Source organism: Quercus lobata, chromosome 9, assembly GCF_001633185.2.
Source record: "Quercus lobata isolate SW786 chromosome 9, ValleyOak3.0 Primary Assembly, whole genome shotgun sequence".
Classification (NCBI taxonomy): Eukaryota; Viridiplantae; Streptophyta; class Magnoliopsida; order Fagales; family Fagaceae; genus Quercus; species Quercus lobata.
The window spans coordinates 41973488-42117666 of record NC_044912.1 but is presented as its reverse complement, the minus strand read 5'-3'; the positions used below and the strand labels follow the sequence as shown (position 1 = coordinate 42117666).

The window sequence follows — 144179 nt, the reverse complement described above, 5'->3', positions numbered from 1 at the left end:
AAAATCCGAAGCAGGTTCTGGTCACATCAGATTTTCGGTGTGTCAGAAGAAAGAATTTCCACCATCAGCGCCGTCTGCCTTGTCGCAGGCAAATTTTTGTGGAGGCTCCTCAACTTTCGGTTCCCGGCACCTTTTCTTCAACAGTGCGGGCCTCAAGTTGGGTTCCCTGCACCTTTTCTTCAGCTGCGCTAGCCTGGAGCCGGGCTCTCTGCACCTTTTCTTCAACGATGCAGGCCCCACGTTCGGTTCTTTGGCTGCCTAAGTTATAGGCATGTAAAAGTATTGAGGAATGGCTTCCTTAGACGAAATTTTGAAACGGCAGCGCGGCTCTTCTCTGCACCTCTTCTTCGGCTTTTCCTTCATTCCTTTGTATCTTTACTTTTCGCTTGTGTAGTTAGTTTTAATATGAGCTTATTTAAGCTCCTTCATTGTACACTGTACTGTTCTTTTGTCTTAATAAGAAATGAATTTGTTTAATCTCAAATACTTTCTTTTCAGCAACAACTACTTTGTGCATGATTATTAAATATGCACTTTCCTTTAATGATACTTAGAGCAGGAAAAAACCTTAAAATGAATTCCTACTAGTTTAAACTTACTGACATTATCAAGTATAACAATGGTAATTTTCAATAAATTAAACTCTTGGAACTAACCGGGATAACGGCCGAGCGCTGTGCGGTGCATGCAAGACAAATGTCCGAGAACGATAAACTCTAAATAATTCATCCGAGAGAGTAGCCGAGCAGTGAGGGACTTCGATTGTGTTTTTGGTAGCATATTGCTCCATATTGCATCAATCCCTTTGGTACTGAGGATCCGAGAGTAGACTGGGGAATCCATGCAGTTTAGGGATTAACCCAACTGTTAATGGGGAGTTCTCCTCGGATAGATTCTAAGGTCCATGTAACGTAGTTTTTCTTTTTGTACTTGGTTTCCCCATAGGCTTGAGTCCGAGGACCATGCAAGGCCTTGGTTCTGTCCAAAACTTGTGATTTTTCTTTTTTGTATTTATTTATTTTTCGAACGTAAGCCCCTAAACCAGGGCGGGGAGAGCTGGCTTGAGGCCAGAAGTCCCCATAGCTGCCTGCGCCATTGGCACTGCAAGGCATAGCCCCTAGCAGAAGTTTATGTAGGAGCAACAACTGCATGTCGCCGGAGATGGAGGAAACTCTGCGAACCTCTGCTTGCTAGAGAGTTGACTCCATCGCCACCTGCGCCAACGTGCAAGCCTTTCCCACAGACGGCGCCAATTGTAGGGCCACGATTTTTAACGACCCAAGGATGGCGTTGGGCTCGTATGTAAAGGGCCCGAACAATACGATTTGTAGAGAGTGGGTTTGGAAAGGCTGGACTTTGGTCGTTGGGCAACGGTTTAGTCAGGATTTTCGTGAAAACCCATACGAAGGTGGATTTGGCCTGTAGGGCTAAGCCTTACACGAATGTGGTGTGAAGATCTATCTCCTCGGACTAAGTCCGAGGAGCATCTCATCCTCGTCATTCTTTTTTTTTTTTTATGGGGCCTCCCCTTTTCTCAGCTCTCTCTCCCTTTTATACTAGTATTTCCTTCCCGTTCTTCACCTACGTGTCCGTTTCTCCTTGTTCGAGGTGGTTACTCGTCTTATCAATCCATGCGTCAGAGTGGTTGGGAAAAACTGGATAGTATGGTATGAGTATGGGTTTGTCAGGTGCTGGGCTCCACATTATGGTTTTGACAGCTTTCTCCCGCGTACTGCTCTTGTACTAAGTTTGTCCTTTTTTTCATGCGTTTTTATGAGGTGTCGAGCGTGAGATTGTCCTTAACCACATCCTTGGGCCTTCTAGGAGCTTTCATCGCGCGTCCTCGGCAGTAGGGCTCCTCGGCCTGGGCTTTGGGCCCTTAACACGAAGTGAGCTAGGACCTCAAATTTTGGGCCCCACAGCTTTCCTTACCTCATTTAGTAGCCTTTTTTTACATTTTATTTAAAATTTTGGAATTGAAATAAAAATAGTTACCACAATACTCCCTAATTAATAATCAAAATATAAATGATCAAATACAATTTCCTTCTCTTTCCTCACTTCTTCTTCTTTTTTTTTTTTTTTCCTTCTTCGTTTTTTTTTTTTTCTTTTTAAGGAATTTTTTTTTACCATCATTGTATATGTTTTTGGCATTAAATTTTCCAATTTAGGTATGTAGCAACCTTGAGTTCTACTCTTTTCTTTTTTTTCTTTTTTAATTTTTATGTATCACGTTAACTCCCTTTTTTTATCTTTTTTTTTTTTTTTTTAAATGTAATTTTGACATGTTAACTCCCTTTTTTTAGATCTCCATTATTTATTTATTTAAATAGTTGATGATGTGGTGATAGATTTTAAAGAGTCAATGATAGAGTTAAATTCTAAAAAATCTTTATCTTTATTCTAAACAATTTTAATAGGATTTTCAGGAAAAATGATCTCATCAAAATTTAAATCAAACACAAACTCTAACAAACTTATGTTATTATCTTTAGAGAAATAATATGTCTACAACATTTTTACTACAAATTCTAAGTAACAAGTTGTTACTAGTTGTTATTGTTGGGGCAAAAAAGTAATCTTAGCGTTAGTTTGAAATTTAAACCAATAACAACTGTGGGGCCCAAATAATTTATGGGCCAGGCCCATTTACCCGTGGGGAGTCCAAAGGCCCAAGCCGAGGAGGACTGTGGCCCAAGTTTGATAATATAAAGCACAAGGTAGCCTTGGGATACAGCCGAGGACAGTTCAGTCCTCGGCAGACCCAAAGTCCCACCGGAAAGAGGGGCAAAAACGGTATAGGACTAAACTTGGAAGAAAATCTAAAATATCCAGGGAAAGTTGCCTTTACTGCCATTCAATGCTTTGCACCTGACAAAGCCATATTCTTTGGCTTTTACAACCACCCCCAACGACTTTGGGTATAGGCTGATGGGACAAGTATCAGTCTTGGAAAGATTGACCCTATATGTGGACGAAGGACAGTGAACGCAAGCTAGTATAAAAGGAAAAATAAGTAATCTAGAGAAGGGGCTGGGAAAAATGGCCAAAAACCAGAGCCTCCCAGCCCACCTCCAGGAGAAAGACTCCAGGGGTGAAGAAAACTTAACCATGTATGAACACCACGAAAAACCTACCGCCTGGTGACCAAGGCCTAGCCTTTCAAACCCACGCTCTACAAATGATATTGTTTGGGCCATTTTTCGTGTGAACCCAACACTGCTACGGTTCGTTACGAATCGTGTCCTTACAATTGGCGCCGTCTGTGGGGAAGGCTTGTGTGTTGGCATAGGCGGTAGGTCGAGGAAGTTCCTTTGTCATTTCTAACAACTGGTTATAGAGTTTTAGTGTAAAGTTCCGCTAGGGGCTACGCTTCTTAACTAGGTGCTACGCTTCTTGACTAGGGGCTACGCTTGGTAGCGTTAATCGCATGGATAATTCTAGGGGCTCGGCCGAGGAGCTAACTCCCCTAAAGCCAAGGTCCCACGCAATGAGAAAACTAGGTTTTGGACAGAACCAAGGCATTGCATGGTCCTCGGACTCAAGCCTATGGGGAAACCAACTACTTGGATGAGAAAACTGGGTTTTGGACAGAACCAAGGCATTGCATGGTCCTTGGACTCAAGCCTATGGGGAAACCAACTACTTAGATGAGAAAACTGGGTTTTGGACAGAACCAAGGCATTGCATGGTCCTCGGACTCAAGCCTATGGGGAAACCAACTACTTGGATGAAAAAACTGAGTTTTGGACAGAACCAAGGCATTGCATGGTCCTCGGACCCAAGCCTATGGGGAAACCAACTACTTGGATGAGAAAACTGGGTTTTGGACAGAACCAAGGCATTGCATGGTCCTCGGACTCAAGCCTATGGGGAAACCAACTACTTGGATGGATGAGAAAACTAGGTTTTGGACAGAACCAAGGCATTGCATGGTCCTCGGACCCAAGCCTATGGGGAAACCAACTACTTGGATGAGAAGGTTTTGGACAGAACCAAGGCATTGCATAGTCCTCGGACTCAAGCCTATGGGGAAACCAACTACTTGGATGAGAAAAACTAGGTTTTGGACAGAACCAAGGCATTGCATGGTCCTCGGACTCAAGCCTATGGGGAAACCAACTACTTGGATGAGAAACTGGGTTTTGGACAGAACCAAGGCATTGCAAATGGTCCTCAGACTCAAGCCTATGGGGAAACGCAAACTACTTGGATGAGAAAACTGAGTTTTGGACAGAACAAGGCATTTGCATGGTCCTCGGACCTCAAGCTATCGGGAAACCAACTACTTGGATGAGAAAACTGGGTTTTGGACAGAACCAAAGGCAATTGCATGGTCCTCGACTCAAGCCTATGGGGAACCCACTACTTGGATGAGAAAACTGAGTTTTGGACAGAACCAAAGGCCTTGCAAATGGTCCTCGCGGACTCAAGCCTATGGGGAAAACCAACTACTTGGATGAGAAAATTGAGTTTTGGACAGAACCAAGGCATTGCATGGTCCTCGGACTCAAGCCTATGGGGAAACCAACTACTTGGATGAGAAAACTGAGTTTTGGACAGAACCAAGGCATTACATGGTCCTCAGACTCAAGCCCATGGGGAAACCAACTACTTGGATGAGAAAACTGGGTTTTGGACAGAACCAAGGCATTGCATGGTCCTCGGACTCAAGCCTATGGGGAAACCAACTACTTGGATGAGAAAACTAGGTTTTGGACAGAACCAAGGCATTGCATGGTCCTCGAACTCAAGCCTATGGGGAAACCAACTACTTGGATTAGAAAATTGAGTTTTGGACAGAACTAAGGCATTGCATGGTCCTCGGACTCAAGCCTATGGGGAAACCAACTACTTGGATGAGAAAACTGGGTTTTGAACAGAACCAAGGCATTGCATGGTCCTCGGACTCAAGCCTATGGGGAAAGCAACTACTTGGATGAGAAAACTGGGTTTTGGATAGAACCAAGGCATTGCATGGTCCTCGGACTCAAGCCTATGGGGAAACCAACTACTTGGATGAGAAAACTGGGTTTTGGACAGAACTAGGCATTGCATGGTCCTCGGACTCAAGCCTATGGGGAAACCAACTACTTGGATGAGAAAACTGGGTTTTGGACAGAACCAGGGCATTGCATGGTTCTCGGACTTAAGCCTATGGGGAAACCAACTACTTGGATGAGAAAACTGGGTTTTGGACAGAACCAGGGCATTGCATGGTCCTCGGACTCAAGCCTATGGGGAAACCAACTACTTGGATGAGAAAACTGGGTTTTGGATAGAACCAGGGCATTGCATGGTCCTCGGACTCAAGCCTATAGGGAAACCAACTTCTTGGATGAGAAAACTGGGTTTTGGACAGAACCAAGGCCTTGCATGGTCCTCGGACTTAAGCCTATGGGGTGTTTTAGATGAGAAAAAGATTGAATTTCGTAAGGTTGGCTACTTTATAACAATTCTAAGTTAGTCAATCCTCGGCTCAAATACTGTAAAAGGTTAATGCCAATAGGAGTGTTAAGAAGATGGTGAAATGCCCCACTATTCAGTGGCCTAGGGGGGCTGTTCATTTTGTGGGTGATATGTCCTCGGATGGTTACTTCCTAGACCGCATTGAGCATTGAGCTATCATCTCGACTAGTTTTGGAGTAAATATCGTTTTTCACAGGTCGGCATTGTTGTGCCAAACAACTCTATTAAAGTTATGGTGATATCTTTTTCTTAGCAAGCATTTTGGCCCTAAGTGTCATTGATTCAAATGCTATATTATTGTGCCGAACAGCACTTGCAAATTCATAATAGCGCCCTTCTCTTTGATAAAGGATTAGGGCCCCAAGTATTGTACTCTAAAGGTCGGTGGTATTGTGCCAGGCCGACTCAGTAAGCTCATCATAATGTCCTTTCTTTTCCTGCCTAATGGGAGTTTCAGCCCTAAGTATCATTTGTTCGATTTAGTATTATTAAGCCGGATTGTTTTTATAAACACAGAGCAAGATCTTTTTATTAACTGGGACTTTGGTCCTGGACGTCGGTCACGGTTTAAAAATAAAAAGAATTCACAAGATTGTATGTCTATGCATTGTGCTATCATTTCGAAAATATAGAGATAGAACATGTGAAGTAAAGTGATAACAATTTTTATTAATATAAAGATGTATTACAACGTACAAAGAGGGGTTTAAACAAGCCTATACAAAAGGTAGATTGCCAAAACAATATAAAAAAAAAAAGAAAAAAAGAAAGCAATACTTTAAGTAAACAATTAGATCTCTTTTTAAACTCGTCTCCGAAGTCCTTTCAAACTCTGCCTCAGTAGCACCCATATTGAGAGAAGGACCTCCTTCAGAAGAAGATGGAGGAGATGAATGAAGAAAATGGAGGAGATGAATGAAAAGAAGGAGGAGAAGAAGAGGGAAGAGATGAAAAGAAAGAAAAATGAGCAAAAGAGGGAGAAAGAAAAGCACCAGGATGGATTTGGTGGTGGAAAGAAGAAGAAAGAGAGGTAAAAGGAGGCACCAGTGAACGAAGAGAGGAAGAAGCAGGGGCACTTAGTCCCTGCCTCAGTCCTGACTCCTAACACACTGGTGTCATGTTAGGTATGCTCATGAGAGAGCGGTTGGTACTGATGATGGGTGTCCTCGACTCAGTCACACCGAAAGTTTGACGTGACGAGTCCCTGCTTCGGATTTTGGCTGAAAGGAAGGTGAGACAAATCTTGAGTCTCCGCCACCCTTGCCCTGACCGAGCCATTTCGAGCTTGATTAGAACATGGTGCTTTTGGGAGGAGTATGGTTCCTTTATTGCTTATTACTATGGTGAACGTATCACAATTTAAGGTATAACCAGAGGGTAAAAATAAACTCTGGGAGGAGTCTAAGGGTTTCAGATTTTGGGGAGATTAAAGGGGTTCACGTATGGGAGAAACAACTCTCGCCTTTTCTTTTTATATGAGGGGCGAAGCGGAAGGAGCTTAATGTGTTCAGATCTCCAAGAAAATCTGCAAGCAAGAATATGCCCGTTCCGCTTCCCTACATCATCAATAACCATTTGATCTGAAGGGTCTCGTAAAGGGAAACTATTAAAGACACGCTTTGGATAGCCAAACGACATGAGCGCGTTGTGAATAAATTAAGAGGAACGTCTCGTAGACCGGTACATTTCCTGGGCGGGTGGAGAACCGCCAACATCAATGAAAGGCTGAATTAAATGAGCCATAATAAAGGCTCGTTATTACCAAAACCCCCATTTCCAACCAAGAAGTCGGACAGCAGGATTTTGAGGGGCTATTGTGGGGCCCAAATAATTTATGGGCCAGGCCCATTTACTCGTGGGGAGTCCAAAGGCCCAAGACGAGGAGGACTGTGGCCCAAGTTCGATAATATAAAGCACAAGGTAGCCTTGGGATACAGCCGAGGACAGTTCAGTCCTCGGCAGACCCAAAGTCCCACCAGAAAGAGGGGCAAAAACGGTATAGGACTAAACTTGGAAGAAAATCTAAAATATCCAGGGAAAGCTGCCCTTACTGCCATTCAATGCTCTGCACCTGACAAAGCCGTATTATTTGGCTTTTACAACCACCCCCAACGACTTTGGGTATAGGCTGATGGGACAAGTATCAGTCTTGGAAAGATTGACCCTATACGTGGACGAAGGACAGTGAACGCAGGCTAGTATAAAAGGAAAAATAAGTAATCTAGAGAAGGGGCTGGAAAAAATGGCCAAAAACCAGAGCCTCCCAGCCCACCTCCAGGAGAAAGACTCCAGGGGTGAAGAAAACTTAACCATGTATGAACATCACGAAAAACCCACCGCCTGGTGACCAAGGCCTAGCCTTTCAAACCCACGCTCTACAAATGATATTGTTTGGGCCATTTTTCGTGCGAACCCAATACTGCTACGGTTCGTTACGAATTGTGTCCTTACAACAACTAACCACCTGTGATTTGTTGTAAAATATTGTAGACGTAGCATCTTTCTTATCTTTAATAACACGCACGCTAACTTTGGTTTGTTGATTAAATTTTTTATTTATTTATTTAGGTATGTAGCAACCTTGAGTTTTACTTTTTTCTTTTTTTTTTTAATAAGTGGATAAAACAATTTAAAAATTAATAGGAGAGTGGTCCTATTTTTTAGGCAATGTTTTAATGGGAGTTATAGTTGCATTATTACCGAATTGTCCTTTAGTTTTGTCTCTACTCAAACATAGGGATGTAGGGGCTTTTTTGAATTAAAAAAATGAGAAATCTAAACAAAGGAAGCCCCTTAAATAATAGTATAGAAGCCCCTTAAACAATAGTATAGAAGCCCTTTAAATACTACTAATTAAGGGGCTTCCCTTATTTGGATTCCTCATTTTTTATACCTAAAATACCATTATCATACTCACTTACAAGTTTTCAATTAACAGGGATAAATATGTAAATTAAAACCCTTACACTTTAAGACCCACAAACTCACGTACGCTTTGCAGTTTCTATCTCACTTTCTATCTCTCATTCTTCTTCAGATTGAAGACATTTAGTTTAGCTCTACATCTTCCTTTCTTTTTCTTTAGATTAAAGACATTTACTGTCAGATGCTCCAACAAATTTTCAGGTTCTATTTTTTGCAAGTTCCTCTTTGTTTTCTTTTCTTTTGTTTATGATTGACTTTCTTTGAGTTCTAGTTTTTTTATTTTATTTTTTATGTGTATCATGTTAACTCTTTTTTTTCTTTTTTAAATGTAATTTTGAAATGAATAGTTCCTTCATAAAAAAGCATTCGTGACCAGTTAAACAGTATGACTTCCCTTACCTCCTTTAGTAGCCCTTTATTTATATTTTATTTAAAAATTTGGAATTGAAATAAAAATAGTTACCACAATACTCTCTGATTAATAATCAAAATATAAATGATCAAATACTATTTCCTTCGCCTTCCTCACTTCTTTTCTTTTTTTTTTCTTTTTTTTTTTTTTCCTTCTTTTTATTTTTTTTTTTTTTAAGGAAGTTTTTTTTTTACCATCATTGTATATGTTTTTGGCGTTAAATTTTCCAATTTAGGTATGTAACAACCTTGAGTTCTACTTTTTTTTTTTTTTTTAATTTTTTTTATGTATCACGTTAACTCCTTTTTTTTAAAAAAAAATGTAATTTTGAAATGTTAACTCCCTTTTTTTTCTTTTTTTATAAATGTAATTTTGACACATTAACTCCCTTTTTTTTTTAGATCTCCATTAGTTATTTATTTAAATAGTTGATGATGTAGTGATAAGATTTTAAAGAGTCCATGATAGAATTAAATTCTAAAAAATCTTTATCTTTATTCTAAACAATTTTAATAGGATTTTCAGGAAAAATGATTTCATCAAAATTTAAATCAAACACAAACTCTAACAAACTTATACTATTATCTTTAATAACACACACGCTAACTTTGGTTTGTTGATTAAATTTTTTTATTTTTTTTTTATTTAGGTATGTAGCAACCTTGAGTTCTGCTTTTATTTATTTATTTATTTTTACATATGTATCACGTTAGCTCCCTTTTTTTTTAAATGTAATTTTGAAATGATAACTCCTTTTTTTTTAATGTAATTTTGAAATGTTAACTCCCTTTTTTTTTTCTTTTTTTAGATCTCCATTAGTTATTTATTTAAATAATTGATGATGTGGTGATAAGATTTTAAAGAGTCCATGATAAAGTTAAATTCTAAAAAATCTTTATCTTTATTTTGAACAATTTTAATAGGATTTTCAGGAAAAATTATCTCATCAAAATTTAAATCAAACACAAACTCTAACAAACTTATGCTATTATCTTTAATAACACGCACGCTAACTTTGGTTTGTTGATTAAATTTTTTTTTAAAAAAAAAATACTTGGTTTAACCATAATTCTTTTATCTCTCTTAGGTTCACATACGCACAAATTTTTTGGATTGTATTGAGGAGTCATTGGAATGGAATATTAGATAAGTTTGGGTGAGAGATTTTACAAGAATTATTATATGTATTAAACCTCACATAAAGTGGTTGTTATCTAAGAAATTGTTGTAAAAAAATTTCTTTTGTAATAGAAACTATATTTATCATTTGTATAATTCTATGTCAAATTCAATTTAAATTTTTTATCTTTTAAATTTCCCTAAAATTTAACCTTTTATTTTCTTTCAAAATCAGATATGTTAGTGCCTAAATATAAGGATATGGATGGAGAAGTTATAGTAGTAGGTTTATAGTAGGAGTCTTCCCCTCCCCCCCCCAAAAAAAAATATGGAAGAGATTTAAAAGAAAAAAAGAGAGAGACTAAAACGTGAATTTGGGTTTAAAAAAAAGGGTGGTCGGGTAGTTTTTAAATGTGGGATAGAAAGTGAGATTTTTTTAAATAGTTCATGGATAGAACATGAGATTTTTTTTTTAAATGTGTAGGTTTTTTTTTTTTTTTTTTTTTTATATAAAATTTTAAATAAGGATAGGGTCACACCAATTCCCCACCTTAATCTTTTAAATTTCCCTAAAATTTAGCCTTTTATTTTCTTTCAAAATCAAATATGTTAGTGCCTAAATATAAGGATATGGATGAAGAAGTTATAGTAGTGGTTTTATAGTAGAAGTCTTTTTTTTTCCCCCCAAAATATGGAAGAGATTTAAAAGAAAAAATAAGAAGAAGAGGAAAACTTGAATTTGGATGCTGTTCCTACTGCTATGAACTTAAACTACATTTAGTACACTTTTATTCAATAAAAAATTTGAAAGAACAGCATTGATGAATTAAAATAAAAGTTCATTATTATTCCTATTGGGTTTTTGTTAAACCACCTTTAATAATACTTTATAGTATTTTTTTTTTCTTCTCAACAAACAATCATGAAGTTTTTATACAATTGTTTTTCTAGATACTTCAACTCATTAATTCCCAATTGTATTAGCCTTTTGTTAAGGTTAAAGTACCATTTAATACTTTATTAAAAAAAAAAAAAATCTCAAAATACAATTGTGGTTTTATACAATTAACGTGTATCTCTTGCCATAAAATTTTCAATTTAAGCTTTTATTTACTTATGTTATGGATGTGTAGTAAATGGCTAAATTTTAGGATTAAAAAAACTACATTTTAGGATTAGACAAAAAATGACAACTATCATACATAAAATTAAAAAAAAAAAAGAACAAAATCAACAACACCAAAAAGGAAAAAAACACAAAAAAAAAAAAGAAAGAAAGAAAGAAAAAAAAAACATGGATGGGTAGTTACTAAATTTTAGGATCTTTTTAGGAGCATTTCCTTTAATAAAAATCTTATTAATTTACAGCTCCATAGAAAATGTTATGTACCTTATAAAATACAATATAAGTATTGACTAGCCTCTGAGCACGCGCTCACGCGTGTGCTTAGAGGCTCTTCTATTTTTTGGATAAAAGTTAATTTAGAGCATTTATTATAATTTGGGATTACTATATTTTCCGATTACAAAAAAATCTAGGGGTGTGATGAAAAATTATTTCTCTACACATGATACTTATCACACTCCTAGGTTTTTTTTGTGATCGGAAAATGTAATAATCTCAAATTAGAATAAGTGTTCTAAATTAACCTTTACCCAAAAAATAAAAGAGCCTCTGAGTACGCGCGTGAATGCATGCTTAAAGGCTAGTGTTATTTAAAAATTGAAAACATGTGTTTAAGTTTATGTACCAAACGGATCCTAAACAACTCATTTTCAATTTTTAAACAACATTACACACTTTTTTACACACTTTTTCACCCACACGTATTTCAAAAAACTACAAACAACATTACTCAAACTCCTCTACCAAACAAGCCCTTAAAAACTTTTAAAACCCAAACTCCTAGCCAACAAACTCACATCATACCACCAAGCTACACACTCATACATGTTTTAATATTACATATATATCTATATATCGGTTTGGTTCGATTCAGTCGTGCGGTGAAAAAGAATAAGTCTAGTATCACACATTTTGGCACAACAAATGCCACAACTCGCCACATGGCAAGTTGTGGTTGGTGGAGGGGTGATGGAGTTGTGGCATTTGTTGTGCCAAAATGTGTGGCACTAGACTTACTCGATGAAAAAATCCAACACCGCCACTGAACCGAAAACCGAAAAAATTATATATCTCAAATCGAAACCGAATCGAAGTAACAAAAAACCGACCAAAACTCTAAAATTTCGATTGGTTTCGGTTAGTACAATCAGTTGGTCGGTTATTCCTACACCCCTAGTTGCTTAGGAGAAGTCGATAAAACACTAGTTCCAAGTTCTCCCAACTCAAAAAACAAATCAGTCTACATTATCATGAAAGTGAGCAGGTCATTTTGGAGTTTGATTTGTGTCCTGTCCTCAAAAGAACATCAACAAGCTAGATCCCTTTTTGTAATAAGGCAATCTTACAAGATTAGATGATAAATCATCTTACTCCATTTTTCGATGTTCAACTCTACCTAAAATTTCACTAGCTTTCATGGCTTCTAATCTAAATGTCCATTCCTATGTCAACACAATATAGTAATTGATGCCACTTGTCCAAGTTTGAATTTTGTTACGCCAACCCCAATAAATTCTAGGGTTTTAAAAAACTAGTCTAAGTAAAATTTCAGTTAGTTCAACTGGTAAAATTTCTTGTCTTGGATTTCAAGTAATAAACTAGTCCAAGTAATAAATAAATAAAAACCTTATAGCCACAAAGAAAGAATTTTTCTAAATGTTTTATAAACAAAGCGAACAACCTTTTATTTTTTTTCTTTTTTTGAGAATCTAAGTGAACAACTTAACACATACTTATTCGGATTAATATGCAAGTTAGCATGTAGATTTGGTTTGCACTTAAATAGTAGTGAACCACCGCGCATCATTAATATGATGGTCACTCTATAAGTATAAGTGTTTGTGGGATGTGAGGGCAAGAGTCGAGATTCAAGTCTCTAAGAGAGAGACTCACACATATATACACTTAGATTATACTAAAGTAGAATTTATATCTTATAAAAATAAATAAAAATAAAAATTCAGTGAAAACCACTCTTCTAGTGTGTGTGTTATTTATTTATTTAACTTTCTTTACTTTATCGTGTAATGCAATGGAAAACAATTGAACTAATATTGTTCATGTCCGAATTCCAAAGGATATGAAATGGTTCTGTAGACCGATTATTAAAAGTTTGCCAAATATTTTGAGGAAATATATAAAAGATTTTAACTACATTGTTGCGTTGTGTAACATTGTTAGGTAAATGATAGTCTCAAACCACCCCCCCCCCCCCCCCCCCCAAAAAAAAAAAAAAAGTAGATCTATATTCTCTGTTGAGAAATATCCAAAACAAAACTGAGAGTTGGAACTTTACTTACCAGTTCATTGTGTAGCATTGCTTCGTAACATTACTTCATGAACTTTGCTACATGTTGTCAAGTTCAAAACTGGGCAAGTTACTTCGATTCACTAAAATGGATTGATTTCTTAAAGCGTGTTTCATTTCCATCATCTAAAGGCTATCGCATCTAGCTTTTCTAGCCGGGAAAAAAAAAATAACAGGAGCTAATTATTCAGTAGTCAAACATTATACACAAAAAGATTTAATTAGGAAGCAGATTTTTTCTCTCTACCCTTTTCTTTTTCATTAGTAATTCAGAGGCACATATCTCAATACCATGATTGCTAGAGGAACAATTCTCGGAACAAGGGAAATAAAGGAGTAGTCGTCAGAACAAAAGTCATTATTTTCTCATTAGGACATCATCTAGAATGTAGCTGCAATCTGATGGAAGGAACCCACCTACATACCTCTAAAATAAACAAAACCATCCACCCCAAATTAAATCTGAAACTAAACGCGGTGTCGAGGTCCAGAAACTTCATAAATTAAACTCCCATTCAAGTGGCAAAAAGAAAAGGGGTTACACAAACTGTGTGCAAAAATACTAAATGGGCTTCTTCATCTTATTTGTCTAATTACAAATGGATGATAAAAATTAATAAATACGGTGTTTATTCTTCACTCATCCTATCCATATCCACTTAAACTTCTTTGTTCTTCTTCTTGTTGTGGATCTAATTTTAAGACCTTGTGTGATCAACTCACTGAGACTTTACAGCACTTGGTTGGTCAGGCTCAGGATGGCTGGTTTACCTTCAAGCTCTTGAACCTTTAACATTATGCTTAATGATTACAGTTGTATAGTTGTCTACCTTTGTCAAAGGTGAGAAAGATAAGGAGTTTTTTGAAGATATAAAATATCAGGAAGTTTATTCACTCTTGATGGTTTAAATCAATAAATGCAGTGTCTGTCCCTAAAGTTAAGAGTCTGCAGAAGAAACTATTAGAATTCGTGAATGTTATCATCCAAAATATTTTCCTGTAAAATCTGCTCAGTTTCTAAATGAGGATCATTTGGGTTATATTACTAAGATAGAACTTAATTATAGATTTATTCGCAGAATTGTGTGTTAGCACCATGTTAATCTGACATTCTCTATTGTGATTGAATCCTGCTTATAGATGGAAAAGAACTGGAGGAACTCAAAGTTGGGAGCAAGGAAAAAGATAAACTTTATAGAGATGAAATGTGCAGGACCGCCAATCTCATAGAGGAAAAAGGTAAACATTTTGCTTGGCAGATTTTTAGGTGGCATTTGTCATTTTTATTGCTAAAGGCTGACAGCTTGCTCCTCCTATGGACTGCTGGTTCATATGGAAAAATGATAAAATATAACCGAATAAATTTAGATCACAGCAATTATAGAAGAACTTCATTAGGCTTTGATTTCACTATCTATTTATTACTTTGGAAGACATTTGAAGTTCAAGCATCAAAGCACCACAAGATTTGCATATGCTAGGTTCACCTTCACGGCTCAAAGAATAATAAAGCAGATGGCCTTTGGAGCTATGCAGTTATAATCAGTTTTGGAAACAAAGCCAAATTCCTTACCATATGATATATACATCTTAAAATCTCCAATTTTTAGAAAGGGTTGCATTGAGGGGTTACAAAACAAAATAATACCACTTTAAACAGGCTTAGACACAGAAAATTACCCCAAAGGACTGAACTTCTGATGAAACCATTGATTTGAGAACTCCCACTTCTAACAAACCCGCCAACAGCAACTTGTGCTTAAGAGTAGAGTTTATCTGTAACAAAATCCTTTTAAAATCTAACAAGTCAAACTAATTTTATATAATCACAAAACTTCAAACTCGTTACCTTATCTGTTTCCCCCATAGTAGACTGAGGATTCTTATGAATTAGGATTGTCCCACCAGGCTTCAACACTCTTAATATTTCCTCAAACAACCAGTCAGTGAGAAATTCAACTGATCTACAGATACAAATAACAGTCTCAAAAGAGGAAGACTCCACGGGCAGCTGATCTATTGTAAGTCAAGACCATAATCGGAAGAGAAATGAGAACAGAATATTTGAATTAGAACTAATATGGAAACATTCTTTAAAAAAAAAAGAAAAAAAAGAAAAAAGAGGCTTGAATTTAAAAGACCATCTAAGAAGGTCAGGTAAAAAAATATAATCATGGCACCTAAATAAAAGGGCTAATAGACTTATAAAATTATGTATCTTGTTAGGAGGGGCTTGTAAAACCAAGCTATTTATAATCTGAAATTATACAATAAACAGCACAAAGACTTCCCTATAATAAGAAGCATAAGAAACGGCTATAAATAATAATCACGATCCAAAATTTTCTATAATTAAACTAAGAGAAAAATAAATAAGGAATAATATAATTACTGGTTAAGTTTGTGAAAATGAAAGTGTGTTTATATATATATAAGTTGTTCAACCCAAACATGGCCTTGAATTTCAAAATTATTGTAGGAAAAATAATATTCTATGCTCCCCAGTTATATATCACTGAGATATCAGGCTGAAGCCACAGAGCTTCTATGCATACACAAAGAGTTCACACAACTTGACTATAAGCTACACAAACTACCTTCATACAATCTATTTCTAACTTTAGCAAGAATGTTGTATATTAAGTTCAGAATTAAATTAAAAAAGGCACATTCTTTTATTGGATAAATAGAAGGGGGAAGAAAGTCACAAATCATAATACACTCCTCCTGATATCATAGAGGTAAATGAAAAGGCATCATACCAATCCCACACGAGAGAGAGAGAGAGAGAGAGAGAGAGATGAATGTGTGTATCTTTTCGAGGATATTACTTATATAATATTTTGGTCCAGTGAATGGCTAGTACCCAGTAATAATAAGAAATAAGTTACACAATCCTAGCAGCAACCTCAATTTGCATGAATAGGCACACAATTAATGCAGTCTAACTCAACTCTCAATGGATTCCCCGATGTTTACATCTATAGAAATATGAATTGCACATAGATCACTGTTACAAAACCCAAAAGAGGCAAGAGAAAGAGAAACATACTCAAAAGAAGATGCTTGAGTAATAATTTTAGGATCACATTGTTCAACCCCTTGAATACCGAGCTCACTCACTGCAGTAGAAACAATGTTAATTGAGAGAACTGAATCATCTGTAAATGCCAGTAGACTACCCTTCATTGTGGTGATAATGATATCCTCCATATCAAAATGTAAAATGTCCGGCTGCCCAATCAAATATCAATCTTCCTTTAGCAGTTAAATATCCCATACTTGCTTAAAACTCGAGTTCCAAAACTGTGCTACATAACTAAATAACTTTGTCAAAGTGCATTTTTTTTCTAAAATTGTGCTATTTGGCCAGATAATTGCTAGCATGTTTATTCTTTCCATTATTATAATGGAAAATAGTGCCAGCTTAACATACAACTGATCTATACTCAGATTTTTCTTTTATATTGCAAGTTGAGACACAAACATAATACCTAACACTAACACCCTAGGTAAATACCTTAAGCAGATTGTTCCATTTAGCCATAAATAATCACACATTATCCCAACTATTAAGATATGAAACTCAAGAATATAAATGACAGTACATAACTGCAAATTCAAAAACTCTAAATTATAGTGTCACATATTATTTGTGTTAAGTTTTTTTTTTTTTTTTTTTAAAGAATACTAAGGGTCTGTTTGGTAATATTGTTTGAACAAAAGTTTTCATTGTTTAAACAATACAACACGTATTTTTTACAACACTTTTTCACCCACACATATTTCCACAATACTTAAACAACATTACTAGAAATATTTTACCAAACGGAACCTAAGTATTTTAACACACACATATACACAGGAAGAGTAGAGAAGTTCTTAAAGAAACTGACAGTGATATATATCCAAAATAGCCTAACTCTTGGATACACAACACTGATTTTAAATCTCTTTAAATCAAACTCATTTTCTAGTGTGGGATTAATTTTCTGTTTTTTCTTTTTTTAGAATATAATAGATAATAAAGAGATGTACTGTGGCCTAGAAAAAGAAATTAAAAAAAAAAAAAAAGCTGTCAACTCAAGTATTGTTAAAAATGTGACAAATATTGTACATGTGGGCATTACTTTTTTTTAAGTAAAATCACTAATTTATTTATAGCCATTTTTCAAAACCAAAAAAAAAAAAAAAAAAAAAATTATAGAGAGAGAGAGAGAGAGACCTTGGTGTGGCCTTTGCGCACATCTCATTACTAAGCGGAATCTGATACAGATTTTCTTTTTCTTCTTCCTCTGAATCCGAATCACCAAAACTCAACCTCGGTGACAGTCTCGACTTTGGAATGGAAGACATTAGATGATGGATCATGGATCATGGGCCGGCCCACACTATTCAGACCAACTATCCCTTTTCTCTTGTAAGTCTAGCCCAACCCAATACTCAATGCTCTCTATTAAAAACTCATTTCAACTTTAACCCATTAATCTTTCTATTAGTGTTTTTTATTTTTATTTTTTTTATTTTTTTAAGAATCACGTTTCTAATAAACTTAATGTAATCATTTTTAATCCCTAATGTCTTTGGAATAATGATAATTTGTTAGTTTTTAGTTTGTTTATATTTTGTAAGTGATTAAAAGCAATCACTTTAAATTAGGGATGTCAAAATCACCTCGTCCTGCTTGATTCAGCTTGTCTTCTACAAATTTTCCTCGCTCAAAGAGGTGACGGGCCAAGAACGAGTTTTACTCGTCCCGCACCACCCCAAATGTATATAGATATATTTTATTTTGTATATATTTAAATTATTCATACATATAATTTAATTTTTGGTATACATATCCTAGTTATAATTTAGTTTTCTATAAACATTCTATATTACTATTTTCAAAGTGCTTTTCTATAGGGTTGCCCTTTCCCTTTCTATTTCATTTTTATTTTGTCAATGTTAGAACCATCTCATTAAGGTTAGTAAAATACCTTCAATTTGCCTCAAACCCAACTTGCCCTGCTTACTACCCTTACGGATTTTCCCCACCTCAAAGTTGGTACAAGGCAACCATGATCCAAACCTACCTTGCCCATTTCCATCCCTAATTTAAATTTTAAGGAGTAAAATCACTCATGTTTTAAAGTTTAAAAACCAACCATGTATTTTTTTTAATTCATTACCATTTGTTAAAGAGGTAAATTAATTTGTTTTACGTTACCTATAGATATAAAATAACTATTTATGTAAAATAACTTTTTTTCTTTTTAAAATTTATGAATAACTAATTATGAATATTCATTAAAAAAAAATTTATTTGGAATATTACTTTGGCAACAATTGAGACAAAACGCAACCAAATAATAAAATGGATTTAATAAAACATGCAGTCAAGAATATAAAAACTTGATTATGCACTTAAATTAGTTAAAATAATTAAATATTTGTGAAATCCCTCAAGTAATACATTCATAATCTAAATTATATGGCTATTAACAATTTGTATTTCCTAGATTGTTAAAGTGTATGGGTGAAATAGAAAAAGGAACCACAATAAGGATTCTTAGTGAATGTGAAGATGAGGCAAACTGAATAGAATCCAATCAATGGGTGGGTCGAAGGCACTCCAATAAGCCAGTGAGTGATAAGAACACACAATAAGCTTCAAGAAAGAATGAATGAAAGTAGAGAATAGAGAGAAAATATCTCTGATTTATGAGATATTTCTAGGGTTCTCCTAATGGATTTTGGTGGTTATTTTACCATTCAATTAGACGGAGAACTTGACAACACACCACCCCCTTAAGTCAGATGAGGGGATCTAATCATAAGAAGTCTTCCTCATGGTTGTTAGGGGTAAGGTCCCTATTGTGTTTTTTAGTAAATACAAATGGTGATAGGTGAGTCATAATAAATGCGAATGCGAAGGATGATGGTCCTTTGCAAATTTTCTTTTGTAGGCAAGTAATATTGGTAGCTAACCTTTGTGCATGCTTTGTAGTTTGGGTTGAAGTAGACTACCTCAAACAAGAGGTTTGACTGTTCTAGGTGTAATTCGATCGCACTACACAATTTTGACCAAAGAGGCATGCTCAGGGACTTGATTGGCTAATTGGCCTCAAGTTTAGCAAAATGTCTTCAAGTCAATGAAGAAGTCTAGTTTTGCACCATACTCATTAGGCTTGGCCTACTTGGATTGAGCCCCCTAAGCCTACCAATTCCAAGCTTGTGCATCCTCTTTCTAAACTATTGGGTCTTTCAATTTCTCGAGACAGTTGAGTTGAGGAAGTGGAATCTTGCAAGTTTTGTGGGTATTTCTAATTGCTTCGAAGATTGGTAGGTTCCACTCATTGGAAACGAAGCTCTTTGTTTGAATCATTGGGGTGTGAGCCTTAATGGATAGTTGCTATTTTGAATGACATTGCTTCAATTCCTTTGAAAAAGTTGCGGCTCATTAATAATCCATTTATTTATCATTTCACACACAAATTTTAAGGGAAAATGTTATCGACACAAAAAATCTCATAACTTTTGCCACAACTTGCTACGTAGTGAGCTGTGAATGGTGGAGGTCAAATGATGGGTACATATCTTCATCACTCATAACTTGCCACATGGCTAGTTGTAACAAAAATTGTGAGAGTTTTTGTGTCCCTAGCATTGCTCAATTTTAAGGCATCAACATGTAATTGCCATCTTGGTTATTGGCTAGTTATATTACTACGAATATTGGTTTGTTTCCTAATAGCCGTACTAATTTATAAAAATGCACACTAGTGTTCTCTTTTTTTTTTTTTTTTTTTTTCTTTTTTACTTGCTTGCATTTCTTAAGTCTAACTCTATTGTTAAAGAAATAAACCCCCAAAAAAATGGTCTATGTATTTTTTTAAATAATATAACAATTGTGTATCTCAAAAAGGCTATTAAATTTGATGGGAAAAAGTTTATATGGGATAACATAAAAAGCTTTAATTCGTAAAAATGAGTATATTTATTTGTACATATGGGATAACATAAAAAAGAAAAAAAAAAAGAGTATATTTATTTGTATTATTATCCTTGGTTCCACCATAGAAATGAAAACCACCCTCTTTCCTAATCTCCCTTTTGTGTGTGTTTATTTATTTATTTTTATTTTTTAAAAAGAATAACGATCTCACATTATTTAAGAGGGTGTATTGTATGTATTATAATTTGCTCCACTCTTTTAAAAGTTAAACGTGACTTTTGAGAGAAGTTTGTGGTGTGCATTTATGTTAGAAGTTAGAACCACATTCCTTCTCACTTGCGTGTGTTTATCTATGAAAAAATGTTTTGAAAAAAGAAATGTTATGTTCACTATATTTTCACAATAATGTCACAACAAATTATAAATGGCTGGTTGTTATTTGCAATTATGGGTGGACAAAAAAGTAATTTAAGCTGTGAATTCAAATTAGAACCAATAACAACTTATCATATATGATTTTTTGCAAAAATGTTGTGAAAATGTTATGGATGTAACAACTTTCTTATCACACGCGCTCTGCATGTGCGATGAGACTTTTTATTTATTTATTTTGAGTTTAATGTAAATTTTTAATTTGAATTTATCTATTATTAGTGACATTACTGAGGAAGGAATTTTTAAGAAACTAAAATTTAGGATTTGAAATGGAGTAAACTGTTTGTTTGTGTTTGTTAGATTTTAAGAAAAAATGTATCAAACGTGTATCAGATATATTAAAATAGAGAATGTGCCAATTTTTAAGTTTTTTTTTTTTTTTGAATTACAATTTTAACTCCATTTTTTATTTTTTAAGAATAAAGATTATTTAATTAGATTAGGGTATTTTTGAAATTTTTTGAAGTCATAACTAACTTTCTAAATCCTCTTAATATATAAAAATAAAGATTATAATAATTAAAATACTTAAAAATTTGTTTATATAAAAAAAAGGTCATGCTAACGAATGCCCTTACGGCATTGGTTAATAATCCATTTTAGGAAAATTTTGACATCATTTTTATAGGAAATGAAAAAAATATTAATTGTTTTTTTTCTTTTCCCATAAAAAAATTTCTTTAAATGGATTATGGGAAATGCTAACGAGTGCCCTTAGGGTATTGGTTAACAATTCATTTTAAGAAAGTTTTGACATAATTTTTATGAAAAATGAAAAAAGCTGTCAAAACATTAATTACTTTTTTTTTTCCTGTAAAAACTTTTTTTAACTGGATTATTAACCAATACCCTAAGGGTACTCATTAGCATGACCCATAAATTATTAACCAATACCTTAAGAGTATTCATTAGCATTTTCCTTTAAAAAAAATATAAAAATTTGTTTATATAAAAAATAACTTCGAAATTAAACTCAACAAATTCATAACCACAGTTTATTGCGTCTTAAACTCGTCAAATTCACGCGCGTGCTTAAGTTAAGGCGGTTAACGTTAAATACTGTCTCATCTTAACAACTCTAGTTTTCTCTTTCTTTCTAACTCTTAACTCCGACTCTCACTCTGACTCTCGCTCTCTTTCCTTGTGCTCCAAGACTTCCAAATTTCTTTTATATATTTCACTCATACCTCTAACCCTAATTCTCATATCCTATCATTTGCAATCTTTCTTTCACTTTCTGAGACTCTCTCTCTTTCCTTGTGCTCTAAGACTTCCATTTATTTTTTCTTCTCTTTTGTGATTATAACTGACCTGTTGGTGATATGATTGCTAGTCAAACATGAAAAACGAATTGGATTTCTGGCTTCAGAAAGCAAGTTCGTTGATTAATAAGGTTCGAACTCGGTTCGCAGATGACGATAGCATTTATGAGTCGTTCTTGGTTTTGCTCAGTTCATACCGTAAGGGTAAGGGTAAAGGGCAACAGGATATGGCTTCGCTTTGTGATCAGATCCACCATCTTTTCAAGGACCACCCTGATTTGTTCCAGGAATTCTTCAGCTTTGTTTCAAATTCGGTTCCTAATGAAACCAGTACCACTAAGTCATGTTCTTTTGACTTGCAAGCTTTGTCCCAGCAGGGAAATTCTCTGTTCAAGAAGATTCAAAGCTGTTTATGTGGGTCGGATTATCATTACAACTACTTTTTGGAGCGTATTCACTGCTACACTTCTGGACATATAGGGCTTGATAGTGTTCTTGGAAGCTGTCCTCTGGGTTTCGTGGATGAATTGCAAAATTTTATCAAATATTGTGAGAATTTGGGTGGGTTTCCTGCTTCTCCTGCTGGTGTATTATGTGAGAGTTCATTGGGCTCGGGCCAAAAAAAGCGTAAAGGGTCTCATTTGTCTACTGGTTGTGGTAGTGGTGAATCTGGTGATGAAGTGAAATCGTCTCGTAAAGGCCAACAGTGGCAAAAGTATGTGAGGGATGATAATTTTTGTGGATTTCTCGCTCATGCTCATGCTGTTCCAGCATTATGTGAGAATTCATTGGACTGGGCGCGAAAAAAGTGTAAAGGCTCTCATATGTTTGCTGCTGGTGGTGGTAGTGGTGAAAAAGCAAAACCATCTCAGAAAGGCCAACAGAGGCAAAAGCTTATAACTAAGGATGATGAAGACCATGAACCTGACCTCTCTAAGTGTACAAAAGCTACACCTAGTTACTGGATTTCGAATGGCAATTTGGTGTGTGCCAATTTGGATTACTCTATAAAAAGAATCAAAAAAAGCAAGGAGCAGAAAGTTTGCGAGGATTTTGAGGACCTAAAATATGATCGGGATAGGTTCCTAACACCTATACGATCAACAATAGAGTGTGCAGAGTGGTTAATGAATGAGATACAGGGTAAGTCATTGGAGGAGCCTATCATAGTAGAAGACTACTACTTTGGTACAAAGCATATTGAATGCATTGAGACACACTGTAATGTCAAAGGTGATGAGTTACGGGAAAACCCAAGACATGTGTTACCTGGAATTCTTCATTGCCTTCGCCAAAAGCTAGAAGAGTTTAAGAAGGAACAAGGGTCTGTTACATTCAAAAATTACTGTATCTCTACGGGAAATATGAGATATAGTTTGAAGAAGTAGATTGCATATGATTGTTATGTATCTCTTTGTTTTTGTTTCAGTTAGATATCTTGTAAGTATTTTTTCAAGTGAATAAAATTTTTAGATGTGAATGATCAATCTGACAATATGCAAATTTATGTATTTTAAGTACTGTTAATACATTGTGTTATGATTAAATGCTTATTGTTTAATGACGGATAGGAGGAATCCAGCTGGAAAAATTGCAGGTGGCTAAAAACGGAATTATAAACTAACTATATGTCCTTTCGCCTGATGTTCTTTGTGAAACGATTGCGCATGAAGTTGCCATCAGTTTAATCCCTGTTTCTTATCTGCTACTTTAAGAAACAGAAGAGTTTTGATGTTAGCCAAATTATTACTCTATTAATAATTGACTGTTTCCTTTTTCCTTTTTTCTTTTTTTATTATTTATGATTGTTGAAATCTGAGCTGCCAATTTATATGCATGATTACTTGTGGCCATATATGTGACTTAAATGTTCTTGCAATAATTTGTTGGGTACCAATTTTAAATTTTGCACAAGCTTAGACAATGTTTTAGAGGTTTATATATTCAAGTTAAGTTATGATTTTGTCACAATTGCTGATTGAGTTAGTGACATTGTATGCTATCAGCTTAAATGAGTTTGACATGGTACTCAAAACATCTATGTGTGTTAAATCTGTTGATTGGAGGCTGGTAATGAAATAAATCAACACTCATATTCATGACCAGAATTTTTATTCATGTTATTTGCTGAGGATACAGGGTTTACTCCTTGGAACTCATCATACTTAAAATCTTTTTTGATTTTCTTTGAAAAGAAAACTTCTTAAGTGGAAGAAATATTGCCTTGAATGTTAAGGATGTGTAATAGTAGTGATAATAATGCATTAATGCTGCGGATGATGTCTAGTTGCTGACTGATTAATAACATGGGAAACTTTGTGTAACATTGAACATATGATTGGGGATTTTTCTGTTTGCCAAGCGAAAGTATTATGATTGGGGAAAATACTCTCTCTCTCTCTCTCTCTTATGTCTATGAATTTATTATACTAGTGATTTCTATGTAGAAAGACCAACATTTTTGAAAGGCATACTGATTTCTATTTCTCCAAGTGAGTATTGGAAATAGGTGACAATGACCTGTTTTTCAAATGAAACCTCCTCTCAACTTCAGAACTGGGTGGAGGTTAAGGCCCACTTATTTATTTTTATTTGCTCAGTTTTGAACCAGATTTAAAAAATAAATAAATAAATAAAAAGATGTAAATGTTTGGTTTCTTTGATTTCTGCTGTCTTTTATATATTGCAACCTAATTTACTTTTTAATTCATAGAACTTCTTTCCTTGGTATTAAGAATGGGGTCTTTCTATGCAGCCTGGTTATCTTTGTAAAATGTTACCAGTTCTGTGCTTAATCATCCAGAATCATTGGAAAATAAATTTAATGGCAACATTAGCTAGTTTTTTTGTTTTCCTATCACTGCATGACTAATAGAAAAGTAATTTATAGAATGATTATGTAAGTTTCTTTTTATTCTTATTTTTTTTTTCGTCAAATGCAATTGAGTCTTGCTAAATTGTCTACTCTAAAATTCAAATTTTCCTTCAACCCCCTGCCCCCCGGCAGGTATGTTTTGGTAAAAACATGTGTCATGTACAAATTTTGTGTGCTTCTAGATGTTCAGGCAAAGATATTACCTGGAGTAACCCATTGTCAGAGCATGAACTATGTTTTTTGCATATTATCCGTCTAATAGCAGCATCACTAGATTCTTAGGAGAAATGCTGAGTGCTGGTCTTTACATTGTATGTTTCAGTTTTATAACCTCTCCTGCAGCACAGAGCTTGAAACGATTGTCCTGGATAATTACCTGATGTGTGATGATTTCCTTTAAGCAGGTAAGGTTTAATACAGTGTAAAGGTGTAGCTTCTTCTTCTTTATTTCTCAAGTCAAAGTTTTGTGTCTCCCAATACTGAACTTATAAACAGTTTTATTTATTTATTTTATAGCTTTATATGCTGAAATTTGGGAGTATTGGAATGGAATGAAATAGATTGTAGTTTATTAAATCTTGGGTTATGGAGATTGCTGAAATAATCTGATATCTCTGAACATATATCAGAATTAGGAATATACACTGACCTTAGGTGTATGAGCTAAATTAAAGGATCTTTAAATTTGCAGGATATATGCTTTTTTTAATGGAGTGCTTTTTTTAATAGGTTTTTTACCTGCTGATGATATGGTGTACAAATATTGTAATGAGTTGGATTGAGGTCTTGAACTCTTTTTTTAGATTGAATATGGACTGCTTTTGGAAGTTAAATTTAAACCTCAAACTTAGGCATACAAGGGTAGTTTTGATATTTTGGAATTGGATTGTTTTTCAGTTTATGAAGCATTCAAAATTATGTTGCAAATCTTGGTGTAGGACAAGGTGGTGGAATGATACAGGGCATGACAAGTGAAGCTGTTTTAGTTTTTCTATTGGCTGCTCTTGACAATAATTTAAGGAGGCTTGGCAAAAAAGGCCTTGAAAAGATGTGGTTTATGCAAATGATCAAGAAAGGCCTTTTAGTGTCTGTTTGGGAACAGTTTATCTAGTTTTTTGCTGATAATTTTTTGATGAAAGTGTGCTGAAGTATAATTTGTACCTTAAAACAATTTGAAAAAGTGAGAAAAAAAGGGGAAAAAATGATGTCTTGAAAAACTGTACATAAATGTTAAAAGCTAAAACTTAACTTAAAGCTGATGCCTAACTCACCCTTTGTGTCCATGACTCGAAATTGGCTTGATTATAAAATCAACCACTGTCCCCAACCTATCCACTTGGCGGGGCAGAGGAAAACATGCAGGGTGAATGTGTCTTTCAATCCCTATCCTTTTACGGCATTGAAAAAGTTAGCAAGATGCTTCTCCTTTTAAAAAATTCAATGTGGATTAGATATTATGTATTAGAATTTACCAAGTTTTCAAAAAAGAAGAAAAATTACAAGAGACAGAAATGGTTTGTTAAAGGCAATTCATTTTCGTAATATTGTATGTCTCTTTAAAAAAAAAAAAAATTCTTTATGTTCTCTTTTGAGAAACACCAAATAGACTCTTTCCAATGTTTTACTTGTTATGGAGGAGTTTGTGTTTTATTGTTATCAGTGTTAAAAGAGCCTCAAGACTGCCTCGTGAGATATTTTTATTTTATTTTATGTAATTAACGCATTAGAAGATTTGGACAATCTTACAATGCTTGCAATGCATCTTCTCTTAAGATAGAGCGATCGGATGTGGTTTCATGTAGATGCTGCATATGCTGGAAGTGTTTGTTATATGTACAGAGTAACACCACTACATTGATGGTATCGAAGAACTTGACTCATTTAACATGAATGCACATAAATCATTCTACAAATTTTGATTGTTCAGGACTTTGGGTCAAGATATTATATCATATACTTGTGCACATGTTACCATTAAATGCTGAAGTTTGTTTTATTTTTTTCTAATTGTGCTCGTTATGTTATCTCTATATGCAGAAGTCCTTTTCTGTTTTTTTTTTTTTTCATACTTTTGTCAATACATTCCAACAGGATTGAAATGACTTGGTTTGTCTACAAATCACGAGTTTCTGAAGAACAAAGTAAGTTTTTTTCTCACATCAGCTTGAAATTCTTTTGCAATTGTGAACAGAAGCACCATATAAAATTTGAATTGTCCATGCAATGATGATGCCGAGGACTTTGACATTGGTCTAAGGGTGGCAGCTTTTATTTCATCCTTAAATGGGTCCCTTTTTTTTAATTATTTTTTTTTTTAAATTTAAGTTTTGTCCCCAATCGTTGCATACATGTCAAACTGTCGAAGTGATATGATGCTCAGATCAGCCCCAAAACCTCATGGTGGATTTGTAATTTACTCTAAATCATGTGTGTATATACTGTATGATTATGTTATGAAGAAATGATGACTAACTATTTCAACAAAGTGTTGAATAATTGATATTCTAAAATTTCACTATTAATCTATGCGTCTTATGTGCTTTATTTGAGTTTGGTTTTCTTCAATCTTTGCCTACCTATACATGCTTTTTTTCTTTTTCTTTTTTTTCTTTTTTATTATATTAAAAAGAATACATGCATGTTTTAAGGACAAAATTTTCTAGAAAGTATATACTAAAAATTGGAGGTATCAATCTATTGCTTATGCATTCTTTTGTAGGGGAAATTTTTTTTTTTTAAATCATATAAGGACTTTGCTTTGAAACTACCTTTTCAAGTCCCTTAAGAACCCCACACAGAGGACTCTTCCAAATTTTAAAGAAATGCGTCATATTGGGTTGGTACATGTATATATGTTGTCATCTTTGGTACTTTTGCGATTTACTTTTGCGATTTCATTTTCTTCTCTTCCAATTACTGAGCAACCATTCTGACAGTTTATGTTTAATGTTTTGGTGTACAAACGTCTAAATTAACGCTGTTAACTACAGAACAAGAGAGCAAATTAGTGTTTCTTTTTGGTTTCCTTCTCTTCCAAATATTGAGCAACCATATTGAGAGTTTATGTTTGATGAGTTGGTTTAATTAACTTCCAATTACAATGATAAATGAGAGTAATGGGCATATATAGTTCTATCTTAAGCAACCCATCTTGTACAATGACAATTTGTGATGATGCATTCTAATTTCAACCATTGTTGTATCTTAAACATGTTAGTAAGTTATTTTATGAAAATTGAAATTTCACATGATGTAAGAATTCGAAATAGTATCATTTAGACGATAGTCAACTAATTTTGGTTAGAATGTATTGGGATTTCCAGACTTAACTTATGATTGATTGTAATGCTGTTGTTTTTTTCACTCGTGTAATGTTTGTGCAAATGTTGCCTTTTTTTTCTTTTGTTATGCCTAACTTTGTTTTTAAATAAATAAATAAATAATCATAATGTTTTTCAATTCTATTTTTTATTAGTTTGTTATTCCTATTTGGCCAAAACAAAATTTTGTTGTGACTATTTTCAGGGTGCTCGCAAATCAACCCAAACAACTAGAGGGGTAAAGAAGCCCCAAAGAGAGAGACTTAGTGTGAGATGGAGTAAAGAGAGTTTTGATTGTAATTATTATTATAATTTTTTTCACAAGGAATTTTTTAATTGTAGTTATACATTTTTCAGAGAGTTCAGGTATTGTAAAAAGCCAAAATTCTTAATTTCTTTTAGTTTCCAAACTTCAGGATTTGACATTACTGCTCTCTTATTTAGTTCATTTCTACCACTCATAAACTCCATATCTCTAGACAAAGGGAGTCTCTTTAACTTCATGTTTAATCACATTAAACCCCTCAGAGCCACTAAACACATAATCTCAGTTATCTCTTAATGCCTTAACAATTTTATTAATAATTTTAAAAATGATAAATAAATAAAATAGAAAATATTATTCAAGGTTTTAAAGAATTTTTTTTTTAAAATAATAATAATTGCATGGTGAGAGCTATTTGGCGACTCATCTTAATAATAAGTTCATGAGGGGAAATCTTTAGGCATTTAATTTGCAAAATTTCCAGTGCAGGTCAAGATTCAGATTTTTGTGTGTGAATGAAGTTAATCGATTTTGGCATGGGTGTGGACTATATTCTCTCGGGCACATGACTAACTTTTAAGACTTAAAGACTGATACTGATCACTCAAAAGATAGTAAATCGGAAGCCTTTCAAAATATACTATTAGAATGTATCAAAATACTGATGCAACTAAAATCATCCTGACTATAGCTTATCATTGATAATTATAAGCAAGAGATGAAAGCAGTGTGGGACGATGAACGCCATTGTACTAGTGTTTCATCACACATTACATTCTTCCCTTTGAATGGTGATAACTTCCAATGTAGGGACTTTGTCTAATGAATAATTACCACTTTGAATAAGGTGCGTACCTTTAGGAACAACAAAAGTAATTAAGGGAAGCAAAAGAGTAGATGAATACCGCACTATCATCTAGTGTGCTAAAATAAAAAAATAAATAAATAAATAAAAAACCTAATTTAGCACATCATTTAACAATATACTCTACATTGGTGTTTTTTTTTTTTTTTTAAATACACCCTACATTCCATATGTTATTTTAGCATACTAACCCATTAAAATAACCTTAAAAATAGCTCTTCATAGCCACACACACACACACACACACACAAAAACCCAAAAAATGCCCAACAAACTCAAATTGGGATTGAATTCTTGGTGAGAAAAGGAGAAGACAATATCAATTGAGAGTTTGCAGCCAAGGAATAGGAGAATGTAGTCTAAGCATTGGGTGGTAATGGAGGAAGGAATGACGCTATTTGGTGAGGAGGAGAAGGAGGAAGAGGAAAGAGAGGTAGAGCAGTGGTTGAAGAAGTGAGGTGCATTGTTGTTTTGGCAGGTGGTGGTGGGGGGGGGGGGGGGGTGTTGGGGAGTAGTCTTAGTTGACGAGAGAGGAGAGGGAAGAGAAAGAGAGAAGAGAGAGTTAAAAGGAAAATAAATAAATAAATAAATAAAAAACAAGTAGATCAGCAATGCTAAAATAAATTTGCAATTTTTTGCTCAAGTAGCACATCCAATAGAGGGGTTTTTTATTCTTTGATATGTTAAAATAGTATTTTAGGTGTTTTAGCACACCTAATGCTAAGCTTTAAGACCATTTCAAAAAGATATTTTTTTAATTTTAAATTTTGATGAAATATCAGAATGATTAGTCTAACTCTTAAGATAATTTAGAAACTTATAAAGCCAACATCTTACTTTTTCTGAGTGAAAGTCCCAAAAAAAAAAAAAATCTTTAAAGGCTTATAAAGCAAACATCTAACTTTTTTTCTTAGTAACATGGGATTAAAGCCCAAAAAAAATACTCTTTAAAGGGTTATCCTTTTCTTATGTTTAGTAATAAAGTGTTTGGGGATCTAGAGGGGAAAGGGTTCGAACTGCGCGGTTAGCAGCATGTTGTAATTAATTCTTAAAAAAAAAAATATTAGTAATAAAGGTTTCCAATTTCATATTGATATTGGAGCCAACAAAAGCTGCTTATATTTTGGACGGAATATATAAATTATAATTATTCTGATTGAATAATTATGTCGTGTTCCTCAAAAAAAAAAAAACCTGTACACAACAGGTTGCTTATCTATAGAGCATATGGATGAGTGTAGTAGTGTGTGTATATTAATATATATATATATATATATATATATATTGGGGCCAACAAAAGCTGCTTATCTGTTGGATGGTATATATAAATTATAATTATTTTGATTGAATAATTATGTCGTGTTCCTCCAAAAAATAACTTGTACACAATAAAGTGCCTCAGTACAGAACGCGTATGGGTGAGTGTAGTAGTGTAATGTGTACAAGTTATTTCTTGAGGAACACGACATAATTATATATATATATATATATATATATATATATTAAAGAGTTTCAATTTATGACATTTGTTCTATGAGAAATTTTTATCATCAAATAAAAAATATAGTATATATTATTATATATATAAAACTTGTGGATGGTATTTGTGAAATGATAAGACTATTTATGTTATTTTCTGTCCATATATATTAAGAGAATTCAGAAAGTGAGTTATTGTTTTTTTTACTATCAAAAATACCTCTAAATTAATTAATCAACAACTTAAAAATGAGGTTAAAATAGTAAATTGACAAAAGAAAGTTAGTTATTTTTTTTTACTGTCAAAAATACCCCTACCTAAAACTAAAAAATGGAGTTAAAATAGTAAATTGACAAAAATAATAAATTTCTACTTCTATGTTGAAATGTTTTCCTACTTCTAATAAATTCATACTTCTACTCAATAGCTTAAAAAACTCCCCACGCATTTACCATCCCCATATTCTTTGAATAGAATTTTTCATAAAAAAGAAACGTGTACAATAAAACTTCTCCACATATTATTCCTAATTGAAATAGATTTTTTGTTAGTTGCACATCAACAACAAACACATAATATTCATCACACTCTTGATTTTTTTTTTTGGTTATTCGAAAATATAGTAATCTCAAATTATAATAAACGTAAATTATTAAAATTTATAAAAAAAAAAAAAAAGTAATTAGAACAGGACTGTTTTTTATTTTCATAATTAGCACTTTGACTGTTTATTTTCATATTACATCAAGTTTGTGGTTGTCCTGCCGTCCTGGTGGATGATAAAAATGACAAAAAGTCCTCATGGAACCACGCAAAACAGTTGTAAAAAACGAGCAAGATTTTGTCCACTAGATTTTGTACACGTCCCCACAGGTCAAACCAGAGCGAATATTAGTCACCACGCTGATCCTACCTACTGGCTACTGCCCTGTTTGATTGTTTGTATGACCGATATTCATAAACTTCGCTCTCACTGACCCTTCTAAAACCTGCTTTGTTCTTTAAACTCTTCTTCATCTACATTCACTTGCTTTGCTTCCTTCCCAAAACTAACAATGTAAGTCATGAGTATTGTCTAATTATTTCTGGGTTTTGTTTGTTTGTTTGATTGTTTTGTCTATGTAGCACCAAATGAAAATTTCATTAGTTGGTTTTTGTTTCTGTGTTCTGAGTGTGTTTATTTGATAATTCCGTTTCTGGGTCTTGCTTATTGCATTTTTTTAATGTTTGTTTGTATCATTTTGTTATGTGGGTCTTGCTTTTTACACTTTATCAGGGATGGGTATAATAGGGATGGTGACTTGAAGCCAATGGATGCTGAGCAATTCAGAGAACATGCACATAAGATGGTGGATTTCATTGCTGATTACTACAAAACCATTGAGAATTTCCCTGTTCTCAGCCAAGTTCAGGTTTTGGCAATCTCTATTTCTCTACGTACACTTGTGTCTTTGAATTTATACTAGTGATGTCTATGTATAAAGAAAAACCAACATTTTCAAAAGGCATATTGATTTCTGTTTCTCAGTGTGCGAGCATTGGAAATTGGTGCCAGTGAGCTGGTTTCAAATGTGTGTGTGTATTCTTGCCCTATCATAAAATAGTTCAATTTTTCTAAAGATTCATCTTTTTCAAACTTCCGCATAGAAAGCCCAGTTTTGACTTTTGATGGTATAATGATCAAGAAAGACCTTGATGTACCTTTGACCTCCAATGCTGGTATATGACATAGGTCCACAGATATTGGAATGCGTCATTTCCAAATGCCTTAACCTTAATGCTCATTATTTGGATTCTTTTGGAAGAGGGGTTATAGTCTTGCTTGCCTAGCATTCGCCCTTTGATAGTTACAACTTACAACAAATGGGGGAGGGGGATTTAAACTCTAGTTCTCTTTATAAAGGAGACAAGTCAATACCACTGAGCTACAAGGCTCTTGGCGATGTGTCTCTTTTATTTCTTCTGTCTTTTATATATTGCAGCCTAATTTATTTTGCTCTTCAATAGAACTTCTTCCTTTGGTATCAAGAATGGGTTCTTTCTGTGCAGCCTGGCTATCTTCGTAACATGTTACCAGATTCTGCACCTAATCATCCAGAATCATTGGATGATATATTTAATGGTGACATTTCTCAACTAGTTTTTTTTTTTTTTTTCCTATTACTCCATGGTTAATAAAATAGTAATTTGAAAATAAATTTCTAGCATGATTATGGGCTTCACTTATTCCTATATTTTTGGTCGAAAGCAATTGAGTCTTGCCAAACTGTCTAATCTATTATTCAATTTTTATTCCAAATCCAACCCCCCCCCCCTCCGGAAAACCTTCTCTGTTTTGATAAAAAAACATATTTCATGTCCTTTTTTTTTGTGTGGTTCCAGATGTTCAGGCAAAGATATTACCTGGAGTAACCCATTGGCAAAGCCCGAACTATTTTGCATATTATCCCTCAAATAGCAGCATCGCCGGATTCTTAGGAGAAATGCTCAGTGCTGGTCTTAACATTGTGGGTTTCAGTTGGATAACTTCTCCTGCAGCAACAGAGCTTGAAATGATTGTACTGGATTGGCTTGCTAAATTGCTTAAACTGCCTGATGAGTTCCTTTCAGCAGGTAAGGGTTAATACACTGTGAAGGTGTAGCTCCTTTTGCTCCTGCTTCTTCTTCTTTATTTCTCTAGTCAAAGCTTTGTGTCTATTCTGCTTGATATAGACAAGTGAGAAACACTGGGGCTTCCTGATGTTGACAGAGAACTTAAACATTTCTTCCTTCAAAAAAAGAAAAAAAGAGCTATATGCAATTAATATTTGGTAGTAGTGGAGTGGAAACCATATGACACATATTGTATCATTTCAGCAATCTCAACCACATACTAATTCTTTAATGCTTGTGTAGATGAGCAAACCTTGCAATTAGGAATACACCAACCTTAAGTGAATGAACTAAATTAAAGGATCTTTAAATTTGCAGGATATATGTTTTTTTTTTTTTGTGTCAAAATATATTTTTACAGTCTGATGATACGGTGTACAAATATTGTAATGAGTTGGATTAAGGTCCAGAACTCTATTTTAGATTGAATTCAGACTGCTTTTGGAAGTTAAATTTAAACCTTAAGCTTGGGCATACAAGGGTTCTGATATTTTGGGATTGGATTGTTTTCCAGTGTCTGAAGTTTACAGAGTTATGTCACAAATTTTATTGTAGGACAAGGTGGTGGAGTGATACAGGGCACAGCAAGTGAAGCTGTTTTAGTTGTGCTATTGGCTGCTCGTGACAAGGTTTTAAGGAGGCTTGGCAAAAATGCCCTTGAAAAAATTGTGGTTTATGCATCTGATCAAACACATTCTGCAATACAGAAAGCCTGCCAGGTATCTTTATAAACATGCATAAGTATCTAAACAATCTATTTTTTATTATTTTAATTTTAGTTTCTTTTTTCATAGTTTTGAATTATTTTTAAAGAATGCTTCCTGATACATGTGTGAATCATGAATTCATATGCTAAGGTCTGTAATGTAAACTCACTGAAAATTCTCAGGATGGTCAATGTTGTATAACCAAGTTTACATTGTGTGTCTCTTAATATATGCATCCATTAGTAGGCTTATTTTGTTTATATAAAAATGATTCAGCTTCAACAGCTTTTGTTCCATTTATTCCTTTTGTGCCTTTTCCTTTTTGCTCTTGCCAAGTTTCTTTTTTTCCTAGGTGAATAGGGGGAGGGGGGCTGGTGGGGTTCAAACCTTAGTGCCTAGGCACCTCAAAGGGTGCTGGGTGCTGAGCATCCAAAGATGCTTCTCTTGCCATTATCATACAATTTTATTTAAGCTCTTAAAATACTTGGTGCTAGTACTAACTAACTACCCCAACCTCTGGGTTTTGCTGCCAAATTCTTTTGTTTCATCTCTTTGGAACCTCTGCATCTGTCAGTGCTTCAATGCCAATTCATTTCTGAGCAGACTTTCCCTCCTCTCTGTACAGAGTCTTACATATGATAATAGAATAGATATGAAAGCAAATTGTACTCAGTATGTGGCTGTGAACAATGGTAGAAAACCTGAACAAAATAATAAATTATTAGCACAAGAATAAATTTCTTTAGTGTTTTTATCTACCAAATCAAACTGCTAATTGCGGTACTCTTCTTTCCTTTCAAATCACCAAGTGGTTTCGTATGATTACCTTAAGCATGTGATGGTAACCAAGAAGGTGCAGTTCTATCTCAAATTCTCAATGTTTCTCAGAGGTGCTTGAGGCATAGCCTTGAGACATTGTTAAGACAGTTATAACTTTTGAGTTACAATTATTATGGGTGTGTTCATATTAGTAATTTCATCTTATGTTGCTTGGTTATGGTTATGAAGTTTATATTATTATTTTTTTTGTGAAAGAAACAATTTTTCTTCAACAAACACAATAACTAGTACAAACGGCAGTGTGCATAAAGAGTACAACAGCAGCTTCTGCTGCAGAACAACGAAACTTTGAGAACAGAGCTACAGCAAAAACAAGCAAAGAACAAGTGTCAAGAGTCTTGTAGCTCAACTGGCCCCTCTTGGACTTTCCAATGGAGAAGTCCAGGGTTCAAGTCACCCCTCCTCCATTGTATCTATTGGATTATCAAAAACGCAAATAACAAACCACAGATCAAACACACAACAGAGTTCTGTTCAAAATAGACTTCTTGATCCTTTTCAATCAGAAAAGCCTATACCAAATATAGAAGCAATGGACCTGCACCTACTCATACTCAGACCTGATTTTGCCAATATGCAAGTTCATGTTAATTTTAAGTAGTTCCAGTATATTGGTTAATAATAAATGTTTATTGTTTAATCGCAGATAGCAGGAATCCATCCAGAGAATTGCAGGGTGATAAAAACGGAATCTTCAACTAACTATGCTCTTTCGCCTGATATTCTTTGTGAAGCGATTGCACATGATGTTGCCATTGGTTTAATCCCCTTTTTCTTATGTGCTACTGTAAGAAACTAAGGAGTTTAGATGTTAGCTTGTTTCCTTCTGTTTCTATCATCATTTTATTTTTCTTTTCAATGCTCTGACTGAGTTACTAATTGGTTAGAATATTCTGTGTTTTCTTAACACCATCTTTTGAACCCCCTCTCCTCCTTTTGGCACCTTCAACATGATCCAAATTATTACTCTATTAAAAGTTGAGTATTCTTTTTTTTGGTTGGTCAAATCTGAGCTGCCAATTGAAATTATAATTTTGCACGACTACTTTTGGCCATATTCGTGACTTAAATTTTCTTGCAAATTTTGTTGTACTATTTTTAAATGTGCACAAGCTTAGACAATTCTTAGAGGTTTGGATATTTAAGAAAAGTTACGATTTATGATATTAACTTGAATGACTTTGACATGGTACTCAAAACATCTATAAATGTTGGTCGGAAGCTGACATATTCTTTATTAGGCTTTTGATTTTCATTTTTCTTTACAGACTGGTAATGAAAGAAATTACCAGTCATATTCATGATCAAAAATTTTCTTCATGTTATTTGCTGAGGATGCAGGATTTATTCATTAGAACATGTCATAATTATAGTTTTTATTTTTATTTTTTCTTTTAAAATAAAATTTCTAAAGTGCAAGAAATATTGTCTTGAATCTCAAGGATGCCTAATAATGGTGACAATGATGTCTAGTTGCTAACTAATTTTTTAACAGGTAAACTCTGTGTAATGGTGAGCATGAGCCTAAATTCTTTTATGGTTTTTGCCTTTTATATATATATATATATATATATATAAATATTATTATTATTTTTTAATTCTGCAGGGGTGGGAGTGTTTTGGGGGGGGGGGGGGAATAGGAACTATTGAACTCTGAAATAATGTAATGTTAGAAGTTAAAATTAACTAAAGAAGCTTTCCATTTATACTTGTAGGTTGGTACTACTTCATCAACAGCTGTTGATCCTTTGCTTGCTCTTGGGAAGATTGCTAAGGTAACATATTTGACTGAACTGATGGGAAAACCAAGAGATCTCCTTTGCACGCTATATCAGTTTCATATACAGATCTAATGTTGATGATTTGAGGTGTCACCCCCTTTTTCTTGTCTTTTTATAATTCTTTAGTAAATAATACTTTTTCAGAAAAGCAAAAGGGAGGGGAGACAAACCGCCTAACCACAAATGTGTGTATGTATGCGTGAGAGAGAAAGGGGGCGGGAGGTATTAAAAGAAATAAGAAATGGCTTAATTGAAACCATTAACATTAATGTTTAAGGAAATTTGTGCTCTGGGTAGGGCAGGGAGGCAAAATCCTTCCCACACCCTGAAACTGGCTTGGATTATAAAGTCAACCCCAATTCCCAGCCTAACCACTTGGTGGGGCTGGGAAACCTGCCCCATTCAGGATGGATGTGTCTTGGACTCTTGGCATCCCTAACCTTTTATGGCATTGAAGGAGTTAGCAGGATTTTTTCCTTTTAGAAAATTCAAATGTGTATTATGTATAGAATTGACCAAGTTTCCTAAAATTGGAAGAGATTGAAATGGTTTGTCATAAGACAGTTCATTAATGCATTATGGATTAAAATGGACCAAATTTCATTAATGCATTATGTATTAAAATGGACCAAATTTTCCTAATATTAGTAGAGATAGAAATAGTTTTCCACAAGTGCATCATTTAAAATTATTTAGAACTTCCAACATTTTATCCCCAAAAAAAAAAAAAAATTGAACTTGATGACCACTTTGTCATTTTAAGAAAAGAAAGGAGAGAGAGCTTCAAGATTTTCTTTCTCAACTGTTTGACATTCTTCTCACGAAGCAGGAGAGAAAATAAAAGAAATAATCAAATTTTCTGTTCTTCCTGAAAAAATTGTTTTATGAATTATATAATTTTATGATATGTAATTAACACATTTTTAAGATTTGAACAATCTTACAATGATTGCAATGCATCTTCTCTTTACATAGAGCAATGGGATGTGGTTTCATGTAGACGCTGCATATGCTGGAAGTGCCTGTATATGTCCAGAGTACCGCCAATACATTGATGGTGTTGAAGAAGCTGACTCATTTAACATGAATGCACATAAATGGTTCCTTACAAATTTTGATTGTTCAGCACTTTGGGTTAAGGTATGCCATCATATACTTGTCCCCATGTCACCATTAAAACCTAAAGTCCATACTTCAATTCTTTATTGTACTTATTACTCCATATGTATATGTAGAAGAGGGTGTTTTTTCCCCCCTTCTTACTTTTGTCAATTCATGTCAACAGGATAGAACTGCCTTGGTTCAGTCCCTATCGACAAATCCAGAGTTTTTGAAGAATAAAGTAAGTTTTTTCTGACATCTTCTTGAATCTTGATATTCTTGTGCAACAGTGGTGAACAAAAGATCTATAAAAAAAAACTTTCCATGTAATGATGTGCCAAGGGTTTTGACATGGCTAGGGCAAAGGGGTGGCAACTTTATGTCATCTTTAATGACTTCTTATATATATAAGATGTGGTCTCTTGCCGATTTTGTTACCTCTTAAGGTTTAAGGATAAGCTCTTTGAATAAATTTGATTTTGCATAATTTACTGTGTTTTTTCACACATGTCAAAGTGATAATATGCTGAGATCAGCCAATCAAATTGGTTTATAATTTAAACTTATTGACTTACAGACATAGAGGCAGTTGAAAGTCTTTTTTAGGGAAAGACTTCATTTTGCTCAGGATGGTCATATGAAAAAGCTTTAGATTGAATTAAAACTGGCTGGCCTGATCTGGTAGGGCCAGCACCATTCACCATCCCTGATCATGGTAGATAATCTAGCATCTATGGAGCTACCCAAATCATAGATAATCCTCTTACAATATTTTTTCATTAGAGGGCCATTGGAATGCCCAATTATCATGCCAAACATGGAGGCTTTCCTTGTTACCAACTATAAATATTAAGAAATTCCTGGCACCAGCCCTGGCTTGTAGTAGCTTCCTCCACCTCCAAGAGCAATCTTGAGGAATTTTAATATCTCATAGGCTTTTTTTCCCTGAAAATGTAAATCTTTATTCACACCACCCAAATGGATCCAGAAATTGCAGATATATTCCAAATGTGCCTCAAAATTTTAGTTTTTTCCAATCTGACAGCTTCTTGAGTCCTAGACCTCCTTCTTGTTTAGGTCTGGCCAGCACCTCCCAAGCCACTTCCACTCCCTTAATCTTAGCATCTTTATCCTTTTGTAAGAAAGCATTAAGCTTTTGTTCAACTGGATTTATCACTTTCTTTGTTAAGATAAAAATATTTGACCAAAAGACCTGAAAACTGAACAAAACAGCTTGAAATAATTGCAATCTCTCTGCAAATGATAGCATTCCAAGAATTTATCCTTGCAGTGATCTTCTCCACAAGAGGCAAACAATCTTTTTCACTGAGTTTCCCAGATATTATTGGATCCCCAAATACCTAACAGGAAGTTTACCTTAAAATCCAACTCAATTACAATTTCTTGCTTAATTTCCTCATTGACGCCTGCCATGAAAACCTCAGTTTTACTACAATTTACTGACTGGCTTGATAAGTGCTTGAACTGATTTAGCATCGTTTGGGTAATTCAGTCTCCACCTTTTCTCCACCAAAGATAATTAAATCATCAGAAAAACAAAGATAAGTATAATAAATCTTCTCATGTTTAGGATGAAAAACAAACTCACTCACTTCTTGGCAGCAACTTGCATCATTATTGAGGAAACCTCCATGCTCATATCAAAGGGCGAGATCAATTGCTTGCTTCTTTTAGTGGTTCTCTTTTTGATTGGTCTCAAGCCTAATCTAGGTGATTCTCTCCCTTTGTGCCTTAGTTCTCTTTGCCTTTGTAATTAATCTTTTCTTTTTTTGTGCTTCTTCTTTGCTCCTTGTACTTTTTGGACTGCATTTATTAAAAAAGGGTGAGATAGGATCTCTGGGCCTCAAGCCTTTCTTTCCTTTACCCACAAGGATGTCATTGATAACTACTGAGAACATAGGGGTAATGTTACAGGTCTTAATCCACCTTCTAAAATTCATTGGAGCTCCAATTTCTCTCAAAATACCCACTACAAAGTCCCATTCTACCAAATCATAAGCTTCATCAAATCCACTTTGATTGCACATCTAGCTACTCCATTGTCTCTATGATAATTCCTGACCAATTCATGTACTAACAAAACATTATCAACTATCCTCCTACTTGGCAGAAAGGCACTAGAACTCAGAAAGCCATCAAGGAAAGCCTTCAATCTCTCTGCAAATATTTTAGATATACATTAATAGAGGACATTGCAACATGAAATAGGTCTGAACTCGTCTATCTTAGAAGGATTTACAATTTTGGCAACCAATGTAATGTAATGATTGTAGAGTTTGCTGTTTGAAATCCTTCTTTAGCAAAGTCTATTACTACTCACAATTTTCTAAGAAGCTTTGAAAAAATGAGAAGTGAACCTGTCCAGCATAGGAGCCTTGCCACTGCAAAGTGAAAAAATGGCCTTCCTAATTTCCTCTTCAGAGACATCAGTCTGCAACATTAATTTCTAGTTCTCTTTTATCTGAAAATTCTAAGCCTACACCATATATATCATTGATTGGCTCTCTGCTACTCGATCCCAACAAGTTCTTGTAAAAAATTTCTACTAAGCCCTTGCTCCCATCAATGCTATCAACCCTATCCCCTTGATCATCCGCTAGACACTTAATCTGATTTTTGCCAGTCTAGAATTTTGTCACCCTATGGAAAAAAAAAGCTGTATTCTGATCTCCAAGCTTTAACTAATATATTCTTGATTTCTACCTAAAGAATGCCTCCGCAGAATGCCTTAGTGAAGATTACAAATTAAGCAAGCTCTCTTTCTATCAGTGTAGTTTTGCTGACCTGAGTTGCAGAGCATATAAACTTTTGAGCCTCCTTTAACCCAACCCCAGTTTAGCTTGCTTTAGCCTATTACATAAACAACCAAATGTTCACCCTTAAATCGTTTCAATCTACCTTTAAGAGCCATCATTTTCTGATATTGCTGATACATAGGTGTCCCCCTAACCTCCATCTTTCACGCACATTCCACTATCTACATGAAATCTTCATGATCAGCCCAATGGTTAAAACTTTAAAGGGCTTTGGACCTAACTCACCCTAGGCATAAATGTTTTTTTCTTGATTTGTAAGTTACATACACACCCAGTGGTTCTTAAACCTAGGACCACCCTCCAACCAATTATTATGGGAGAAGGAAGTGCCAGTAGAGCATAGCTCATTGGCACCCTAGGCATAAACTCCTCAAGCATTGCAGAATTATCAGAGACTCCTAGAACTAGAAACTCCACTTCTTTTTTCTCTTTCTTTTATTTTTGATGATGTGGAACCTCACCTAGATTGCTCAAACAAATGCAAGCACTTCTCATTTACTACTACTCCATCCAACTTTTTGGCAATGTACTCATTAGCCTCCCTTTTGTTACTCCAAGCATAAAAACAACTAGTGTAAGGATGATCAACCAAATCTGACTGGTGTAATCAAGAATCCAAAACAATTTCATACCCATTAGACTCTCTATCAAATCTTTCACCCTCCTCTTGAATACTGTTGAAGTCACCTGTTGTGAACCAAGCACCATCGTGCACCTTATTTTTTAAGCCAATCATACCTTTTCAAAGTTTTCCCCTCAGTAGGTCATAGTTGGAACCATATATGAAAGATTTATATTACATAAACCCTCCATCAACACTCTCCACATAGCAGTATACACTGATGTGACATGCTAATCACACTGAACCTCAAACACTCTCATATTTTACCAGCCCCATGCCAAGTGTAAATACCAATATTTTCCCATCCCCCTACAGCATTTTCTTTGCTGTCAAAGCATTCATCTGTTTTACTCTAGTTTCTATTAAATCCAGCAAACAGATTCTATTTCTGATCACTGTAGCTCGAATCTCCTTTTGCTTGAAGGGGCAATTAGACCCCTACATTCCAAAACAGAAAATGCATTTGCTTTGAGCAGGGGGCTGACCTATCTCACCCTCCAATTATGGAGGTACAACACCATCGTCACTACCTTCACCGCACTTCTTTCTAGAGCTCCTGGAAAAACTGTTTAACATTTTAGAATCGCATCTTCAATAAACTGCTGCAAAGTAATATGAATTCCAAAACTATTTACCCTTTTAAAATCGGACCTACTTCTGATTGATTTATTATTATCACTTGCTGATTCTACATTGACAACTGCACCAGATTTTGAATGAGAGTGATATATGCTGGACAGTATCAAAAAGGAAGATAAAAGGGGGGAAATTAATAAAATGTAAAAGATATACCTAAGAATTAGCACTTACAGTTTGGAATCAACACCAAGCAGAAAAACTTTAGAATCAGCACCCAAGTTGCTAGGAATCAGCACCCAGCAATTGCAAATCTTCTAATACAAAATTTCATTCACCAATCTGCTTTACATGTTTACTTGAAACTTTTTAATTAGGCTTTCAATCAGTACATTGATAAGGAAAGTAATTCAAATTACATTAATGAAATTTCAAAATTTGAAATTCAAATTAGCACTAATCCTGGTGCATCTTGGTGTCTGCACTAGAGTGTTGATATTTGATAGTGGATTGCCATGTGGTTTGAGATTAAACATTCCTGTGATATTTTTAGTGTATTAATTTGTTTTCCTATACAACTTCTATGATTGATATTGCAAAATATATTTCAGGCATCTCAAGCAAATATGGTTGTGGATTACAAGGATTGGCAAATTCCTCTTGGACGTCGCTTTAGGTGTGCCTTCGAACATTTTCCTCAAAAGAAAGACATTTATGTTTTGTTGATGTGCTATTCATGTTATACAATTATATCTAATAGGGGTTAGGCTTGTGACTAGATACTCCTCTCAAGACCTTTCTTTGAGTTAGGGGCTTTAAGTGAATTTAGAGCGTTTTGAAGGGAACTTAGGAAGGCTATTTGATGGAAATTATCTTTAATTTGACAGAAATTTATAACTTTAAGGGCCTATTTGCAACACTCACGAAACCTCACAAATACAAATATTCTCAAAACCTCTTACAAACACAAGCTAGCCCAAATTCCCATTAAACCTAAAGCAAACTCTCAATACAAACTTACAAACTCACAAACAAGACTTGCAATTCCAAAACTCTAATACACCTAATGATAATGGTGCTCTCTCACTTAAACAATAAATAAACATCAAAATACTCTCTAAAGAAACCTACTCCATGTTCTTTCAAGAGTCTTCTCCTCTCCATTCACACCCATACTTCACCTTTATAACCCTCCTCCAAAGATGATCTCTCACAGTCCCATATCTCCACAACCATTCTCCTAACAATTCTTGGTTAAATATTCTCAAATTACAAACTCCCAAACCCCCAAACTGCAATGGTTCACAAACCTAAGCCCAGTTAACCAGGTGGAACTTAGGTTCCTCACCAATCCCACTCCATAAGAAATTTCTTTGAAGCTTCTCAATATGGTTAGCCACTTCCACAGGAATAGGAAAGAGAGAGGAAAATCCCACTCCATAAGAAATTCTTCTGAAGCTTCTCAATATGGTTAGCCACCTCCACCGGAATAGGAAAGAGAGAGGAAATAAGTAGGGAACCTAAATTCCATCTATTTAACTGGGCTTAGGTTTGTGAACTGTTGCAGTTTGGGGGTTTAGGAGTTCATAGTTTGAGAATATTTAACCAAGAATTTTTAGGAGAATGATTGTGGAGATATGGCACTGAGAAAGATCTTTTTTGGAGGAGGATTATAGAGGTGAAGTATTGGAGTGAATGGGGTAGATGGTGTACGAAAGGGGTGTTGGGCCCTTATGGTGTGTCTTTGGAAATCTATAAGATGATGTGGACGATGATACTAGAGTAAAATTTTGGCATGACTTGTGGTGTGGTGTGGTGATTGTCCACTTAAAGAAGCCTTCCTAGAATTATATAGAATTTTCTATGATAAGGAATCTTCTATAGATGAGGTTATGCATTTCCCTAATGGGACACTTAGTTTTCTAGATTAGTCCAAGATTGGGAGCTGGATCCCTTTACTGCTTTTATGGATTTAATTTGTTCCACCTCAGTGAAGGGTGAGGATCTTGATAACCTCTGTTGGAGGCCAGCCAAGAGCCGGGGCTTCGAGTTACGCGGTTACTACCATTCTCTTACCCCAGATATCAGCATGTCATTTCCTTGGAAATTGGTGTGGCGAACAAAGGTTCTTCCCAAGGTAGCTTTCCTTTCATGGACTGCTGCCGTAGGGAAGATTTTATTTATTGAAAATTTACAACAGAGAGGTATTATTGCACTAGAATGGTGCTATATGCTCAAATGTAGTGGGGAGTTGGTGGATCACCTGTTTCTTTACTGTCCCATAGCTTATGATTTATGGACAGTGGTGTGGAGTTTGTTTGGTCTTCTATGGGTTATGTCATAGAAAGTCCTTGATTTGTTGGTAGGATGGCAAGGTTCTTTTGATGGAAATTGAAATATTGCTTTTTGGAGGGCTGTGCCGCATTGCATCATGTAGTGTCATTGGCTTGGATGAAATGCGAGATTCTTTGAGGGATGTAAACGGTCTATTCTTGAGATTTAGTCTCTCTTTTTTCACACTTTACTAGATTGGAATGTTGCTTTCAAATCTCCTCCTTGTTACTCTTTATTAGATATGCATAAGCATTGTAATTTGAAAGATTGATTGTGATGCTCCCTATGTACATCGCTGATGTACATGGGTGATTATATTTTGGTTCAATAAATTTTTGTGACTTATCCAAAAAAATGTATCTCTTGGGCTAAAAGCCACAAAATCCTTTGTAGCACTCTCTTTATATAAGAGTCAATACTGTTCCTTGGGGGACTAGAAATACCTTCCTTAGTACTTTCTATGTATAAGAGTCAATATCTTTTCCGGCCTAGAAATACCTAGTGGAAAATGAATACCAAGTCACTTATTTAACAAGGAATAACTTTCCTTCTACTTGAAGAAAACCCAAATCAAGTCAATATAGAATTTGAGCCCATTTCTAATTATACACTATTTGGACTGTTAGTGACAAGTGGACCTTTAACGGTGTTGGGCTTCCCTGCGTTCAGATTAAGAATTTATTTTGAGATTATTGTATGAGTGAGAAGCTCCTGTTTGGTTGCATCCAGTTTTCTTCTTTTATAGATATTATAAATTGGCTGAATCTTGTATGTATTCTTTAGGTGATCCTCTTTGTATATTCTGTATAGTTAAGGTCTTTCATTTTGTATGCAACTCATATTTAACTACTGAATTTTTGTATGCAACTTCCTATTTCTTCACCACTATTTGCACTCTCACTTATTACTGATATTGCAACAGTTAAGGCTTTTGCTCATTAGGCTTATAAATTTTAATCCAGACTCTTTCTAGGAGCTCATAAATTACAGACACTCAACATACACACTCACACTAAACCTAAATGATTTATAATCAATCATGTGCTATATTTTCATTTACTGATCCGTATACTGATTCCCAGATCATTGAAACTTTGGATGGTTCTACGACTATATGGTATAGAAAACCTACAGTGCTACATAAGAAACCACATAAAGTTGGCTGAACATTTTGAAGGCCTCGTCGCTCAAGATCCAAGATTTGAGGTAATGGTAATCTTTATGAACATATTTGTTTGATATTTTGATTTGATATAGTATTCTTTTAAGTCCTAGGAGCCCATTATATATTCTGAAGTTCAATGTAATTTTATGTACTTTTCATGTCTATAGTTAATTCAAGTGATTTTCTGCAAAAAGAGTTTTGGATTAGTGAACAAAAATTCATGTTTGCAGGTTGTTACCCCTCGGATATTTTCATTAGTTTGTTTCCGCCTTCTGCCTCCTCGAAACGATGAAGATAATGGCAATAAATTGAACAATGACCTATTAGAAGCAATAAACTCAACTGGGAAAATTTTCATTTCTCATACAGTAAGCATATTTTTCTTCATGTGACATTTATAATGGTATTCTTTCTTTTGTCCTCATTTAGAAAACAAAAAATAGTTATTTGCTTCCATGTGATGACTTTCAGTGCATGAGCTAAGTTCCTTGCATGTAACAATTATTTGCAGGTCCTTTCAGGTAAATACATACTACGTTTTGCTGTTGGAGCTCCATTGACAGAAGAGAGGCATGTCACTGCAGCTTGGAAGGTTCTGCAAGATGAGGCATCTGTCCTGCTTGGAAGATTGTAGGATAAGTTCATCAACAGTGTCAAAAATTAGTTGATGACATCCATTACTTGATGACACCAATTTGTGAATTTTTCCCCTACTCTGTTCTTTTCATATCTCAAAAAAATAATAATTCATTTTCCCATAAGTCATAAATGGGATTTTTCTTTTGATTGTGTTGATTGACAATTAGTGCTCTGAAAGTTTCAAAACATTAACATTTGGGAAGACTTGCTGATCTGGCTTTGGTCTGACCTAACTGAAAATAACCAGAAAATTAAGGTTTCTAGACACGTGTAATTTTCTTCTCATATGACCAGAGATTTTTGAAGTAGTAACACCCCAAATTCCAAAAAATGGACAATGAAGTAGGCAAGGGGTCCTGGGCTTTGAATTTGTAATCTGATCTGAACAAGGAAAGAGCTAGTTTGAATTTTGAGTCTTTAACAACCAAAAAACATGGGAGGAAAATAAAAAGGGGACACGTGGATGATCTTATGACCATCACATAGTAGATTGAATGAAATTTCTTCCAAACCACTTTGGAAGAAAATTTTATCCTTTAGAATGATCGAGTTTTAAGGAACCTGTCTGATTTGAAATATTGTTCACTAGACTGGGCTTGAGTCCAATTGTGCGAAGTTGGGCTGGATTGACTAGTTGGGATGGCACTGACGCATACTTCACCAATCCCAGCATGGTCCAAAAGAAAAAAAGGGAAACTTCCATTAGTTTTTATTTGGGCTTACCACTGACATGACCCAATAAGATAAATAAACTAATAAATTTAAGTCATAGCAAATAGAATCCAGTAATGTAAAACCCTTAAAAATGCAAAATAGGTAACGTTGTAGCTAAAGAGAGGGAACAAAACTAGCTCCATCCGGTTCTATATTTTGCATAAAAGTATTCACATAATACTAAAATGCTTATCTAAATATATAAAAGCGCGGTAGCTTATGTAAAACTTTTTCTCACTTTTTTATTAACTCTGTCTCTCGCTTCTGAACTAACAAGAAAAAAAAAAAAGATTCTTTTAATATGATGTGATGTGTTTTTTTTTTTCTTTTTTGAGAAGATGCGATGTGTTGATTGGGTTTGTTGAGAAAGAAAAATATTATTTTAACCTTTAAAAAAAAAAAAAAAAAAATTTAATATGATGCTTTTAAAATTCGGATGTAGTGTTTGTTATAAAAGTGGTTATGCCAAAAAAAAAAAAAGAGTAAATTTTTGAGATCTAAAAAAGCATATAATTTTTTTTTTTCATAATTAGATGAGAATGCACTAAAGAGCATAAGCGGCTTTAAAAAATATATAAAAATTCCTCATAAACTGTGCTATAATTTGTGTAACAAGAGAAGTCTTTTCCCAAAAAAATAAATAAGTAACAAGAGAAGTACAAAACTGTGCTACTATTTATTATTAAAAGCTTTAACTTTTAGTCTTTTCTTCTATTTTGGTTAAGTGATCTTTATGCATATAGTATTGGGGTATAAACACTCCTAGTTGCTATTTTATAACTCAAGATAGCAAAAATTCACTCTATCTGGATTTGTATACCTAACAAAATTTGCAATCTATGAATGGTAAGATTGCATATATGCAACCTTACTATTCATAGGTTGTAAAGAAAAAATTAATATTTAATCTTGTGGTTGTGTGTAAAGGGAAAAAGATAGTGGAAGGAAACAAAGAGATAAGAATATTTTTTATTATTTTATTAAGTGGTTTATATTATTTCATTGGATTTTATGTAAAATTAAAAACTGAGATGTGGAGTGAGTTGTAAAATGTGTTAGTAAAATAAATAAAGTAGTGTTTGAAGATGCAAAATAGGGTTTTTTTTTTTCTCTCTCTAAATTTGTATTTCACGTTACCTTCACTAGTGAAAAAAATATTGTAAATGAATTCTGCAAAAAATATAATTGTTGTAAATGGGAAAAAAAAATCACAATAATGCTATAAAAAAATTATAAAAAAAAAAAAAAAAAAAAAAACACCAATTTGTTTGCATTGTGCTAAGCTTTGGCCAATTTGCACAACTGTGAGTGTGCATGGTAATCAACCATTGTGACAGATACCTGAAGATTGTGACTCATACCTGTGAGGAGCATCCAAGAGAGGAACATATGGTAAAAAGCTTGCTTGGGACCATATATATCTTTCATTCTCCAAAATGGTTGTTTTCTTCGTGACTAAAAAAGAAAACAAAAAAAGAAAAGTCATTTCTAGTGATTGAAGTGTGCATGAAATTAAATGAATAAACAATGCTTGACCAAATAGAACAAAAAGAATGAAAGTGACTGAAGTTTGTGATTGAATATAAAGATATCCTTTGGAATGTACACAAATTTTCAATTTTGTTGAGAGGGAGGAGGATTTGGGGATCAGATTCTACATTGGAGAATATTCAATTTGAGTAAGAAGGAATTTTTAGTTTGACATATTCCAACGGAGCTGCTATATATATTTAATGTTTATCCACTTATCTTCATGTATTTCATGAACCATACATTAAGAATATTCATTGTATAACTACAATTTTTTTATAAAATAAAATAAAATAAAAAGTTTATATAGTTTCTATTGGCTAATTTGGATTTTGTTTCTTTGTTGTTTTTGGAGTAAAGGAAGTGCAATAAATAAATCAAACTAAAGTATTGCAATTACAGGCAAAGCTAAGATTTACTTCTAGAAGGATCAAAATTTAGAATTTACAATGCTCACATGCATATATACATATATAAATAAAAAATATATATATATACATATGAATACACACAATATAATATACACTGATTTTAAAAATTATTAACCTATAGAAATTAAATAAATAAAAACTAACTTGATAAAGATTTTTTTTTTCTATTTCTTTTTTTCATCTATCCTAGTTTTGCTGTTGTGTTATAAAACTTAGAGACAATAAAATAAGGAAGAGATGATAGTTTGTAAAATATATTAATGGCAAATACATAAAAGAATTCGTCGTCAATGGAATCAAATTATAAGAATGTTGTTGGGTGATGAGGAATTTCTCTCTTCTTCTTATTTGTTTATTTATTGTTTTTCATTTCTTTTTTTTTTTGAGAATGTTGTTTTTCATTTCTTGAAAGGGCAAGACCACCCTTAGGGAAAATAATTTTATGTTCACCACATATAACGGTGACACCAAATACTAGCTCCACCCTCCGGCTTCGCCTTTAATTTCAATCAGTCTTGCAAATTGTAACACACGAGTCATAGGTGCTGATTTTTTTTGGGAGAATGAGTAAGTATGATCCCAACAGAAAGGGATAGGGGAGAGACATAATGCATGAAATTACATGAGCATATATATAAGCATATCCAATTTCCTTCATCTTGTTTTGCTGACAAAATATGCCATAATGAAAGTGGTACAGATGAGTTTGTTGAATTGAACCAAAGAAAAGAAGACAAAAGAAACTGCCACAAGTTGGAACCATAGACCATCCTAGTAGCACTAATATATTCTAAGAATCACGGTATCTAAATTCTAATCAAAAAAGGTGGAAAGGTTTGTGATTTCTAATGGCAAAACATAATCCTTTAGGTATCAAACCACTAACATTAAATATTAATATGGTACTTGGGAAGAATCTGATTCTTCGGATGTTGTAGTAGTGAAACTTATGCATTCAAGAATGGATTTATTCCAATTGTAACTTCCATTCAAAAGTTATTTTGAAGTATATATATGTGTTATTCCAGCTTGTACAACACGAGTAGCTTCGCAACTTGATGAGCTATGAGGTCCTATTGAGGGACAAAAAATTCCTATTGGCAGGGTTTAAATGTTACTATGTTAATTTGGCCAAGTTTAGACTTTAGACCTGAATTATCAAATTTTGAGCTAAAAATTAATTGCAGATGTCGTTCATTAGGAGAAAGATTATACCAAAACTTTGTTATATATGTCCATGCACACAAATACAAGCAAGCTCCAGCCAGAGTAAATCATCTAAAAACCAAAGAAAATACTTCAATAATGATAAAAGTGAGAAAACCAAAATTATTTTAAGTTATATGATAAAAGCAAATATCAAAATAAAAAAATCATTGTAGATTATAAAATAATTCTAAAGTAACTAATGAAACTTCTTTTAGATTTTGATGGAGAGAAATGGTGGGGATGGCCATGGATCGAGTCTGGGTCAGGTATACCCAAACTCGACACGAAAGGTTTACCCATGAATACCCAATTCCCAATATTTGTTAAGTGCTCATACCCAATTTTTACTCAGATTTTTACCTATGGATGCCCAAACATGACCTGAACCCTGTTTTTTTGGGTTTTTATTTATTTATTTTTTGTTATTCTTGTTGAGAAATTGATACATGTAGATTTGGTTCTTGTATTTTTTCTTTTTCTCTATTTAAAGAGAGGGAATTAATTACTTAATTTTTTTGTCTTAAAACATTTTTTTTTTTTTTTTTTTTTTTTTTTTTTTTTTTTTTATCTAGTGGAATAAAACTATGTTTTAAATCAAAATATTTTTTTTTAAAAGGCGGGAAGGTCGGGTAATACCCATACCTAATTCGCCAAATTTGGATATGAGTAAAACTCACCCTTGATGCCCGAATTCTTATTGGGTAGGGTAATACCCACAATTATCGAGTCGTGTCGAGGTAGGTTCCCATAACCATAAGGGTTTTTGCCATCCCTAATTGAAAGGTGTCAAATCAAATCAATCTTAAGCGAGGAGGCTGATGTGGTAGCTCGAACTGATTAGTCATTAACTTGGCCACAACACCTAAAAGCCCTTGTGAGCACAACACCCTAGGAGTTTATATGCCTCAATCAAGTGGGCTCCAAGGTGAAGGGTTGGAAGTCACCACTTTGTTTAGGTCTAGTAACCAATTTGGTCTACGATGTAGAGGTTTATGCACTAGACATTGAGTCTGGAGTAAGGGAAGGGCTTATACACAAAGTCCACTTGACCTAGTGGGTTGGACTCCACTATTGTCATTAGGCCATTTTTAAAGAAGGAAATTATTAAGAGAGTCCTAACCCTAATCACACACTTTGCATTAAATAGAACACACAAGAAAATATTTTCAAACACACATCAAGCAAAAAAGGAAACATTTCAAAATTCAAATTATCATATTCTATTAAATAGGGAAGTCAACAATCAAACCAAATCAAACATGATAGAAACGATCTTATTCAGGTAACGAATTCAAATTAAAACTACTATGGAAATGTTGACTAATCAAAGCATGGAAAGTAATTAGTTGCCATTTATTACTTAGTCTTAAGAATTTAGAGTCAAACAAATCACAAGGAATATATAAAAGAGAGATGCTACGTCTACAACATTTTTACAATATTTTTACAATAAATCACAGGTGATTAGTTGTTATTGGTTCAAATTTCAAACTAATGCTAAGATTACTTTTTTGCCCTAATAATAACAACTAGTAATGACTTGCCACTTAGGATTTATTGTAAAAATGTTGTAGACATATCATTTTTCTATATAAAATACTCAATTTAATCAAAACGTCATTTTTTATCTATCCTGAGTTCGAGCGCATAATCGAACATGCATACATAGGTGTAGGTATTATGTCTGTATACACACTTGTTGACACCCTATTTTGCAACCCGTATTTAACCTCACATGGAGGGTAAAAGGGTAATTTCACATTGGAAATATGCATCTTGATTCTGGTCATTAGATCCTTAATCTCATTTCACCAAAATTATCTTGATGTTGTAACGATCAAATCGACTGGTCATGAACCCTAATCGGACCATTAGATTGAAAGTTATCATCAAATCAAGTTTTAATGGTTAAGATGCACTATCACAAATTGAGTCCGACTATATGTGATTATGAACAATTGATTTCAATTGGTTATAAGTATAATCAATTTGAAATCGATGATGTGTCATAATTTGATTGGTTAGGACTATATTTTTTGGTAAGGTTATACACACCTAATTAATTAGATAGTTAAACATTAATTATTCAATGAGTAATTTGTGCAATTATCTTTTAATTAGGATAAATTTAGAACCAATTAAGTCTGAAATGGGAGTGATGGGAGCCATTTAATGTTAATTGGGAGTTAATTTGGAACCTATTAATGTTAATTGTGCTGAAACCATTTTCTAACAAATGACCTCTGCTCACTATTTCATCGATATCTTTCAGAATATTTTGAATATGTGAATGACGTTAATTTTCCCAGAAACTAGACATCCGGGGCTTCAATTTGAGCATAAGAATGAGACAATTCCAATTAGAATTGAGGCAGATATGATTTTTCAAAGTTGGCTCTACAAGCTGTTACAGCAGCTACGGAAAAACTGAACTTTGCTTGCTCTTCACTCTCATCAATCTCCACATTTAATGCATCAGATTTCCCCAAAGGCTAAAATGAGGTCTAGGTTCATGATTCCTTGTCAACTCTTATTAAATGGCATTCCATTCATATTTCCTCCACCACTATTATATAAACCCCCCCTCTCCTTCATTCCAAGACCAAAAAAAAAAAAAAAAAACCCCTCTCTTTTCTTTTCTTTTCTTGAGTTCTAGTAAAGCTGAGTAGTCTTGTCATATCTTGGTCTTCTTGAGACTCAAGGTATTGAGTGAGACTCACTCTTCCTCTCCTAACTCTTCTTTTCCTCCACCCTTAGGACCTCCATCAAGAGTCTCCTCCTCCACCATATGGATCTTGCATGAAGGTATAATCTCCTTCCCTAACTGTTTGTTTATGTTGCCATGATAAGAATTTAAGATTAAAGCATGATAATTCCCTTAAATATGTTTGAATGTTCTTAATTGTTCTTATGTGTTCTTCACATGTTCTTGATTGTTCATCACATGTTCTTGCATATCACTAGATTTAATCTTAAATCCACATCAAAAATATGAAAAATATGTTTGTTTAATAATTCTTTCAAATCCTTGAATCTAGGTTATCACCATCTACACACATTCACTAGAATTTATTTTTTTAATCCAAATACAATGCTTAATAAATTGAATTAGGGTTTATCACATGCACACACATCAAATTCAACATGCAAATTGATTGATAACATATTGGATGATGTGATATGAATGTTGGCCACCATAGTCTAGAAGACTGGTTTCACTGGGTAAGGTGGGTGCCTAACACCTTCCCATCTTGTAACATAGCCTCCGAGCTTAGATCAAGGGTTAGTAAATCAAATGCTTATCCATGTAATTTTCGATTTTTAGATTGTAACTAGGAAACAAAGCCATGTACTTTATCTTAGATTGTATCTAGGACCAAAGCCATGTAATTTTCCTATGATCAATGTAAATTCAATTTCAAATCAATAAAATGAGGAATTTTTCAATTATGGTTTTCTTATTTTTCCAATAATTAAATAAGTGGCGACTCCATTGTAAAACCCTTAATTTAAAAGGAAAAATATAACTAGTCGAACCTCCATTTTGAGAGACAATAACACGACTCCACCCATTCACATGGGTTTGGCCCAACATCCCATAAAAACGGGCTGGGGGCACGGTCTCTCACAACACTTTTCAATGATGTGTACACATCCTAGCATAGAAACATAAATTATACATTTTTAAATTTAATTGCCCAAAGTTTAAGTATACAAATAAAGAAAAATATGAAGAAAACACCCAAAACTAAACAAAACCAAACTATGGTTAGCTTAAACACATAGCAAAGAAAGATCATAATCATCAAACAAATTAAATATGCATACTCAAACTAACATCAAATAAAGAATCATGTTGATCCTATCTAGCAGAGTAGAAAATCATAGAATAGATTCATAGAAGCTAACCTTGCTTATGAATCACTATTTTAAAGCTTTAAAGTGACCTCTTAGTGCCTACAATAACAATGTTGGATTGAAATTACAAGGAAAGATGAAAAACACTATAGAACTTTGAAACTAAAAAAACAAAAGATTAAAAAAAAAATGTTTTGAAAACATGATTGAAACCACTTTATGCCTACTAGTGACTCTTAGAGAGAGGTTTTGAAGATTAAAAACATGCAAGTGTGCTTGTGAGAGAGATTAGAGAAAGAAAATTTTGGAAGTATAGTAGCTTAAAAAAAAAAAAAAAACTCTCCTTAAAAGTGATTTAGAATGGGGGCATAAGGTAATAATTTATAGGTTGAACACTAGAATTTTGAAGGTTGTTGGAGGTTTCTACAGCCTCCTATACTTATGGGCATCATACCATTGAAGATTGAAGTGTTTGAGACTTAAATATGAAAAAAAAAAAAAAAAAAAAAAAAAAAAAAAAAAAAAAAAGAGGGTCTTGGGACATAGTTACATACGAAGCCTCAAAGCTTGTATTTGTAGCCTTAAGCTTGCACAACAACCTTATGCAAAATCATACTTTCTTGACAACACTATTGTCCTAACTTCAAATGAGACTTACTTACTCTTTCTAAATCCAAATTGAGTCAAATTTCTATCCATTTTAAAGCTTTAGATGTCTACCTTCCAATAGGAAAAAAAGCTAACTTAAAATTCATTGTGATTCAAGATATACTGGCAAAATTGTGAGAAACGTTTATCATTTTTAAAGCAATTTTGAGCATTTTTTTTTAGTTGTGATTACTTCTAAACTATTGAGTTGTACACTTTTGACTTGCATATGGAGCTTGGTCACAAATGCAAAACTCCAAAGACAAGTACAACCACCATTGACAAATTGTGCCCCTAAAGGAAAGTGTGAAAATCAAAACTTAAAATCTCCATTCACAAAAGTCAAGAGCCAGAAGTTATAATCTCACCAACTATAGGGCTAATTCTTGAATCTTACCCATGATAACGACATCAACACCCATTAAGACCACAACCAAGATAATGACTACAATTAAGAGCATTTGTAGCAGTAGAGCTAAATAGCTATAATGCTATTTTAGCTCCACTAAAATACCAAAAAGGGTCACGCAGCGATGGAGGCATAGCTATAATTTTTAGCTGAACTGCTACAGTGCACATCTATCTATAAATGTGCACTGTAGCAGACATCTAAAAAAAAATTTAATTTTTTATTCACCCTTCCAAATTAAAATAATACTGGTTTGTTTATTTTTTTCATTCTTTTATTCTCATCTCACGTCCTCTCTCTCACTCTCAAGCTCCCATCTGAGAAATTTCTCTCAAGCTCTCACCTCTTTGAAACTCTCAAGCTCACTCTCACCATCTCACCTGAAACTCACCATCTCTCAAGCTCAAGCTCTCAGACCGACACCGTCCCAATCGAAGCTCGACCCATCACCGTCCTAGCCGCCGATCGCCTCAGACCGACGCCGTCCTAGCCGCCCATCTCTCTCAAATCGCCTTAGTGCTTGCTCGCCGATCAATGCTACTTCACCAGACCCATGCTGGAATCTATGTTGCTTCACCAAACCCACGCCGGCATCAGAGCTGCTTTACCAGACCCACGTCGGCATCAATGCTGCTTCACTAGACCCACGCTGCTGATTGGAGTACTTGCTCTCCGATCGGGTGGGTTTCTAGTGATTTTTTATTTTGTTTGGTCTGGGTTGAGGAAAAAACTTGGAGATTCGGGTTTTTTTTTTTTTTTTTTTTTTGCCTGCTGTGTACTGGTGGTGGTGGTGGTGGTGGTGGGTGTGGCTGATGGTAGAGGTGGTTGTGGCCGGTTTTGTGTATGTTTTTTTTTTAGTGGGATATATTATTTTATTGTAGTGGTTATATTATTTTATTGTGATGTTCATATTATTTTATTGTGTTGAAAGCTAAAATAGATCCACTGCTGCATCATGAGTGTAGGTAAAATAGATAAAGTAACTTTTGGTGGAGCTAAAAAGCTAAATTTTTTGCTCCACTGTTGTGGATGCTCTAAGGAGCAATTAGACAAGTCATTGTCACCTTTTGCATGAAAATTGTTATAATTCAAATCAATGTATGCGAGATGCAAAAATAAATTTAACGAACCCCAACAATCATTCGAGATAACGATCATGAAACAACAATTGAAAAGTATGGTAAAAATTATACGAGAGCTAAGATAGATATTGGAAGTAATGCAATGGCTCTTACCTCAATAGGTACTACTCTAAGGAGAACCGTCATAGTAGGAAGAGGAAGTCCATTATCCTACAAATAGATATTAGTCAAATGAATTTTCAAAAGTTTCCTCCAAGTCAGGAAAGATTAATTACTCTTTAAGATAGAACAGAGAAATGAAACACATGAATTTCAAACTAGACAAAGTGATAAGGGCTTCGAAAGTGGGAAGGCAATGACCTTAATGGATGGTTTGGTCCACAAAATTGATTCCTATTTTTTCAATAGACATTGTCGCTTGTTCTTTGTCATTGTGGTTTAGAGAATTCTAGTATACCTACAAAGGTGTTCGTCAAATAACTTAGGCCAAATTGTGGTGCATGCCCTTGGTTAGGAACATTTGACATTTCTTATGAGGGTGTTATGACATATGATGTTGTTACACCTAAACTTTATGACATAGACGCAAAACTCAATATGCCAAATGTATCCCTTAATTCTCAACATCTAGCCACTTCCATTCAAATTAACCATACGGAAAATCAACCTTAAGGTGTTTATACTTTTAGGTACTATTGTATGTTCTTCAAATTCATAACCCAATTGTTAGGATTGATGATTTTACACAACCACTCTATCAAAATGATTCTAACATGTCTTTTCTAATGAATATGTCGAGTTCCAGGAAAAAGAAAAAGGAAAACATCATGAAATTTGGCAAGAACAAAGAGATTGATGGACATTAAGATAGTGTGAAGGCAAAGTTTCTAGTGTTTGATGAGACAATCTAAGCAGAGGCATTTATGTCATTGAATTTTCTATTCATGGAGACATGGAAATTTTTTTGGCAACTTGGAAGATGAAAGTGGCATTGATAGAAAAGATAATATACTTGATAATAAGGATATTACACTAGATAGGATTTTTTTATTTTTTTATTTTTTATTTTTTTGAGAATGATTAAAATTTTGATTATTGAAACATGACAATTATTAAAAAGATGAAGATCTAAGAAAATGTAACAAATATGAATTTTTTATGATTCTTGGTTTTCTACTTTATTTTTTGTTTTTTCCTTCTTCTTGCATGAGAAGTCTTTTAATTTTATAGATTCCAAATGAGTCATTATACTTGTTACTGTACTTGTTTTCTTGCATCAATAAGGAATTCACATGATGTTACCGTGCTTTGCTTTTGGTGGATTGTTAGAACATCATTGTTGCATATCACACTTATTTTGTTGGAAATTATATGTGAACATTATTACTGCATACTATAAAATATATATATATATATATATATATATATATATATATATATATATCATATAACACTTTATTTAAATGGCTCTAGCTAGTTTTAGATATGTTAGCATTAATTGATGATAAAATTTTTAAAATTGAATATTTGGAAAATTTTAAAGCCACAATAGAAAAGTCTGACAAAAAGGAAACACCACCTAAAAGGAATTACCAACTTTAATATGATATATAAAACATAATGAACAATTTGATAGAGAACAAACCATCCATTAACAATTAATCCATAAAGTTTGTAAAGAAACAAATTTTGTCAAAACAAAAATCAGAGAACTAAGAAATTTAATATAAAATAACAAGTTTCAAACAACCAATTAATTCAATAAACCACAATGTTAAAGCTAGATTGGCAAAACAATAAAAATTGTGTCACAAATTTTTAGAAAAATGTGCAAGTTGTCAAACAATAAGAAATCAACAAATTTAACTAATTGGGTTCAAATGAAGGAATCCCAAACCAAGAAGAATTTGTAAATCTGATTGCAAGAATTAACTTTCAAAATTGATATACCTAAATAACAATTATTATAGATGAAGAATTTCAAATAATAAGAATTGCATTAATAGACTCAAGAGCTTATCTAAATTGTATACAAGAAAGAATAATACATGAATTACTAGGATTCAACATGAATGTGAAAAGGAGCACCATGTTATTATACTCTAATAGTACCTAATAATTAATTAGATTGTCAGAATGAATATATGACAAATTTGATTGGTGGAACAAGTATGATAAAATGTGTTTATTCGAACTAACATATTAATGATAAGGATTACATGCATGTGCCACACTATAGATATCCCACTTGAATCATTTTGATCACATTGATGGTACCAAATACTTTGTGCTCACTAGCAAGGTGTGTATAATTCAAGTACTAATTCTTGTTCTTAAAATAATAGTCCGACTATAAAGTTGATGATTTTACACCACCACCACCCTATCAAAACAATTCTATCATTTTTTTTTTAACGAATATTTTAAGTTCTATGAAAAAGAAATGAAAACATCATTAAATTTGGCAAGAACAAAGAAATTGATAGAAATTAGGATAGTATAAACGCAAGCTTTTCAGTAGTTAATAAGACAATATACGTAGAAACTTCTATGTTTTTGGATTTTCCAACCATGGGAGACTTGGTTATTTTCTTGGCAACTTAAAAGATGGAAGTGGCTAGGATGCCTTGTAGTCTTCATGGTGCATTTAATATAGAAGACAAAAAATTCTCTGTTACTTTAAGTGAGATTGAGTCAAAGAGATATAGTACATGCAACTTATCACATTTCAAGTTATCCAAACATCTATCATTATTATGTATGGTGTATATAAATATTAGTATAAATTAATTGTGTGAGTTCAAATATGGTTTCAACTCCACATAGGTTTCTCTAGACTCTTTGAAGTCATTGTATGTGATTTTTTTTTTACTTGAAAGGTGGGGTTCATATCTATGTAGCTCTATTATGTTAATCAATCACATATCAATAAATATACTCTTGAAAAGTTCTCATTAGCTAGTGAGCCCTTGGGTTGTTAGCTAAAATTCCAATAAAATATGCATATTAGTTTATGAGCCAAGCCACCAAGGATAAATTCCTAAAAAAGTTTAGGGCAAGGGGAGAATAATTCATAATCTAAAATGGTTGGTTTTTAGTGATTGATGTGTGTAATTGAATACAATGTACCTTATGGTTAGTGACAAAACCAAAAAAATAAATTTTAAAAGGGAAGCAATCTATATATCTATATATATATATATATATATATTTATATATATATAATTTTAAATCCAAACACACACACATACAAACACATTTCTGTGTGTATAATTTATGACCATATATTTAACAAAATTTATTGTATACACCATGTTTTCACATATACCAAAAAACATTATAATTCAAGACTTATTTTCTTTCATTGAGTCGTGTAATTATCTCCTAAATTATATTAGTCACTATGCACTCACCATCCTACACACAGGGTTTTGCCCTTAATAGTATGTCTCAGTTGAGTGTGTCAAAAGGTAGAGAGTTTGGAGCCACCCCTTAATTGAGGTCAAAGAACCAACTCAGGCCCCTTGCAAGAGCATTCACACCCAACATTGAGTCTAAAATTAGGGTACAAGATGGGAAGATATTAGGTACTTAAGATCTCAACCTATAAGCTGCCTTCCACTTATTATGTTCCATAGTTCAATTATATATATATATATATATAATCCCATAATTAGCTTATTCTATACAAGCATACACAGACACACACACATGATCATCATCATCATCCATATGTGCCACATACATATCACATCATATAGCATTGAATTATCATGTTCATCAAATCACGCCATTTGTTCATTCAATATACCATGTGATAACATTCATCATTCATACCATTTGTCGTGTTTTCCACATCATACATCTCATTTCAACACATCATACATCATGCACAATATATCATCACACCTCATCATGCTATCCATTGGTTTTGTCTATACGTGCGATCGTGTTAATATGCTTTCACTTATCTCATTGCATCACCACAACACCACTTGATAGAATGCATATTCATGTTAAATTCCCACTTTTAATCCAAATCCTAAGCATGTTTCTGATTAATCATAGATCCTAATCATGCTTCTAAGCTATCACAGAAACCTAAGCATGCTACAAAAAGCATATAGACCAAACATTCAACAATTTTAGAAGCACAATCTAGAAATTTGAGTGTTTGGTGGAACATGCATACACATGACTAAGGTTGCGCACGCAGACTTGTGGAGTAGCATCTGCAAGTTTGATCTTGCACACATAGCTCGACCCAGAACCCAAAACTATTCTATCTTATTCTATTTTACTTCTATTCCTAAACAAATTACTAAACTACTAAAAAGAAAGCAATAAAACTTAAATAAACAAAGGAAGTAGAACTACATAATTAAAAAAAAATGGAAATTTCTTGAATGCAAGTTTTCTTGACTACTTCCCTCGGTTAATCTAAAAAAAAAAACTAACACAACTATCAGGAAGTTAGTAAACTTAAGCGCTTAGCCAACAAATGTCCCAACCAAATAAAATTTAAACTAGGTGTTTCAATAAATTTTTTTTAAAAAAAAAAAAAAAAAAAAATCATCTTGAATCACTTCTTTTTTGGGGTGATTTTGATGTTTTGAAAAATGTGTCTTTTACAGTGTTCAAGAGGGAGGTGTAAAGTAGTTCCTTGGCGATGTGGGACCAACTCTATACCTCACTTCCGCGAAATTTTTTTCTTACAAAGCTTCACCTCCACCAACTTTAGCCTACGTACACGAGCTCAAGATCCTATGCACACAACGTAAGAAACTATAATATGTGCATAAGGCTAGGGTTCATGTGAGTTTTTCTTAATTCAAAAAATTCCTTCTAGTTAAATCATCATTAGGGAACAAGGGTTAAGTCATAAAGAGTGCAAAATGGGCTATCTATAGTCATAATTAATTTTCTTTAAATAATTTTTTTAATTAAATAAATAAAAATTACACATTATACTTAAATAATAGTGTTAAACATAAAAGGTATAAAAATCAATTAATTTAAAAAAAAAATAAATAAGAAATATTATTTTATAGGTCTTAACATATACATTGTGTACTATCACTAAGGTTGGGGTCAAGGGCAGGTCTTTTACTAAGGCTAATACACATAATCCATCCCAACCTTACAAATGTAAATATTATGCCAAGAAAACAACACGACTAAACTTGAGAGAATGCATTTTTAAGGCAACACCAATAGTGTATACCGTTAATACAGCTGCAAGGTCAAAAGGAGAAGGAACATTCTCTGGTGTACTGCTCCATACCCAGAGCACTACCATGAGTGGTACCGGTTCATGCCTAAAAGGGCGCTAATCTGGGCACTGTTATTGGTCAGTGGTCTGCAGGGACAAGGATAGTACATATGTGTAATGCTCCTAATAGCTTGAGGAGAGGGTAGTACACGATCATATCTCCATCATAATCATGCCTGGTACTGTCCTCCATCTCCCATTCCCCTCCTCCATTTATCTCTCATCCTCCTAGCTGCAAGGAGTGTACGAATGCAAGCTATCATTTTCACATATTTGAAATACTGATGAGATGATGCCTCCTGTATATGTATACCAGTTGTCTTTCTTGTACTATAAAAGAAAAGGACATTGGTCATACTAGGTAGAGAAGAAGAAATAGGAAAAAGGGACACTGGGTAGAGTAGCAAAAAGCTCCCCATTGTATGGTTCTTTATCAATATAATCTTCCTTGGACTAAAGATATTATATCCTTACTCCATTGTAGTTTTTTTCTCCCCTCCTTGGGGTTTTCCATGTACATCTACTTTAGTTCTCTTTTACAATTTGTCTCTTATTCATTTTAGTAGGAAAAAAAAATACCATTTTTAAGTGTTGACAAATGGTGTTTTAAATGTATTGAAGTTACAATTTAGAGGTGACCATTGTTTTGCCCCTAAAATCTTATTGACATGTACACAATGTAATATAACATATTTCAAATAGATTAAATAAATTTCAACTAAATGAAAAGCTTTTATTTTTTGTTTATGGATGACAAAATAGAAATCTAAAATCTTAACCATAAAAATGAGTAAAAACACAACTTATTTTCTTCTAATGGAAAAAAAAAAAAAAAAATCATGCATATTAGGAGTGGTTATTCATGTTAGATGGTCGTGTTCATATTGTGTTAAGATAAGAGTATTTGAAACATAGTTCAACCTTAATTCAATCTATTTAATAATCGTATAAAAACCCCTCAACTCTGGCACAACTAGTTTATTAAGCAGGTTGACATGACACAACCCAAATCAATCTCATTAATAAAGAATTTAAGGGGGCAAAAAGCCAAAAAATAGAATTATATATATATATATATTGGGTCAAATGGTTAAGAATTTTAGAGTTTCACTGAAGAATTATTGGTATAACAATTAAAATTCTTTTATACTGAATTATATTTGAAATTCAAATTTATGTTAGATAAAAAAAAAATTTATTTATTTGAATATATATATATATATATATATAGTCATTTTGTGTTAATTGTGGATTAAGTATGTTAACACAGAATTGATCAATCCATTGAATGTGTTAAAGTGTGTTGATCCTCTTTGACATGATCATGTCAAAGAGGATCAACACTAACATGTGAAAACTGTGTTGTGTTCATGTCTTGTTCATGGGTCATGTTAAGTATTATCACCCCCATTCTCTCTAGATATAATAATGAATAATAGTTTGCTTTTTAGAGAGAAAAAATGGTGCATTTACTTCTTTATATATATATATATATATACAAGATAGAAATTCTACTCTAACCTAATCTAAATGTATATATGTGTGAATCTCCCTCTTAGAGATTTAAACCTTCAACTCTTGTGGCCTTGTCCCCACACAAGAAAAAAATGAACACTAAAAAAAATGAGGATTTTTTAGACATTACTTAAATGGGGCTGTACGTTTTTAGACCCATGTAAACTAGATTGTTTAACCTAATTAATTAGCTAAGTGAATACTTAGGTTTCTTATTCAGATCTAGGTTAAAACAATAACAATCATATCATGTAAAGTAGCGGAAAATATAAAGAACACACGATATAATAACCCAGGAAAATCAAACCAGTAAAAAACTCGGGAAGGATTTAACCAAACTATCCTCAAGGTAAAAGCAAATCCATTATGAAAGAATTAAAATTTGTACAATAGAACTTAGACCACTAAAATTCTATTACTATCTTGAGTAGAAAACTTACTACCACGACCCCATGATAGCTCCGAGTCTACGGACTACTTCTTTCCTTGGCCTTTGCAACAACACAAGCTCACTTGCTTGTAACTTTGAGACTCCACTCAAAGGTTTTGGATCTCCTTAAATGTTGATCTTGTATGCAACAACTTCTACAACACCGGATCTTGAGATTCTTCAAGGAATAACACCGGTAGAAGACATTAGAGAGTTTTTGGGTACAAAACCCTAGATCTACAAAAGAGGCACAAGATGCACTCTAATCTCTCTAAAAAAATTTGAAAACACCACCTAGGGTTAGCTTATAATATCCTTTAAATACTGGGAAAAACGGCTCACGATTTGGGATTCAAACGGTCAAGTTATGGTCTTTTTACGTTTGCTAATTTTGCTAATTTTGCTAATATGCGACTTTCGATTGATCGAGTACCAATCGAATAAAACAGATTGTAACTCATTTTTTTTCATCTCGAACATGATTTTTTTGCCTCGGGTTTCAATGTAGACCATTCTAAACTAATAAGACCTAGTTTTTGTCATGGTTTGTCATGGTTTGCCAACATTACAAACTCAAAACCTAACAGGGGCCTTGAAACAAAATCTACTCATACTTTAAAATTGTTCTTAATAAATCAAAGGGGGAGGTAGAAATTTTAAAAAGCCAAGGGGACCAACCCCTTACTCTTTCCCTCCTCCAATGCTTTTGGCATGCTTTATTCCTATTTCTAAAGAATAGAAGCTCCTTTTGAGAAAAGAAAACGAAAATCCGATTTTTCATGCAGTATATTCAATTTTGAGTAAAGAACAATTTTTGTTGGAAATATTCATATAGGGTGCTGCTATGCTATATCCACTAATCTTTACGTCTTTTCCTCTGAGCTAGATTTAAAGATTTGTTTGAGATCGGGTAATGTTGGCTCGATTTAGGGATGCTTTGTTCCCAAAAATAAAAAATAAAAAGATTTCAGGATGCTTTAAATAGACTGATACGTAGTACGTACACCTTTTTTTAATTTTATTTTTTAAAGAAGAATAGATACGTACACTTCTTGTCACAGCAAACTCCACTCATTTTCCTTTTCTTTTCTCTTTTTGTAAAGCAAGGAACAAAATAAACATTTAAAATAAAAAGAGAGAAAAGAACAGGAGTGCAAAAAAAGAAGAAGAAGGAAGAAGTTCGAGAATCAAAGACCATGCCACTAATGTGATCAGCCATACATATATGATTCAAGAATATATAGAAATTCTGTCTAATGAAAAAAAATCTTGATCTAATTCTTTGCTACGAATATATGTTTGAGAAGAATTCGATTCTTTGAAGTCTATGAAAAGGGTCTATATATCCAAATTATTGTGGCTTAGGCAAGGGCCCTTTTTACAAAACTTGGATGATTTATAAGATGCACGACAAATTTATGTTGGCAAGATTTTCATTTGCATCACATAATGCTATAAATCTTATGTCATTTTTCCACTAGTAATGTGGCATATATATATATGTGCAAATCTACTCAATGGTGGACAAAAGCATATACTAAAATCCATTTCAATGGTCCTTCTCCTTCACGGAATTCCCAGCTACCCAATCCTCGTAGCTAGCATAGGACCAGCCAAACTTTTTCTCTTCATTTTCCTTTTTTAATCGAAATGATAGATGTTTTTGACACATGAGTTTTGAAAAAAAGAAAAATTAGGGACATGCTTAGACACCCTACAAGTAGCAACATATCCCAAAAAATCTATTTAATGCAATTTTCTTCTCTCCATTATAGACAAGGATGGCACTTTCTATTTTTTTTACTCGGCCCAATATTTCTAATGGTAGGGGTATTTCGAATCTTTTAAATGGGTATAAGATTCTCGGGAAAAAAAATATCCATTATAATTTGGAAATGATTTAAGTTTCATACTTTGATACCCAAATCCGGTTCGATTATGTATTTAATTTATTAAAATAATAAAATTCTTTTATTATTAAAAAAAAAAATCTAAGGTTTCTATCTAAAATAAGCTCACATCTCTCTATCTCTTAAAAATCTACTGTGAAAACCTGTTTTCAAACCTGTTCTTGAAAACATCTTGACAAAAAAATCTAAGGTTTCTATCTAAAATAAGCTCACATCTCTCTATCTCTTAAAAATCTACCGTGAAAACCTGTTTTCAAACCTGTTCTTGAAAACATCTTGACAAAAAAATCTAAGGTTTCTATCTAAAGTAAGCTCACATCTCTCTCTCTCTTAAAAATCTACCGTGAAAACCTGTTTTCAAACCTGTTCTTGAAAACATCTTGACAAAAAAATCTAAGGTTTCTATCTAAAAATAAGTTCACATCTCTCTATCTCTTAAATATCTACCGTGAAAACCTGTTTTCAAACCTGTTCTTGAAAACATCTTGACAAATGTACTTTAGGGTTTTTTTTTTTTTTATATTATCTTTGATTCTTTATCCATAGTTGGTTATACATATCCATACTACGCATGAACAACAATTGATTTCAAAGACTTTGGAAAGAGGAAAGTGGAAGTGATGTGCACATGTCTCTAAATAATTATTTGGTTTTTATAAAAATTTTGACCTTGTTTGGATGGGATGAGTTTTGAGTGATATCACTCAATTTTTTGTTTCCATCATCCAAAACAAGTGGGTCCCATAGATGGATGATTGTTTGGCTTGGTTTTGGATGATTGTTTCCATCACTCAATTCTCTGATTCAGTTTTCATAATTATGTTTTCAATGACATTTCTGTAATTAAAACTACATACTGGGTCCCACGATCAGAGTCAGCCACAACTTTTGACCTTTTTTTTTTTTTCTTCACTGGGTTCAGTGAGTTTGGTTTCTTCATCTTCTTTTTTTTCTTTTTCCTTTCACACTAGGTGGCTTCTTCTTCTTCTTCTTCTTCTTTCACTGGGTTCTGGTTTGTTTTTTTTTTTTTTTTTTTTTTTTTTTTTTTTTTTTCATTGGGTTCAAGTTCTAGGTTTTTTTTTTTTTCCTAGGTTCAGTGAGTTTGGGTATTGGGGTTGAAGGAAAAAAAAAAAAAAAAGTAAAAGTTGCACTAAGTTACAAGTATGGGGCCCACAAACAGCTGAAAATTTTGAGTGATGACAAGTTGAGTGATAGTGCCAAACGGGTGGGGTGTGAGAGTTGAGGTATTTTAAGTGATGAGTGATGAGTGATGAAAACTGAATGATGAAAAAAAAACTAACCAAACAAGCCCTTGGATGCTTTGAACTTAAAGCTATGATGTAAAATAATTTAAACCTTTGAGTTTTCGCATTGAATTATGATAATGGTTAGTAGTTATAGTACGTGCATGATAGTTATTAGTTAGTAGTTATAGAACGTGCATGATTCAAACTCAATTTCTTTATTCGACAAAAGACTTTATAAGTTTTATTTTTTTGGATAAATATGATAGATTTTTAATTTATGGTATCTATTCCATAATGGTTGTTTTTTTCATCAGATCAAGATATCAATTATTTTTTATTTATTTTATATATAGATAGGGTTCGAACTATAAATCTTTTATTCGATAACAAATTTTTTTACCCATTGAACTAATTAATACCCACAAGATACTTATAAGTTAAACTAACTGGAATTCACTACATATTGTTTAATTTAATATAAGCATACCTATTAATTATTGGATGTGTCTATTTAATTAGGTTAACACCTAACCTAACCTAACTCATTCAACCTGAATAAAGGTAAGATAAATGAGTGGGTTTGGGACGGATTTAAAATTTTCAAATATAAATAGGATGACCTAAGGTTTTCGATGTCAATTATTTAATTAATAGGTTTGGGTTCGGGATGACCTTATAAGTTATAACTCAGTTTTTTATTATTATAATTTTTAACAAGAGAGCTTTTATTATTTGTTTTTCATTTATGTGCTATTATAAAAAAGACGAGGCATTTTGACATGTGAAAGATGCATCTGAACAACCATCATTTCACAAGTTTTTCAGAATCTGTATTTTCTCTACTTGCTACAAAGGAGGAATAATGAATTAATGAGCCTCTTGTATCTTTCTTCATCCACATTCAAAGTTTGGGACCAAAAACTTTAATTTACAACTGGAACTGCATTGCTCCACACGTACAGGCTTGAATTAATTGATATACTGGACAAAATAGTCAGACACTGAAACCTTGAGCTTGGTCCTACTCTTGGATCGATGGTTTGTACACTCTTATGTCCTTTACCAAAGATGAATGGAGAAGAAACAATATCCCATGTTCTTTACGCTGGACCTTAGTCATAATTCATAAATCATAATGCACAAATTGACACTGTTCATAATTTTTTTTGAAAGTCATCTATTATCTCATTTTGCTAGAGAGCCCACCAATATTGTTGTTTTTCTACTCTTGATGAACAAAGTGTGTGAGAGTATTTGTTAACTAGCAAAATTAATTCTCGGGCAATGTATTAAATAAATTAAGAGAAAGTATTTACTTTAATGTGATAAAAAAGTGCATGTATGATTTCATATATAAAACGTGAGTAATATTTTATATTAAATAATTGATATTTACATGCTTTACGTACAAGAAAGAAAAGTTCTACATATATATATATATATATGTAGAACTTACTAAGTCCACAGTAGAGTCCAATGAAATAAATATACTAGCAAAGATTCATCTATTATATTTATATTTAATTTGTAGCCATGTAGAAAAAAAAAAAAAAAAAAAAAAAAAAAAAAAAAAAAACAAAACAAAACAAAATATAAACGATGATATTGCCTGAGAAAACTTGTTAATGAGATTTTTTTTTTCCCACTTAATTTTTTTGCAAGAGAAATGCAATAAGCATCATTCATTAATTAAGACTTTTAATAGAAGTCGCCATTATTCATTCCCAAATGCATAATATTCATGAGTTTAACGTGCTTTTTTTCTCTCTCTCTCTCTCTCTCTCTCTCTCTCTCTTTTAAAAAAAAAAAAAAATTATATGATTATATTGAAGACCAAAGAAAACCCTTTTTTACTTGAAATATAATATAAAATTTTCTTATTCTAATATATAACTAATTTATTTAGATTTACATTAAAAAAAAGTTAAATTTCTAAGTGAATAAATCTCTTATTAAGCAGCCCTTTTTCCAAACCTAAGTCCTAGTATATTATGATATAAAACTGGAAATTTTAACCTTAACCATAAACTTAAAAACCAATAATAATAAACCTCTAATGCTTTATATTTTTAATCCTTAATAATTATATTAAAAAATTCAGCAAGGGAAAGTTTTATCTTGATGACTATCAGCTGCAAAACTTTTTTTTTTTTTTCTCTCTCTCAAACTAGTCATTTTTCTACTTAATTTTTTGTGTAATTCAAAATTTGGGGTAAGTTTTTCAATTTGAAGCTCACTAGTGAACCAGAAATAGAAAATATTTCTTATTTGGGATTGCATTTGTGAATGTATATTTCTATTCATATATTTATTTGGAAAAGTAAGAAGTTCTAACGATTCTACATGCAAGTCAAACAACAGAACATATATAGTTTTTTGCTAATTATCACCACAAAAAAATATCAATTTTTTAAAAAGTTGTTTTCTGAAAAATACATAATTTTTTCTTTTTTTAAAATTCCATTGAAACAACAAAGGATATATAAGTTAACTAAAAAGGTAAAGATGAGAGAGAGAGAGAGAGAGAGAGAGAGTCCCTTGTGTACATGGAGCAATTGGTAAGGATTTTCAAAAAGGATTTAAGTACATATTTAAGTACGTATATGAATAATAAGGGTTTAATAGTTTGCATAAAAAGATGAAAGGGTACTTTAATTTGAAATTGAGGTCAAGGGAATATCTTATCTTCATTAATTTTTTCTATTGTATGCATGCACCCAATATTGTTAACATGTACAGTCGGTAGAACTAGCTAGAAAGAAGATCCTTAGACATCACATACCGTGTCTCAAAGATGATCACTCATTTTTAAGAGGTTCTCAGCAAATCTCATCATCAAGGACAAATTAGAGCATTCGTAATATATGAACATTGTGACTCTGATTTTTTATTTTTATGGTTCAGTTTTGCAGCAAGTTTAGAGTACTTTTTTTTTTTTTTAATCTAAGATAAAAAAAATCTTACTCTAATCTTATAATCTAAGAGCATCTCCAGCAGATTCATCAAATTTTTGTACTTTTTGGAGAATAAACAGTGACTTTTACCTTTTAATTACCCACTTTTTCAAATACACTTTCCAACAGATTCTCTATCCCATTTAGATATTATTTCTTCATTCATTATTTATTCTTTTTTTAACAACTACACATCTTCCAACATTTTTTTATTCAATACCTTATTATTATAATAGAAAAAAAAAATTGAAGAATGAATAGTAGCCCATCAGACTTGATGAGCTACTATTCATGAGCCAAAAAAAATTAAGTCCATAGGAGACTATTTTTATGGTGTCATTCTCTATTACAGAGATTTTTATGCATTTAGTTACACCATTGGAAATGCTCTAACATCTAACATAATCTAAATGTATATGTGTATGAAGCTCCTTGATGGAGACTTAAATCCCGACTCTTGCCCCTCCATCTCACAAGAACTTATACTTATAAAGTTACCATCACACCAAGGTGTGCAGTGGTCTTGTGTTGTTGTTATTGTTATTATTACCATCATTATTTATGAGAGAGAGAGAGAGAGAGAGAGAGAGAGGTTTTCAATTTCATCATTTTGCAAGAGTTTGGTTGCACACAATAAAATGGGAAATTATTGTGTACTCCTAGAGTATCATAAATGCGTATTCTCTCATCTTATATAAATGGTAAGTCCCACTAATTAAATTCATGGTGGAACCTACTATTTATGTGAGAGGAGGAAGTACATATTTATGGTACTCCAAGAATATCTAATAATTTTCCTAATAAAATAGGGATTCAATAAATGAGCAGATGATTTATGATAATATTAATATTTTGGTAACCTTTATGTTACTGTAAATGAATCAAACACTTTAATATTGACAATGTTTGTCATTATGACGAGCCAAACCGTCTCATAGTGTTGAAAGTAAGTATTGAAAAAAAAGAAAAAATAAAGAAAGAGGTACTGCCATTTACATGGTCGTTGGCCAGAAAGAGACAAAAAAGTTTTAAAAGCATTGGTCCAAACCAAATTTAGAACACTCAAGCCAATAAGCATGAGCACTAGCATTTGAGGTGTAATTGAATTGTTTATATTATTTAATGTTGTAATTTATATTATTTTAGTAAGTTTTATATAAAAAGAAAAATTAATATGTTGGGTGAGTTATAAAATAAAATGATAAAAAAGATAAAATAAATTTTTAAGAGGTAAAATAGAGACTGATACGCATCTTGATGCTAGTGCTTTAGTGCTGACTGTTGAGTCTCTTCAACGCAATGCATATTTCCTACAGCACATGCATTTGTACCGAACTTACTAATAGATAGGCTATTTATTATTTTTGAGCAGCCGAAAGCTCGTTTTAATCCTGATCTAAAAAGTCAAAAAAAGTGTGCTGTTTGTAATTACATAGATCTTTTAGGTTGAAGTATTTCATAACATTTTTTTTTTAAAATACTAAATATTTTTAACACATATAGAGAGGGAAGTTTTTAAAGAAACTTACTATGGTGTATATTCAAAAGGACCTAAAAAAAAAAAAAAAAGTATTCCATAACATAAATAAGTTAAAAGTTAACTGATGATTTAATGGTCTACTTTTGCTGCCAAGTGCCAAGCGCCAAGAGTCCTATTGCTTAATTGGTTGGCACTTTCTCAGATATTCAACCTAAACATCTACGGTTTAAATATTTTTTCCCCCTAATTATTGAATTATTAAAAATAATAATCTGCTTTTGCCTATAGATTATTTGAAACCGCTTCATGCAAAGGTCTCCTAAGATAATTTTTTCTTCCATCTCAATTATTGTCTAAGAGGTTTGCATCCAAATTACTGAGCATTTGGATTAACTTTTTTGTGAGCAAAAGTATATTTATGCCTAAAAAACAAAATTTTAAAAAGTAAAATTAAATGATTAAAAATAAATAAATCAAATACGCTCTATATAAGCACGATTAAATTCTTTTTAGTTTAGTTCTATATAGAGAATAAACACCCACTACTCATTGCAAAAAAATAATCTTATGAAACGGTCCTATAAGATTTTTCTAGCTCCCACAACAAGTGTGCATGGGATCACATGTGTATGTCTAAGTCTAACATTTGGTACTCCTTTCTTTGATGCTATTATTAGTATGATGGGATTGCTTGTTAGTTTGTTAGGTTTGGTCCCAGCATACTTTAGTGGCCACTTGGTCTTAGCTATACTCGGATTACATCATTTACATGGGGACTGGGTATGCAGGCTTGTCTTTTGTGTGAGACAATAGAAAGTTGGAAATGAACTACGTCCATGTCATGGCCACTTCGGCCTCACCTATCTCGTATGTTTGTGTTGGAAAGCACAAACAAATATTGCAAACGCATAGAAAATTGTTTTTTTTTTTTTGGGTTAATTCCATTGTTAGGAGAGGAAAATTGAAACCCTAAACATCTTTATGTTAGAAGTATTAAGTTGTATCAATTGAGTTACGAGACTCTTGATGAAATGGAGAGATTTTAGCTTCAAGGGAGAACAAAAACCTTCCGAACAAGCTTTTAAGCATATGTTTAAAATAATAGTAATTCAATTCTATTCATTATTTGAACACATGCCAAATATAAAGGGTCATACACTTTATCAACTAATCCAATATCATTATTCAAATAAAAGGGATAGAAATCACAATGAAAATACGTTTCTAATCTCTAATTAATCTAATTTGAAAGGATAAGAAAAGATGTATATATCAAGCTGCATATATCATTCCCTCCCCTAAAATCATCCTATATGAACTGACCTAAATTTGTTGTCATTATTCATTAAAAGCACAAATCCTTGTCTCACTTCTCCTTAATTAAGCTCTGTCGTTTCTTGATAATCTTATTGATTCATAGAACGTAAGTTGTTAGAAGGGCTCCTCATTCTCTTCGGTGGAAGTAGTTTATGTTGAGATTGGAACTTGTTGGATTATTTTAATAAAAATTGATATTTGTGATTGATTTTCCCTTATTTTTAAGTCAAAATTTGACCATATATATATATATATATATTTTTTTTTTTTTTTCATTTATGGAGTTTTATTTGAGAGTTTACTGCGAGTCTAAGATAGTATATCATCATCGACCCAAACCAACTGCACCGATCATACTGAGTCCGTCAAAGATGGCTGACTATGTACAGACACACCATGCAATACAATGCGGTGCAGTTGCTAATTTCATACAACTAATAAGAGGTTCAATCTAAGGTTCTTTATTCAACAATAAAAAATTTAATTAATTGAACTAATTAAAATTCACAAACGAAAGTTACATGTTCAAAACACAACCTACACCGATCATACTGAGTTCATCAAAGATGGCTGACTATGTTTAGACACACCATGCAATACAATGCGGTGCAATTGCTAATTTCATATAACTAATAAGAGGTTCAATCTAAGGTTCTTTATTCAACAATAAAAAATTTAATTAATTGAACTAATTAAAACTCACAAACGAAAGTTACACATTCAAAACACAATTTTTAGTATATCATTAAACTTGAAATAATGTTTTAAAAGCTTAAAAGCATAAAACCCACTATATATCTTTTCTTTTTCTTATTCTTTTTTTTTTTCTTTTGAGATAAAGTGAAAGATCCACCACCATACATCCTTGGATGGTTTTAAAACTATAAACTTTTCATATGAGTTATTAAAATAGTCTCTTATTCACAAAAGGCCCCAGTGGATAAGGCCTATAGATATATATGTATTCAAATAAATAATCTTAAAAAATCGAGAGAACGTCAGTGCCATAGTGCCATACAGAGAATGTCTCATCGCTTAATTAAGGAGAAAAGCTTGTGCTTTATTAAAGAAAAATAAAGCTTCACTTACAAAACTGCTTTTTCATACTTTAAAACTCAACCGCAATGTCTAGTGATCAAAATTTTTTAATTTTTTTTTTTTAAAAGAGCTTTAAATTACCTTATTATATGTCACAAAACTAGGGCACATCCAAAGCACAATTCTGGTTCTTATTTCAACGTGTTCGTGGTTCCTTAAAAGGCAAATGATGATATTGGGCCAAATGTTGGATGGGATGTCCATCAGATATGCTACTTTCTTTCTCGATAAAACACTGTTCAAAATAATTGTGTTTTATTCCTTTTAGGCTTTAGATAACCTATCACAAGGAGAAAGATATGCCTATAGATCAGGCATCTTTAATATTCACAATTTGCTGCCTACATTTTGCCAATATCTTTATAAAAATTCACTTTTCCTCTCTCTATGGGCAAATTTTACCTGTATTAGATGGAAAGCCATCATCTTTTAAATAAATACGATAAGATAATTAAGATTTGAATATTTGACATCCATTTTATAATAATTGTTCTTTATTATTAAGTCAATATATCAATTAAGCACAATACAACTTATAATAATAATAATAATAATAATAATGTATCTCATTCATTTATTTCAAACCACCAGCTAGTGTGGCTTAGTGGTTGCCCCCTTCTTGATGGCTGTGCCAGGCACGGGTTCGAGTCCTCATACCCCATAGGTGTGGGGTTTGGACTTTGGTTTCTAAAAAAAAACAAAGTGCATGGGTGGAGTCCAAGTCGCGGGCACCATTATGTGCTGGTGGTACTCACAGGCGATGTATCTGTGGGGTGTGGTCGGCTGTGATATCACACGTGAGCCACCCTTTTCGATTCTCAAAAAAAAAAAATTTATTTCAAGTTTAGAAAATTCACTATCTTCTAATAATTTTTTGTTTCATTTTACAAAGGACACTGGCTGGTTTTTTTTTTTTTTTATTTTTTTTTTTTTTTTTTTTTATGGAGGATTCAAATTTAGGTTCTTCTCAATTTCAAAAAAAAAAAAAAGTTCTTCTCAAAAAAAGAGAGGATTCAAATTTAGGTTTGTTATTCGACGACAAAACATTTTACTAACAATCTTTTTATTATATTGAGAAAAATTGCTTTGTTTTTTTTATTATAGATAACATGTATTTTTTTTTTTTAAAAATTACTTCTCTTTCTTCTTCTGTTTTTCATTAATAATAAAAAAAAAAAAACATATTCTTAATTATGGTATGGTTCAAGGTTAACTAATTTGAATGAATGATGTTAGAGATATAAACTATTTTACAAAAAATTTTACAAAGTGCTTATGTTGTAAGCGATTATTAGTAAATGAAAATATGATATTAGTGATTGGCCTAAATAAAAACCAATAAGAGGTTAGTCACATTAATATTTTGTAAAAATATTGTAAAATAGTTTGTGACTGTAGCATTACTCAATTTGAATAGAAATATTGGTGATTCTAAAGTTAAGATCACTAATTAAGATTTTGATTCATAAAAACCAAATGATAGCGATCGAATTTTTTTTTTTTTTTTTTTTGAAGTTAAAGAGATCAAAAGTATTTTTTTCCCCTTTTCTTTTTAAGTGATGAATTGGTGATATCATTATTATTATTATTTTTTTTTTTTTTGAGAAACATCATTATTTGAAAGATGGATAGCAGCCATGTTTGAGCATTTCTGCATTTTTTTTTTAATTTTTTTTCCTTGAATAGCGCCTCTTGCACTGTTCATGGGATATGAACAGTGTAAGTAGGCAAAGCTACAGTATTAAAAGAGTGAACAATGTTGCAGAAATTATTATTTTTTATTTTCAATTTTTAGCAAAATGAGTTGTATCCTAAAGCACACATAATTTTTTTTTTTTTGCAAAGTGATATACTTTGACGTGTCACCATAGAGCTTTGTTGACCTTAAGGCACCTACTGCGAGCTGTCCATTGGGGCCCAAATTGGAATACCTAAGCCTAATGTGGCCCATAGTAAATGTAAACGTGATAAATGTTAATGCAACTTTAAAAACAAAACAAAACAAAAGAAGAAAGAAAGCATTAAAATTCAACAAATACACGGTTTTGTTAAAATTCAATCTAGACACGTTTCTGTTTTATTAAGTAGAATAGTAGATACTTGTTGGAGGAGGAGGAGATTAAACAACATAAAAGATATTATTACTAATTACTATTAACTTATTCCATAAAAAAAAATTACTATTAACTTTTCACTCGAAGTCTATCAAAATGCACCTCTTTGTCTAGGTTTAAATTAAATATTCAATAACTAGCCATAAAAAATTAGACAAAGATATGCCATCTTTCTTCCTTTACCATTAGGATAATGAATAATACTACAATCTAGGCCAACGTTTCTCAATTCATTACTGATTAAGTCTGCTATTTTTCATAATATAATAAAGTAATCTTCTTCCTAATAAAGTTACAAGTTTTTCATAAAAAAAATTAAAAATTAAAAATTAAAAAAATAAAGATCTCTCAATCAAACTTGTAGGCACCACACAATAGAAATGAGTTGTTATTGTTTCACAAATTTAAGTGAAAAATATTCCTTAATTATGTTAAAAATCGTTAGAGTGCCGAGTGCCGACTGTTCTCCGCATTTTTTTGGTAAAATCTTTAACACAAGAAGAAGGGATTGATCTATATCATCTCGGCTAAGTTATGATTTCTTTGTGATAGAAATGAATGAACTTTCTAGTAATTAAGACTATGACCTGATGTCGGAGGACACATGCAGTCACACAGACGTGTGCTGGTCAAATTAGCGTGTCATGACTCACGCTGGTCAAACCGTCCAAATACAACCTTAGCTAGGTTGAGAGCGGCTGGTCGGGTCCAAGCAAGGCAAGAACAAAATAAATGTTGCTTAAGTCGGCATCAAATGAGATTTTGAATATTAGTTGAATAAAGTTGTTAGATGTTTAATCATGACACCCTTTTGTAGAAGAATTACATATGTCTAGTAAGTTCTGAAAAGTGTTTTATTTATGTGCTCCCAAGTCCCAACTAAAGCTCAATATCTGTAGTTCAGTGTCAAAACTCTTTTATAAGTAACACTTTTTATGCTAAACAATTCTAAAATACAAAACATTTTTGAAATATTCACACGTATACAAGTTTTTTTTTTTATAATCATGTTGATTACCATATATATAAGAGTAATGATACAAATACAAACTATTTTACAACATTTTTACAAACCGTTAATATGACAAATTTTTACTAGTTCTAATATGGGCCAATCACTATCATCACATTTTTACTTGTAATAACTATTTGGAAAATACTAAAATCACATCAGCAGTTTGTAAAAATGTTGTAAAATAGTTTATGTCTATAACATTACTCAATATATAATAGCTTAAAGTACCTTTCTACCTATAATTTTTATTTTATTTTTTATTTTTTTTTTATACAAGATAGAATTCTACTCTAACTTAATCTAAGTGTATATATGTGTGAAGCTCCCTCCTAGAGACTTGAACCCCAGCCCTTACCCCCCACACTCCACAAGCACTTATACTTGTAGAGTGACCATCGCACCAAGGGAGTGCGATGGTTACCTATAATTAATTAATTATCAAATTCTCTAAACATTAATTAAAAAGCTTTGAAGTTAAGGTCCTTTATCACAAAAGCTTTAAACAACTAAAACTCCACATCTAAACTCTATTTTTACAGTAATAAGTGCATTCCCATTGGATGATGCAAAATGCATTATAGATGATGATAAGGGTAATTCTAGAAGTTTGATAGATTCGAGGCAAAACTGATGAACCCAATAAACCCGACGACCTTGCTTGTGCACCGTAAACAGCACCATAAAGCCGACGGTTCCACCTTAATGCCAACGAGTGCGCCTAGAGATCAATGATGCTCGAATAAGACGACCAGGATGTATAGACGGGCTAAGAAGCTGACGGAAGGAAGCTGAAGGGGATGGGTAAACCTTTGATGGATCTGACGTGGCCTTGTTTGGCCCCCATGCATGAATATATAAGGAAACATCGTGTGCTCCACAACTAACCCTAATCAAAGGGACTCCTATAAGGAAAGGATCCTGTAAGGTGCGCACATTAATGAAGATCTTCCTCACAAGGAAAAGCCCTCTATGCTAAGAAACGAATGTCAACCCTACCTACTATAAAAACCCTAAAACCCTTATAAACCAAGGTACGCATAATTTCCCCAGCTCTGGCACTCTAAAGTTGTGAAAGTTATCTAACTTGACCTTCGAAGGGTATTTGGCTAGTACCACACTAGTACTCTCTACAAGGTCTTCTTTGTTTTCATTTCGCAAGTGTTGTCTCAAGCACGTGAGGACTGTGTGACTTACTGACGATTTTCGGCATCATCAGTTGGCATCGTCTATGGAAACTTACGACTTGTAAGCCATACTTTTACTTCCCAGATAAAGAGTTACATGGTACTTACTGGCTCGATGACGACCACCAACAATGCTCAAGGAGACGAACCACGTACCACCGCTCTCGAGAGACAGGTTCAAACTCTTATTGCTGCCGTAAAGCGCCTCATCAAGCAAAACCATAATCTAGAAGAATAGTTGCGCCAAAAAGAACACGCGGCTTAACACTCAAGATGAGGACCAAGAAAGCACCAGCACTAAAAGAAGGGACCAAGAAGGGCCGGAAGGTAGCAACGCCCCATGCAGACCAAAGCGACAGGATACGAGCCGTCCATCCGTCACAGATATGGCTCCACCTCACATGGTCGTAGAGATACAGATGATGAAGGAATGGATGGACTTCGTGATGAATGCCCTCAGAGGACGGGTGTCTAGTGACCTCGATGACCTGGTCCATCGAACTGATTCCCCATTCACGGCATCCGTCACTTCATTCCCCTTTCCACCAAAGTTCTGTATGCCATAATTAGAGACCTATGATGGATCTAAGGATCCCCTGGACCACCTGGAGTCTTTCAAGACCCTAGTGCACCTGCAAGGAGTGGCAGATGAGATCATGTGCAGGGCCTTCCCCACTACGTTGAAGGGACCCACAAGGATTTGGTTCAACAAGTTGACGCCCAACTCTATTAGCATCAAGGAGTTAAGCGCCCAATCCTCTTATTTTATTGGGGGACATAGGTATAAGAAGCCCACTACATGCCTAATAAACATTAAGCAACGAGAAGACGAGACACTGAGGTCTAACATAACCCGTTTCAACAAAGAGACCCTTTCAATCAATGAAGCTGACAACAAGATACTCATGACTGCATTCACGAATGAACTACGGAAGGATAAGTTCCTATTTTCTTTATATAAGAACGACCCAAAGACATGTCGGATGTGCTTTACAGGGCTACTAAGTACATAAATGCAGAAGACACATTGTTGGCCCGAGAAGAGAAGCCCAAGAAGAGGGAAAGACGGGAGGACGTACGGCAGGATAGAGGGCGGAAGATGGGTAGGACCGGAGAATGGCAAGAGGACAGGCACTCCAAGCCCCCCACGGGGAGATTCATAAGCTTCACCTCGCTAGCTGCCCCTATCAACCAAGTCTTGATGTAGATCAAAGATGAAGGAACTCAGACTTTTCCCGACAAGCTAACGTGAGATCCCAATAAAAGGTCTAAAGACAAGTATTGACACTTCCACCGTGACCACGGTTATGACACAGCCAACTAGTATGACTTGAAGCAACAAATAAGAGCTCTTATCGAACAAGGAAAGTTGCAAAGGTTCGTCAGCAAGGAAAGAGCGGACCCGCTGCAAGAGTAGGTTCCTTGACAGGAGAATAAGCGTCCTAGGCCGTCTATTGGAGATATAAGAATGATTGTGGGAGGCATTGCGGCCTCTAGCTCATCCAAAAAGGTCGGTAAGACTTACCTCAGGATGGTTTAGAATGTCCAGTTAATGGGTTTTGTCCCAAAGATGGCACGGATCTACAACCCCATCATCAAATTTTCAGAAGAAGATGCTTGACGACTCCATCACCCGCATGACAATGCACTCATCATTAGCATTCAGGTAGGAGACTACTACAACACACACCAGGTCCTGGTCGACAACGAAAGCTCTGTTGACATCCTTTACAATCCGACATTCCAGCAAATGAGGATTGACAGAGAACGACTAGTCCTGACCAACTCCCCACTTGTTGGGTTCGAAGGGACTATAGTATACCCCCTCGGCATAGTCACATTGCCCGTTACGATTGGTGATTATCCTTAGCAAATCACTAAAGATGTTACATTCCTTGTTGTAGACTGCTCGTCAGCCTATAATACCATCCTCGGATGACCTACCCTCAACTCGTGGAAGGTTGTGACTTCAACCTACCACCTGATGATCAAGTTCCCCACTAAATACGGAGTAGGAGAAGTACGTGGAGATCAAGTGGTTGCACGCAAGTGTTACATAACAATGTTGGAGATGGACGACCGTGTGTAAACAATGAACATTGAAGAGCAGTGGATGGTGGTAGAGCCCGTTGAAAGACTTGAAGAGATACTTCTCAACAACTCCAAGCTAGATCGAACAACAAGGATCGGCACCCTCGCCAGCTAGATGGTCTGCCAAGCACTCACCACTTTTTTCAAAGAGAACCATGAAGACATGCCAGAAATCGACCCTTCGATCATGGTGCACAAGTTAAATGTGTTGCCTTTCCACCCATCCGTCAGAAGAAACGGGTGTACGCCTAAGAATGAGATCAAACTATAACGGAAGAAGTCCGCAAATTACAAGAGACAGGCTTCATCAGGGAATTTTACTACCCCAATTGGCTTTCAAATTTGGTAATGGTTAAGAAAGCCAACGGGAAATGGAGAATGTGCATGGACTTTACAGACCTGAACAAAGCACGCCCTAAGGATAGCTATCCCCTCCCACAGGTTGATGTCCTAGTAGACTCTACGGCTCAACACCAGTTACTAAGCTTCATGGACGCTTTTTCAGGTTATAACCAGATCAAAATGGACGAAGCGAATCAGGAGAAGACTTCGTTCATTACCAACCAAGGCCTCTTCTGCTACAAAGTGATGTCGTTCGGCCTCAAGAACGCAGGAGTGACATATCAGAGGCTCATGAACAAGATGTTTGCACATCAGATTGGAAGAAATGTTCTAGTCTACGTTGACGACATGCTAGTAAAAAGTAGAAGGGAGGGCGATCATTTGGATGATTTCAGGGAAACCTTTGACACCCTTCGCTCTTACAACATGAAGCTCAATCCGAGCAAGCATGCATTTGGGGTGACGGCAAGAAAGTTCCTAGGGTTCATGGTGTCTCAGAAAAGTATCAAGGCCAACTCAAACAAGATTTGGGCCATAATAGAAATGGTGCCCCCAAAGAACGTGAAAGAGGTACAAAGCCTCAACGGCAAGGTAGCCAAGCTGAATAGGTTTGTGTCAAGAGTAACAGATAAGTATCTACTTTTCTTTTGCATGTTGAAGAAATCTTTTGAGTGGATGGTCGAGTGCTAGTAGGCATTCGAGGATCTGAAGGCTTACCTCTCTGCCCCGCCGTTGCTGAGTCCCTTGAAACCAGGGGAAAAATTGTTCCTCTACTTGGCTGTATCCCCGGCCGCCGTCAATGCAACCTTGATCAGAAAAGAAGACCAGGTGCAAAAGCCAATATACTACGCCAGCCGGGCACTTCATAGTGTAGAGGAGAGGTACCCACCGATGGAGAAGCTCGCCTTTGCTTTAATTACAGTAGCCCGTAAGCTCAAACCATACTTTCAAGCCCACACAGTGATCGTCCGGACTGACAAGCCCTTATGGTGAGCAATGAGCAATCCTAAAGCTGCCGGACGAATAGCACTATAGGCAATAGAGCTAAGTGAGTTCAACATACAGTACAGCTCGCATACTACCATTAAGGGGCAGGTGGTCATTGACTTCATTGCGAAATTCACTAACATGGAAGGTTAGGGGGCAGAAGAGTATCCTCAGTGGAGTATACACACGGACGGGTCGTCCAACAAATAGGTTGGTGGAGCAAGCATTGTACTTCGTTCTTCAGAAGGGGACGAGATTGAATGTATGGTTCGTCTCAACTTCCCTATGACCAACAATGAAGTAGAATATGAAACCCTGGTAGCGGGACTAGATCTTACTAAAATGGCATGGGTTGTGAGTGTGGTTATTCATTGCGACTCCCAAGTCGTCACAAACCAAGTAAACGGTGATTACGAATGTAAGGACGAAAAGATGAAGAAGTACCTAGAGCAAGTAAAGAGAAGGGTGGATGACCTACAGGCCAAGATTGTTCAAATCCCCAGAGGAGAGAACAAGCAAGTCAACCGTCTTGCCAAGGCCGCATCAGCAGAACACATGACCATTCTTGACAAGGTACTTTCCTTCGTTCAGCTTTCACCATTAATAGATCCCATCGATGTGCAGGAGATAGGTTCTGCAAGAAATTGGATTGCACCATTAGTCTCCTACTAAAAAAACAACGAGTTACCAGACGGACTGACAGTAAGGAAGCCGTAAGGAAGTTGAAGGTCCAAGTAGCACAATTCCTTTTGATAAAGGATGTCCCATACAAGAGAGGCTTCTCCCGCCCATCTCTAAGGTGTTTAAGCCTTGAAGAAGCGGATTATGTCATAAGAGAAGTTCATAAAGGGATCTACAGGAAACACTTAGGGTCGTGGTCATTGGTACACAAACTAATTCAAACTAGATACTATTGGCCCACTATGCAAAAGGATGCCCAGAGTTATGTCAAAACCTGTGACAAATGTCAAAGGTTCAGCAACGTCATCAGAAAGCCAATGGAAGAACTGACCCCAATGACAGCTCCGTGACCATTCGCTCAATGGGGACTGGACATCATGGACCCGTTACCAATAGCAATGTGGCAGCTGAAGTTCCTTATAGGCGGCATAGATTATTTCACCAAGTAGGTAGAAACCGAAGCCTTGGCCACCATCACAGAGAAGAACGTGAGAAGTTTCGTATGGAGACACATTGTTTTGATTCATATAAATCGGTGCAAGTTTTAGTGTAAGTTGATTTGCCTTGTTGCCTAATTAAATTATAAGTGCAAGTTTTGATTTATAAGTTTTGCCCAGTTAAATTGCTTAGCTTATTAACTAAGCAATTTTAGATAGGTTGAATGGAATTACATTATACATCTAACAAAGAAATAATCTTTGTGTGTGTCGAGAGTTTTGTGGCTTAATAATAATGCTCGGTTCTTCCATTAAAAAATAACTTGAATTTGAAATTTGAATCCCCCTCCCCCAATTAATTGTTAAAAAAAAAAAAATACCATAGGCTTCGCCCACCACTTGACACAAAATAAATATGACTCTTATTGTACATTTTTTTTTTCTCTTTCTACTCTTTTAATCATACAAGTGGTTAATTGATTAAAAGTTATTTGGAAAATATTCTGTAAATTGAAATTAGGACGTGTCTTTTCCAAGGTGGTTGCCTCATGCTAATAATGCAAGTACTAAATCAAAATGGCATGTCAACTATGGGTGGTGGGATTTTGATTGTTTAAGGAAGCCAAAGTCGAGTAGAGATTGTGGAAGTTTTTGCTTCTGGATTCCACCATATCCTTAGCCTTGATTCTATAAGAGCACAATTGAATCATCTCGTTATCACAAGACGATGCTCTAATAATTAAATTAGAAGGATTTTTATGTAAAATTCCATATGATAATTTTGATGTTTTTCAACCAAAAGACACACCTCTCATAAGGGATCGGGTCTCTCTTTATACTTATTTTACTCTCTCAAATTTCTCTTGTTCTAAGGTCCTTAAAAATTAATGTCTAGGTGATTCGATCCCTAACCAGTCAAGTTTTCTAGAACCCATCAATTGATCGGATGAGTGGTTAGGGGCTCATTTAATGTGGATTAGATAGACTTTGCCGTGTCAGACACTTCAAATGACTATTTTTTTCATAATTATGTACAAAATATTTTCGTATGGCCAACTTGGTGACCTTCCCTTTAAACACGTTTTTTTTTTTGAAAGGCCCCTTTAAACACTTGATCATGTCATATTGGACTAAACCCCATCCGACTTGATTCTTAGTCATTGGTCTTGGTTACTAGTCCCTCCATCTGCCATATATAAGAGGAATGGATCCTCCCATTATTGATTAGCCATACGAAAGAGTAGCTTGTCAAATGATTTAGATACGTTCAAGTCCAATAAAGAACATTTCAATTTCTATTGAAACTTCTATAAGAAAAATTCTTGTAATTGTGGAAGTCAATTTATTTATCGGAAGATAGTCAAAATTTTATTAGACTAGATTCAGGTAAATTCATCATAGAACGTGGTTAGTCTAATAAAATTTTGACTATCTCCAATGACTTTTTTTTTTTCCCCGGTTAGGAAGGACTGTCTCCAATGACTATCAGTTTCTCAAAAAAAAAAAAAAAAAAAAAAAAAAAAAAAAAAAAAAATCAATATAACGTAAAAGTCATATGTTCTTTTTTCAAAAAAAAAAAAAGAAAAAGAAAAAAGAAAAAGGTAAATAGTATTCACCTTCTTTATTGGTTTAGTATAAACTCAATCAATTAACATAGATTTACAGCTGACATTAGCTTAATTCTTATGTTAATTTAGTAATCTAGTGGATCCTAAGGCTTTATAAGATTCTTTGCTCAAAATAAATAAATAAAAGGCTTTATAAGGGTACGTTTGGTACACTGAATGTGGATTATGACAGGAATTGTAATATCTATTATTATGAATAAAATGTATTATAATGTAATAACTAAACCTATTCATTGATTTGGTTGTGAGTTATAACATTAGAATGAAACCTAACATTTATTTTAAGAAATTTCTTACTTATACAATTATATCTCTTTAAAAATTGTTATTTTTAAATTTCAGAAAGATATGTATTATTTTTTATGATTTTTTATTTTTATAATTGTTAGATGTATATAGAAAGTTTGTTTATTTGGAAATATATTAAGTTTTGAAATTATTGCATTTACTAAGAAAGAGCTAATACAACCTTTTAAAGAAGAATAGTTATTCCTCATTTTGAAGAATAGTTATTCATAAGGAATTATTGTTCCTTGTAATAAAAACATAATCAAACTAAAGAATAACTAAACTATAGGAATAATTATTATATTACAGTGTTTATTACAGTTTACCAAACATGCTCTAAGATTCATGAGGTCTTAGTTCAAAATCTCTAACCAATAACTTGGGCCAAGAGAATACCTCTATATAACACTTGCTAAAAAAAAAAAGGAAGAAGGAAATGGAATTGGCTCCCAAATAAAGAGAAGGAAATTTATATTGATTTTGATTTTGCTTTATTTCATTTCAATAAAATATTACCCTTTTTTTTAAGTTACCTCAATCAATAAATTCTATTATTATCGGAAAAAAAAAATTGGGTTTAAATAGTGTGTACACAAAAAAGAATTGACAAAGTTTAGTTATAAAATTAGTTATAACCTTGAGCTATGACCTTACTTAATATCTTTTTATTGGAAATGAATTTTAACAAATCCACTATTGGATTACATCTTCTTCTTATATCTTCCATGCTAGCAAAATTTCTAGAAAATCAAAACTCAATAGCTATGCCATCAATAAATTGTTTAAATTGTAAGTTTTTGTAGTTTAAAATGATGCATGAAATATAAGTTTAAATATTATAAGCTTAAAGATTATATGGTTGTGGGGCTTTCTTAACTTCTACTACAATATTTATAGCAAGGATATAAATAAAAGGTTGACCATATCAGCAGTTTGTGGCAACTTATCACCTAGAATCAAGCTGTTATATCTTTCATAATTGTATCATCTTTTTAAAACCATTTATTTAGGGATTTATGAACAATATTTCTCCTTGAGTAATGCTATAGTTACAAACTATTTTACAACATTTTTACAAACTGCTTATGTGACCAACCTTTTATTAGTTTTCATCTAGGCCTATCATTAATATCATTTTTTCATTTACCAATAATCACTCATCACATCAGCAGTTTGTAAATTTTTTTGAAAAATAAATGGTTTTAAAAAGATGATACAATTATGAAGGATATAACAGCTTGATTCTAGGTGATAAGTTGCCACAAACTGCTGATGTGGCCAACGTTTTATTTATATCCTTCCTAAAAATATTGTAGTAGAAGTTAAGAAAGCCCCACAACCATATGTACATTTTAGGGTAAGGGGGGAGATCTGAAAAAATATAGGATTACATCATTTTGTGCCATAATTCTATTGCAATTTTGATGTGGACAAGATCGGTCCAACACATTTTGTGGTTTAGTTTCTTTCAATATTTATTGAACACTACTTTATAAAAAGCCATCAATTTGATATTTGTTTCAAAAAAAAAAAAAAAAATTAGTCACTATTGAATTGGGGTTTTTGTACTAATACCACTATGCTCATACCAAAATCATGAAATATTAAATATGTTATTAGCATTTATATTTATTACATGCAAAATATGGCTACAGTTCTTTGAAGATTTATAAATTTTAAGAGAAGTGCTACGTCCATAACCATTTCACAACAAATTATAAGTGATAAGTTGTTATTGGTTTTAATTTAAACCTACTCCTAAAGTTACTTTGTTATAAAAGTGTTGTTAACAAAACATTTCTTAAATTTTAAATGCTGACATTTCTATTAAATACCTTAATTCAGTTTCAAATACATTCTTGTCAAACGTCACTCAAATTCATGGTTCACAAAAATAAGACCTAGTTTAGAGTTGACTCAACACATTTTAGGGTCAAACGTAAATGTAAAATGTATATTTTATATTTTATAAGTTATACATGAATTAGAAAAAAAATAATATAACATTTTTATATAATTTAATACATTAATTTAGAAAATATTTTTAAAAATTTGAAATTCTAAAAATATTGAAACAATTAGTATCAGAATAGATATCATTTTTTTAGAAACAAACAAAGATCAATTTTTAGATTGTCACTATCTCCCTTGGCAACGTTGAATTTCAGCTATTAAATAATGAATTTGTATAAAAAACTATTAATTCTAATTTTAATTTTGATAGAGAGAGAAAGGAAGAGTAAAATTTTTACAATCTTAAACTACTACAAACATAGTAAAACATATTAATAAAATGTTGAACATTCGAAAAGAGTATAATATTTAAAAAATAATTTTTTATTAAATTTTTGGGCCCTAATTAATTTATTTTATATTGTAAGAGAAATAGATAAGACATTCTATTGACCAATAGAAGATGACTTTTTTCTTTTTTTCTTTCTTGGTGGGAGTCATTACTTTTTTAATAATTATTTTATACAATATTATTAGACAAATAGATATAATATATTATATTTTAGAGGCTTTAGGCCATTGGAATAGCCTAAATACTTAATGGTTGAGCTGCCATTGGATGTGGCAAACTAATGAGTGGCAGAGAAAAATGGGTGAGCCTATGTGGAATTGTTAGGTAATTAATCATAATTTGCCACTTGGGCTGGCTCTAGTATAAAAGCAAGTAAGGCTCTCACCTAAGGCCCCCAAGTCGAAAAATGCCCTAAAATTTTATCCAATAGAGTGATTTTTTTATTATAAAAGTATTCATTAAGCCCAAGTATTAGCCAATAAATAAAATAATATATTTTTATCAAATGAAAAACAAGACAAAAAAGAGAAAAATTTTGTGTCCACAATATTTTTCACAATAATTCCTAAGTGGTACGTTGGTACTGACTATTATTGGTGGGAGAAAAAGTAATTTTAGTGGTGGGTTTAAATTAAAACCAATAACAACTTAATACTTATGAATTGTTGTAAAAATATTGTGAATATATCACTTTTCACAAAAAAAAAAAAAAAAAAAAGCAATGCACAAAGAATTTCATAACATTTTTCATAACAGTTGAGTTGATAAACTTTTACTAATTTTCATCTAGGTCTACCACTAACATTATATTTTTACTTACTACTACTGATCTGTCACATAAACAACTGCGAAAAGTTTTGTCAATTTTTTTTTTTTTTTTGTCTATAGATTTTCTAAAGAAAAAAAATATTCTTCATCGTTAATTAGTAAGTTTTTATCTAAAACAAATTAATAGAATTCAAGTAATATAAAATTTTTTTATTTCTCAAAAAAAGTTATATTTAAATATATAAAAAGTCTTAAATCAGTTTTCACCTAAAACCCCCCCAAATGCATCAAGTTGCTGCCTCTATCTATCGTATGATAGTTATAAAAAAAAATTGGTGTGGAAAAGAGTATGGTCTTAAAATTATTCTATTTGGATCACCATCGGTCCTCCATACACCGTAAAGTTAGGTGATTTGGTCATCATTTTTACCTTTTCGGTAGCAGCCAAAAACGAGTTTGATAAGTGGGGTAGCTGATACATTCTCAACTAAGCAACAAATTCAAATGACATAGGCAGTCCATGACTTTTTACGGCTTGGGTCCCTATTAGTTTGTTTGAACAGATGACAGTAACACTATATACTGCCAGTTTTCTCTTTTCTGTATCAAAAAAAGGGGCAGTCCTGGGTTTTAATTTTTCCACACATTTTTGTTTAACCTATGGTTGGTGCAATTTTACAAGTGAGTGCTCAAATCATGAATCATCACCTACTATAATATTCAACCCAAAAGGCTTATCATTATGGCATCTCACTCATACTTTCATTTCAACTCCACCGCCACCCCCCCATTACTTTGTTTACACACTGTAAAGTGTAAAAAAACAAAATCCCATCTCTCTCTCTCTCTCTCTCTCTCAAAACATGAATAATGGAAAGTTCATTCATAATCAGATATTTCTTTATAAAAAAAACATTCTGAGATCCCTATCATCATGGTCTCATCAATAGGCACACCATGTAAATAATATTCTATCTTCTTTTTTTTTTTTCTTTTTTTTGACTGAACAATATTCTATCTTTAAAATACTAATATTCATATTCTTCTAAAAAAAAAAAATTAAAAAAAAACGTACACATTCCTTTGTCTCTCTCTTATACAGTTGTCTATATATAATAGTAAATGAAGCAATTGATCAAAACAAAGACCAAAATCTGGGGAAATATATTAAAAGCCACAAAAGGACACCACCTCCCATTCAGTGTTTGTTTTTACCTTCCCTTCTCAAAATCTAACCCCTTTTGTTTGTTTTTTTTTCTTTTTTTTCGGTTTTTGCTTCGTCATCAGCATTCAACACTCCTTTCTCTTTCTCTTCCTCTTCCTCTCTCACACGGCAGTCCCAGTGCGCGTTGACAGCAAACAACAAATACAAAGGTACCAGCAGATAGATAGAGATATATTAGTTTATACAAAAACCAAAAAAAGAAACAGAGAAAAACCCTTTTAATATTTTAGAGAAAGAAGAGGTGGAGAGGACACGCACACACTCTCTCTCTCTCAATTTCTCGACGTTTATATAGCTTACTTCATTCATCGTTATCGGTTTTTTGGGATTGCTTAACTCTCTCTTGAAAGGAGTCAGAGGAGCTTGCTGTGTAAAACTTGTTCTCTCTCTCTCTCTCTGTTTGACAACAACAACATTCACAGACTTGCCTCGGCAATCTGCACCGGCTCACCAAACGAATATACAAGACACAACAAGGTTAGTCCTTTTTTTGTTATTTCCTCTAATGGGTTTCGTTTAGATTTTGATTTCTCCTTCTTGTCTTTGTCCATTTCTATTCACCTCCAGATATCATAAATACACACAAAACACACACACACACACACACACACGTTCACAGAGAGACAGAGAGAGAGAGAGAGAGACAAGCAAAGTTGAAGCATTCTCATTTTCTCTTACTTTGTTTTCCGTGCTGGTAAAAAATAAAAATCTGTTTGTTTTGATGTGCAATGTGTCCGCAGATTCTGTCTCCAAATACGCATTTGCTGCTGTCTCTCACAGCCCAGATGGTGAAATGCCCTTCTTCACAATAGGATTTGATCTCTCTCGCTTAGTTCAACCACAAAAGCAACACCGACTCACTGTTCTCAATCGCCTCCTTCACCTATATGCCATTTTCAATAATGGGTATCTCTCTTTTGCTTGATAAAATCCCAGCTCTATCTTATTCATCACCAGAAGCACAATCACCGAATGCCCTTTTGAGTGATTTTCAAGGTGTTCCACTATTGGAACTTTCTTCAATATGTATCAATTTGACGCTCTTTCTTGTGTTCCTCTTCATTGTCTCCGCTAGGCAGATATTTGTGTGTGTCGGTAGGATTCAATTTGTTAAGGATGATTCGGCTGCTGCAAATGCCAGCCCAATTAGGCGCAGTGTAGACGGAGAAATCCGCGATGTTAGTATTGGTACTGGGTTTAAAGCTACAGTGCTTTGTTGTTTCTATGTGTTGTTGGTTCAAGTTTTCGTTTTGGGGTTTGATGGGGTTGCTTTAGTAAGAGAGAGTGTTAATGGGAAGGTTGTGAATTGGTTTGGTCTGTTGTTGCCAGCTGCACAAAGCTTAGCTTGGTTTGTGCTGAGCTTTTCAGCTCTGCATTGTAAATTCAAGGCGTCTGAGAAATTCCCATTGTTGTTGAGGGTGTGGTGGTTTTTTTCCTTTTTGATTTGTCTGTGCACTCTATATATTGATGGAAGACAATTCTCAGTAGAAGGTTCAAAGCACCTGTGTTCTCATGTTGTGGCAAATTTTGCTGTGACTCCAGTTCTTGCTTTCCTTTGTGTTGTTGCAATTAGGGGTGTTACTGGTATTCAAGTTTCTAGGAACTCTGATCTTCAAGAACCTTTGCTTCTTGAAGAAGAACAGGGGTGTCTTAAGGTTACCCCTTATACTGATGCCGGAATTTTTTCCTTGGCCACACTTTCTTGGTTGAACCCACTTCTTTCAATTGGTGCAAAGAGACCGCTTGAGCTTAAGGACATTCCCCTTCTTGCACCAAAAGATAGATCCAAGACCAATTATAAGATTTTGAAGTCAAATTGGGAGAAATTGAAGGCTGAAAACTCTTCCAAGCAGCCTTCTTTGGCTTGGGCAATTCTCAAGTCATTTTGGAAAGAGGCGGCTTGTAATGCTGTTTTTGCCGGTCTAAATACTCTCGTTTCATATGTGGGGCCGTACTTGATTAGCTACTTTGTTGATTACTTAGGGGGGAAAAATACCTTCCCCCATGAGGGGTATATTCTTGCCGGAATATTCTTTTCAGCAAAGCTTGTGGAGACGTTAACAACCCGGCAGTGGTACCTTGGGGTAGACATTTTGGGTATGCATGTGAGATCAGCTTTAACAGCGATGGTGTATCGAAAGGGGCTCAGGCTCTCAAGCTTGGCAAAACAAAGTCACACCAGTGGAGAAATTGTAAACTACATGGCAGTTGATGTCCAGAGAGTGGGGGACTACTCTTGGTATCTCCATGATATATGGATGCTTCCTTTGCAAATCATTCTTGCCCTTGCAATTTTGTATAAGAATGTTGGAATTGCTTCTGTCGCAACATTGATTGCCACCATCATCTCCATTGTTGTTACTGTTCCTGTGGCAAAGATACAGGAGGATTATCAAGAAAAGTTAATGACTGCTAAGGATGAAAGAATGAGGAAAACCTCTGAGTGTCTAAGGAACATGAGGATTCTGAAGTTGCAAGCTTGGGAGGACAGGTATCGGGTTATGTTGGAGGAAATGCGGGATGTAGAGTTCAAGTGGCTACGGAAAGCCCTATATTCTCAAGCTTTTATTACATTTATTTTCTGGAGCTCCCCCATATTTGTTTCAGCTGTCACTTTTGGTACTTGCATATTGTTGGGTGGTCAGCTCACTGCAGGTAGTGTTCTTTCTGCTCTGGCCACTTTCAGGATCCTCCAAGAACCACTCAGGAATTTTCCTGATTTGGTGTCTATGATGGCTCAGACAAAAGTTTCTCTTGATCGAATTTCCAGTTTCCTGCTGGAGGAAGAGTTGCAGGAAGACGCCACCATCGTCATGCCGCGAGGCAGTACTAATGTGTCCATAGAAATTAAAGATGGTTTGTTCTGCTGGGACCCTTCATCTCCTACCTCAACATTATCAGGAATACAAATGAAAGTTGAGAGAGGAATGCGAGTTGCTGTTTGTGGTATGGTTGGTTCTGGGAAATCAAGCTTTCTCTCTTGCATCCTTGGGGAGATACCAAAAATCTCTGGTGAAGTACGTTTGTTTATCAAATTTCTAATTCTGTTTTCCGTCTCAGTTTTTCTTGGCTGCTGTTTTGTAAATCCTGTTATTAATAGCAGTTGAATATTCATAGTACTTGTTACTTTGATGTTCTTTTCAGGTAAGAGTATGTGGTACTGCTGCCTATGTATCCCAGTCAGCATGGATACAGTCTGGAAATATAGAAGAAAACATTCTTTTTGGAAGCCCAATGGATAAAGCAAAGTACAAGCGTGTTTTACATGCTTGTTCACTGAAAAAGGATTTGGAACTTTTTTCACATGGAGATCAGACCATTATTGGTGATAGAGGTATAAATTTAAGTGGTGGCCAGAAGCAACGAGTGCAGCTTGCTAGAGCACTGTATCAAGATGCTGACATTTATTTACTTGATGATCCTTTTAGTGCGGTTGATGCACATACTGGTTCTGAATTATTTAAGGTTAGACATAAATTTTGTCATTGTCATTAGTATTGCAGTTCATATGAATGAACTATGCCTAGAATAAAAATAATAATAATAATTGAACTGTGGCTAAATATATGATATGGAACTGCAGGAATACATATTGACAGCTCTAGCAACTAAAACTGTGATTTTTGTGACCCATCAAGTTGAATTTCTACCTGCAGCAGATCTTATACTGGTATGAAATTGTCTTCACACTTCATTTTTATATGTTCCTTATGCATATAGAGTTCTGTGCTGGCATCTGTTTTGTGTCCAAGCATGCGAGGTGGCATCTTGTGAAATTAATCTTGGAAGCTCCTCATGAGTGTCTACCCAGACTGGTAGTACATCAATTTGTTAGTTTTGAGGCTGCATGTCCATGTAGCTTCTGTTGCTAATTGCAAAATCCTCAGTTTATTTAATCTCTTCCCCCTTGTTTTAGTTTTCTTGTTTCTATTTTACAAAACCCTATGTTTTGAGGTTTATGAGATTTATTTAATTTTTAACCTATAGTTTATTAAAAAAAAAAAAAAAAAAAAAACCTAAAAAATTCATTAAAGTAATTAGCTCAAGTTTTCTTTAGCTGATGTTATTGGTTGTCTGATCAAATATATTATTGTTCAAAGAAAGGTCAAGTGAAGGAGACTTGGCAGAGAATAATAATACACTTTGAACTAAAGTATAGAAGAAAATAATGACAGGACCATATTGCAAAGCTGGCACAAAGTTGCCAGAAGATGACTGACTAGATATATGTGATAAACTTGCATCTATATATTGTTTTTAGCATTTTTTTTTTAATAAAAATGGGACTGTTTCTGCTTATGTATTGATCCAATGTGAAGTTGGAGTTGAATGATTATGTGAATGAGCATATAATTCTATTAGTGCGATTTTTTTTTTTTTTTTTTTGTATAATGATTTTACTAAAACGGAAGTTAGTTTATCATGTTAAAAAAATGGCTATTCCAACAATTATTCAATAGAAATTCAGGTGTTCTCAGCTTATTTTGATTCTTTGACTAAAAGCTCTAGCCCTCAAATAACTTTTGATATTTTAGTATTTTGGTAAAAATATTAGAGCATGGTCAAAATCCAAGAGTTAAATAATTATTGGCATTTTATCTTTTGAGTCACTAAGCCTTTGTGGTTGCTTGACTTTATTACTGAAATTTTTTATTTTTTATTTTTTTATTTTATATTTTATATTTTTCTATTGTGGGTTTATAAATTAACACGAATGAGGTTTTGTATGCTTTAGCTTAAATATCCACCAGAGACTCTGATATGATGGTACGGTCCTGAAAAAAGCTAACAAACAATTCTCTATATTTGTAGGTTCTTAAAGCAGGCCGCATTATACAAGCAGGAAAATATGATGAACTTTTACAAGCTGGAACTGATTTTAATACTTTGGTCTCAGCTCACCATGAAGCAATCGAAGCGATGGATATTCCTTGTCACTCAGAAGATTCAGATGAAAGCCCATCTCTGTCTGGGTCCCTTGTACTTGGTAAAACATGTGTTACAGCTGAAAATGGTATTGACAGTTTGTCGAAGGAAGTGCAAGAAGTTGTGTCACCCTTGGACCAGATAGCAATAAAAGAGAAAAAGAAAGCAAAACGCTTAAGGAAAAAGCAGCTTGTTCAGGAAGAGGAGCGGGTAAGGGGAAGGGTCAACATGAGTGTGTACTTCTCATATATGGCTGCAGCATATAAGGGCTTATTGATTCCACTCATAATTGTTGCACAAGCACTGTTTCAGTTCCTTCAAATTGCTAGTAATTGGTGGATGGCTTGGGCTAATCCCCAAACAGAAGGAGATCAACCTAAAGTTAGTCCTATGGTCCTATTAGTTGTTTATATGGCCTTTGCTTTTGGAAGCTCTTGGTTTGTATTTGTTAGAGCTGTTCTGGTAGCTACGTTTGGTCTGGCGGCTGCACAGAAATTGTTTCTGAATATGCTTAGAAGTGTGTTTCGAGCACCAATGTCTTTCTTTGACTCTACTCCAGCTGGACGGATCTTGAATCGTGTAAGTTGCTTGATTTCACTGGAAAAACATATGCAACTTGAAATTTTTTTTCTCTTATGTATCTGTCTATCTCTCTATGTAATATTTATTTCTATTTTTCTTTGATCTTCCCTTTGTTCACATTATCTGATGTCACAGATTATTCATGACATTGCAGGTGTCAGTTGATCAAAGTGTCGTGGATCTTGATATTCCTTTTAGACTTGGTGGGTTTGCTTCAACGACAATTCAGCTTATTGGCATTGTTGGTGTTATGACAACGGTTACCTGGCAAATTTTGCTTCTTGTTGTTCCTATGGCCATTGCCTGCTTATGGATGCAGGTGAATTTTTCTCTTTTTGCTCCCATTTTTGTAATATCAGGCTCATTTTTCTTTTTGTTTCAAATGAAAGGGAAAGAAATTGCTAAATTTTTAGCTTCCTTCTCAGGCACTTTTCCATTCTTGTTATTTCCAATAACCGGTGTGTATATAGTTCAGTTTTCAAATTTTTAAACACATAATTTATGTCCAAAGATGGTCTGCATCAATGTGCATTGAACATCTTATGCTATTAAGAAATCTCAATTCTCAAATATTATGCATCTTTTAATCAATTCACCTTACACCTTATTTCTTCTTTTTTCTCCTTTTCCTTTTCCTGCTTGTATACACAATACTTACTGTGTTAATGGTCCATTCCGTCAATCTTGTGAAAGTTAATATTCCACTTAATTATTAGGGGAGCACTTCTTTGATATAATTTGAAGCAAATATGAACCCTCTCACTAATTACTTCGGACTTGGAAGTGGTGATTTGAAAATTCTGAATCTTATTTAATGCCATTTACCAAAAGGACTATGTAACTTATATTCGTATATCTCTGGCATGGCAGAAATACTACATGGCTTCATCAAGGGAATTGGTTCGCATTGTCAGTATCCAGAAATCTCCAATTATCAATCTTTTTGGTGAATCTATTGCTGGAGCAGCAACGATAAGAGGCTTTGGACAAGAAAAAAGGTTCATGAAGAGGAACCTCTTCCTTCTTGATAGTTTTGCTCGCCCATTCTTCTGCAGTCTCTCAGCTATTGAATGGCTTTGCCTACGGATGGAGTTACTCTCAACTTTTGTATTTGCTTTCTGCATGGTTTTACTTGTGAGCTTTCCACATGGGAGTATTGATCCAAGTAAGTATATTGCCTCTCCCATCCTCAAATTTCTCTGCCTATTCTTATGAGAAAAATTCTGTATGAGTGTGGAGTGACATGTCCAGTGAAATAATAAGGTGAAAATGTTTTGATGTGCCATTTCCTGCATTTAAAGCATACACTCCAGACAGAAAAAACCTGCTTGGTAGTTGGTGTAATGGGACTATTAATTTCTGCGATGTGGTATTTTTTACCATTCGGACTTTACACTGCCAACCTATTGAGAGCCCTCAATTGTCAAAAACTAACTTTGCACATGATATTTCCTTTTCCTTTTCCTTTTCTAATTTATTCAGTTTGTGTTGACTTGTGTTTTCGGCATGCCACTTCAACACTTTTTAAGTCACAAAATGTTCTTTGTGCACATGTATGGTATCTTAAGATTACTGATTTGTGTTTGTCATATTTAACTTTGGTCTTGGGGAGGCAAGTGATGAAAAATTACTTGATTTTGAAAATAATAATGGAAGAGTAAAATGTGAGTTGGAAGTTCCAAAGTAGGCACCTGATCAAATGCCTTAATTTTTGATAATATACTTTTGCTAAGCATGGTTGCTTCTTCTCTGTAGGCATGGCAGGCCTTGCTGTGACATATGGCCTTAATTTGAATGCACGCCTATCGCGATGGATACTTAGCTTTTGCAAGCTTGAAAACAAAATTATTTCCATAGAAAGGATTTATCAGTACAGCCAAATTCCAGGAGAAGCCCCAGCGATTATTGAGGACTCTCGACCTCCATCCTCATGGCCTGAGAATGGAACAATTGAAATGAATGACTTAAAGGTATGCAGTTCAGTTTGACCTTGACATGCTTGTGCTTTTTTAAAATTGACGATAAAGGTTTCTTGGCATTTGAACTTTGTTGCTGACATTTTTCCCTTTTCTATTCTTTCCTCTCTCTCTTTCTCTCTCTCCCTCTCTCCCCCCCACCCCCTTTTCCCTATGTAGGTTCGTTATAAGGAGAATCTGCCTGTAGTTCTTCGTGACGTAACCTGTAAATTTCCAGGTGGAAAGAAGATTGGAATTGTTGGGCGTACTGGAAGTGGTAAATCTACTTTGATCCAGGCTTTGTTTCGATTAATTGAACCAGAAGGTGGGAGGATCATTATAGACAACATTGATATTTCAAAAATTGGCCTTCATGATCTTCGTAGCCGTCTGAGTATCATACCTCAGGATCCTACCTTATTTGAAGGTACCATTAGGAACAATCTTGATCCCCTTGAAGAGCATTCAGATCATGAAATTTGGCAGGTTAGTATCAACTTTAATTCACATTCCTTTTTTTTTTTTTTTTTTTTTTTGTTGTTGTTGAAGTTTTTATTGTTTCATTCATCTGTGAAGCACAGCTTAATCAAGAATCATATGTAAACAAAAGAAAATATTTCAATATAAAGGTCGTACCTAGTGCACAAAGCTCCCATTTTTGCGGGGTCTGGGAGAGGTGATTGATAAGCAGCCTTACCCCCAATTTTATTTTGGGAGAGGCTGATTCCTGGACTCAAACCCATGAATGCACATCGCGTAAGACCAAGTTTATATAAGAAAACCAAAAATTATAATAGATTATAAAATAGTTTAAAATAAATAGTGATTATGTATGATAATATGCCCCTGACTAATTGGTTTATTTTGATTTGGCACAGGCACTTGATAAGTCTCAACTTGGAGAGATAATCCGGGCTAAGGAGCAAAAGCTTGATGCACCGGGTATGTGGCAAGATATCACCTACTATAATTATGTTGTAAATTTCTCTCTTTCACTAAGCCTTTGGAGTTATGTGTGATTGATCGGCTGTACTTTGTTTTGCAGTGCTTGAAAATGGAGATAACTGGAGCGTGGGTCAGCGGCAACTTGTGTCCTTGGGTCGGGCTTTGCTTAAGCAGGCAAGGATACTGGTGCTTGATGAAGCAACAGCATCAGTTGATTCAGCCACTGACAATCTCATCCAGAAGATTCTTCGAACTGAGTTTAAGAATTGTACTGTATGCACAATTGCACATCGTATTCCAACTGTTATCGACAGCGATCTAGTTCTGGTACTCAGTGATGGTATGTAAAGTTTAACTCTGAACTCATTATTTCATTGCGACATATAGGTCTGGCCTCAGTGTGACATTTGTGATTAGTACTAATGAACTCAAGTGGTATTTCATATAGGTTAGGTTATATATCTAAATGTTCAGTTTTCATCATGCTTTTTATACATTCAATTGGTGGATGTATCTGTTAAGGAAGGGTTAAGAATGTTATATGGAAAATGTGGCTGGAAAAGGGAGCATACTTGGAAGTGTTTCAAGATCATTAAAAACTGTATCCATTACATTTGCTTCATTTTATACTACGATCTTCCAATTTGGTTGTAAGAGGGTTTTCCTAAAGAATTTTTTTTGAACTATCCATACATATGAATGTAAAGCAAATTTTAGGCATATTGCTGTAGATTATGCCCCCACCAAGTCCACCACGCCCAGATTGTGATAGCCTTATTGGTGGTCTGGTTCACTTTATTCAATCATAATCCATGTATGTGAGATTTTATTCAGATAACTGAAAGTAACTTCAATAATATGAGTTTTGATGGTAGATTAATTTCAGAAAGTTGTCCATGTGCTTATGGCCTTTCAATGATTTGACTGTCCTTTTTTGCACTGGATGCAGCTATTATTGCTCCTATTACTGTAGATTCATGATCTATTGTTTATTTCCCAAATTGACACAGGAAACTAAAAGTAAATCTGAACTCCTTGAAACTCTTTGGAATTGGGTCTGACAGGGCATGATTCTGAATTATCTTAATATTAATTTCCACTACCTGATTTTTCTGTGGCTTCTGTTTTCTGTTTCTGGTTGGGATTTAAGGTTGGGGGGAATGCACACAGGTTCTTTGCTCATGAAACTTGTTTTGATAATTTTGCAGGCCGAGTTGCAGAGTTTGATACTCCAATGCGACTATTAGAGGATAAATCATCAATGTTTTTCAAATTGGTAACTGAGTATTCATCACGGTCAAGTGGCATGCCAGATTTTTAAAATGGATGCCATGCATGCCTGAGAACCAAGTCAAAGCAGCAAGGACAGAGGACTACCCAAAACTGAACCAGCTGAGTCTGCTCCACTTTTGCTGCTCCATCCAGCACATTGATACACAAACATGTGGAACGAAGGTGCGTGTTGTGTTATCAAACCAGCAGGACCCCAAAGGAAAAAAATAAGTTATTAGTTCAAAGTGATTTTGAGTTAATTCATCCCCTTAAGCATAACTGGGGAATTCATGCATGGTTGGCATGCTTTGTAACACAAAAAATAAGTGGGGTTGGTAGAGGTAATAATAATTACACGGAAGAGAAAATGGGCAAGAAATTAGTGTTCAATAATGTAGTGTTTAGACTGAAGCAGGAGGTTGTTATTTTGTTAGGGAATTTGTAGAGCTGAACTAGTCAATGTCAATCCCACAATTTCTAGTGAAAATGCAATTTAGATCAAGATGTTAGACTCAGAATTCAATTCATTTTTTCTATCATGTTCATTGTCTCTTGTTTTCATTTCCAAGTCCAGTAAATGTAGAAGCCTTTTTATTTTATTTTATTTATTTTTTTCGCAGAAAAGAAAAAAAGAAAATGTAATAACTTGGTTACACTGAATCCCCCTTAATCCAACTACGAATTGCCTTCATAGTACGAGAGGGATGATATTCATTGTGTTTACGTTAAATAGAGTGATCCCTTTATTGTTCTTGTGGTGGAGCATACTCTTACTCTTCCCCATTGCTTCTTGTATTCTCTTTATATTTTCTCAAATATATGGAAAAATAGAGAATATTTTTAAATATGCATCTGCAATAGGTTGACTATTTTTCTTGGATGTTCCTTCTAACTTCCAATCCCATCCCACAAGGAACAGCTTTGAACAATGTTTACGTGCTATCTTTGAATCTCATTGCTGAACTGATTCCTAAAAGCGTTTGCAGCTTCCTTTTAATAAAGGATTGTACCTCCGGATGCCCCTCTTTTTTCATTTTTTTTATTATTTAATCTTATTTATATTTTCCTGGTTTCTTTCTTATCTTTTTCTTTTCTCATAATATGGAAAGTATATAAAAATTTTAAATTTGCATTTGGAATATGTATATTTTCCAACTCACACACACACACCCAAAAGGCCCAGTTTATGGGTACATGTGTGAGCTATGAAGTGAATATTTTCCAGCTTGATGTTTTTTGGGAACAATTACTATAAATGCATAGAAGAACTTGAGGTTCTAGTTGTAAAAAATCAGGGAGTTGTAGATTTGAGCAGTGACAAGCATGCCCAGGTACCCCACAGCCTACGTCATAACACAATTATAAGTGGTGCGAGAACAATGACCACACTAGCAAATCTTTTTTTACATTCACATTGAGAGAGGGGGAGAGGTTCTAGTTGTATAAGGGCCTGGTACTAGAATTTCAATTTTCAACGTCTACTTTTCTTTGGATATGAAATTGGAAAAAAAAAAAAAAAAATAGTGGCTTATAAGGAAGCTTGTTTGGATGGAGATGCATGCATATCTGATTAATAAACTTGGTTGTTTTACCTTTCATTCAAACCGTACTTGGTTTAAAATTCAAAATATGGGGAATGGGAGACGAATGTTTTGGGTTGGGATGGACAAGACTATGCCATTTGTAGAGCGGAGCCTACTCTTCTTACTAACAAGAAATATGGATAGCAACGATTGGCACACACATATCCAACCTACCCCCCAAATATTTCATGACCGAAAAGTCATTGTCTTCTTCAAACTCATGACGTTTAAGAGAGAGAGAGAGAGACAGTAAAAAATAAACACGTTTCTTTCTCTAACTCAAATTTTCATTGATATACAGTCACTTTCATGTTGGCTTAATATGTGAAAGTTGTCGGTAATCATATGAACACAAACCACCGTTGCTGCTGGTATCAGCACAATCGGCAGTCGACAACTCATGTATATATAATATAACAACAATTAAACTTGGTTTGTGTTTAGTTTCATTCCTAAAAATACTGTCAAAAAATATTTTCAAGTGTTTAGTTGTGTATCTAAAAAAGCTAAGGAAAACATTTTTTCTACTATTTTCCAGCATTTTCTCATCTCCTATATATATATATATATATATATATATATAAAAGGAGAATTTTAGATTTAAAAAAAAAAAGAAAAAAAGAAAAAAAAGCATGATTGGCTGCCAGCTGAGGTGGTTTGCGAATAGAGACGGGACATTAGTGGAGGAAGGAGGTTTGGTTGATGAATTTTTGAATTTTTGATGAGACGAAAAATGTTTTACGATAAATGAAAGTGTGAATCATTTTCTACTAGAAATGCCTTTGTTTTACAATCAACTAGAAATTATACAATTTCAATTGTCCCAAACACTCGTAAACGCTAAAAATATTTTTCAGAAATTAATTTCAGTCAAATCAAACATAACTTTAATTCCAAAAATTTATGATTGGATATAATTTCTTAAAGAATAGTCTCTTTTTTTTTTCTTTCTTTTTTTTTTTTTGGCTGAGATCTTAAAAGAATAATTGTTGATGCTCATTTCGGGAAGCCTAGTAGAAGGAAGAAGCCCAGCACCATGGGTAGAAAAGTGTTAGTAAGTGGATAGAAAAAACTATTAAGCCCAAGTGGCAGGAATAAATAATGGATCATAGGCCCATAAAATAAACAAATGGGTCTTGAGGAAGCAAACGGGTCTAAATGAGCCCAGAGAGAGAGAGAAGTAGCAAACTCATGAGTAGTATGTGAGGTAGAAAAGTGAGAATGTGTCACAACAAGCCCGAAGTAATGCAAGCAAAGAAAGTAAGGGGTTGATGGCTATTTTTGGGAAAAAATTAGGCGCGTGGCATGCATTCAAAGTTATTTAGTAAGTTGGACTCTTTTTGAAAGTCGAGTTTGGCAAACTTGACTTTGGACTGGAAAACAAACACTATAGTGACGTTTTTTTTAGTGGTGTTTGTCAAAAACGCCGCTAGAGGTTCCCTATAGTGGCATTTTATATAAACGCTGCTATAGGCACTAAAAAAATACCACTATAGTGTTCGTTTTCCAGCTCAAAGTCGAGTTTGCCAAACTCGACTTTCAAAAAGAGTCCAACTTACTAAATAACTTTGAACGCATGTCACGCGCCTAATTTTTTCTCAGAAATAGACTGTTTGGCAATTTTTGCCCACGCTACTTCAAACGTCTCACTTGATGTTTCTATGACACACACTCACTTCACAAGTCTCTCACACCTTCTACATTACCTTTTTTTTTTCACTTCAACCATCACTACATCTATTTATACTAGCTTCTAGCTTCTTTCTTTTATTGACAATAAAATAATGACTTTCTCAAATCTTCCAGACAATTTGAAAAAGTGTGGCTGAACTTAAACTGAGCTCTAGAGAATTCGAGAGAGAGAGAAATTGAGATATACTTTAGATATTTCTAGAGAAAGAGAAAGAGGCCATGCTTCTTGTTTAACACACACACCAATATATATATATATAAAGTTGTTATTTGGTGTAAATTTTTATCATTTTTATGTAATATTATTTAAAAATTAAAAATAAATTATTGGCATAAATGCTCTTTTCGTCTCTACATTTTGGGGTCATTTATATTTTGGTCCCTACATTTTCATTTTACCACTTTTAGTCCCTAAACCAATTAACACGTGTCATATCAGTCCTTGCCGTCAGCTAACTAACAGAAAAAACTGACGTAGCTGATGGCACTATTAAAATAATAATAAGAAAAATTATTTTGGCATAAAAAAATACCACATCAACATTTAAATTAATTTTAATTAAATAAAAAAATTAAAAACAAAAAATTACATGAAGTGAGATCTAAGAACATGAGAACATAAGAACTTGTTCTTCAATGTTCTTCTTAAATCAAGAAATAAACCCAGCAATGACATCAAATCCAGAATCAAAGAACAAACTCAGAATAAAAGAATATGAACATCAAAGAACATGAACATCAAACCTACAGGAGAAAAAAAAAAAAAACATGAACATCACCAAATCAAAGAGCATGAACAAAAGCAAACATAGGAAAATGAAAATTGACACAAACCCGAGAAGAACATAGCAAAAACGAGAAGTCAACTTAGAGAAAATCAAAAACCCAAAGTACAGAAACCACAATCCAAACCTACAGAAAATCAAATAGCAAAAATGAGTCCACAAACCCTAGATCTATGAAACTAAACTACAGAAAATCAAAGAGCAAAAATGGGTCCACAAACCCCAGATCTAGGGGATCACGAAGGGATTGGACTGTGGCAACCAGTTACAGATTTGAGAAGGGATTGGACCAGAGATGGAGTTGTTGGACAGATATAGGGTTTGAAGGCTTCGGCAATACTTCAGACTCTCCGGAACCTCGCCGGAAAGTTACATCGTTGGAAGCTGAATGCTGATGAGCTGGTTCTTCTCGTTCTAGCACATAACTCCTTGGAGCTTGCAGATTGAAGCGACGGACGAGTTCGTGAAGGTCCATGAACTCAATTTGTTGGCCGGGTCAGAGAGAGAGTTCTTCACGCCTTGCAAGCACATCACATCGTCTTCAATGGAATTGCTTAGAGAAAAGTAGAAGATTGAAGCTAATGAGAGAATCAGAAAAATCTTCATAGTGTTTTAGAGTCAGCGTTTTGATTTTGATTTTTATGTTTTGTTTTTGTTGTTTTAGTTTGGGTTTTTGAGAGTGAGGTGGGTTTGTTGGGTTCAGAGATGGGTTTTTCTGAGTTTGAGATTTTTTTTTTTGGTTGTGTTGTATTTTTTTGGATTGATTTGGTACTTTGGTGCTTTGGGATTTGATGATTTTGCTAGGTTTGAGAAAATGGTAATTTTGAGATTTTTTAGTTTTTGGATTTTAATTTATGGGTTTGTGTTCTTAGATCTAAATTTGTTCTTTCTTAATCTTGTGTTTGTTTTCTAAGGAAAAAAAAAAGTCAAATAAAGGAAAATTTTCTTCTTGTTCTTAAATCTGGATTTGTGTTCTTATTGTTCTTGTTCAAGGCACTCTTAAATCTCAATTCATGTTATTTTTTGTTTTTAATTCTGTTTTTAATTTTTTTTATTTAGTTAAAATTAATTTTTAACTTAAATGCTGATGTGGCATTTTTTAATGCCAAAATAATTTTTTTCATTATTATTTTAATAGTGCCGTCAGCTACGTCAGCTTTTTCTGTTAGTTGGCTGATGGCAAGAACTGATATGACATGCGCTAATTGATTTAGGAACTAAAAGTGATAAAATAAAAATGTAAGGACCAAAATAAAAATGACCCCAAAATATAGAGATGAAAAGAACATTTACGCCTAAATTATTTAACAATTCTATCAAACGGAGTTAAGACTTTACAAGGGTGACTGAAGAGATGAATGAAAGTCTAAACAAGAACTTCACCAGGGAGGAGGTTGCCACTGCCCTCAAACAGATGCATCCCACAAAAGCACCTGGCCTGGACGGTATGTCTGCCATCTTTTATCAAAAATACTGGAATATAGTGGGTTGTAGCATTACTAATATGGTTTTGAATGTTCTTAATGGTAATATGTCTATGGCTAGCCTTAATAGAACCAATATTGCTCTCATCCCAAAGATTAATAATCCCAAAAAGATGGCTGATTTTCGGCCCATAAGCTTGTGCAATGTTGTTTAGAAGCTCATATCAAAAACCATTGCAAATAGATTTAAGGCCCTACTTCCTCATATTATTTTTGAAAATCAAAATGCTTTCACCTCTGACAGGCTTATTACTGACAATGTGCTTGTGGCGTTTGAGTTAATGCACTTTCTAAACCACAAAAATGCAAGCAAGGAAGGCTACATGGTCGCGAAACTTGATATGAGTAAGGCGTTTGACAGAGTTGAGTGGTGCTTTATTAAGGCAGTTATGGAGAAATTAGGCTTCAGTTCCAAGTGGGTGGATCTTGTTATGAGGTGTATCACCTCGGTATCTTTTTCTGTTTTAATAAATGGTGCTGCTTGTGGGAACATTACTCCTTCCCGTGGGCTTAGGCAAGGGGATCCTCTCTCCCCAACTCTCTTCCTTATTTGTACTAAAGGGCTTTCTGCTCTTATTCACGAGGCAGCCCGAAACCATAGTTGGACAGGCATTTCTATATGTAGGGGCTGCCCAAGAGTCACTCACTTGTTATTTGCGGATGATAGCATTCTCTTCTGCAAAGCTAGTGCTGAGGAATGTCAAGTATTGAAGCAAATCCTCTAGAACTATGAGGAAGCCTCGGGTCAGAAAATTAATATCGAGAAATCCTCCATTTTCTTTAGCCCCAATACATCTCAAGAAGTCAAGGATGAGATTTTTGCTACTCTTGGTCCTATGCAGGATTCTAGACACACGAGATACTTAGGCCTCCCATCCTTTATTGGTAGATCGAAGAAACAAATCTTCTCTATTCTCAAAGAGAGGATTGGACAAAAGTTAGCCGGGTGGAAGGATAAACTTCTCTCTATGGGGGGTAAAGAAATCCTTATAAAAGCAGTTGCTCAAGCAATTCCCACATACACTATGGGGTGCTTCCTTCTTCCCCAAAGCCTATGTGAAGAAATTGAGAGTATGATGAGAAGTTTCTGATGGGGCCAAAGGCAACAAGAAGCAAAGATGTGTTGGGTGAGCTAGAAAAATAGAAAGCAAGCGGTGGAATGGGGTTCAAGAATCTACAAGCTTTTAACAAAGCAATGCTTGCTAAGCAGTTATGGCGAATTCTGCAAAACCCAAGCTCTCTTGTGGCTAGGATTCTCAAATCAAGATATTTCCCTTCTGGAGATATTTTAAATGCTAAGCTTGGTAACTCCTCATCATACTCCTAGAGAAGCATACATAGCAGCCTTGACATTATTAGAGAGAGAACTCGTTGGAGAGTGGGCAACGGGAAACTAATTCACATATGGGATGACAAATGGCTGCCAACCCCGTCCACCTACAAGGTCATTCCCCCCCCCCCCCAAAATGTTATTCCCCAATTCCCAATGGTCTCATCTCTCATAAACCCAATGACAAAATGGTAGAATGTGGATTTGGTTAGGGCAACCTTTCTCCCATTCGAAGCAGAAACAATCTTGAAGATTCCTCTAAGCTGCACCCTTCCAGAAGACAAAATAATCTAGATTGGAAATAAGCATGGAGAATTCTCAGTCAAAAATGCCTATCATGTAGCTCACGGTCTGATGGGGGCAAATGATCATGGTAAGGGCAAATGATCATGGTGAAAGTTCTAATGGGGATCCTTGTAAGCCCTTGTGGAAGCGGCTTTGGCATCTCCACTTGCCAACAAAAATGGTGTTTGCTTGGAGAGCTTGTGTCAATGGTCTCCCTACGATGGAAGCCATTTTCAGAAGAGGGATTTCTCAAAATATGGCCTGCCTTGTTTGTGGAAATGATGCTGAATCTGTTGATCATGCTCTTCTTACATGTGATTTCTCATCCTTGGTTTGGGACTTCTGGCTTGAAAATCCTCTTCACACCCAAGGATTTAAAAATTCCTTCCTAGACTTGGCTCTATCTATCCTCTCTCACTCAACTCTTCAAGATTTGGAGCTCTTCTTTGCCACGGCTTGGGCCATATGGTCTAACAGAAATAGTATAGTGCATAAGGAGGGTGGTCTTTCTCCTCTCCAAGTTTGGCATAGAGCAAGAAATGCTGTGGAAGAATTTACATGCTCTGCTAGTTGGGATTTTGGCTTAGTAAGGCCTACCTCTTCTAGATGGAGCCCACCCCCTCCTGGAGTTTTTAAAGTAAATGTTGATGGTGCTTCTTCAGAACAAGAAGGTTCTTCCAGTGTGGGTGTTGTTATTAGAGACTTCAATGGTCAAGTAGTGGCTGCTCTGTGCTTGCTGCTTCAGTCTTATTTTTCTGCAAAGCTTTCAGAAGTTTTTGCTTTGGAGCAAGGTGTCCTTTTTGCTCAAGAGCTTCAGCTTCCTTGGATTATTGTTGAATCTGATGCTCTGGTAGTTATTCAAGCAATTAATGATAAAGCTACGGGGAGCATATTTGGCCACCTTATTCAGGAACACCCTTTCTAAATAACTGTAATATGCTAAGAATTTCGTTAGTTGCCCGGTTACGAAAGACTATATAATACTAGCATCTCGAGTTTCTAAAACTCGAGATCCAATTAAAAATCGAGCTTTTAAGACTCGTTTTTGTGGTTTTTCATATGATGACGTGGCCAAAGTTTTCCACTTGGATAGCGAGTTTATAAAACTCGCTTTCCAAAATCGAGTTTTATAAACTCAATTTTTTTTTTAACGTTTTTTTCTTCTAAAACCGAGTTTCAGTTACCACTTAAAACAATCTATATTCTCAGACCCTTTCAACATCTCTCAATCTCAGACACTCCGCTCTCTCAAACTCATCCCCTCACTGTGAAAATTTCAAAATCAACTCACTCTCAGACACTCCGCTCTCTCAAACTCACCATGCCGAAGGTGCTGCTCCCATTGACACTTAGCCACTCAAACTCAGTGCTGCTCCCATTGACAGTCAGCCACTCAAACTCAGTACTGCTCCCATTGACCCACCGTGCGCCAAAGGTACTCTCTCTTTCTCCAACTCCAATCTTAGGTTTTGGAATTTCATGATGTTACCTATTTCGTTTTTCAATTTCGGATCTTTCTGGGTTTTGGTGGTTCATGTCATTTCAATGAATGCATGTATATTATTCTGTTTGGTTGTTTGGAAAATTAATTTTTTTTAACTAATTGAGCATTCGAATTGTTGGATAGTGTAAAAATTGTTAATATCTGGATTACATTGATATTTAATCTAGTTTGTTTGGGTTTCATTTGATTTGTTTGTGGGTTTTGTTTGATTTGTTTGTGTATCTTGTTTCATGGTATTTTCACTGATTTGTTTTGGGTTTGTTTTAATTTTCTGTATGTATTTTCTTTTGTGGGTTTGTAATTCAAATTATGGGTTTGATGAAATGCTTCTATGAACAGTGTATGAGTTGTGAAGTAATAATTGAGAGAATATTCATTTGAAAAAAATGAGAACTTACACCAGAACATCTGTATTTGAGTGTGGACATGGTTTTGGGGTTGTGCCACATTTGGTTCAGCCATGGGAATAAGGAATGAGTCATTGTTTGGTTTCCATAGATTGATAGATTGGGTTTGAAAAAAAAAATAATAATAATTTTGGGTTGCGTTGAGTTTGAGGTTAATAGTTTTTTGAAACCATCTGATCCAATCATCCATCCAAATATATATATATATATATAAAATTATTTTATTACAATTATCTCACTATAGTTTATTTAATAAATAAACCAGGTAGTGAATGGTGTGAAGATTAAAGATTGAAGAATACTGAAGCTTTTGGGGGTGGACTATGAATCTTCCACTAACCTTTTGATTTTGTGGGGATGACTTTGTTCTTGTGTCTCGCTTTAGCTTTTACGCTTTGAGTTTCTTATAGTTTTGCATAGATTAACAATTATGTCTTTCTTATCATAATTCACACAAAGAGATTTTCAACTCACTATAGCTATGCTGGTTAAGCACTTATAACCCCACTCTTTTTTATGGGGGCTAAGAACCAAGAACAAAAAGACTTGCAAGAAACTAAATCTGGTTAACCACTTAACCCTACTTGGTGCTAATAAAATAGTAATTCTGGAATCATATGATGATAGTTCTGCTATGAAGTCTCAAATGTTGACAAATGGTCTCCAATGAGATGGCTCAAGCTCAGTAAACAAAAAATGAAAGATTGATTTTTTCCCCATGTTTGGTAGAATGGAGTAGTTGAAATTAAGAAAAAAAAAAAAAAAGTGGTCAGATTATTATTTTCTATCTGGGTTCATACTTTTAATCTTCCCAACATGGGAAGCAAATATGAAAAAAAAAAAAAGGGTTTTACATGGGTGATTAGATAAATATTGTCCTAATTTATAATTTATTACTAAAAATAATTCAATATAAGAACACAAACCTCTCTCAAATAGTAATTTTCTTTTAATAGTACTAACAATGATTAGGAATAAAACATACCGTGATAACTTCTAGAAATAGAAGCTATAGTAGTTTGCTTAATTGGGGTAGGTTGCAAGCTTACATTTTTTGAAGAAAATTCTATTTTAAAGTAGCAGGTCATTTATGTATGAATTGAATCCTTAAAAGGTGGACTTGCTTTTTATTTTAAATTAATGGGCACATTGACTGAAACCACATTTGTTTGATTGGATGAATCATTTGATATGTGAAATATAAAATATCTAATGAATTAATGAGATTACTCAAAAGAAAATCTAATAGTATTTGTCAGCAACTAATTAGTATTAAAACGTAGTGATATAGGTTTTATCAAATAGCAATTATCAGTACGATATCACTGCAATATTAATGATGCCATTCCTTAGCCCTTATTAACTAGTAGCCTCCTACTACTAAAATATAATCCATATTCCCACTCCAGGTTTACTTTGACCAAACCAATTAAATCTCAACTTGGTCAAGCTTGTGTTTAATTAAATAAAATGAAAAATTGAAGAATCAATTGCCTTGTTCTACACTGGTACTCTAGTAAGACCATTCACTATCACACTCACATTGTGTAGGTCCCACATACAGTACATAAATCTTTATTACTTATATATATATATATATATATATATATTTAAAGCATTGCAGTTAGCCAATGGCATGCATCCTTGTGTAACTATAAATAGACAAGGTAGTGCATATTGTAGTCATCTGTTTTAATTACTTATCAAAAAAATAGTATAGTCATCTTTTATAATCAACAAGAAAGCATAACTAAGAGGCATTTTCCAAGATTTTGTCTCTTGAAGAGTTGAAACAACCCCAGCCTGCTCTAAGAGACTTAGCCTTGCCCATCTTTCCAAGTTGTAAACTCATTCTTTCTATCAATTTGGTACTGCATTTTGGTACTGCATTTTGGTGCTATCCTTTGCCATCCTATGAAACTAGAAAAATTAAAGGATCCTTTAACAGTTTTTACTAGTCTGAAGCAGTTTGATTTGTCAAATGTGCTCAATTCTTCCGCCATTACTAGAAAACATCTCTACTGTAGCTAATCCCACTCAACATTTGGCTGAAGATTCTATGGACAGGTGTTTCTAGTAGTGATCTTTATAGTGAAGAAGTTAAACCTTCTGTTACATTCTACTTAATTTGACAATCTTTCCATGTGTTTTTAGAACAACAAAATGAACTACTATATGAAGAAGCACATTGTGTTTATTAATGCTTCTCAAGCATTTTTACATAATTACTCATCATTGTTTTTGAGTTTTCTGTAAACAAAGTTGTCTTATTAACTCATCATTGTTTTAGCATCCTTTTTTAAAAAATGCCAATAAGCTACTCTTCAGTATAGATTTTCCTTGCATGTAGAATAGCACTCCTTTACCCCTACACTATTAATGATCTCACAGTAGCACTCTTTGTAGTATGGAGCCTCGGATCGATGAGGAGCTAGAGATCTTACACCTCGGTCCGCTTCAGAGGTCATTGTTGATGCGACAACCATATCATCGATCAGAGGCCATTTGGAATGGCGAGGTGAAATTTCTAGTTCTAACAACCGCTTTAATTTTTACGTTGTCTTTGACTTTTAGTTAGCAAGTTCTTTCAAAGTTGTATTTCTAGTTCTAACAACCGCTATAATTTTTATCGATTTTGTAGGACTCGGGCCCACTTACGTGTCGTGGTCACACTAAGGAGATGGCAAACGTTCAGATGCAAGATGATCGAGTGATTGACATTATCAAATTGCTAAGGATGGAAGGATTGTTTAGAGCCCCTTCTAGAGAGATAGATCATTGCCTAATATTGGCCCTAGTTGAGCGATGGTGGCCGGAGACTCATACGTTCCATCTTCCACATGGTGAGATGTCAATCACCCTACAAGATGTGGAGGTAATTTTCGGACTTCCTATAGACGGTGAGGTCTTGGTTGGGCCGACTATTGTTGTGGATGGGGATTGGAGTCAACTGTGTAGGGACTTGCTTGGTTTTACTTCGCCGAATGACAATAAAACTTTGGTGGGGCAAAGAATTCTCATCAACCGACTTGTTGAGGCGATTGCAGCACCACTGCCTCATGACGCAATGGAGATGCAGATACACCAATATGCCCGGTGCTATATTTTAGCGCTAGTAGGGGATAAACTTTTCATGGACAAGTCAGGAGATCGGGTGCATCTAATGTTCTTGGACTTCATGCGCAACCTTCGTGATACGCCACAGTATAGTTGGGGTAGTGGTTGCCTGGCCTGGTTGTACAGAGAGTTGTGTCGGGCAAGCGAGAAAGGGGCATCACAGATTGGTGGGGCGTGCACCTTGGTCCAATATTGGGCAAGGGCAAGGGCAAGGTTGCCATTCTTGTGCCCGAGGATAGAGCCCCCACCTGGATGTGATTATGGCCCATGGCCATATGCTCCACTTGCATTTAAGTAAGTCTTTTCCTAATATTTAGTGTGTTATGCAATGTACTCTTCTTAGTAACTAAATTGTATAATCGTTCTTATGTTATTCGCTCGTAATTGTAGATGGGTGCGGGTGCCAAGCCCGAAGAGTAGGCCATCCAACACGGCCTTGATCCACTATCGCGAGCAATTAGTTACAATACAGCCAGACCAGGTAATAATATTCAAAATTTTTGTTTGGTTATGATAATTTTCCTTAAGAATATGATTGCTTCATCCTTTAACATATCTTTTGTTATAATTTTTGTTTTTCCCTTTATCTATGTATTCTCCCTTGTTTCACATTTTAAGATGTTATGATAATTGTTTTTTGTTTCTATTGTAGATTGTGTGGCAGCTATACGAGGCAGACTTTGGCCACCTTCCTGAGTTCTGTGTTGCAGGGAGGGATACGTGGACAGCAAGGGTGCCACTTGTGTGTTTTTGCATAGTAAAGAGACACCACCCGGACCGTGTCCTTCGATAGTTTGGCTTGGCGCAGGAGCGGCCTGACGATGTTGTCTACGATGATAGACTGCATAAAATAGACTTACATGGGAAGGTGGAAAAGAATTGGAGGGAGGAGCATGGACCGTATATCATTTCATGGGAAATGAGACGACAACAAGTTTGTCATGCACCTCCTCAGATTGGTGAGATGCCCCGTAATCATGCTTATTACCTATGGTACCGTCCGGTCACTCGAAAGTATGTCGACCGCAACAGCGCTAAATTAGATATAATGGTAATGTATTCTAATTACATTTTATTGCCTACTTCATTTTACTTGAGTACATGTATGAACATAGAATCAATTTCTATGAATTTTTCAGCAAATCTGGTTTGATTTGACTGACATCTAATTAAAGAGTTTCTGATACATATAGTATTCTAATAGAACTGTTAGTTTTGAGTTGAGTATTTGAGTAGATTAATAAGTATTATATTATCCATTCATTAATTGATACATAAATGTCTCAAATCTGATTGTACTGGTTCTTTCTCCGTTTCAGATTCAAAGCCATTTAGCGTTGTTGGAGATGCTTCCTAAAGGCAGCCAAGCTCACAACCATGTCCAATGTGTCCTAAATATTGTGGCTGGCCTTGGTGGTGGTCCTGCAGCAAATGGGTAGGCAAACAATAGGCATGAGATTGAACTAGCAGCTACTGCAACCCCAAGCACAAGCGCAGCACCTGTAAGTACACCGACCCGTAGTCAGCGTGCTATTGCAAGCCCAAGCAGAAGCGCAGCTAGGGGTCGTGGTCGGCCTACTACAGCAAGCCCAAGCACAAGTGCAGTCAGGGGCCGTGGTCGGCGTGCAACAACCCCTCGGGTTGTAACTAGTCCTGAGATGCCTCCACCCATCCTACACGCATCTCCTCAACCTGAGGTCCCTCCACCCATCCCAGATGCATCTCCTTAACCCGAGGTCCCTTCACCCAGCCCACCTTCGCAGCCCAATTTTGATGTCAGTATTGATCAAAATTTGACCCCTCCTATACTCCCCAAGACACCCTCATACCCACCCACCAGCTCTACTGCACCCACTCCTGGCCTTTACATAGAGCATCATTACCCACCTACCGCATCCTTATCTGACCCTCTAGGACCTCCGGTTGGGATTGACACTCTACAGCCACATACTGATGTACTGGACGAGCATCCCCCCATCAGTCCTCACCCCCACGAGGTAGACCGCAATGCACTAGAAGAGCACCCACTTGTGGGACAGGTGGACACAAAATAAGACACCGAGGTAGCTCTATGGTATGATAACATTAATTAGAACGTAATAATATATTTTCTAGTTCACTTTATTCTTATCATTATACCGAATATTGATTGCATGTATCTAATGGAATTTGCAGCACGATGATGAGCCCAAGGATAATGCCCCGTAGCCTCCTCCCTCGCGCAAACATTACACGAGGGCTAAAAAACACAAAATTGGTGAACCTTGAGTAAGTGCTAAAGTCATGGAATTGGAGCATAATATCGAGTTCTCAATATGCATTACTGCATTCTTTTAATTGATGGATGGAGCTGCCCTTTGTAAGATTAGAGATTAATCAATCTTTATGCTTCAGTAATGGCTCTTTTATAAATTCATCCTTTAGTAGTGGCTCTTTTATAAATTCATCCTTTTTGTAGCACGATGATGAGCCTAAGGATGGTGCACCGCAGCCTCCTCCCCCGCCCAAACATTACACGAGGGTTAAAAATCGCAAAATTCGTGAACCTTGAAAAAGAGGTTTGTTAACTATCTTGTTTAGTGGTGTCACTCTATGTCAATGCTTTGTAGTCACTCTATGTCAGTCTATGCTAAACTGGAAATCACCAATGCTTTAAGTACTTACTGTGGTGCTAAACTCCATTTGTTTTTGCACCCTAACTTAAATAAAAGAGGTGAGAACCTATAAAAAAAATCTGGAAAATGTTCCATCAGAAAGTTGAGGTACATTTGGATAGTTTCACATTCAAGTAACGCCTATTAAACTATAAGGCAAAGTACAGGTAAGCTGCTTGTCTACCACATTCTGTTATAGATTAATCTTGTGTTGTTTGATCAGGACAGTAAGAAGAATGGTGAGTGTCCGGAAAAAAGTAATGACGTTGCATCCCTTAGATGTACATTTGAGTTATTTGATGCCAACTTCTTCAACGATAAAAAGGTGACTTTTTATAACTTGTTATACTGCTGTTTTGGTGTTGCTTTATATTTGTAAATTACAAAACAATCCATGTTGTTAGGAAAAAGTGGAAAATAGAGTGATTGTCATGCCATATGTTTCTATAGGAGCTCAATATGCAGATATGTTTACTAAACCCTTATGCAAGATTTGATTGGATTTACTATATGGCCAGCTGGGATTATATGATATGTATGTCCTAGTTTGAGTGATTGTGTTATGAGTAGTATTTACATGTTAAGAGTAAGGAAGCACGAACAATTTAAAAAGCTTAGCGTGTCCATGTTTGATATAGACATGCCTTAGAGACGGTTGCTTATGTGTTGATGTGGTGTCCAAAGATTCTTTTTGGACACAATCAAGACATGTTTCAGACATAATTGCAACACAGAGATGAAATCAATTTTTTAAAAAAGAAAAAGAAAAAGGAAAAGAGCTAGAGTGGGATTTTTGACGTGGCCAGCACTGGTCTCAGCCCATTGGCAGTGGTCTTAGACCTTCACTGCTGCTCTCATCGCATCAGCATTCTTGCCATTAGTTGCCTTCATATGTTCTGCCTTCTTCTTCTTCTTTCATTTTCTTTTTGGTTGCTTTGGATGGTTTGAGAGTCAGTGGCTTCCGGAAGAGGCTTTGAATTATTTTCTTTTTGAAGACCGGGCTTATCAAATTTTCTCTCTGTCAAACAAGCTGTGAACAAAAAAAAAAATACATGTGGCTGATGCTAACTAATCTGTTGAGGATTTTTAGCCAATCCCAAAATTTGGGAATAAGGCTTTTTGTAGTAAAACAAGCTGAATGCACCTTAACTTTTGCTCTTAGAGCTTAGAGCATGTGGCTATTAACCACAACGTCGAAGTTTCAAGCCCTTCCTAAAAAAAAAGGTTTTGCTCTTACAACACTCATTAACAAAAGCCTAACATTAAACTTGTTTAAAAATGTAAAATACACAAAATATTAATTAATTAATTGCTATGTTACTGTTGTGTCTTGTGCTATTTTTTTCAGAATTGTTATGTCACTATGTCTTGTGCTGTGTTTGTGTCCATGCTTCTTAGGTTAAGAGGTAAATGTGTAATAATGTACTAAAGTTGTTAGTATAAATGCGAAGCATGTGTTAGGGTAAATGGATTAACCCAAACACACTTTGCAATGCTTAACATGTCACAGATACAGAACATAGCTCATAGATGGGAATATGAAATATGTAACAAATGAGGGACACAGTTCAGTTTTGTTGATAAGGAGATATGTTTTGAATGTTATGTTCTAACATTATTTAGCTCTTCTACTTTTCTATTACAGTCTCCAACGTCATTGAAGAGTGAAGAGTATCATCAGTTGTTTCCGCTTCCACCAGATGAAGTGAGTGACTTAAGGGTTTTGTAATATCTATTTGGAGTTTAGATTCTTGCAATATATATATATATATATATATATGGACTCTTTCAGTGGTTTGTAGTTGATATTCTCTTTAGCTTGTAAGGTGTCCGTAGTTTATGATGTTTGATGTGAAAATTCTGATGTGGGGTTGCATCTTAGAAACTTTGTTTGGGAATTTCGTAATTTTTCCTTTATTGTAGTTGTTACTTGTTAGAGCTGTTTTTTTATTTGATTTGATTTGATTTTATTATCTATATATATATATATATATATAAGACCGAAGCCTCTGCTGGCACCACAATTTTCCACGTCAACACAATATTTAAAAAATAAAAAATAAAAATAAAAACATTATAACACCTCAAAACCCTAGCAACCTTACCCCTCTCTCAAGTTAAGAAATATAAATCCACAGTTTCTGCAAACTCTCTCTCTCCAAACGTAAATATCAAATTCAACCCCTTTAATTTCTCTTTATATTTTTGAGGCTTCTATAGAGTTATAGTGAGTTATGCTGATTTTGTTTTTTGTGTGTGTTTATAGATGGTCATAATACTCCGTTATTCGAAGAGAAGTTTGTGTTTTCATTAATTGAAGGCCTTAGAGAGATAAGTGTTGCTATTTGGAACAGCAATACAAAAGACGATTTCATTGGCAGCAGAAAGTAATTACTTTGTCTCATATTTTTGTTTTTTGAATTGATTTTGTGTGCTTTTTAGACCCTTTTGGATCAATTTTGTTAATTGGGTGTTTTTTTTTTTTTTTGATAGGGTCCAATTGGGGAAGGTTCTTTCAAAGGGTTACGACGACCGCACTTGGTGTCTATATACTAATAGTGGGAGGTAAGTGCTATAAATTACTTACCCTTTTAAGTGTATAGTCTGTTTCTAAAATTATCTATAATATTTTGTCCTTCGAAAATTTTATCTCTTTAATTTTAGTATATTGTGTTTCTTAAGCTATAGACAGATTTTCTTTGTTTCTTATTTTCAATAATAAATCATTTTATTGCAATACCGGTAATTGTTTGAGAAATCCAATATGTTCATATCTCTATAGAATAGAGAATATTAGAAGCCAATTTTATTACAACTACTTAAATTGAGTTGACTTAATTCCGTACAATTACAAAGTATAACATGAAAAATAATGAAATTAATTGTTTTTCAAATGATTGTACCAATAAAAGTGAATGTGTATAAATTTTGTTTAATTATCTCATGCATCGCACGGGTTAGCGACTAGTCTATATATAAAACCGAAGCTTTTGAAGATTCCACAATTTTCCACGTTAGCACATCATTAAAAAAAAAAAAATAATAATAACAAATAATAAAACAAAAGAAAAAAAGAAAACCATAAACAATGATAAAACAAAAGAAAAAAACGAAAACACCCTGCCTTCTCTTTCACTACCCGATTGCCTTCTCTTTCCCTTTCACGAATACCTTTCCCTCTCACGAATACCGGACCTTCCTCCCACCGGACCTTCCTCTTCTCTGCCTTTTCCTTAGCTCGATTCTCTGCCTAAAAAAAAAGAAAACCATAACCAATGATAAAACAAAAAAAAAAAATGAAAACACCCGACTGCCCAGATTTTGTCATGCAAGCCTCTCCTTCCCCGAAAATCAAAACCCTCTCCTTCCCCAAAATCAAAACCCAAAAACCCAAAACTCAGATGCCGTCGGTGTCATCGAGGAAGCTATGAGCAAAAACCCTCTCCTTCCCCAAAATCAAAACCCAAAAACCCAAAACTCAGATGTCGCCGATGTCATCGAGGAAGCTATGAGCAATCTAACGCAGCCTCTGAAGCAGGTTTTGGAATTTTCTTGAGATTATTATTATTTTTTTTAAATTTATTTAACCGTTCATGGTTGGTAGTGTTGGAGAATTGGAATTATTAGGATGAGAGGAAAGGAGGATGGTATAACCCCAAAAATCAAAATTTCTTTTTGTGGGTATTGTTGAATATTGCTATATGACTGAAATATTTGTTTTGGGTTTGTCTTTATTTTTTATTTCTATTTTTGTTTGGTGCACATATATCATTGTTATTTAATTTAATAAATAAAAATATCTCATGAAAATTTGGTTTTTCTGTTTTGTTACTAAATGGATTGAATTAACTCACTTATATGAAATGCATAATTTATTGGTCATTAAAAAGGCTTCTTTTATTCATGCTGTATACAAATTACTTGGCTTGTATGGCTAATGTTTTAATGGTGATTGTTTTTTGCTTTGTACTTTTACCTTTTAGAACCAGCCTATTTTCGACATATAAACTTAGTTGGAAATGTCCACACTGTATCCCTTTAGATTTTTCCTTTTAGAGTAAATAAAAAATCTTATTTTGTCTATGATAGACAGTATTTCTCCATGTGCAATGTGGTATTAAACTCTCGAGTCATATCTTCTAGCAGAGGTTTTTTGTGTATATGTCCCTATAGAGTGATTGTTTAATTATGAAGAACAAATATATTATAGATGAAGTTATTTTTAAGCTGTGTTGAGAATTGTGGGGGAAATTATTCTTTTAAGGGAGACAACAAATATATAGTGGCAGCATGTGGCTACAGTTGAAATTGTTACCATCTCCTATGTTTACGCTCTATGAAACAAAAATTAGAAATGGTTTTACTTGCAGATAAACATTGTGTTGAATAGACACTCTTTTTGTTTCACTGACAGCTGGGTGGGTTAAGGAAAAAACACTAAATCTTAGCTATTGAAAAGCATAGCATGACTTTTTTTTATGTCACTTCACAGTAGCAATTCCAAATCTTCAAGCCACTCCACTTATCCCCTTCCTACATTACCACCAAAAATAAAAAACCTTGCAAAAGCCATAAATGTGAGAATTAGTTCTCTTATCACTCTGCACATCCAAATACCTCTTGACATTTATTTGATCAACTCGAATGTCATCTCTGTTTCACTTTCTATTCTATAGAAGTCGTTATTTTTGTTTTGGAGGTTGGGGTTGGTTACTATAGCTGTTTGAGATTCCTAACAAGTGTTTGATAGAATGCCTACAAGATATATTAGTAAATAGACAGTTTAATTATCTATATCGATTAATTATCCTACTTATCTCTCAAATTTTGAATGGTGGTTGCTTTTATTCGACAAAATGATAAAAAGAGTCTCTATAATAGTGCCTGTGAGGTGTTTGATGCTAGGTCTCAATGGGATTCTGCATATGGGGAGCAATGATAAATTTGACAGAATTACAAAAATTTTGACTTTTAATTTGCTTAACATCTGAACTTCGAAAAATAACAGGATTGATGTAGGAGAAGGAAAAAAGGTCAATCATGAGAGATGTTCTAGATCGAAGCTTCAGCTGCAATGCATCAGATATCTTGGTCCAGTGAGTCTCATGTCCCTGCTTTATGCTCCCTAACTAGGAAGTAGAATTTGTATTTTGATAAAAAGCAATCATGCATCATGGAACAAACACCATACTTAATTTGAAGTTCAATCATCATGCATTGTAGGCAAAAAGGAAGGCTTATGAAGTTGTGGTTCAAGATGGGAAACTTATCTTCAACCATAGTGTGATAGTGGAGAATTCCTTCACACAGTAGGAGGTATCAAAAGTTCATTCTCTTGGGTAAGTATCTTTGATTATTACCTAAACTGCACTATGATTATTACACAATCATTGATTTAACTCTCTCCTTTTTTGTTTTTGTGTGGGTGATTTTGTAGATTTCCATGCACCAATGTATATCTTACATGCCCACATTGTGTGCTACAAATAATAAAATAATGTTATGAACAATGTTAATGTTGTAGCTTCATTGATGGTATGTACTTAAAATGATTTCAAGCAACTTCATTGATGGCATGTACTTAAATGATTTCAAGCAATTGCTTCAAATATTTTTTATTTTCTTGCTCATAGAAATAGCTATTAATACATTATTGCATTGTCTCTATTTAAATGCAATATTTTGAATTTTTTCCATAGAGAGTGGCTTGGCTGAGCCTAATAGCACTACTTCGAATAATTGTGTATTACTTTCAACCCAACATTTGGTGTTTTTGAAATTGATTGTATGCCTTACTTAAGATTTATCCAAAGAGTTTATGAAATTTGGTTTTAATTGTTTATAGAGAGTTGAAACTGAAATATATAGGCATTTTGTTTGATTCCTTTCAAATAGACACTCTTTCAAATATATAGGCATTTGCATGTACTTAAGATGTATCTAAAGGAAATTAGATGCATCTAACACAAATATATGTTGCTGCAAATGATCTCCTCAACAGTTTCCAAGAAGCCAGCATAATCAAAATTGGGGGTCATAAAGAGTAGATAAGCAAAGATACTTAGACTATTTGTTAGCTGTTTCTTTTCAAAGTTTTGAATATTGTGTTTATGAGTTGCTTCTTATAAGAGATAGTGGGATAGGGCCCCATGTGTTTATGTGGCATATTATTCCCTGGCAACAAATGCATGGTCTTGCTAATGTTGTCATGAGATTATTTATACATTTAAATATTCATTTTATCAATAAATTTTTTTATATGATTTATATTGGTGGTAGACTATAAATTGATTTGCAATTGAGCATTATGTGAATTCATATTATGCCCAAATTTGTGTATGAGCTATTGGAATGTTGGCTATAATTTTTTCATCGACATAGAGAAACCAAGGTGTGATCTTTATGTGTTATGTGAAACACCCTAAATTTATAATCAAAGAACATATTTTGGGCCCTTTGTGTGATTATTTGTAATTGTTATTTAACCAACTATCCCGTGCATCGCACGGGTTAACGAATAGTTATTATTATTATTATTATTATATTAGCCTAGGTGTATTCTAGGAAATTAGTGGATTCACACATTTATGAAGTATTACTTGAGAGTTTCTATGGTAAGAAGATTCTATTTCTTTTCTAACATGCCTATAAACGGTGCTGTTTTTCTTCCTGTTAAGATGTTTCTATTATGTTGGACTTCCTATCATTATCGGTTCATATTTTTTTCTTGCTTCCTTCTTTGAATTCAATTAGTTATTTGGACTCTTTCTATATTAGGAAAATTGAGTCCTATAAATTTCTTTACAGGTTTGATTGTTTTGTGAAGTTTTGCTTGCTGCAAAAAAAATTCTACAACCTATAGATAAGGTCCATTGCTTTTATTCTCTGCACTCTCACCTCCTCCCCTTTAGAAGGCATTGCTGCTCTAGTCTCTCCCATATTTTTTTTATTTTTTATTTTTTATTTATTAATGCACCCAATAGGACATCAACCTATGATCTTACCCACCACCGAACATGGAAGTGCCATCAAGCCCAAAGGCCATTGGCCGACATGAATTTTTCTTCAATTCATATTTTTCTTTTCCCCCTATCTTATTCACTGGCATCCTCATTTTGGTTGTGTTTACTCTATTAGCGTTTTGTTCCTTGCTTGTGTAGAATCCCCTACTACAGGGCATAGCTACTCTTGTAAAACTGGTTGTATTTTTTTCACATAAATTCTGAAATGTTATCATTTCAAAGAAATATAAATTAAAAAAACACCAAATGACACAGGAATGTCTATTAATGCAAGGGAACAAATTGTCAAGATTTGTTTCTGTAGTCTTTTGGGACTAAGGCTTTGTTGTTGTTGTTGTAGTAGTAGTGGCACATTGGTTATCTGCTACCAATTCTTTTTTTACGCATCCATTTTAACTTCTTCATTGTAGGCTTTAATGCTTAACTTTCTGTATTTTTTTGGGTCTAATTTCCTTGGATGTGTATTGGTTGCAGGGTCATATGTACCTGTTTGTTAATTATATTTGCTTTTACTCTTAACATATTCGGATTTGAGAGGAATATATCTGAAAATGTCTGCTGGGATCGCATCTAGATCGGGAGGACTCAAGAAATTTCTTTGGCCTAGACTTCAGCCTATCGATGTTCAGTCTGCTGCCTTGTGGGGTGTCGCCGCCACCACCACTGCTCTTTGGATCGTTCAGGTCAGCTTCCCTTTCCATCCAATCCAATCCAATCCAAAGCCATTTTTTATTCTACTTGTACTTTATAATTATCTATTATTTATTCCTAATCTCATTTTCTAAGAATATGAAAAATATTTGTATTGTGATGGATTGCATCTTTGTATTCGCCAAATCTAAGATTATTTAACGAACAAGAACAGTTTTTGATGCTCATGTTTCATTGCGCATATGGTCTATCTCTTTCATTTTTTTTTTTTAAACTGATAATTTCATTGAAAAAGTGCAAATGGTGCAAGCCTAATACAAGTTTTATTTAAAAAGTCCCCCTAACAAATGATAATATTTTCTAAGGATTTGTCAGTTGTTAGTTCATTAGTTCATGACCATTCTCTCTTCTTGTACATGGTTGTATTTCACATTTATAAATAATGTCAATGATTAATTGGGTCACCATAAAATGTCTTATATATATAAAAGATATCATATATCATGGTTGTATTGGTTTTAATAGTTGTTGATTGTAGACATGTTAACTCTGCTTGATTGTGGCCTTAGATTTTTTTTGAGATAGTCAGTCATTACATTTTTCTTTTTTATTTATTTATTGAGGTAATAGCAGTTCTTAATTTGTGTTTCAATTAGGTATATTTTATCAGGTTTGCAAGCATTAAATAGCACTTTTGCTAGTTGCAGTCATGGTTTTGAAATCCGGACCGGACCGTACGGTCGGACCGGAAAAACCGTGAACCTCCCACCATCACGGTTCTTTAAGCTTAAAAACCTGTCTATGTCAAAAAAGCAGGGAACCGTTCGATCCGCGGTTCAACCGCATGGTTCTAAGAACCGTGATCAGACCGCTTCTCACGGTTCCCTTTGAATCTGAACCTTAAAAAAAAAAAAAAACACAGAAAAACAAAAGAAAAAGAAACACAACTGCTGGGAAGAATAAGCCGATCTAACTTTGCTTCAATCTCAAAAAACATCTCAAATAATCCAAACACAAAACACAAAACAAAATCCAATTCTTACAATGAAGTTGAATCAGAACAAGAAAAAAAAAAAAAAAAAGAACATGCCAATTTGACCCAATCTGGTGGTGGGGAGGAGGACGAACGGCGGTGGAGTGGCAGGCGAGGTAGTGCTAGAGAACGCTTCATCCTCTGGTGTTGTTTCTCCTTCTTCTTCTTCTTCTTCTTCTTCTTCTTTCTTCTTTTTCTCCTTCTCTTTCTTTTGTCCGTCTGCACTTTCTCTCTTTTAACTCCACTCATTAGTTTTTGTATTATTTTTTTTATTTGTGTTTTTCCAAAGCCCTCCACGTGATTACATTGGAAAGGTAAGAAGAGTTTCAGCCATCCATATTTTTCACCTTCCCAACATGATGTGACAACTCTCTTAATTGTTAAGTACTTTTAATTAATATTTACAATTTTTTTTAAAGAAAAAATCTAATACCGAAATTTGTCTTAACTTTTTTTGGTTGTTAGCTTTTTTTTTTTGGTTGTAATTCTGATGGGATAGAGAGTAGGCAGTAGAGGAAAAATAATGGATTTATATATATTTGATAGGTATTCAAATTTACAATTGTGCCCAAAAAAATATAAAATTGTGTGATTCTAAAATTATTTTAATTTAAAACTATTAAATAATTTAAAACTTTTATTTTATTTAATATAATATAAGTGTCCTTCTAATTAGTATATTATTATTGCTATCACAAGTTTAACTAATCAACATATAAATAAATAAAGAATACCATATCTACCTTTACTTAGTATTTAGTATTTCTTATTTGTTTTGGGAAAGTTATGATATAAAAAATATATTTGAAAGATAGATTTTTATATTTAATTAAATTATTTTAGTTAATTTTTATATTTATATTAATTTAATATAATTATTTATATTTAAATAATTATTAAATTAATTATGACGTCATCACGATTCGATCCCGGTTCGACCTCGGTCCAACCTTCAAAACCTTGAACCTCTCTCTTTTACGGTTCATTGAACGGTCCGGGTTTCAAAACCTTGGTTGCAGTATGATTGTTTAATTTTTGTGCAAGAACTTGTTTTTTCATTCTAGGTATCTATGGATCTTTTTCTATCTTTTTTTTTTTTAACATTGTTTGTATATGTTTGATTTTGCTTCGCGAAAGGGATTAGTGGTCTAGGGATTAGAGTAACACCGTGATCGACTGATTGTATGTATTTTGTTGTGTAAAAAAAGTGAGTAAATTTATATTTACAAATTTGGGTTTTTTATTTTTTTCTTTTTTCTTTTTTTGGTTTTTCTTTAAGCTCAGAACTAACAGTTTGACTCAGATGAATATACTTGTGCTTTTCCAGCAAACAAAAATTGAAAGCAGTTATGATTTGGGAAAGAAAAAACAATTGTTAACTTTTCTTACCTTATGTGTTTTAGACATCTAATTAGCTGTATCATGCAATTTTGTAGAATGTGCTAATAAGTTTGTGTTAGTTATGTTTATAAGCATTTGACATTTTAAGGTAGGTAACTTTTCTTGGCTAATGGTTTTCTCTTGCACAGAACACGAGAATGGAGAAACCCAATCTGGACGAATTCTACCACGTATTTACCAGTTGCGCAGTCAAAATTCATCGACTACCGCATGATGGGTGATGGTTCCAAGTGTGAAAGCTGGAAAGAATTCAAGACAAGTTGTTTAGGGAATTTCGTGAAGAATTTTGTGAGGAAGAGCCTGGGCCAAGGTGTAAGGCTTTATTGTTCCCTCCAAATCAAGTACTTCCTCTTTATTTTTGCTATAAATTCAAACTATTTGTTTGATTCCGATTTTACTGTCTCCGTTCGTATTTGTAATTTCTCGTTCTTATTCTGATCTTCTATATATGTTAAGCATTACATCTTAGATCTGAACTTATTTGATCCTTCGTGATTATATTTCTATTTGTGTTTTGCAATGATAATTAGAAAATCGAATTCATCAACTTCGACGTTCACTATCTCAGGCAATATATATTGAATATATAATTACTGTAAATGGTTACTTATGTTGGTTAATGGTTTGTTTGATTGTGGTATTGTTAATAATCATTTTTCCTAAATTCAAAATCCAAAAAAGAAATAAAAAATTTACTTACAAAAACAAAAGTTCAATTGTAATTGTTTCGATTCTGTAGGTATGTCAATGTACATTGCACTTTTCTATTTTGTTTTTATAAAGAAATTAATGGCAGTCTAATTATTTTTACTCCGGCTCTTTCTTTAATTTCTTATTTCCTTATGATTATCCTCTTTCTTCTTTTCTATTTTTCTTTTTTCTATGCATTTGTAGGTTAAAGCTTAGTCATTGCTTTTCTTCTTCTTTTTTATTGCAATATTACTGTGAATTTCTTTGATTACAATATTATAATACAACAACTGTGGAATTTGGATGAGTATCAAATTGTATAAAAGAAATACAAATTGTGCAATTTGGATAAGTATCAAATTGTATAAAAGAAATACAAATGGTGCAATTTGGATAAGTATCACGTATTAATTAATTATATTGCACTTACCTCTATTTCGAAGCATAAAATATATAGGCAAAGGAGAGTGATTGACCATTATATACATATTACTAATATATTTGTAAAAAAAATAAAAAATAAAAAAAATAAAATGCCACAGATTGAGAAAAATGGAACAATTATTACTAAATAATAGACTAACTTTTACGGATAAAAACCTAAAACGCGGCGGTTTTATTTATTTATTTATTTTTTCTTTAAAGATAAAATTGTAAAATCATGGAGAAAATTGCTTCTAAATAATAGGCAAAATTTTAGGAATAAAAATACCGGGTAAAAACCTAAAAAAGTTTTTTTTTTTTTTCCTCTTTTCTTTAAAGATATAATTATAAAATCATAGAAAAAATGGCTTCTAAATAATAGGCAAACTTTTAGGAATAAAAATACCTAAACATGGGTTTTTAAAATTTTATTTTTTTGCTTGAAATTGTAAAAAAATTATCAAAGCAACGTTCAAGGATCACAATTTATTAACTGAAACAATAAAAGTAATGGATTTATTTTTCACCAAAACTCTATTGGATATTGTTATCCTTAAACATAGCAATTTATCCTTAACAATATTGCACAATCCAAAATCCTGAATCTCAACCGTCAAACATAATAAGGAAAGTAAAAAAAAAAAAATGTAAAACAAAAAGATAATTTAGGATTCTAAAATCCTAAAACATGATTTTTTTTTTTTTTTTTAAATTTTTTATAATGGGAAACTGTGCTGGTTAGTAGGCCATTAGTAGAGAATCTGAAATCCTAAAAGTTAGGATTTTTTTTGGCTTGAATTGTAAAAAAAAAAAAAAAAAATACTACAAATTTTTAGTCTTAAGTATAGTACCTTAGGTGTTATTCCTTAAGTTATTTTCTTAAAATTCAGTCATGTGGTTACTTAAATAAAAAATACTAGCCTCTGAGCACGCGTGTCAGAGGCTCTTCTATTTTTTTCGGTAAAAGTTAATTGTGGGGTCATGGGCCCTGATCATACAATTGGGTTTTGGGCTTAAGGCCCAAGCCGAGGATAAAGGGTTGTCTGAGGATGGGTAAGTATAGCCAAGGAAACCCATACTAGTGGATAAGGAAGACAATATTGAACATAATGGCCTAGGAGTTTGTGCCGAGGATGAATTTGTCCTCGGCTAGCCAAGGCCGAAGTCCGTAAAGGATGCCTGCCATCTAGGGGTGCGATCCATGAAGTTCTGAAAATATGTATAAGCCTTGCAAGAACAAAAGACAGAGAAGAATCCCAAAATATCTTGGGAAAAGCTACTATCACCGCATTGAATGCACCCTAGCCAACTCCCTGGCCGCATTAATGAGGAAGTGACCTCTGCACAGTATTAATGCAACCCAACAACTACCCCAGAAGACTTCTAGAGGGGGTTGATGGGACAAGTATTAGCATAAACCATCAATTATCCACGTGTAGGGTAGAGATGAAAGAAAATATGTAGTATAAATAAGAGTAAAGACCCCAGAGATCAGGGGCTGGGAAAAAAGGCCAAGAACCAGAGCCTCCCAGACCGTATCAAGGAGAAAGACTCCTCGAGCAAACACGGTTTAAGTTTGTATGAATACCATGTCTAACCACCGTTCGGTGACCAAGGCCTAACCTTTCAAATCCACGCTCTAAAAATTATATTGTTTGGGCCTCTTTTACGTGCGAACCCAATATCATTTTGTGGTCGTTACAAATTGAGTCCTTACAATTGGCGCTGTCTATGGAAAGGCTTGTGTGTTGGCACAGGCGGTGGGTCGAGAAAGTCCCCTTATCACTTCCAATAGCCCGTTGTAGTGCTCTAAAGTAAAGTTCCATTAGGGGCTACGCTTTTTCATTAGGGGCTATACTTCGAAGCGTCAGTAACGCGGATGGTTCTAGGGGCTTGGCCGAGGGGTTAATCTTCCCAAACCAATGTCCTACGGCTTGGCCGAGGGGCTAATTCCCCCCCTCCCCCCCCCCACTTAATGAAAATATCTAAGTTTTGGACAGAACCAAGGTATTGTATAGTCCTCGGACTCAAGCCTATGGGGAAACCAACTACTTAAAAGCTAAGTTTTGGACAGAACCAAGGTATTGCATGGTCCTCGGACTTAAACCTATGGGGAAACCAACTACTTAAAAACTAAGTTTTGGACAGAACCAAGGTATTGTATGGTCCTCGGACTTAAGCCTATGGGGAAACCAACTACTTAAAAGCTAAGTTTTGGACAAAACCAAGGTATTGCATGGTCCTCGGACTCAAACCTATGGGGAAACCAACTGCTTAAAAGCTAAGTTTTGGATAGAACTAAGGTATTGCATGGTCCTCGGACTCAAACCTATGGGGAAACCAACTACTTAAAAACTAAGTTTTGGACAGAATCAAGGTATTGTATGGTCCTCAAACTCAAGCATATGGGGAAACCAACTACTTAAAAGCTAAGTTTTGGACAGAACTAAGGTATTGCATGGTCCTCAGACTCAAACTTATGGGGAAACCAACTACTTAAAAGCTAAGTTTTGGACAGAACCAAGGTATTGCATGGTCCTCGGACTCAAACCTATGGGGAATCCAACTACTTAAAAGCTAAGTTTTGGACAGAACCAAGGTATTGCATGGTCCTCGGACTCAAACATATGGGGAAACCAACTACTTAAAGAAATATCTAAGTTTTGGACAGAACCAAGGTATTGCATGGTCCTCGGACTCAAACCTATGGGGAAATCAACTACTTAAAGAAATATCTAAGTTTTAGACAGAACCAAGGTATTTCATGGTCCTCGGACTCAAACCTATGGGGAAACGAACTACTTAAAGAAATATATAAGTTTTGGACAGAACCAAGGTATTGTATAGTCCTCAGACTCAAACCTATGGGGAAACCAACTACTTAATGAAAATATCTAAGTTTTAGACAGAATCAAGATATTATATGGTCCTCGGATTCAAACCTACGCTAAACAAAACCTACGCTAAACAGAACCTTAGCCATGCATGAGTCCTCAGACCACAGGCTTTGGGAAAATTAACACACATAACTTCTTTCTATAAGTTTCAAGACAGACCCAAAATTATAACCAACTCCTCAGATTGGTAGCTTTGAAAGGAGCAATTTATAGTACAAATATGGGGCGCGTGAAACGGCACTCCCTCGGGTGTAAATCAAAGGATCAAAGCAGAATTAACTCTTAAGAATTCAAAACCCCACATTTTTCCTCGGATGAGAGGAAAAAACCGGAGTTTTGAGGGGTTATTGTGGGGTCATGGGCCCAGATCATACAATTGGGTTTTGGGCTTAAGGCCTAAGCCGAGGATAAGGGGTTGTCCGAGGATGGGTAAGTATAGCCAAGGAAACCCATACTAGTGGATAAGGAAGACAATATTGAACATAATGGCCTAGGAGTTTGTGCCGAGGATGAATTTGTCCTCGACTAGCCAAGGCTGAGGTTCGTAAAGGATGCCTGCCATCTAGGGGTGCGATCCATGAAGTTCTGGAAATCTGGATAAGCCTTGCAAGAACAAAAGACAGAGAAGAATCCCAAAATATCTTGGGAAAAGCTACTGTCACCGCATTGAATGCACCCCAGCTAACTCCCTGGCCGCATTAATGAGGAAGTGACCTCTGCACAGTATTAATGCAGCCCTACAACCATCCCAAAAGACTTCTAAAGGGGGTTGATGGGACAAGTATCAGCATAAACCATCAATTTTATCCACATATAGGGTAGAGATGAAAGAAAATATGTAGTATAAATAAGAGTAGAGATCCCAGAGATCAGGGGCTGGGAAAAAAGGCCAAGAACCAGAGCCTCCCAGACCGTATCGAGGAGAAAGACTCCTCGAGCGAACACGGTTTAAGTTTGTATGAACACCATGTCTAACCACCATTCGGTGACCAAGGCCTAGCCTTTCAAACCCATGCTCTACAAATTATATTGTTTGGGCCTCTTTTACGTGCGAACCCAATATCATTTTGTGGTCGTTACAAATTGAGTCCTTACATTAATAATATGCATAAATTATAATTTGGGATTAATGTATTTCTGAATCACAAAAAAAACCTAGGGGTGTGATGAGTGTTAAGTGTTTGTGGTAAAATAATTTTTTCATCACACCCTTAGGTTTTTTTTCTTGATTGGAAAATATATTAAAGACAAATTATAGTTTATGCATATTATTAACTTTTACCCAAAAAAATAGAAGAGCTCACGCGCGTGCTCAGAGGCTAGTTTTAATTATATCACACTTCATTAGTGGTGATTAATTTCATTTTGTTAAGAATGTAAAATTACTGATAGCATGCAACATCTATAATGTAATCTTTTATGAGAAAAATAAAATTTATCTTCTTCTTACTGAATTTAAAAAAAATTTCTAAAATAAATTATTGAAGTTTTAAAATTTATGTTGTACTCTTATTTAAGTTAGAATCTTTTTATCCCCTTTCATCTCTGTGTAGAGAATATTGTAAATGGATATTCCTCTCTATGGGGCTTATGTGCAGTACAACTTCCTAGATGAGCGACTTGTGAATTGATTGGATTAGAGGATGTTTTTAATTTTGTAATCTTGATATTTGTACGAGATCACTAACATAATTTGTGTATGTGCTAGACTGGCTATTGCTTATTACTTTCTTGGTAACATAATTTTTATCCCATACTTATTGCATTATTATGTAATAACTAAATTATTTTGATTTTTCTTATTTCATGGAAGACCTATTGCATAAATTTGTTTTAAAATTTATTTGTTTAACTTCCCAAATGCAGGTCCTTTATGGGCTAGAATATGCAGGTCTTTTATGGGCTGGAATATGCAGGTCCTTTAAATTTTATCAATTTTTTCCTGTTCGATGCATCTTCTGGCTCTCATGCATACGGTGCTGAAGCAAATGCATCTTCTGCATCAAATGTTGACAAGCTTCATCAAGAAATCTCAGTTCGTTCACTAATAGTCATAATTCCATTGATTATTGTGTGGACACACACACATATTCGTTGGAGTATTTTCAAGAAAATCCAAAGAGGAGGTACAAGAGAAGAAGATGTTGCTGGAAAAGCTACAAGTCAGAATGAATGAAGCAGAAGCAAAGGCCAAGAAGCTTATAATGTCATTCGAGAATCTTCTCAAAAAGAAACCCGAGGTTTATTATTTGAAAAAACTTAATATCTGTTTAATGGTAGTTATTTGAAAACATAAAAAGAAAGAATAAAGAAAACATAAAGAACGAATAAAAAAAGAATATTTAAATGAAATGGTAAAATAATAGAAGTTTTGATATTTGGTGGATTGCAAATTGTTATGTTAAAATTGATAAAGCAGGAATTGAACTGAAATTGTAAATGCTCAAATATTTAGCAGTCTTGATAAGTATGCTCTAATGGTTTAGTCATAAAATCAGCACTTGTATTAAAGGTTTAATGTTCAATTTAATCATTACCCGTGATAGTGGCTGCATGATTTGAACTCAAAATACTATGATAATTTCTCATGGATAAAGCTATTAAATCTGATTATGCTGGACATTATAGCAAGCGGCGTTTATCGTAAAGTTAACTCAAAGAACCTGCAATCCATAATAATGGGACATGTTTGTGTATTTGGGATAACACTCGATTAGAGTCTGTAGACGTTATATTTGTGTATTTGTTGATACTGTCATACTGGCTTTAGAATTGTGTTGCTTTATTGGGTTTTGGTATGATTTATGTTTTGAGGTTGGAGACGGGTTTTTTTTTTTTTTTTTTTTTTTTTTTTTTGTTCTGCAGGGAGTTATGAAGGCAATAAATGTGAACAAGATGACATCTGCTGGGTGTAGAGTGAAAATATGGATTGTAGATTGGTTTGCCCAGCTAACCAATAAGATGGGAGGTGAGTTGAAGAAAATTGATGTTGTTGGCCGCTACCTCATTGAGATTTGGAAGGCCGTTGTGATGGATATTGATGGACGGAAGGTGGAGTTTCTGTGGTCCTCGAAGGAGATAAACTGAATCAAGCTCATGAGTATGGATATAGCACAAAGGAATACGGAGGATAAAAAGGTATTGTATGATGATTATTATTACTTTAACTAGTCACAGACCCGCACGTTGCGCGTGATTATTTTTTATGGTGATCTCATTATTATTATTATTATTTTGTAATTTGAACTAATTTAATGAAAAGTAATGCATTTCATAATCATATTTATTACAAAATAATTTTTTATTATTGTAGAATTGTTTTATTTAAAATTTGAAACCTTAATTCTACCATAGTTGGTTGACTAATTTTTACATCTCTAAGTCAATTAAACACGTTTTGCATGCTACATGTAAACCTTCTTTTCCATAAGGGTTGAAATAATGTGCGTAATATTTTTTTTCTATGGAAATTAAAAAGAATAAAATTCACCTTGTCTTGATGTTTTCTAAAAATTAAATTTGGAGATTCTCTTTCAATAATTGTGAAAACTCCAAGCAATAATTCAGAAGGTAATACATGTTACATGTTCATGCTTTGAATGTGTAATTGTATGATTGATTTGGGTTGTAATTTATAAGTTGAATATGGTGGTGTATATCCAAAAGGGCCTAACTATGTTGTTTAGGATATTGAATATAGTGTTGTGTGTGATTTATAGAGTAGCAACGGTTGTAGTAATTAAAAATTGGTTTTTCATTGTCTTTTAAGTTAATAAAAACCTTACCTCTACTTTTTTTTTTCAAAAAACCTTTACATATTTTTTTAACGTGAATCTTTATATATACCTTAATAAGTAAACCCTATACAGTTCATTTTCTTAGATGCATAAAAAAAAGACATCTATTCCATAATAATAGTGGCTAATTAGTTTTTTCATGTTCTCATTTATAATGTTTCTTACTATTATCATATTTTACTGGCTGTTGATTTTCATAATAGAGGCATTAAATGAGAGTTAAATTCTTCGAACCTTTCATTAGATTTTAAAAGTCATGGTGTGTGAAGAATATAAGCATTTAAGGACTTTTTTATATATTTTATTATTTATAAATAATGTTAAATGAAATGTCAAAAAAAAAGATTTTGAAAATTTTCATCTTTATTTCTTATATATTTCTATTATTACTGAAGAACGTTTTCCTTTTAGTTTTGATAATAAATATGATTTTCTAGATTAGAGTTTGATTAGTTTCAAGTTTAAATTTTGTATGATTTTATTTAATTGTTGATTATATGATTTAATTAAGTGAATTTAACGATTTATTTATTTGCATTGTAAAGTTTATAATAACATTCGTAGGGTCATCTTTAATTAATTTTTTACTCCTTTAGCCGTCGGTCTCTTTGTTTTCCAATTAACGGTTACTAATTAATTTATTTAATTGACGTTTGATTTCTTTTACTAATCTCTTTCTCTCCCTCTTTGTTAACATCCTATTGTTTTCCCAAATTTGATGATAATTCTAATGTACTAAATATGCATATTGTAACGTTTATTTTTATTTTTATTTTACTCCATTTTGCTGCCATGAAGTTAGTACATCCATAACTATTAGTTTATTATTTTATGATATGTTTGGTTTGATTATTATTATTATTATTATTATTATAAATTTAGTGTTTCTAAAATAGCATGTGTTTTGTATTCTCTTTTTCTATTAATGCATTGTAACTTTTTATGGGAATACTTTATAAGAAAATTGTTTATTCTTTTTTTTTTTTTTAAATTGAGTGTTTCTAAATTGATATTTGTTTTGTATTTCATTTTTCCATTGATGCATTGTAACATTTCATGGGAAGACTTTATAAGAACAATTTTTATTTATTGAATAAAATATTATACGTTTAATTTTTAAAAAAATGAGACAAAATATAAATAATTATGATATGGAGGATGTTGCTAAATTTAAATGTTGAATAAAATAAGATGAGAATAAAATAATAAAAATGAAATGTATAGCAATAAACACCATATTATTTTAGTTATGCTATGTAATAAAATAATATTATATTTTTATATACTATCTTTATAATGCAATAATATAACATTTAACAACCAATGTGAATAAAAAAGATAACAACATAAAATATAAAACTAAATCGTATCAAGCTGGATTACCTGTCAATTCCAATTTTAGCAAACTAACTGACTTCTAGTAGTCTAAAACTGATTTCTGCGATGCATTTGGTGGAGCTTTCAATACTGCATCAGTATGTTTTGATGGTCAACCTGTTACACTAAAATTAAAAATATATATATACCAAAAATTGAAGGAAAATATATATATATATATATATATATATATATAGAGAAAGAGAGAGAGAGAGGGCTTTTGTGTGTGGAAAAATAGAAATTGTGCATGGAATAAGAGGGAGAATGACAATTTTATAGCATGAGGATAAGAATAAGAAGAGTAAAAAATAAAGGAAGATAAAAAGATAGAATAATATTAATATTGAGAGTAGTGGGGATATGAAAAGTGGAAATGGAATGAGAAAGGTTGAAGAAAGTTAAGGTAAAGAGTAGTGGGGATATAAAAAGTTAAAATGGAATTGAAAATTTAATAATAAAAAAATTGAAAAAAAATTGATAATGACATAACTGCTGACGTGGCTCAATAGAAGCGTAGCAACATTAAATACTACGTTTCAACTTTTAGTAATATATTGATATGCTGGTGATGTGGTCGTTATTTTTACTTCTATTATATTTTGCTATAGGTGTGGTCACATTATGGGTCGAAGTGATGAGGAAGAGTTCACTGCAGCACAAATTTTCTACCCATGCATGCAATGTGCTTATGTGTTTTTTTCTTGAAGGTGCTTCCTTCTTCACTTCTAGTTTGTGAATGAACCATTTGATTTTGTGGAAAAACAATTTTTTTTTTCAACTGTCTGAATTTTTTATAAAATAAATAGGCCGACATTTGCCAATTGGGAATGGATCATCGAAAGGTGAATGTACTTGCAAGAGAGTACTCTGATGACATGAAGAGGAAAAACAAGCCTATTATTTTGTCACACCATATGTTCCTAATTCTTTATACTGACTATTTGTCTAATTATTTTTGTATCCTGTAACATTTTGTGTATAGTTGTGTGGTCTTTATTTGTTTTGCTTACTGGTAATTTACAAACATTTTACCCAGTTTACAACAAGGTCAGGAGAAGATGTCAAAAAGTGATCCACTATCTTCAATTTTTATGGAAGATGACGAGGTAGGGTGCATGTATAGGGGTATCAAATTGCCATTTAGGGGTTACATTGTGTTTTCTTTATTAGTTGCGCATAGCATAAGGATAGTGGATTATAAAACTAGGTTAACCTTAGATTTAGTCTGCCTCCATGTTGTAGGCCAAAGTAAATTTGAAGATAAAGAGAGCATACTGTCCTCCAGATATTGTGGAAGGGAATCCATGCTTGGAGTATGTGAAGTACCTCATTTTATCTTGGTTTAAAAAGTTTGTAATAGAGCGCAGTGCAGAGAATGGTGGTGATAAGTAAGCCATAAGGATTTTATTATGAATGCTTTACTTATTTTATTTAGTTAATGCTACGACATCTACCTTTTCACATGATGGTCAACCCTTGCATCTTGTTCAAAGTGCGTGCTCCTTAAGTAATTTCTATAGTTGCTTGAGCTATTTTTCCAAAATCATTTTTCATTGGGAATAGTAACTCAAATTGTTTTCTTCCAATGTAAGTTTTCTCTACAATCCAAGAGCTTCAAAAGCTTTGAAGAATTGGTTGCTTACTATGAAAGTGGAAAGCTACATCGAGCTGATCTTAAACCAGCCTTGGCAAAGGCTTTTAATAAGATACTAGAGGTATGTTGTTTCCATTTATCCATTTAGCTCTAATTAATGCTTCTTAGGTAGATTGATTCCCCATCACTTTGGGGAGTGATGCCACTACTTTACACATTTTGGATAAATGATGTTGGACTTTTGCAACCCATTACCATGTTGAAGCTATGATTAAATTGCTAGGACCTTAATTTGATTGGCCCACATCCTTTAGGGTATGTTTGGAACTGCCCCATCCAAACATAGGGTGAATTTTTTTGGAAGGGTGGGGCTATTGCAAAGTATGCTCAAGGGAGCCTATAAAACATCAAATTCGTTAATTCTGTGGTCTAACTTCTTTGTTCTATCTGTTTGTAGCGTGTAAGAGAACACTTCAAGAATGACAATAATGCAAAAGATCTTTTGAAAAGGGTTATGGTATGGTCGATTGACTTTTAAAATTAATTTATTTTAATAATGAGTTTTGAAAATGTTAAGAGTGAGAATTAGCAGTTGCACATATAAATTGTGCCTTCAATCAAGCCTTGCACTAGTGGTCAGAATTAGCAGTTGCACTAGTGGTCAAGCCTTGTTGCAATGACAAGTGCCTTTCACCAAAAGTTGTTGTGGGTTCAACCTTAACCACTCCGAAACCCCACAAATAGTGAAAGTTTTGTGCACTTAGTACTACGACCTTGCAGCCAGTTGTATTCCTTCATTGAGAAACATACTCGTTTTAGGCAAGTATTAGATTCAATGTTTTGAAAAAAAAAGTTATTATCAGATACATTTTCAAATTTTCAATTGCATTGGGTTTTGATTATAATTATTGCTCTATTTGTAGACACATAGATATCATTGTTATATCAAACCTCTTGAAGCATTGGAAGGTGAAGATTCCAGGAAAAGAAGGCAGACCGCTTCTTCATCATGCAGGGCTTGTTCAAGCTTTATCAGCTCATTTTTTGCTTTTTCCTACTTTCAATTTCCCATTGTGTGATTGAGCTCTAACATATTATTATGGAAGAAAAAATAATGTATAATTGGAATTTGATAGTTCAAATAGTGTAAAAATACCCTTGAACGATTAGACCCCCAATTTACAAATTAACCAATTCAAGCTTTATGTCAAACAACTAGTGTGCGGAAAATGAACAAAAGCTGTAAAACAGAATTGGAAAACAATCTAAGCCAAATTAAAATCACAACCCACAGCAGATAATAAAAGGCGAAGATAGGAGGGAAGGAAGATACAAACACAAAGACAACACGCGATGTGTTACCGAAGAGGAAATCGAAGCCCTCGACGTAAAACCTCTCCGCCACCCTCCAAGCGGTAAACAATCCACTAGAAAATGTAGTTGGGATATATGGACATCAATAGACCCTCCAAGCCTAATCTACCCAGTGCACCTAAGCCCTCCAAACTTCTTGCTCCAACAAGGTTGCGCCGAACCTTTTTCTTTTCTAGCTTCCCGGATTCCGCTACTTGACCATAGCATCAACCAATGTAAATTGATTCCTTCCTAACTGCTTCCTAGAACACCAAACAGCCCTCTCACAGTAATGAATATGGTGAGAACAAGGTTTTGGTAAAATGCCTCTCAAGGGTTTGACAATGGAGAGGAAGAGAGTTGGGGAATTTGAAGAGACTCTTATGTAAAGATTGTAGATGAATCAATCTTGTTTTACTCTAGGGTTTCTCTCTCAAAATTCTCTCTGGAAGCTCTCTTTCATTTGTGGGTATGAGGGGTATTTATACTGGGGTGAGAAGAGAATGTGAAACGTCAGGTTTTACAAAACAGGGGTGGCTCGCGGCTTGGCCTCGCGACTTGACTAAGTCGCGAGATCCAATCGCGAGATAACTGTATGGCCAGTTGTCCTATTTTGTCCTGTAGTGCTCCAGCTAGCATGACTGTTCACCTTCTGGCATGCTTGGCACATGTGCTGCATCTAGCGGCTTGCAGCCGCGAGTCACCCGTGAGATCAAGCCGCGAGTCTCTGTTTTCTTGCACACTCTTGAGCATTCAACACTCTATCTCACTCACTACCCTTACAACAAACCCACCTAAATACAGGGTTACTAAATGCTGAAATACAAGCAAATTTGGCATGGAATAAAGCCAATAAGATGGTTGATTAAATTCAACCTTACAGAATTATTTATAATAAAAACAAAATATGAAATGTAAAAACCTTGTTAGTATGCCACATAGATTCTCGAATGACACTTTAAGCTTGTTGGCCTTTGCTTCTGCTTCATTCATTCTGACTTGTAGCTTTTCCAGCAACATCTTCTTCTCTTGTACCTCCTCTATGGATTTTCTAGAAAATACTCCAAGGAATATATGTGTGTGTCCACACAATAATCAATGGAATTATGACTATTAGTAAACAAACTGAGATTTCTTGATGAAGCTCGTCAACATTCGATGCAGAAGATGCATTTGCTTCAACACCATATGCATGAGAGCCAGAAGATGCATCGACCAGGGAAAAATTGATAAAGAGATAAATAATGTAAGTTGGACTTATATTTGATATCCATCTAAAGTGTGAACCTCCTTCAAATTCAGGATCCTTTGCTGAAAAGCAACTGCTTTTCCCATTTCATAATCTCTAACAAGAACTTGCTTCTTAGCATCACCCTGGAAGGTTGAATCCCAGACTTGAAGTTGCTACTTGTCATTTTTATGTCTACGCAATAAGCATGCAAAATATATCAGAAACTTTTGTAGTACCAAACATGATTGTTACACATAACTTGTCATGTGTTTTCTTCATAGTTTTGTTTCTATATATTTTTGTTTTAATGGTAAAACTAATTAGCTTGCATGAATATACAGATATATGCTATCTCCATAACCATAAGGACATTGGTAAGCTAGGAGTATTTTGCATTTAAGTACTTTTTGTATAGTTCATTTTCACTAGCTTAAGTGCTAAAGGTTTAATTCTTGCTTTTTTGTTTCAACTTTCGTATAATTCGTTAATGCAACCTTTTTGCAGCTTGGTTTCGTGCTTCTAGCTTTGATATGGGAATATAACTTCCCACCTTTCATGCTTCTGATAATCGCAATACTGAATGATGGTATTATTTCAAAGAGCCTCTTGCAAATATTTCTTTCTTTTTTCTATTACTTAGCTGGTATTCTTGGCCTCGTTTTCTTTCTAAAGAAACTAAAGAGTTTGTAAAAAATATATAATAAATTAATTTGATAAATATTTGAATGATAGATTTTTGTTTTTTGCATTATATGGGAAATGTGATCAAATTCTGTTTGTGATTTGTATTAGGGACCATCATGACGATTTCAAAGGACCGGGTAAAGCCATCTCCAATGCCTGACAGTTGGAAGTTGAATGAAATATTTGAGACCAACACTGTCATTGCCTAATATCTTGCTTTGGTTACCGTCTTAAAAGGGTGGATAACTTTCTTTTCCGTGCCATTTCTTAGTGTGATTGCAAATTTTTAATAGAGAGAACTATGTATTGAGCTGTGGATATTTAAGCCTTGATTGGCAGAAATTTTATGTTTTGTTAGGTGACTCCCAGAAAAGAATGGTACTTGACACATTTTTTTATATCAAAAGCTTATGTGTCTCATATTATTTGGAGTTAAGATCATTTCACTATATTGTCAAAAGCACTCATTTGGTGTTATGGAGAGGAATAATTTATTGAATGCAATGCATCTATAGGTCACATTGCTGTTCTTAATGTAAAGTTTATAGGAATTTTGAAATGGATGTAGCATCACATGTATGGTGTCAATAAAATCCTTGGGATAGATGTGAGTAATCGCATTAACTGATGCTTTGCTTTCTTCTTGAGTTATTGTTGTGATTTTTTTTTTCTTTTTGCTTAACATGTTTATGTTGCTTATAGTTTTCCTAAAAATAGTCACAGGTGAAAATCTTGAGGTAATCCAATCCCTCTCCCTATTATTGCCAACAAAGAAAAAACAAGGGTAAATGTGAGGCGAGAGTCAATTTCTATGAATTACAATGAGCATAAAAATTTTAAAATTTCATATTCGAAAATAGTGTATATGTGAATTTAAAATGATCATTCATATGCATGTCATTTATATAACTTAGCAATAATGCTAGCTGGAAGGCATAACAATATAGGAGCCGGTGATTCCAATTAATTTAAGACTGAATGCGGCAAAAGCTACTTCCATGAGGAGGACCATTTTTGAACATGTATTTATTATAATTTAGAGCTAATAGTATAGGTTTTAGTATTGGCATTGGGGTAACACAAGAGCTCAATCAATTAAAGTTAAAAAAAAAAAAAAAAAAAAAAAAAATCCCAATGTTCACATCTACCCCACATAAAAGGAGGCCAAGTAGTTAAAAAAAAAAAAAAATTACAAAAACATAAACACAACTTTTTCCCTTAAAAAGTTCTAAAAAGCTCATTTGTAGAAAAGAACAAAAATTGTGAGCTTTAAAAAAAAATAAATAAATAAAATAACTCGAGTGTTTAAAACTTAAGATTCCCAGTGGAACTCGAGTATTTAATTCTTGAGAACAAAAGAGCATCAATGCTCTGTTTAGTCCGAGAGGTTGCTCTGTTTTCCTCTGTTCATTCTTGAAACTTGAGTTCCACTGGGAATTTTTTTGTTTTTTTTTTTTTTTTCTGTTTTCCTCTGCTCATTCCTGAAATCCTTCACTGGGAATTTCTTTATTTATTTTTTTCCTGGTCACGCAGACAAACCAGAAACTGAAACGTGTGCATGCACTTGTTGAGAACCAGAGATAAAGAAACTGGGAATGTAATCCATAAACACTCATTGAGAGGCAGAGAAGCTGAGAATGTAAATGCACTTAAATTACATCAAAACGCGTTCTCAGTACGCACGAAACTATAGAAACTTTTACGCTCTCTGCACAAACATGGTTTTACAATACAATTGCACTTACATTGCAGCAAAAGGCATTCTCAATATCAACATTCTAAACATGCCCAACCACACTTAATTTGCAGTTCTAACCATACTACTCAAATCACAATCTTCATAGAGGTACATTGAATAGAGAATTACAAGTACTTTCAACAAAAACCAAAAAGTTCACATAGAGCCAATACAACGTAGTCACTTTTCCTAAGATCGGCGGTCCGCGCGATAAAAACATCGTCCATGGAAGCATGCCTGAAAAACGTAGAGTAATCACGTTAGGAGAGAAGATAGTAAACATTAGGTAAACATGGAATGAACAACAAATATTTAACCGATGCATAAGTATTTGCCATCTACCTACCTAGTGTGGAACATGACCGCTTGTGGAAGCACCACGGGACTACGAAAATTTTCTGCGGTTATGCTCGGAAGCATGACACAGTCCACATGTCTGCTTGGGTTGACTCTCTATCAAATCTACGTCCTCCCTCCGCCATCCCAGTCCTCGATCCTTATTCCTTACTCCATCCATCTCATTCCTTATTCTTGACTTCACTGGTCTACAACAATGCTGGATTAGACAACCACTTTAGCCCTATGGGATCCCTCCACAATGACTGCGACTTAGGAACCACAAATGCATGCTCATAAGTGTTAATGGCATTGTTCAAACCATAACATGGGTGAATATATGTGGTCGAATCAATATGTAAATAGTCACATACTCTAATTGCATGTGAACATGGGATCCCTATGTTTTGCCATTTCCCACAACTACATGTTCTTTCCTGTAACCGAACTTCATAACTGTAGTTTCCCCCTCCTGCGCTACACATGTTGAGTTGGGTAACTACTTGAAATATCAGCTCTTCATTGCTAAATGGCTTAAAATAGTGTTTCTCGGATTTACACTTATTTCCATCCCACATGGAGAAGGCATATTCACTCCATTTCTTACCCTCTGAGAACTCAAAATGGTATTCTTTGCAACGGTCGTGGAAATATTGAACAAGTTTGTTCTAAGTGAACTCAACCAACGCGGTAATAGAAAGGCCTCGTGCACCTTTCAGTACACCATTGAAGTACTCTGATATATTGGTTGTCATTGCTCCAAAACGTCTCCCACCATCATGTGACTGGGTCCACATATCCACAGACTCGCCCATTAGGTATGTGTATGGAAGATAATCTTGATTCTTTTCCTTGCCATCCTTCCCCGTCACCTTCTTCTTATTTCTAATGGTCTCAATTTCCACCTGCTTAATGGTCTCCATTATGGTATAAAATTTCACTACCTGACTAGCATATCTCACTTTCAACGCCGTTGACTTTAGAGTCGAGTTTTGAAAATGTGTGTTGAAGTTGCTAGCAACATGTCAAAGGCAATATCTATGAAATACCAGTGGTCTTCCATCATCCCTTCTAGGCTAGTTTGCAATGGCGTTTTTGATATCGAGATGTCGGTCAGAAATTATGCAAATGCCTTCGTTAGGTATCACGTGGCCAATCGCATCTCTAAGGCATTGTAAAAACCACCTCCAACTGGACCTTGACTCAGAATCCACAATAGCAAAGGCAAAAGGGAATACCTTATTGTTAGCGTCGGTTGCCATTGCAACCAACAACTTTCCCTGATATTTACCATACAGATGAGTCCCATCAATACTGATAACCGGCTTGCAATATTTGAATCCATCAATGCTTGGACTGAAAGACCAAAACACTTAATTCAAAAATACTGTGTCATCTTCACCGGTGGATGTGGTACGATAGAACACCTGGATAGTCGGATCCTGATCAATATATGTCATTAGCAACTTTTGCAACCTTTGGTAAGACTCTTCCCAATTCCCAAACATCTTCCCAATCGCTTTTTGTTTCGCATCCCAGACCTTGTAGTAAGAAGGATTCTGTCCCTCATATTTCAACTCTATCACAGATCTGAGATGCTTAATTGGGGTAGTGTGATCCTCACATAACTTCTTAAGGATGACATCTACAATAAAATTACAACTCATCATTCTACCATTATTTCGCACCCCAATCCGTATACACGTGTAAGGACCTTTGTACACGATGACCATCCATAGTCTGTGGAACTTGGGTTTCATGACTGCGCAGACATACCACTTGCATGACTCATCCATGCATTTCGCACAATGTTTTGTCGTGATCGACCTAATGATCGTAAAATGTTTGTTTTCCTTAAGGGCACACTTTGTTAATACGCGCTGCACCTCCACTTTATTGGCAAAAGTCAAGCCTTTGCACAAATTCATCCCCTCTCTCCAAGTAGACACAAATGGTGTCTCAATATGTGAAGGATCAACCACATTTTCCCAAGTATTTTCAGAAAATGACAAGGCAGGTGGTGAGTAGGCAGGGATTGTGTTTGTAATGTTTTGGACACTAAGAACATTGTCTGCATCAGGTTCACTACCGTCCAATGTCTCATTGTCATCAATGTCCCTCTCAAAGTCCCTAAAGTCCCCTTGTTCAATCTTGTCTTCAATCTCATCTCTATCACCAAAATCTTCACCGTCAATGGTAACTCTCATCAACATAGTCGTCATCATCATCATCATCCTCATCCTCATCCTCATCATCATAATCATCATCATCCTCATCCTCATCCTCATCGTCATAATCATCATCATCCTCATCCTCATTCTCATCCTCATCATCATCAGCATGAACATCATCATACTCTACATGTGTAAAATACTCATATTGAGCATTCGAAACTGTAACTTGTAAACTTGTTTGTGTTTGTTGGATTTCCTCGATACCAACTTCTGCACGTGGCTCCAACTGTATGTACAACTCAATGTTAATTACTTCAGGTATTCTCTCCAACTTGTCAAACATGATCTTCACATGTTTGTCTGCTTCTATCGCCATATACTTGTAATTAATCCGGTGCTTCAGGATTTCACTTGGCATACGATAAGTAATTTGTATGTTATGCACAGCAGGATTCTCACACAACTCTTCCATAACCATCATCTTCAATTTGTCAAGGGTCTTTAACCTATGATCAATTTGGGTATAATAGGTCTTTATACTCGGCCCTTCAAATGGCAAACCCTTGTTCGCATTGGCATTCTTCAACGGACCACCGTGGTATATGATTATATCAATTTCAGGCATTGTGAACTTGTTAAAGTCAAGTTACTATGCTAGTTAACAAAAATTTTCAAGTTCCCTGATCTAAAAGAAACTTGAAGCAGGTCTTTAACTTTCTAATAAAAAGAAGCGGCCGAGAAATTTTTTTAATTTGCTTTTCATGATACAAACTGAACATTTTTTCCTAAAATTTTGGCTGTAGTATGACTATATTTAACAATTGGACATATACAAATCCATCTGTCCTTCCTATATACAAGAGGCTAATTACAGCAGGATGGTATGAGAGGCAAACACATGTAAAGCAAAAGATAATTGCAAACGCAATTTTTTGTAACACATACAAAATTGCAAAAGATAATGGGGGACTAAATAATTGCAAAAGATATATCATATAATTTTGTAACACAAACACAGCCAAATTTTTTTGTAATACATACAACCACCCCCCCCCCCCAAAAAAAGAATTGAGACCTTTTTAGTATTTCCAACATATTTCATGCTTAAGACTTTAGTATCAACTGAAATCTCAGTCAACCATTTTATTAGATTCCAAGACTACCTTTAATAACCACATCAGAGTGGACCTTTTAGCCTAATGAACACACAATACACACTCATTACAAATTAAATCTGCTTCAAAATTGTGATTGTTCTCAACAAAAGCCCCTTTGAAAAAGAATAAGAGAACCTTTGCTATTCTGTACAGAGCACTTTGGTAATGATTCCGTGAAAAGTCGTTACAAGATTAAAGTCCATAAAATTTTTTCACACATACACATCTATATTAACCTGTACTAGAAGTAGATAGCGTATTTTCTAACCTTTTATCAAAAAGAAGTAGAGAGCTTATTATTGAACAAAATGGAAAATACAAGAACCTTGATTACCTTAAATTTCTAACCTTGCTATTGGACAAATATTTACTTCTTACATGCTTGAAAGTAGGTTAAAGTTGATCTTAAGAGGAATTTCCAATATGCTAAGGCTGGCAGCATGTTTAACCCATTAATCAAATACAAAGAACCATCTGGTAGAAAACTACAACTAATACCCATGGACCGAAAGACACTAAGAACCACTGGAAAGTTTTCTCAATTTAATCAAACACTTTACTCAAACATTATTTAATTCTAATCCATAAACTCATATCTTTGCGAACATTTTTAAAGCACCAAAAAAAAAAAAAAAAAAAACCCCTTGAAATTTACATATATATCTAATCATCTGCGAATTTTGCAAGCATGGAAATCCAATGAAAGTTATTAATTTAATAGTGCAACATTGAAAAAAGTTACACCAAGTGTAATATGAGCTTATATCTTACATATGTTGGTAAGTCAAAAGCCCAAAATCCTTAGAATAAATAAATTTTGTTACTGCTCATAATAAATTAGATAACAAAACTCAAAACAAATAAATTAACCCAGTGTTTGGTAGCACAGAATGGGAACATGAATTGTGATAAGAAGTCAATAAAAAGATTTAAAGACACTAAGAACCATTGGAAAGTTCTCTTAGTGGCAAAACCCATAGACAACTAATACCCAACTACAATAACAATCAAATCAAAAAACCTTTACCTGAAATATGAAATTGTTGAGAGGGAAGAGCAGTGAGAGAGGCAATGTGGTGAGTGAGAGTGAGAGGTGTGAGAGTTAGTGAGGCTGAATGTATGGGTGAGAGTTGAGGATGCTCTGTTTTTGGGTGAGAGGTTAGTGAGGCTAAGTGTATGTAAGGTTGAATTTATTCAACCATCTTGTTGGCTTTATTCCGTGCCAAATTTGCTTGTATTTCAGCAATTAGTAACCCTATATTTAGGTAGGTTTGTTGTAAGGGTAGTGAGTGAGATAGAGTGGTTGAATGCTCAAGAGTGTGCAAGAAAGCAAAGTCTCACGGCTTGATCTCGCGGGTGACTCGTGGCTGCAAGCCGCCAGAAGCAGCACATGTGCCAAGCATGCCAGAAGTTGAAGCGTCATGCTAGCTGGAGCACTACAGGAGAAAATAGGACAACTGGCCGTTTTGTTATCGCGCGGTTGGATCTCGTGACTTAGTCAAGCCGCGAGCCACCCCTGTTTTGAAAAACCTAACGTTTCACATTCTTTTCTCACCCCAGTATAAATACCCCTTATACCCACAAAAGAAGTAGAGCTTCCAGAGAGAATTTTGAGAGAGAAACCCTAGAGTAAAACAAGATTGATTCATCTACAATCTTTACATAAGAGTCTCTTCAAATTCCTCAACTCTCTTCCTCTCTATCGTTAAACCCTTGAGAGGCATTTTACCAAAACTTTTTCTCACCATATCCATTACTGTGAGAGGGCTATTTGGTGTTCTGGGAAGCAGTTAATTTACATTGGTTGATGCTATGGTCAAGTAGCAGAATCCAGGAAGCTAGAAAAGAAATAGGTTCAGCGCAACCTCATTGGAGT

General features: G+C 34.2%; 6 protein-coding genes and 1 pseudogene across 6 annotated transcripts; 6 read left to right on the top strand and 1 right to left on the bottom strand.

Annotated features, from left to right (window-relative positions):
* Nucleotides 1–22073: 22073 nt before the first annotated feature.
* Nucleotides 22074–23384, top strand: LOC115961778 (paired amphipathic helix protein Sin3-like 2). Its single transcript, XM_031080699.1, has one exon. It carries the CDS (start codon nucleotides 22074–22076, stop codon nucleotides 23382–23384), a length of 1311 nt encoding a protein of 436 aa, XP_030936559.1.
* An 8233-nt stretch (nucleotides 23385–31617) lies between these two features.
* Nucleotides 31618–46315, top strand: LOC115960144 (tyrosine decarboxylase 1). The gene is made up of 13 exons (XM_031078882.1): nucleotides 31618–31858; nucleotides 32078–32213; nucleotides 32851–32923; nucleotides 33184–33414; nucleotides 34009–34172; nucleotides 35647–35787; nucleotides 36716–36775; nucleotides 37757–37921; nucleotides 38067–38123; nucleotides 42529–42593; nucleotides 45334–45457; nucleotides 45647–45784; nucleotides 45928–46315. Coding segments are annotated over exons 1-13 (1479 nt in total). The 5' UTR covers nucleotides 31618–31856; the 3' UTR covers nucleotides 46051–46315.
* Nucleotides 46316–56479: 10164 nt separating this feature from the next.
* On the top strand, nucleotides 56480–58540 carry LOC115961776. The gene is made up of 2 exons (XM_031080698.1): nucleotides 56480–56581; nucleotides 58430–58540. Exons 1-2 carry the CDS (start codon nucleotides 56480–56482, stop codon nucleotides 58538–58540), a joined length of 213 nt encoding a protein of 70 aa, XP_030936558.1.
* A 29612-nt stretch (nucleotides 58541–88152) lies between these two features.
* Nucleotides 88153–98454, top strand: LOC115962237 (ABC transporter C family member 5). Its single transcript, XM_031081138.1, has 12 exons — nucleotides 88153–88701; nucleotides 88965–91241; nucleotides 91369–91689; nucleotides 91808–91894; nucleotides 93037–93729; nucleotides 93887–94051; nucleotides 94603–94897; nucleotides 95488–95702; nucleotides 95868–96173; nucleotides 96566–96629; nucleotides 96733–96972; nucleotides 97841–98454. The coding sequence occupies exons 2-12, from the start codon at nucleotides 89112–89114 to the stop codon at nucleotides 97951–97953; spliced, it is 4629 nt and encodes a 1542-aa protein (XP_030936998.1). The 5' UTR covers nucleotides 88153–88701; nucleotides 88965–89111; the 3' UTR covers nucleotides 97954–98454.
* A 6694-nt stretch (nucleotides 98455–105148) lies between these two features.
* Nucleotides 105149–105988, top strand: LOC115961775. Its single transcript, XM_031080697.1, has one exon. It carries the CDS (start codon nucleotides 105149–105151, stop codon nucleotides 105986–105988), a length of 840 nt encoding a protein of 279 aa, XP_030936557.1.
* Nucleotides 105989–120318: 14330 nt separating this feature from the next.
* On the top strand, nucleotides 120319–137107 carry LOC115961774 (annotated as a pseudogene).
* Nucleotides 137108–140048: 2941 nt separating this feature from the next.
* Nucleotides 140049–141771, bottom strand: LOC115961773. The gene is made up of 3 exons (XM_031080696.1): nucleotides 141329–141771; nucleotides 140361–141141; nucleotides 140049–140252 (listed from the first exon to the last, which is right to left on the bottom strand). Exons 1-3 carry the CDS (start codon nucleotides 141769–141771, stop codon nucleotides 140049–140051), a joined length of 1428 nt encoding a protein of 475 aa, XP_030936556.1.
* Between the last annotated feature and the right edge of the window lie 2408 nt (nucleotides 141772–144179).

Bases quoted from the DNA above. Each gene is read 5' to 3' on its own strand.
- LOC115961778 (XM_031080699.1), top strand. From the start codon at position 22,074: ATGAAAAACGAATTGGATTTCTGGCTTCAGAAAGCAAGTTCGTTGATT.
- LOC115960144 (XM_031078882.1), top strand. The intron at 32,924-33,183 runs GTGACATTTCTC...GTGTGGTTCCAG, and splicing joins ATTGGATGATATATTTAATG to ATGTTCAGGCAAAGATATTA. The intron at 38,124-42,528 runs GTAAGTTTTTTC...AATATATTTCAG, and splicing joins CAGAGTTTTTGAAGAATAAA to GCATCTCAAGCAAATATGGT.
- LOC115961776 (XM_031080698.1), top strand. From the start codon at position 56,480: ATGACATATGATGTTGTTACACCTAAACTTTATGACATAGACGCAAAA. The intron at 56,582-58,429 runs ATTAACCATACG...GATAGAAATTAG, and splicing joins ATCTAGCCACTTCCATTCAA to GATAGTATAAACGCAAGCTT.
- LOC115962237 (XM_031081138.1), top strand. From the start codon at position 89,112: ATGCCATTTTCAATAATGGGTATCTCTCTTTTGCTTGATAAAATCCCA. The intron at 93,730-93,886 runs GTAAGTTGCTTG...ATGACATTGCAG, and splicing joins CTGGACGGATCTTGAATCGT to GTGTCAGTTGATCAAAGTGT. The intron at 94,052-94,602 runs GTGAATTTTTCT...CTGGCATGGCAG, and splicing joins TTGCCTGCTTATGGATGCAG to AAATACTACATGGCTTCATC.
- LOC115961775 (XM_031080697.1), top strand. From the start codon at position 105,149: ATGGTAAGGGCAAATGATCATGGTGAAAGTTCTAATGGGGATCCTTGT.
- LOC115961773 (XM_031080696.1), bottom strand. From the start codon at position 141,771: ATGCCTGAAATTGATATAATCATATACCACGGTGGTCCGTTGAAGAAT. The intron at 141,142-141,328 runs GTATGATGATGT...TTTTGGTGATAG, and splicing joins GAGTATTTTACACATGTAGA to AGATGAGATTGAAGACAAGA. The intron at 140,253-140,360 runs GTATTTTTGAAT...GGTAAATATCAG, and splicing joins CCACCGGTGAAGATGACACA to GGAAAGTTGTTGGTTGCAAT.